The sequence below is a fragment of the Carettochelys insculpta genome, chromosome 33, assembly GCF_033958435.1.
Source record: "Carettochelys insculpta isolate YL-2023 chromosome 33, ASM3395843v1, whole genome shotgun sequence".
NCBI lineage: Eukaryota > Metazoa > Chordata > Testudines > Carettochelyidae > Carettochelys > Carettochelys insculpta.
The window spans coordinates 2843379-2960205 of NC_134169.1; the positions used below are offsets into that span (position 1 = coordinate 2843379).

At 52.3% G+C, this 116827-nt stretch overlaps 21 non-coding genes across 21 annotated transcripts; 15 read left to right on the top strand and 6 right to left on the bottom strand.

The window, feature by feature from the left end:
* The first annotated feature begins 5184 nt into the window (after positions 1 to 5184).
* TRNAS-GCU (transfer RNA serine (anticodon GCU)) lies at positions 5185 to 5266 on the top strand. Its single transcript has one exon. It is a non-coding gene; the product is annotated as a tRNA-Ser (tRNA).
* Positions 5267 to 8428: 3162 nt separating this feature from the next.
* TRNAQ-CUG (transfer RNA glutamine (anticodon CUG)) lies at positions 8429 to 8500 on the top strand. Its single transcript has one exon. It is a non-coding gene; the product is annotated as a tRNA-Gln (tRNA).
* An 8519-nt stretch (positions 8501 to 17019) lies between these two features.
* Positions 17020 to 17091, top strand: TRNAP-CGG (transfer RNA proline (anticodon CGG)). Its single transcript has one exon. It is a non-coding gene; the product is annotated as a tRNA-Pro (tRNA).
* A 3628-nt stretch (positions 17092 to 20719) lies between these two features.
* Positions 20720 to 20820, top strand: TRNAL-UAA (transfer RNA leucine (anticodon UAA)). Its single transcript is given in 2 exon segments — positions 20720 to 20757; positions 20775 to 20820. It is a non-coding gene; the product is annotated as a tRNA-Leu (tRNA).
* Positions 20821 to 22390: 1570 nt separating this feature from the next.
* TRNAC-GCA (transfer RNA cysteine (anticodon GCA)) lies at positions 22391 to 22462 on the bottom strand. The gene has a single exon. It is a non-coding gene; the product is annotated as a tRNA-Cys (tRNA).
* A 5517-nt stretch (positions 22463 to 27979) lies between these two features.
* TRNAL-UAG (transfer RNA leucine (anticodon UAG)) lies at positions 27980 to 28061 on the top strand. Its single transcript has one exon. It is a non-coding gene; the product is annotated as a tRNA-Leu (tRNA).
* Positions 28062 to 32272: 4211 nt separating this feature from the next.
* Positions 32273 to 32346, top strand: TRNAK-UUU (transfer RNA lysine (anticodon UUU)). Its single transcript has one exon. It is a non-coding gene; the product is annotated as a tRNA-Lys (tRNA).
* Positions 32347 to 36000: 3654 nt separating this feature from the next.
* TRNAT-UGU (transfer RNA threonine (anticodon UGU)) lies at positions 36001 to 36074 on the top strand. The gene has a single exon. It is a non-coding gene; the product is annotated as a tRNA-Thr (tRNA).
* Positions 36075 to 36878: 804 nt separating this feature from the next.
* Positions 36879 to 36951, top strand: TRNAV-AAC (transfer RNA valine (anticodon AAC)). Its single transcript has one exon. It is a non-coding gene; the product is annotated as a tRNA-Val (tRNA).
* A 3107-nt stretch (positions 36952 to 40058) lies between these two features.
* Positions 40059 to 40131, bottom strand: TRNAK-CUU (transfer RNA lysine (anticodon CUU)). Its single transcript has one exon. It is a non-coding gene; the product is annotated as a tRNA-Lys (tRNA).
* An 8276-nt stretch (positions 40132 to 48407) lies between these two features.
* TRNAA-AGC (transfer RNA alanine (anticodon AGC)) lies at positions 48408 to 48480 on the top strand. The gene has a single exon. It is a non-coding gene; the product is annotated as a tRNA-Ala (tRNA).
* A 2696-nt stretch (positions 48481 to 51176) lies between these two features.
* On the top strand, positions 51177 to 51249 carry TRNAR-UCU (transfer RNA arginine (anticodon UCU)). The gene has a single exon. It is a non-coding gene; the product is annotated as a tRNA-Arg (tRNA).
* Positions 51250 to 60928: 9679 nt separating this feature from the next.
* TRNAF-GAA (transfer RNA phenylalanine (anticodon GAA)) lies at positions 60929 to 61001 on the top strand. Its single transcript has one exon. It is a non-coding gene; the product is annotated as a tRNA-Phe (tRNA).
* A 14020-nt stretch (positions 61002 to 75021) lies between these two features.
* Positions 75022 to 75093, top strand: TRNAP-UGG (transfer RNA proline (anticodon UGG)). Its single transcript has one exon. It is a non-coding gene; the product is annotated as a tRNA-Pro (tRNA).
* Positions 75094 to 84086: 8993 nt separating this feature from the next.
* On the top strand, positions 84087 to 84159 carry TRNAK-CUU (transfer RNA lysine (anticodon CUU)). Its single transcript has one exon. It is a non-coding gene; the product is annotated as a tRNA-Lys (tRNA).
* A 3960-nt stretch (positions 84160 to 88119) lies between these two features.
* Positions 88120 to 88193, bottom strand: TRNAT-UGU (transfer RNA threonine (anticodon UGU)). The gene has a single exon. It is a non-coding gene; the product is annotated as a tRNA-Thr (tRNA).
* A 3632-nt stretch (positions 88194 to 91825) lies between these two features.
* Positions 91826 to 91898, bottom strand: TRNAR-UCU (transfer RNA arginine (anticodon UCU)). Its single transcript has one exon. It is a non-coding gene; the product is annotated as a tRNA-Arg (tRNA).
* Positions 91899 to 95560: 3662 nt separating this feature from the next.
* On the bottom strand, positions 95561 to 95634 carry TRNAI-AAU (transfer RNA isoleucine (anticodon AAU)). Its single transcript has one exon. It is a non-coding gene; the product is annotated as a tRNA-Ile (tRNA).
* Positions 95635 to 99851: 4217 nt separating this feature from the next.
* TRNAA-AGC (transfer RNA alanine (anticodon AGC)) lies at positions 99852 to 99924 on the top strand. Its single transcript has one exon. It is a non-coding gene; the product is annotated as a tRNA-Ala (tRNA).
* Positions 99925 to 107256: 7332 nt separating this feature from the next.
* TRNAK-CUU (transfer RNA lysine (anticodon CUU)) lies at positions 107257 to 107329 on the top strand. The gene has a single exon. It is a non-coding gene; the product is annotated as a tRNA-Lys (tRNA).
* A 6991-nt stretch (positions 107330 to 114320) lies between these two features.
* Positions 114321 to 114394, bottom strand: TRNAT-CGU (transfer RNA threonine (anticodon CGU)). Its single transcript has one exon. It is a non-coding gene; the product is annotated as a tRNA-Thr (tRNA).
* Positions 114395 to 116827: the final 2433 nt, after the last annotated feature.

Below are 116827 nucleotides of genomic sequence, written 5' to 3' on the forward strand. Positions count from 1 at the left end.
ATTTGGTTGTTTTAGCAATTTTACCCTCCACCTCGTCTTTCTTCTTATTAATAAAGGCAAAAGGATTGGCCCAGTGGGCTCTTTTGGGTAAGATCTTCTGGGTACCTTGACCTGGGGCTGTGGCAGGTCCTTTGGAACTGGAAGAACCTGGGTGGATTTGGTGAGATTGGTTTACGTCTGTGTGAGGAGGATATGGGCTGTGGCACAAGGGAAGCTGGGTGTGCAAGAAAACTGCTTGTGTGACTTCTTGCTGGCCAGGCTGGCAACAGATGTGCTCTTTGTGACTGATTTGGTGCCATGTGGGGAGAACACCCAGTGCTGGGCTGTAAGTAGCCCTGTGAAGCAAAGGGGTGTTGCACCCCCATCCCCAGAAGACGGGGACGCCTGCTGGAGGCCTCAGTGGGTGAGCCCAGAACACCTGTGCCCAGCCCCACAGAGACTGACACAGGAGACAGGACATGCTCATGACAGGACCCAGGGCTCACTAAAAGGGTGGCCTCTATGCCAAGCAGAGGAGCCTGGCTGAGGTCGTGGAATCAGGAGACAAAGACCATACACCCAGGTGGCAGATTGGCCAGAAGGGCCCACCTGCTGCTTTGACATGACCCCAGAGGTGGAGATGACCCTCCTGCTTACCTGCTACTCAGAGGTCCTGGACTGACCTGAGCTCTCTGCCCCTCTCTGAAGTCACTCCAGGGAAGGTCCTGATCTGCTGGCTGCCAGCTACCTGTGCATCCCAGACCGACCCAGGGGTCCAGTACCGGCCTGAGCCTACAGCTCTAGTCACTGCACTAGCCCAATGACGTAGGCATGCCCGACTTTCCAGACCTGATGGCGGTGACTTACCCAGAAGACATAGAACTGCCCAACCTCCCAGATAACATGGAGTGGGACCTTGAGACAAGGGAGGTGGAGGTAGGAAGCAGCCGGGGAAACGCCCCATCAGAGCCCATGTCGATGTGTTTTGGGGGATCCCCACTGACCAGAGCGGGTGTGCATGTGCCCCCTCCCCATCTCCTTTGCCTCTCCCAACCCAGAGTGCCTTGGTGGTGTGCTTGGGGCTGTACCCTGCCTCAGGGAAAACCCACTGGCAAACTGTTTGAACCACTCCGCCCTGCCCCTGGCCCAGGGCTCTTATATTGTTTGGACTGCCCCGCCTTGCGAACAAGCTGCTGAGGCTGATTAAACGCTGCCCAGCCCTGCCCCAGGCCCAGGGCTTCTACACAGACTGGCTGTGTAGAGGCTGAGTCTGACTAATGGACTGCCCTAGGGCTGGGGCTTCTAACTTGACTGCCCACCTGCAGCCCTGTTAAATGGGACTGGGTCCCATGGAGACTGCTGTCTGCCCAGAACCAGGCAGTGCCTTGATTTGGAGAGGTCTTGTGGCCTGCTCCACCCCAGAGGGGGCGCAGATGCCTGACCCAACCTCTACACCCAGTTTGAAGCAATTTGCCCTGGTTTGGCTCTCTCAGCTGTACCCAGAGTATCCTCCTGTCTTCCAGACACATGAAGAGAGAGAGAGATCCAGTGTATGGAGAGGTTCCTGGCCCCCCTATCCCAGTGACCCCTGCCTGCCTTGGGGACAGGGGCTTCTCGGCCCAGGTTAGGGAGGGTCGGCTGGGAAATCTCGGCACAGCTAATTCAACACACTGCATGAGTCCAGGAAAGGTGGTATCATTGCACGTGGGCTCTCCCTGGGCCCTCTTCTCTGCAACAGTGAGGTCCTGGGTGTCCTCCTCACCCCGGCTGCCACCCTCAGCCACCCCCTCCCAGACAGCCACCCACCCAAAGCTCCTCCTTCACAGGCCAGCTCTGCGTCTTGGCTGTGCGGGGAGGAACCAATGGTCACATGGCAGCTCCACCCAGGCGCAGCCAGTGTCTCCCAGGACAGGACAGAGCAGGCCCGGCTCAGGCAGTGCTGCTGCGTTAGCTCAGTGGGTTTATTGAGCACACAGGCACAGCTGACAGCAGGGTCACTGGAACAGCCTGGCCCAGAGCTCCTGGTGCAGGGCTGGGAGCGTCTCACCAGGGAAGAACTTCCCCTTCCCAGTTCCCAAAGGCCCCATTGTCCTTCTCGCAGAGCGTGGAGAGCACGTGCAGCATCCCTCGGACACTCGCCTCCACCGTCAGTAGAGCCTGCGGGGGGGAAGCAGAGTTAGGGGGGAGCCTGCCCTGGGACTGACTCAGGACACCAGGGGCCCACAGGCAGGGTCCAGCTGGCATTCCCTTGAATTGTCCCACACCTGAGTGGCATGAATTTTCTTATGTGTGTCGAGGTGAGGGGGTGCAACACGCAGCTGACGTGTGACTCCTCCCCTTCACCCTGGTGCACATAACACAATTCATGTGGTGGGAGTGCGGCCAAGGGGTCTGAGTGGGGGATGGGCTCTGGGCTGGGACAGAGGGTTGGGGTACAGAAGTGTGAGGGCTCTGGCTGGGAATTTGGGCTTTAGGGAGATGCCAGACATTAGGGATTTGGGCTGCCGGAAGGGAGCTCTGAGTGTGGAAGATGCTCAGGACTGGGGGTGGGTGTGAGGATGGGGGTCCAGGCTCTGAGGTGGGGTGCTGGAGTGGGTTTAGGCTGTGGGTTGGGAGTGGGCTGTAGAAGGGGTCCAGGGTCATGGCTGGGAGTTGGGCTTTTGGGTACATGAGGATACTGGGTGGAGATCACAGATATCACCCCCATGGAAGTACCTGCGAGCTGGTGCGCATGACGACCAGCTCCCCCTCTCCGGCTCCTCACAGCAGCAGCTCTGCTCACCTTCACTCTGGGATGCCAGCAGCTTGAGGAACCAAGCAAGCGGCAGCAGGAGGTTGGAAGCCCAGGGCACAGCACTGAATCCCTGAGGGCATCTGAGTGGGACACGATCCCTCCCTGCAGGGCAGAGGTGGAGGGCAGGATGGGTTCCAGCGCAACCATTAACCATACAATGAACATCTGCCACAACATGTGGCAACCACTGGCCTCTCCCAGCGAGACCGCTAACTGGTCAGAGCCGGAATTCCCCATGTGTGTCTGCACAGCACCAGGGTGGATAGCGACAATCAGGATCCCGTCTCCGCCGTACCCCAAGGCCTGGCACTTGGTGAGCATGTTCAGAGCAGCCTGTGGGCGAGATGCCATGAGCAGAGACAGCAGAGTGTGGGGGAGGGAATGAGCCCTGTAGGAAATGACTTGCCCTTCCGAGGGGAGGGACGGGAAAGGCTGACAAGGAAGTGAGGTGGCATTAATTTTAATTTTGTCTTTCCACGTGCAGAACAAATGTTATGTCCACTGAGACATGTGTGGAGGGGCACCGCCAATAAAAACACATGCTGCTGGCTGTGGGTGCTCTGCTAATCAGCTGAGCAGCATTTGACTTACTCCTGGATGGCCACTCCAGCACTCAGCTTATGGGAAGCACTCGTGAGAACAAAACACTCCTGTGGGCTGCACTCTCTCATGCTCTCAGTGATGACAGCAACCCACAGAGATGCGGGTATAGCTGCCCTTTGATAAGCCACTGATGCTGAGGCCTCCAGTGAGCTGTGACAGGTGAGCACACCTGAGAGCCGTGCTGAGGCTGCTCTCGGTTATGCAGGGTCTGGTCGGTTAGGGAAAAGTGGAAATGTGACATTGATGCGCCTTTTGGTTTTCCCATAACTTTTCCAGATGCAGTGAGGATCAGGCCCCCCTTCAGTTGAACTGGGGATGGTCTCTAAATGGGGTATGTCCACCCTTAGAAAGGGGTAGATTTAAAAGCTCCTCAGTGACCCTTCCCTGAGCTAACACTGGCTCGACTGGCGCTGAGCTGCACCCAGCCCATCACTGCATGGGGATTTCTCTGGCGGGAGACAGGCACAACAGAAAGTTCCTCACCGGATGGGAACTGATATAAAGATGTGAGCTTCCACGGCTGTAAGTGGTGTTGTACGCAGGGGAGGGAGAAAATGGCAGTGGGTGAAATAAGACTATCATACTTCCCCTTTATAAAGCTATGGTATCCCCACATCTTGAGTACTGTGTGCAGATGTGGTCTCCTCACCTCACAAAAGATATATTGGCATTAGAAAAGGTTCAGAAAAAGGCAACTAAAATGATAAAGGGTTTGGAAGGGGTCCCACATGAGGAGAGGCAACAGAGACTGGGACTTTTCAGTCTACAAAAGAGGAGAGTGAGGGGCGATATGATAGAGGAAGATACAATCATGAATGGAGTGGAGAAAGTGGACACAGAAAAGTTATTTACTTGTTCCCATACTAAAAGAAGGAGAGGACACCAAATGAAATTAATGGGTAGCAGGTTCAAAACTAATAGAAGAAAGTTTTTCTTCACACAGAGCACAGTCAACCTGTGGACTCCTTTCCAGAGGAGGCTGTGAAGGCCAGGACTTGAACACAATTTAAAAAAGAGCTTGATAAATATTTGGAGGTTAGGTCCATAGATGGCTATTAGCAAGGGGTAAGGGATGGTGCCCCTGGCCTTTTGTCGAAGGCGGGAGACCCATGGCAGGAGACAAATCGCTTGACCATTGTCTTCAGTTCACCTCCTCTGGGGCACCCGGCACTGGCTACTGTCGGCAGACAGGATACTGGGCGAGAAGGACCTTTGCTCTGACCCAGTATGGCCGTTCTTATGTTCACCTTATAGACTGGGTAAGGGCAGCTATGTTCTTATGTTATTTCTTAACAGCCTTTCTGTGGGCACTGCTGAGCAGGGACCCCAGGGTCTCCAGGGTGGGTCAGCCACATGGACACCTGCCTCAGGCCCTGTGGCTGGTGCTGCAGACTGATCTATTGCTCTCAGTGTCAGAGAGAAGGGAGTGTGACATTCAACCCCACAGGCAAGTGTCTGCCCCTTTGCCAGCTGTGCACAGCCCAGCTCATCCCAGCTGCTGGGAGAGACCACAGCCCCTGAGCCAGCCTGAGGGACAGGCCCTTCTCTCAGAGGTAGCTGCCCACGTGAGTGGCTGCAGCTGAGCCAGGGCTGCCCCCAACCTTGTCCCCATGTCTGGCTGGGGTGCTGCACCCCGGCTGTGTTTGGGGCCCTGCTCACCCCAGGAAGCCACACTGCAGGGAACAGGAGTGAGAGTAGCACTGCCGGGCCAAATCTGCCCGTCCTGTGTCCCTGGCACACCAGTGAGTTGCAGAAAGGTTCCTGGCAGGGTTGACTTTGGGACATATGAAAAACATGCAACAGGAGAAGATGAGGTGGCCGAGTGGTTAAGGTGATGGACTGCTAATCCATTGTGCTCTGCACGCATGGGTTCAAATCCCATCCTCATCGCATCTTTCTTTGTTGATTTCCAGCCTTATATTGGGATGCTACTTCCACCACAGCTGAGCCTGCTGCCTCCAAGCACAGGACACCTCTGTGAGGCTGAGCTGAGCTCTGGCTGGCAGAGGTGGGGGTGGCATAATTTCATTTGCCCTGAAAGTGCCAAGCCTGACTCCAGTGTCAGCTCCACTCACCTCTGCCCCCTGCAGTGCTGCTGCCTGGAGCTAAGCAGGGCCCCAAACACAACCAGGGCTGTAGTTCCCTGGCAAGGAGGGGGCAGCCCTGACTCAGCTGAGGTCAGGCACAGGTGCAGCTGCCTCTGAGTTAATTGCTGGTTCCCCAAGGCTTGATGCAGTGCTCTGGTCTCTCCCAGCTCCTTGGCTGGGCAGTGCACATCTGGGAAAAGAGCAGATACTTGCCCAGGGGCAGAATGTTTCTCTGCCCCTGACAGCAATAGATCCAGCCACAGGGCCTGGGGCAGGTCTCCATTCAACTGTCCCCCCCTGAGCCAGCCCTGAGTTCTTCTGTGCTTCTCAGCAGCTGGGGAAAAGCCTCTTTGGGACATATCTCCTGCCCCACAGCTGAAAGGAGTGCAAAGGAGCTGCTGAGTTCAGCTCCCAGGGGTGCCCGGCTGCTACCTTCTGGAGCACCTGGTGTTGGCCCTGACAGGACATGGGGCTGGAGGGACCTTTGTTCTGACTCACAATGGATGTTCTGAAGGTTCACATGCTGGTGACAGGCCAGTGCTCCAGGCCCTCCTGGACACTCCTGTCCTTGTGGGAAAGGAGCAGCTCTGGGCTTTCAGGTCAAACTGCACATGGCGGCTGCCACACTGTGGGGTGGGTCTTGCAGTGCTGCTGAGGGCGGCTTTGTGTGCTGTGTCTGAGACTGGAACCCCCAAGTCCCTTTGGGGTAATGACTGCAGCAGGACAGGTCAGTGTCCGGGCCCCAAAGCAGCCAGACCCACTGAAATGCCGGAGAGTCCAGGGAAACACTTCCCTACCTCTGGGCTGTTTTCACCGGCTTAACTCCCTTCCAGAATTGACCTGAGTGAGACGCTGATAGGGCCACTTCTCAGCCCCAGCCAGGGCACTCAGCCACTAGCACACCCAGGTGCCGCTCTCAGAGCTGGGGCAGCTGGGTTTGGCTTGTGCTGCAGGGCTGTAAAATGCCAGGGGAGTCACTTTCCTTGAGTGCTCCTTCCTGCCCCATCTCCCCCTGCCCACTCCCAGACATCGCTCCCAACCCTTGTTGCTACTCGCGCCAACTGGCCAGAGGGGCACATTTGTCTGAAGCCCCCAGAGCTCATTTTTCTTTTCTTTGCTTTTCCAGTTACCAGTCTGGAAAGAAGTCATGGAGATGCAAAGATTGGCAAGCTTGGTGGTGATTGGGTGGGAATATCTGGCTGAGGGAGGCCACAACAGCCTTGGCTGGGAGGTCACAGAGGCTCTGGCCACACTAGCCTCTTGTTTGAGAGGGGCTGTGGTAATGAGCCACGTCGCCAGATGCTAATGAGGCACTGCCGTGAACATGCAGCACCTCATTAACAGAATGGCAGCCGCTCTTGCTTTGAAAGTGCTGGTTTCAGAATACACACTGTGAGTGTAATAGGGGACCCTTCAAAACACTCCCCTGGATTTCAAAAGCCCCTTCTTCCCAAACAGCAACTCGTACAGCAGAGGAAGCTTGAACTCAGAACGTTTCTTTGCAATATTGGCCCCAAGCCATTGCACTACTGAAAGACGAGCAGCTCACCGCTTTGTACACCTCAGAGCTCAGCTCAGTCACTGCCAAGGCTGGATCAACAGCTCATAGGCCCTCACCGCTGCATGGCTTTTTTGGGGGTGGCAGCCAAAAAGGAAGAGGAAATACACTGACCACCTATGGTTAGACTGCAGGTGTATCTCAAAGTAACTGGCACAATTTGTGCATTGCCAATTGCATGGTTCATCTGGAAATACCTTATTTGAAATGTGGGCCAATTGCAAAGGTTCCATTCGCCCTCTCTGCAGGAGGGGGAGCAGAACCAGAGTAGAGCACTGAAATGTCTGTACCTCTGTGTCCCTAAATAGCAGCTGCAGTCTAACCATCCCCAGGAAGCAAGCTGCAGGATCATCAAAAGTGCCAGATAGAGAAATTACTGCCACTGACTGCAAACTCAGCAGCATCTGATTGATTGGTGGGTGTCCTTCAGCAGGTTCTTTTTGCAGTGATTGATGATGCTCCAAGCAGATGAGAGAGAGGTGCCCCACATATGCTGGTAATCTGTCTCCCTAAGTGGCTGTAGCTCTGTTAGGCTGTGTCTACACGTGCCCCAAACTTCGAAATGGCCATGCAAATGGCCATTTCGAAGTTTACTAATGAAGCGCTGAAATGTATATTCAGCGCTTCATTAGCATGCGGGCGGCAGCGGCGCTTCGAAATTGACGAGCCTTGCCGCCGCGCGGCGCGTCCAGACGAGGCTCCTTTTCGAAAGGATGCCACCTTCTTCAAAGTCCCCTTATTCCCATGAGCTCATGAGCTGGGGAAAACAGTGTTTGTCCTGCAGGAGGGTGAAGATGAATGAATCCAAGGGGCACTCTTTGTGTGGTGGTATAGTTCAGAGGTAGACTGTCTAAATACAGTTTAAGAGATTTTTGTTCAAATCTAAAGACCTCCCTTTCCCATCACATTCTGCATTTCTATTCTATGTGTGTTTGTCATATGGAGATGAGCCCTCAACATTTGCTACTGCCAATGCATATAACCCCAGCAAGCCCTTCCCTCAGCTGACAAGAGAGAGTGATATGAACAAAGAGGTGCTCACTGAGAGTCTATAAAATGTATCCCATTCAGCCACATGTATCTGCGCACTTTTAAATGTGTGTGAATTCCGAGCCAGGGTTATTGTACCCTCCCTCACCCAGATATTCCTCGACAATCACCTCCAGCCTTTCCAGTCTCTGCTTCTCCCTTACTTCTCTCCAGGCTGGTTACTTTAAAGGAGTAATGAACCTGTCTAGTGTCTCTGGGCTTAGCAGAAAGAAGGGCAGGGATTGATGTCTGGGGGAGGACAGCAGCAGAGATGGGGCAGGAAGCAGTGTCCTGAGAGGAGAAAGAGTTGGAGGGTGGCAAGCGCTGCAGGGTGCCAGCCTAAAAAGAGTTACAGGAGCTGAGAAAAAAAAAATGGCAGGTCCTATGGTGTAATGGGCAGCACTCAGGACTCTGAATCCTGTGATCTGAGTTTAAATCTCAGTGGGACCTTCTGTTTGTTCAGTGTAAATCTCTTCTGGATCTCTAAATCAAGGGGGACTCTTCATGCATGTGAGTGATGATTTCTTCCTCCTGGTTGATGAATGAGGCCCCCTGGAGCTGGGTCTCTTGTTGGGCTGGTTCACTAATATACCTGCAATAAGTTCAGCCTCAAGAACACAGCAGCCCTTCTAGGAATTCAGGAGGACCTGTGGCTGGTGCTGCAAATAGATGCATTGCTGTCAAGGCCAGAGAGAGGGGAGTGCCACATTCATTTCCCCAGGGCGGCAAATGTCTGCACCTTCCCCAGCTCTGCACTGCACAGCCCAGCCCAGCAGCTGGGAGAAACCAGAGCCCCTGAGGCAGCCTTGGGGAAAGGACCTTCCCTCCCAGGCAGATTCCTGTGCCCCTGTCTGCAGCTGAGTCACAGCTGTCCTTTCCCCTCTGCCTGGCTGAGACATCACACTCCCCAGGTGTGTTTGGGGCCCTGCTTAGCAGGGGGGAGTGCGGCACTTTTGAGCTGACATCAGAGATAGGTTGGCCCCTGCCATGGAAAATTAAAGCTTCCCCCTCCAGCCTCATGCAGTTACCTTGTGCTTGGAGTCTGCCCAGCAGAGGAGCTGGAACCGAGCAGGGTCGGGGATGGGGTGTGCACAAAGCAGGAGCCACAGAAGAGACTTCAGTAGGAAAGGAAGCAGAGAGGCTAAACAATAACGGGATTTGAATGCAGTGTGCAGAGTACAACACATTAGCAATCCTTTTCCTTTTCCCCTCAGCCACCTCACCTGAGTGGTGCCTGGGCTTTTGAAACATCCCAAGGTGAGCACTGCCAGGAACCTTTCTGCCACTCCCAGGCTGGCTGGGGACACCCGAGGGGCAGGTGTGGCTGTTTAAAGAGCCCCCCTGTGCTATTGTGCACTTGTTTGCTCCTCCCCTGGGCTCACCTTGTCCCGCAGACACACACTCAGTGGGCACCTGTGCTGAGCTAATGTCCCTGCAGCTGCCTGGCCTGGGCCTCTGCCTCGGGTGCTGTAGGGCAACCGACAACAGGGAGAGAGAATTGGCCTCATCTGGGCTCTGGCCTGTGCAGCTCCACTATCCCTCTACAACCATTTCCAGTAATATCATTGACACCCCAGACTCCAATCCTGTCCCTGAGCGCACACACACCACATGGCAGTGAGTGTGTCGGGGAAGCTGGGCTTGCCTTGGCTGAATGCATTGGCCCAGAGCCCCCTTAATCAAGCCATGAGTGAGGCAGGCTAACACCAGCACCACTGCCATGGGTCAGAAGGTGGCCTTGTGAGTAAAGAGACAAGACATTCACAGAGTGACACTTGAGAGGCTGAGGGTTCAGAGCCAGTGCAGCCAACTGAAGGGGGAGGTGTAGGAAGGAGTCCAGGGAGGAGCTGTGAGAGCTGGGAGGGGAAAGCCCAGTTGTGCTGGAAGTAGGGTCCCTCCGGGGCTGGAACCAGAAGGAGGATGGGCCTAGGTTCCCCCACCAGCCACTGAGGTCATGGTGTAGACCAGGCCTGTGGCAGGGAATGAGAAGACTGCAGGGCCACTGTGGGAGAGACAGAGAATTGAAGGACTTGGTCCCAGGAGGGGGGAAATGCCAAGTTATCCAGACAAGTGCTGAGTCAAAAGCTGGACCTTTGCAGCTTCTGCCAGTGAGAGGTGCTGCCACAGCAAACGGGACAGGTGTCGTCACAGCAGGGGCCACATCTTGAGCAAATGAAGGGAAGAAAAACACACACAAGGACACCAGCCCCCACTTGGCCTGACACACTGTCAGAGAAAGGCAGAAGAAGGGCTAGTTTGGGCTTGGGAACCCTGGAGCTTTCTCATCCTGAGCAAGAAGCGCACCCTGAGACCACCCTCAGAAAAGAAGCTCTGGGTGCTCTTCAGGACCACGTTTCAGCAAAGAGCCAGTAGCTGATAAAAACAACAAGAAGTCCTTTGGCGCCTCACAGACGAGCAGCTATTTAGGAGCAGATGCTTCCGTGGGTTTCGTCAGTCCTACTGATAAGTCCTATGTCAAACTTCAGGACTACCACTGTGCAGATGTAACTTTGTGTGCCTGAGCCCCAGCCATGAGGCAGCTGCAGGAACGCTGTCGCCTCTGGAATGAGTTCAGTGGGTCAGAAGAGCTCATTCAGCCCGAGGGGAATTGGCTCAAGTGGCAGAGCGCTTGCTCAGCACGAGAGAGACAGTAGCACTGATGCCCACGTTCTCCAGGGGGAGGTGTGTTTTTATTCCCTCTTCTCCAAGGCAGTGTCAGGCCAGGGGCTAAGTGCTTCTAGTGCCTCCTTCCTCTTCCCACTTGGTAGCCCCCCACCAAAACAAGCCCACGCAGGGCAGAAAGCTGCTGGTCCCGGCCCTCCGAAATACGATTCAAACCCATCAGGGTTTTTAGAGACACGTCACTTCTTAGTTAATATTTCAGGAGGAAAAATATCACGAGCATTGAAATTCTTTCCCAGAACGGCCATTCCCATTGCATGGAGCACCAGTGCTCCACAGAACAGCCTGGGAATGACTGGCTGAGAATCAGCACACGGGATCATTTCCAGGGCAGAAGGCAATATGCCGCCTCTATGATAGACCCAACCTGGAAAGCAGCGTATGGAAACTGGAAACACAGAAATGATCCAGGCGCACGGACAGTGCAGACAGAATGCCTGTCCACACTGGAGCTGGGGACGTGAGCTGGCTGGCTTATGTCGGTGGACAGCAGCAGCCTGGAGCTCTTTGCTGCCTTTTGACTCTGTGCAGGTGAGAAAGGACAACTTGTTTCAGCCACAGTGGAGGGTGGGGAGAAAAGAAGAGCTTTGCAAAGACATGGGCCAAGTCATCCCTCCCACCCACCCCATATGCTGTGGCTGGAAGCAGCTCCTGTCCCTCTCCTCCCACACACATTACAAAAATTGCTGCTGGGCATATTCTGATGGGAACCCTGACAGAAATCTGGGGTGGGCGTGTGACCCTGCAGGCTGCGTTCTGCTGGAATCCAACTGAACTTGCTCAAACTTGAGAAATTTTACAAGGTGTCCCGTATTCAGCAAATGGAAATATGGTCACTCTAAGGAAAGTGCTGCCTTGGATTTTGGAAAAGACCCCTTGCCGAGAACCCGACCTTGCCTCGTGCAACAGTGTAAGATCTACTCCAGCTCTAGCAGGACTGGGTACAGGCACCTAACTGATTGTCATCACCTCTACAAATGCACATCTACATCCTTAGCCATTCAGAGGCTTGCCCTCTACTTTGGTGCCAAAATTAACAAGCCATAGAACTCTACAGCAAAATCCTGACCTCCAACCACTCGCTGCTCCAATCTTTCACCCACTCCCATTTTCTTCCTCCTCTTCATACAGCACCACTGACAGCTGTGGAATGGGGATCATGATTGCAGTGACTCCTCGCTCAGGGGATGATCAGTACAAGGGTGCTGCCCTCCTGCACAGTAAGGCAGCCAACACTTGAATGGTTCTGCACCAAAATTTTAGTAACTAGCAACCAAACCAACCCACCTGCTCACCAAGACAGGAGGGGTAACTTAGAGACAAATAAGGTCTGGCTTATTCCTTCTATTCCTTTCTAGTCACCTGATCGCAGCAGAGTTATTTCCCTGCAGATATCCTTACACTAACTAACTAACTAATCAGGGTGAAGGTCATGCATCACAACACAGCTGTGTTTTGCACACCCTGCTGCCTTGGGACACACAAGAAAATTCATGCCACTCAGGGGAGGGACAGTTCAAGGGAACTCCAGCTGGGCCAAGGGCTCAACTTGATACTGTCTCTGGGCCCCTGGGATGCTCCCAGAGCCAGCTCCCTCACCTCACTCTGCTTCCCACCCAGCCCCGGCAGGCCCCAGTGATGGTGGAGGCGAGTGTCAGAGGGATGCTGCACGTGCTCTCCACACTCTGCAAGAAGGACAATGGAGGCTTTGTGAACTGGGAAGGGAAAGTTCTTCCCTGGTGAGATGTTCCCAGCCCTGCGCCAAGAGCCCTGGGCCAGGCTTTTCCAGTGACCGTGCTGTCAGCTGTACCTCTGGTCTCAATAAACCCACTGAGCTAACGCAGGAGCCCTGATTGAGCCTGGCCTGGTCTGTCCTGTCCTGGAAGCCACCGGCTGTGCCTAGGTGGAGCTGCCACGTGACCATTGGTTCCTCCCTCCAAAGCCAAAGCTCAGAGCTGGTCTGTGAGGCAGGAGCTTTGGGTGTCCAGCTGGGAGGGGGTGGCTGAGAGTGAGGAAAACACCCAGGACCTCACTGCTGCAGGGAAGAGGCCCAGGGAGAGCTCACAGGCAATGACACCCCTTCTCCCGCACTTGTGCAGTATATTGAATTAGCCACCCTGAGTTATCTTGGCCAATGCTACCTAACCTGCGCCAAGAAGCCCCTGCCCCCGAGGCAGCCCAGGGGGCACTGGGAGGTGGAAGCCAGGAGCCTCTGGATACACTGGGTGTCTCTCTTCATCAGTCTGTCATACAGGAGGATTCTCTGGGCACAGCTGAGAAAGCCAAACCAGGGCAAATTGCTAACTCAGTGTGTCCAGGTGTGGGCCAGGGTGTGCCCCAACGGGGGTGGAGCAGGCCACAGGACCTCTCCAACTCTCGGCCCTGCCTGGTTCTGGGCAGGCAGCAGTCCCCCAAGGGCCCAGTCCTCCTTAACTGGGTTACAGGTGGGCAGAATATGGGCACTGGCCCTGAGGCAGGATTGGCCACATCTCACATAGGCAGTCAAGGTGTAAGCCCCAGCCCTAGGTAAGGTCTGGGCCGCAGTTCATTTGTCAGGCTCAGCCCCTACAGCAGGGCAGGGCACACACAAGGGCTACGTCTACACGTGCACCCAACTTCGAAATAGCTTATTTCGATGTTGCGACATCGAAATAGGCTATTTCGATGAATAACGTCTACACGTCCTCCAGGGCTGGCAACGTCGATGTTCAACTTCGACGTTGCTCAGCCCAACATCGAAATAGGCACAGCGAGGGAACGTCTACACGGCAAAGTAGCACACATCGAAATAAGGGAGCCAGGCACAGCTGCAGACAGGGTCACGGGGCGGACTCAACAGCAAGCCGCTCCCTTAAAGGGCCCCTCCCAGACACACTTTCATTAAACAGTGCAAGATACACAGAGCCAACAACTAGTTGCAGACCCTGTATATGCAGCACGGACCCCCAGCTGCAGCAGCAGCAGCCAGAAGCCCTGGGCTAAGGGCTGCTGCCCACGGTGACCACAGAGCCCCGCAAGGGCTGGAGAGAGAGTATCTCTCAACCCCCCAGCTGATGGCCGCCATGGAGGACCCCACTATTTCGATGTTGCGGGACGCGGATCGTCTACACGTCCCTACTTCGATGTTGAACGTCGAAGTAGGGCGCTATTCCCATCCGCTCATGGGGTTAGCAACTTCGACGTCTCGCCGCCTAACGTCGATTTCAACTTCGAAATAGCGCCCAACACGTGTAGACGTGACGGGCGCTATTTCGAAGTTACTGCTGCTACTTCGAAGTAGCGTGCACGTGTAGACGCAGCCAATCTGTGCAGAAGCCCTGGATCTGGGGCAGGGCTGGGCTGCCTTCAATCAGGCTCAGCACCTTGTTAGCAGCTTGTGTGTAGCCACGGCTAACCTGCCATTCCTTTGAAGTAGCCCAGGCACTTTGAAGTACCAGCGGGTTAGTCACTGCTAGAGACAAGCTGGCACTTCCAAGTTTACAGCTTCAAAGTTGCCCGGGGAGGGGCGGGGGGGGGAGAGAATTAGCTTAATGAAGTTCTGCATTTGCATCACAGCACTTCGTTAGTAATCTCCCAACACCCTATTTCCCATGCTCCCTTCCAATATGGGAGCATGGTACGTAGGGTGTAGGGAGATTGTTAATGACGTGCTGTGCTGCATAGGCAGCGCTTCGTTAAGCTAATTCCCCCCGCCCCCCCCCCCAGCAACTCTTTAGTGTCGGCTTGTGTGTAGGTATGGGCAGGTGAGCAGCAGTGTAATGCACCCTCGCAGCAGTGGGCAGCGGACTAGATTCAATGACCTCCTGAGGTCCCTTCCAGTTCTATGACATGTGAATCCTCATATATATATATATATATATAAACTCTGTAGTGTCAACACACCCGAAATAATCCCACACTGTGACTGGTTGTAATAAGGAATTTGTCTTTACACATTGCCAGTTCACCACCACTGTTATTCCCCAGGGCAGAGGTTTTCCACGTTTGACTGCACTACAGAGTTATTTCAGAACAGCTTATTTCAGAATTATCGCTCCCAAATAAGCCATTTGATAATGAAGCCTTCACGCGACAAGGAAGCCCCAGAATAAACAAAACCTATTGGAAAACAGCACGTCCACACACAAGAGAGCCTAGTTCAGATCAGAGCCCTTGAAGCACACGGGCGCTATGGCGATACAGCAGCATTATATCGGAATAAACTATTATTTGAAAGAGCCCCACTTACCTGTCCATACAGCCCCCATTCTCTCTCTTGGAATAGGCACTATTTCTAGTAGAATGAGGTTTAAAGACCTCGAAAAGGCCATCCACTATTTCTAAATTAGTTCAGTAACCTGCTTGGCTGTCTCAGGCTGTGTCTACACTAGCTCCCAGTGCAAAGTACGGGCAGGTGAGCCACAGCTACACACAAGCCTGCTCACCTGCCCGTACGACACACAAGCCACACACACAAGCCACACAAGCCACACACACAAGCCACACACACAAGCCACACAAGCCACACACACAAGCCACACACAGTGTCGCAAGCGAGTGTAGCCTGCTCACCTGCCCGTACTTTGCACTGCCTGGGGAACTCCAAAGTCCCTTGAGTCCTCAAAGTTTGGAGGAGTTTAACACTTTGGAGTTGCCGGGGGTGGGGGAGAATTAGCTGAATGAGGTGCTGCGTATGCAGCACAGCACTTCATTGATGACGTCCTCACGCCCTGCTTACCAGCCTCCCTTTGAAGGAGGGCAGTGGTGGAGACAGACCCATTTGCCCCAGACTCCTAAATGGCTCCCCTCAAGGGCTGAGCTCACCCCCCTGGGTTGAACAGGCCAATGCTCAAAGCACTGAGCTCGCCGGCCTGCAGAGCAGGACCTCCCAAGGGGGCTTTTTGGAAATGAGCAACAGGCAGCTGCAGGGCCCCTGGCCACTGAATGAGATTTCCTCCCCTCCCCCACCAGCCTGGCCTCCCCTTTCAGACTCTCTCACCCATCCCCCACTGCTCTGAGCCCAGCTGGGGGTTCCCGCAGCCCCGGCTGCCCCTTGCCAGCTGTCCTGGGCCCTGCAGTGGGTCCCCTCAGATCCTGTCTCTCCCACCCCTCCCCAGTGCCCTGATCCCCTTGTCTCCTGAGACCCTGCTGACCCCCCCCCCCCCACTGCCCTTTTCCCCTCCTCCCTCAGCCACAAGCCCTGCCCGGGTTCCCCTTCACACCTGCCACCCGTCCCCCCAGCACCCGGCCTCCCCCTCCCTCTGCACTGTTTGTCACCCACTGAGGTCTTGGGCCCTGCCACAGGCTGTGTCAGAACAGAGACAGCCCATGGGTGCAGCCCCTGCCTGGGGGGATCCTGCGGCTCTGTCTTCACGTGCCGATTCTTCCAGAAGTGGCGTAATAATGAGCTGTCCAGGAGATGCGAATGAGGCATGGATGGAAATGTTCTGTACCTCATTAGCACATGGGCGCATGATTGGGAGCCCAGAAGAAGCTCTTCCAAACTCCAAAACACACGTTCAGAAGCGCGGCCCACTGGGATCTTACAGAAGGAAACGCTCCCTCCAGAAGCCCCTGCTGTATTTGATCATCTCTCCCATGAGCTTATCATTTCCAGGGCTTTTGTTTTTCTTTAGTCGTCTCTCTGCTCTTTCTGCTTCCTCCTTCTAAACACCAGATGAAGCTCTGCTATGAGCACACACCTTACTCCCTGCCAGCCCCAACTCCTGGGCCTGCCCAGCTTTGATGGTGTTTGGATCTTGTAATGCATGGGAGCAAGCTGAGCTTGTTCTGGGTGAAGTCACATGGACCAGGCAGGTAAAGAGTGGTGAAGGACTGAGCCCAGCCACACCAGCCCCCTGAGCTGGTGAATCTCACTCCAACCAGGAGGGAGTGTGGGGAAGTCCTTGGCAAGGTGAAGCCAGGTGCAGCTGGTGTGTGGGGCTGTTTGGTTTTAATTTTGTCTAAAATTGTGAGAAGTGACGTTTGCTTTTTGTCAGAAGCCGGGTTTGTTTTGCAAGGCCAAGTGTTGCTCAGGGAGCAAGAAGTCTTGAGTTGAACTCCCTGATGCTCCCCCCCAAAAGAGTGTGTTTGTTGCTGTCCCTGACCTTGCGTTGCCTATATTTTTCTTACACACAGTGTGGTTTGTGATCTGTCCTGAGTGTGTAGTTGGTTTTCTGCTCCAAAGCTGTGAGGAGAGCTTGGAAATGACCTTGGAAAGGTGAAGTTAAGTGTAGGATTTATCAGAGCACTGGGGGTTTATTGAAACCTGATTCTGTGGAAAGCCCAGTGCTTCATGTTTCAAGCAGGGCTTGTTGGTCTAGGGGTATGATTCTCCCTTCGGGTGGGAGAGGTCCTGGGTTCAAATCCCAGACAAGCCCTTGTTCTATTGTTGTGTAATAGCTGATCCAGACAGTTTCAGGGTTCTTGTCCTCTTGGCTGCATCTACATGTGCACGCTACTTCGAAGTAGCGGCAGTAACTTCGAAATAGCACCTGTCACGTCTACACGTGTTGGGCGCTATTTTGAAGTTGAAATCCATGTTAGGCGGTGAGAGGTCGAAGTCGCTAACCCCATGAGGGGATGGGAATAGCGCCCTACTTCGACATTCAACATCGAAGTAGGGACATGTAGACGATCCGCAACATCGAAATAGCAGGGTCCTCCATGGTGGCCATCAGCTGGGGGGTTGAGAGATACTCTCTCTCCAGCCCTTGCGGGGCTCTGTGGTCACCGTGGGCAGCAGCCCTTAGCCCAGGGCTTCTGGCTGCTGCTGCTGCAGCTGGGGGTCCGTGCTGCATATACAGGGTCTGCAACTAGTTGTTGGCTCTGTGTATCTTGCACTGTTTAATGAAAGTGTGTCTGGGAGGGGCCCTTTAAGGGAGCGACTTGCTGTTGAGTCTGCCCCGTGACCCTGTCTGCAGCTGTGCCTGGCTCCCTTATTTCGATGTGTGCTACTTTGGCGTGTAGACGTACCCTCGCTGTGCCTATTTCGATGTTGGGCTGAGCAACGTCGAAGTTGAACATCGACGTTGCCAGCCCTGGAGGACGTGTAGACGTTATTCATCGAAATAGCCTATTTCGATGTCGCAACATCGAAATAAGCTATTTCGAAGTTGGGTGCACGTGTAGACGTAGCCCTTGTGTGATTTTCCTCTGTTCATTTGCTCAGTGAAATGCAACAGCCACTTGTTTCTGGATGGCTCAGCTCGAGCTTCAGCTCTGTCAAGAGATGGTCCTGCCAGTGACTACACCCCTCCTGTTCACTGTGGCAGCCCCTCTCGGTGGTAGAAACTGCCACTGTCCAGCTTCTGACTCCCCTTTTGTCTGGATGAGACCCCTCGGGGTCTTCTCCCCAGGATGGGCTGGAAGGACTGTCTCTGGCCGCTGTACTGTCGCTTCTGTGAGAAGCTGGGCATCTGTTGCCTAATAAACCTCCTGTTGTACCTGCTGAGTGAGTGTCACTCCTGCCAGTGGACGGGGTGCAGTGCAGGGGGACCCCTGAACCCCATCACACGCTCTCATGAAGTGTATTGAATCAGCCACCCCGAGCTATCCCGGCCAATGCAACCTAACCTGGGCTGAGAATCCCCTGCCCCCAGGGCAGCGTACAGGGCACGAGGATGGGGAGGCCAGGAGCCTCTGGATACACTGGGGCTCTCTCTTCATGAGTCTGTCATACAGGAGGATTCTCTGGGCACAGCTGAGAGAGCCAAAGCAGGGCAAATTGCTTAAAACTGATTGCAGAGGTGTGGGCCAGGGGTGTGCCCCATCTGGGGTGGAGCAGGCCTGCCTGGTTCTGGGCAGGCAGCTGTCTCCAAAGGGCCCAGTCCTCCTTAACGGGGCTGCAGGTGGGCAGAATATGGACCCTGGCCCTGGGACAGGATTGGCCACATCCCACATAGGCAGTCAAGGTGTAAGGGCAGGGCCACAGTTCATTAGTCAGGCTCAAACCCTACGGCAGGGCAGGGCACACACAGTCTGTGTAGCAGCCCTGGCTCTGGGGCAGGGCTGGGCCATCTTTAATCAGGCTCAGCACCTTGTTAGCAGCTTGTGTGCAGCCACGGCTAAGCTGCCATTGCTTTGAAGTAGCCCAGGCACTTTGAAGTACCGGCAGGTTAGCCACTGCGAGAGACAAGCTGGCACTTCCAAGTTTGCAGCTTAAAAGTTGTCCGTGGGGCCGGGGGGAGAGAATTAGCTTAATGAAGTGCTGCATATGCATCACAGCGCTTCGTTAGTAATCTCCCAACACCCTATTTCCCATGCTCCCTTCCAAGATGGGAGCCAGTGCAGACACAGCCTGAGACAGCCGGGCAGGTTACTGAACTAATTTAGAAATAGTGGATGGCTTTTTTTGAGGTCTTTAAACCTCATTCTACGAGAAATAGTGCCTATTCCAAAAGAGAGAATAGGGGCTGTATGGACAGGTAAGTGGGGCTCTTTCAAAGAATAGTTTATTCCAAAATAATGCTGCTGTATCGCCATAGCGCCCGTGTGCTTCAAGGGCTCTAATCTGAACTAGGCTCTCTTGTGTGTGGACTTGTTGTTTTCCAATAGGTTTTGTTTATGCCGGGGCTTCCTTGGCGCGTGAAGGGGTTATTATCAAATGGCTTATTTGGGAGGAATAATTCTGAAATAAGCTATTCTGAAATAACTCTGTAGTGCAGGCAAAGCTGGAAAACCTCTGCCCTGGGGAATAACAGCGGTGGTGAACTGGCAATGTGTAAAGACAAATTCCTTATTATAACCAGTCACAGTGTGGGATTATTTAGGGTGTGTCGACACTACAGAGTTTATATATATATATATATATATATATACATATATATGGATGAGGATACACGTGTGCCCTGGTATGGTCTGTATGGCTGTCTGCAGTCCAGGCATGGGCATGGTCCTCCCCTCCTCTTGCCTGACTCTCAGCTGCTCCATGGCTTTTAAGTCTCTCCTTGGAGCTGTGAGCACCAGCTGCTCCCTGCACCAGGTGCCTAGAGGAGGGAAGGCGACTGGGCTCCAGCCTGGGGACCTTCCTTCCTCCCACTTTCCCTGACTTTGGATTCTGGCCCTGCTCCTCCTTCCCTTTAGTGCCATGGGGGGCAAGGGGCAAAGGAACCCCCCACCCTCACCCCCCTTTTGGACATAAATTCATGTTTTGCTTTATTTGTAAGGAAGTTTAGTAAAAAGTTAAACCTCTTAATCTGTTTAATTATTTTTGTTTTTATTACTAATAACTCCTTTCATATGAATTATTACAACCCCCCCTTCTCTTAGAGACCTAATACTGTAATGTGAATAATTTAGTGTTTGAGGTATTTGGAAGCAAAAAACAAAATGCATTTGTCATCGGGGTGGTTGGCTGGTGGCCCAGGAAAAGGTTTGTGTTGAGCGGGCTGGGCCAGGAGTCAGAAAGTTCAACTTTCACTGAGTCAGCAAGTTTCAGGGCTCTGAAGAGACAAAGAGGCCATGTCGACATGAGCCCAAAACTTTGAAATAGCCATGCAAATGGCCATTTCAAGTTTACTAAGGAAGTGCTGAAATACATATTCAGCGCCTCATTAGAATGCCAACAGCTGCGACACTTCAAAATTGACACGGCTCCCCGCCATGGGGCTCGTCCAAATGGGGCTCCTTTTCAAAAGGACCCCGGCCAGTTCAATATCCCCTTATTCTCATCTGCTGTTTGGAATCAGGGGATTTCGAAGTAGCCGGGGTCCTCTTGAAAAGAAGCCCTGTCTGGATGAGCCGTGTGGCGGTGAGCTGTGCCAATTTCGAAGTTCCACGGCTGCCAGCATTCTAATGAGGTGCTGAATACATATTTCATGACTTCATTGGGGAACTTCGAAATGGCCATTTGCATAGACATTTCAAAGTTTTGGGCAAGTGTAGACACAGCCAGACAGGGGAGGTGACCAGCCCCTGGGTGGGTGCTGTGGAACAGCCAGCACCAGACAGTCACCAGGTTCAAAGAGAAACTTGTATGTGAATCACAGGGCTTTCTCTTCTGTCTTTGTCAGGATGGTCGAGTGGTCTAAGGCGCCAGACTTAAGATGATATCTTCTCAGTAATCTGGTCTCTGTAGAGAGACGTGTGTTCAAATCCCACTCCTGACACATACTCTCTCTTTAGCCTTGTTTTGGCTGAGGGGTTCAGCAACAGTGGAGGTAGGTGAGTCAACGTTGTGCCCTTGGAGCCAGCGAAGCTAAAAGCATCTTGGGGGGCCTTGGCAGGAGAGTTTCTTGCAGAACCAGAGACTTTGTTATCCCCCTCTTGATTCAGAACTGGTGAGGCCACAGCTGAGGCTCACCTACACTAGCCACCTGCTGGAAAAGGGGCATGGAAATGAGTCAGATCTGTGAATTGCAATGAGGTGCTGTATTGCACACGCAGCACTCAGGCTCACCAACCTCTGGTTCCAGGCCAGCCTATACACCTACGCACCCCATGCCTGGCCCTGCTGGGTTCCAGCTCCTCTGCTGGGCAGACTCCAAGCACAACCTAACGGTGTAAAGGTGGGGTGGGATGGTTTAATTATCCCCCATAGAGCCCAGCCTGTCCCCTGTGTCAGCCCCACAGTACCACACTCACCCCAGCTGAGCAGGGACTCAAACACACCTGGGGGATATGGTGCTTCAACCAGGCACAGGCAAAAGGGCGGTTGTGACTCAGCTGGAGACAGGGACATGGCCAGTTGCTTGTAAGGGAAGGGTCTGTCCCCACAGCTGACTCAGGGGCTGTGGTCTCTCCCAGCTGCTGGGCTGGGCTGGGCTGTGCAGAGCTGGGGAAGGGGCAGATCATTGCCCTGAGAGAGTGAATGAGTGAATGTCACACTCCCCACTCTGCCTCTGACAGCAACAGGTCAGCCTGCAGCACCAGCCACAGGTCCTCCTGTATCTCCAACCAGACAGGACATTTCTGGGGCCCCAATGCATTACAGAAACGTTGGTGAACCAGCCCAAGCAGAGACCCAGCTGCAGGGGAACCAATTCAGCAGGCAGGAGGGAGAAGCCCTCACACAGGGGCAGCTGGGGAGAAAGAAGCCCAGCCCTGACAGAGATGTATCACAAACCACACACAGGTCCCCCTGAGAGCTGAGCTCAGAGTCCTGAGTGCCAATCATTGCACCATGGAACCTGCAGTTTAAGCCCTTTCTGAGCACCTCTGACTCTTGGCAGGCTGCTCCCCTGCACTCCTTGCCCCCCTCCTGCTCTTTCACCTCTCAGGACACTGCTTCCCGCTCCACTTCCCCTGCTCTCCTCATCAGACGTCCATCTCCGCCCCTCTCGCTGCAACTCCAGAGTGAGGAGGCAGCTTCATTTTTCTCTGAAAGTGACCAGCCTGGAGAGAACTGGTGGAGAAGGAGAGACTGGAAAGGCTGGTGGTGATTGTAGAGGAGGATGTGGGTGGGGGAGGACTCAACAGCCCTGGCTGTGAATTCACAGAGTAATCAACATCCTCTCTTCATGCACTTAAAGCTTCACAGATACACAGGCCTTGAATGCGATGCGTTTCATTGACCTCTTTATAGGTATGAGGCCCAACATTGCTCATGTCACTATCTACTGCCAGGTTTATGTGTGTTAGCAGCAGCAATTGTTGAGGCTTCAGCTCTGTTTAAAGAATTCCCATAGAAAGGGAAACCAGAGTGTGTTGGAAACAGGGAGGTCAGTAACCATCTTTCAAAGGGAGTGCTTGGATTTGAACCAAGGGCCTCTTGATCTGCAGTCAAATGCTCTACCACTGAGCTACACCCCCTTAACCAGCCCTTTGCAGTCATTGATCTTGAGTCTCCTTCAGATCAAACGCTGTTTTCCCAGCTCCTTTCCCTCCCTGAACCCAGAGTGGTTTCACAAACGCGCAGACAGGGTTTGATTAAACTTTATTTCTCCCTGTGCATGTTACAGCTTGTCCCCCGCTGACCTGGCTTCTCCCACTCAGAGTTACAGCCCCTCAGTGGGGCAGATTACCGGCATACGTGGGACAGTTCTCTCCCAGCCACTTGGAGCAACATCAGTGGTTACAAAGAACGAGGAAAAAACCTACTGCAGGACACCCACCAATCAATCAGATATAGTTGGGTTTGCGGTCAGTGTCAGTAACTTCTCTACCTGGCACAGGTGGTGACCCAGCAGCCTGGTTCCCTGAGGTGCTGGACAGCAGAGCTTTTGCAGTGCTAACACGTCAGCCCTCGTGACAATATGAGCGCACTGTTTTCAGTAAGAAGGTGCTGGGATGCATTGAACATGCCCGTACCAGTGACATTTAATCCATGTAGAGTTTGGGGTTCAACACTTTCACAGTGTCACACACCTTTTAAACTGCTCTGGCAGCACAATTTCCAACAATCCCTTTCCCAGTCATATAGTCAGAGGCACGTTGCTGCTAGGAAAGCTGGAGCGCCCTCTGCATAATAACAAACCTCTCACCATTTTCCAGTGATAGAGAGCCTGGCTCAGTGGTGGAACACTTGACTGCAAATGAAGCTCTCCCAGGTGCCCCTGTTTGGATGGTTTTCTTCATGGAAATCCATTGTCACCTCTGGCTCCAGTATGTTTTGGGGTTGCACTGGATGCTTGACATGGATTTAAACACTTCACACTTTCCTCTACAAACGTACGAAAACCGAGCAAACCCATCCCTCAGCTGCCTCAGTTCCCAGCCTCTGAGGCTCAGGTTTCTGTTCCCATCCGTCACACAAAGGTGCAGTACGATGCACATGTGCAAGGCTCTGCTTGCCATGGGCTGCACTGGGCAGGAGAACCGGACCCACAGCCAGGGAGCTCAGGAGTGTGACACAGAAATGCCCTGGGTGCAGGCTGACACACCTAGGCCGTGTCACACTCAACCAGCAGCAGCAGGGACTGAACCAGGCCCAGGAACAAGCCTGTGGCTCTGAGCAGTAAATAGTCACCAGGCAGGGGGCAGAGCTGGGCACAGGGCCAGGCAGAGCCCTCCCACAGAGGGAGCTGCAGAAAGGACCAATGCAGCAGAGAAAAGCACACAACGAGACATAACTGCCGAGTCTCACACATTGGCTCAGAGCTACCGAAGCAAGAGACGAGTGAGCCAGGCTCATGCCAGTCCCACAGCCATGGGTCAGCAATTCACCCTGAGACTGAAGGGGAGAGAGGTCCCGGGAGTGACTCCTTCCCCCAAAAGGCTCATTTGTGAGTTTACCTCTGGGGACCCAGAGGGAACAGACCCCTTGGGGCACAGCCCATGCAGAGCACAGTTTAGTAAGCATGAAAGAAAGCACAAAAATCTACCCCACGAGCCCCAGTTTGAACTCTTATTGCCGGAGACAACGACATCTCCACTGCGGCTGCTCTCAGAACATGGAGCATCCACCAAAATGCTCGCAAGTGGCAGACTTGTGCGGTTGACACAACCAGCCCTGTTGCATGTACCTCACCTGCCCAAGTAGCTCAGCAAATCTGTGTGACCAGGCAGGTGACAGGCACAGAAACACAGAGGATGCCAAGAACAGTAACAGCAGGTTACAGCCAGTCACCAGCACCCCTGAACAGAGGCATTTGGAATTCTTATGGTGATGCCAACAGTGACACCCAGCAACCCCCCACCCCCCAGGCTGACCCCAGCACAGCCCTCTGGGCATCGTAGAGCCTATTTGTCCATTGCAGCCAGGACAACAAGCAAAGGTGAGCTAAAAGGTACTGCAGGACTTGAACCCCTCATTGGAGCATTAGGAGACTCCCAATAACCAGTTCATCTCACCAGCCTCGGTGGAAAGGAGCCATGGGCAGCTGCAGAGAGTTTGTGGTCTCTGGAATGAGCTGTGCGGGTCAGGACATTTGCTTATTCTGAGGGTCATGCGCTCCAGGGGTAGAACATTTACTAGTGCTAGTGGGTGAGTGCCCAGGGCTGGGGCTGGGAAGTGGCCATGTCAGTGTCTCACTCAGGTCAACGCTGGAAGGGAGTTTAGCCGGTGAAAACAGCCCGGGGCAGGGAAGTGTTTCCCTGGACTCTCCGGCATTTCAGTGGGTCTGGCTGCTTTGGGGCCGGGACACTGAGCTCTCCTGCTGCAGTCGTTACCCCAAAGGGGCTTGGGGTTTCCAGTCTCAGACACAGCACACAAAGCCGCCCTCAGCAGCACTGCAAGAGCCACCCCACGGTGTGGCAGCTGCCATGTGCAGTTTGACCTGAAAGCCCAGAGCTGCTCCTTTCCCAGAAGGACAGGAGTGTCCAGGGGGCCTGAAGCACTGGCCTGTCACCAGCATGTGAACCTTCAGAACATCCATTGTGGGTCAGAACAAAGGTCCCTCCAGCCCCATGTCCTGTCAGGGCCAACAACAGGTGCTGCAGAAGGTCGCAGCCTGGCACCCCTGGGAGCTGAACCCAGCAGCTCCTGTGTGCTCCATTCAGCTGTGGAGCAGGAGATATGTCCCAAAGAGGCTTTTCCCCAGCTGCTGAGAAGCACAGAAGAACTCAGGACTTGCCCAGGGTGGCACAGTGGAATGGAGACCTGCCCCAGGCCCTGTGGCTGGCTCTATTTCTGTCACGGGCAGAGAAACATTCCTTCCCCCTGGGCAAGTATCTGCTCTTTTCCCAGATGTGCACTGCCCAGCCCAGGAGCTGGGAGAGACCAGAGCACTGCATCAAGCCTTGGGGAACCAGCCCTTCACTCAGAGGTAGCTGCACCTGTGCCTGACTGCAGCTGAGCCAGGGCTGCCACTTCCTTGCAAGGGAAATACACCCCTGGCTGTGTTTGGGGCCCTGCTTAGCCCCAGGCAGCAGCACTACAGGGGGCAGAGGTGAGTGGAGCTGACAGTGGAGTCAGTCTTCACACTTTGAGGGCAAACGAAATCATTCTACCCCCACCTCTGGCAGCCAGAGCTCAGCTCAGACTCACAGAGGTGTCCTGTGCTTGGAGTCTGCCCAACACAGGAGCTGGGAGGCAGCAAACTCAGGTGTGCTGGAAGTTGCAAACAATGGGGCTGGAAATCAACAAAGAAAGATGCAATGAGGATGGGATTTGAACCCCTGCAGGCAGAGCACAATGGATTAGCAATCAATCACCTTCACCACCTCATCTTCATGTGCTGCAAGTTTTTCATCCTTCGCAAAGTCAATCCTGCCAGGAACCTTTCTGCACCTCGCTGGTTGGCCAGGGAAACAGGATGGGCAGATTTGGCCCAACAGTTCTACTCTCACTCCTGTCCCCTGCAGTGCGGCTTCCTGGGGTGAGCATGGCCCCAAAAACAGCTGGGGTGCAGCGCCCCGGCCAGACATGGGGACGAGGTGGGGGAAGCCCTGGTTCAGCTGCAGCCACTGACATGGGCAGCTGCCTGTGAGAGAAGGGCCTGTCCCCAAGGCTGGCTCAGGGGCTCTGGTCTCTCCCAGCAGCTGGGATGAGCTGGGCTGTGCACAGCTGGGAAAGGGGCAGACACTTGCCTGTGGGGTTGAATGTCAAACTCCCCTCTCTCTGACACTGAGAGCAATAGATCAGTCTGCAGCACCAGCCACAGGGCCTGAGGCAGGTGTCCGTGTGACTGTCCCGCCCGGGAGCCCCTGGGGTCCTGTAACCAGACACAATCCCCCTGGTCCACTCCATCTTGCCCCTTCTAGGTGCCTCTGAGCACACAGCACAAAGGAACAGCACAGTCTTAGAGCGTTTGAAAGCACAGACGCGCCTATCTCAAGCCCAGCGTTTAGATGCTTCAGAACACAGATGTGCAGTGTCAGCATGACCCTGGACTGAAGCGTACAGACAAGGGGGCTAACAGGCTAGATGTTGACCACAGGGCCTCAAATTGCCCTCGGCTGCTACCGATAATTGAGACGCCCACACTTCATGCAAAGCCGAGCTGCTGAGCCTTCAGCTGTACCCCTCGCTTTCCCAATGAGCCAACAAGACAGCAGGGGCTACAGGATGGGCCATGAAGCAGGCGAGGCAGCGTATTGCCCAATCGTCTGCGAGTGTGACCCAGAAACCTGCCACACGCTCTGTAGCACAGACAGACAGACGGACAGACACATCCTGCACCCAGCTACAAAGGCTGTTCACACACAGAAAAGAGGTTCTGATATTTGACAGCTAAACCATTTCCCTCAAATGTCATATTAAGCACATCTGCCCATCACACAGGCAGGTGGAGGGTTTGTGGTCCCAGTTGCTCACAACCAGACACATCCAAAGCCATGAACCACCAGCCTGGCTCAGTCACAAAGGGACAGTGGTCCCTGCTGCCTCAAGGCTGACAGAGAGTCCCTCAAGACCACCACTGCCCAATCCACCCAGGACCTGCTCCTTCCTCACTCAGACAGAGCTTTGCTTGTTTTCCTTCCACCCAGAATCCCACTTCTCTTCCTGGGTTACCAGGAGCCACTCCTGGAGCACCATTGGACAGGCACAGGATTCTGCCTCCCTGCAGCCAGCCTCACCTGCACAGGCTTTGGCAGGAGAGAGAGTGGTGCTCCATTAACTGCACTGAGGTGCTAAGCTGCTCTCCTGCCTGCCTCAGCTTTACTTCCTTCTTCTGCCCCGTTCCAGCCTCACTTCTTCCTTTAGCAAGTCACGCAAAGGAGGCCAGCAGGAGAGCCGGCCTCAGTCGGTCAATCCTCAAGGGCAGAGGAGGCCAAGACACAAGCCTCCTGAAAAAGACCGGCCGAACTTGTGTAGCTTCCCCAGTCTGAGAGCGACGTATATGCTCTGCTGATACCTCTACCCTTTTTCACACAGCAGTTGGGTTTACCCCGGAGACAGAATGAGACCAGCTCTTCTCAGGCCCAAAGGGGAGCAAAGCAACCAAAGCACTGGTGTTTTCATGGGGCTTTAAACAAGTACATTGCACATGTAAAGCAAATGTAACAACCACAAAGCTACAGAAGTTCTATCTGTGTTGGATTCCCCCCCCCATCACGTCCATCCACAAGTCACTGCTTACCCTGGCCCACGTGGGGAGCCCTTCAAAGGCTCAGCTGCCAGAGCAGAGGATGGCAGCTGCACCCAGGAACTGTGACTTCAGCTTTAAGAGTATCATGACCAGTAATCCCCATCACCTTCCTCTGTGTTTCAGTGTGATCTGGGATAAAAAGCAGCCGAGAGAGACGTCAGGGGAAGGTTAGGATGTGCTAAAAGCCATCTTTTTGGAATACTGTGTCACAGCCCCCTTTTATTGAAAACATGCTGACATTTTCACTAGGTATGACATATGAGGCGTTTTAAAACTTCCTATGTCCTCTTGGTGTAAACTGTTCTGAAACTGAGGAAATGTCAAGAGAGGTTGATGCTCGCATGAGACACCTCTTGTAGGTAGTGTGGCCGAGTGGTCTAAGGCGCTGGATTTAGGCTCCAGTCTCTTTGGAGGCGTGGGTTCAAATCCCACCACTGCCATCTCTTTATGAACGGGAAGATGGATAGAAAGCTGCATTGATGGCCAGACCCCAACAGTTGGAACTGAAATCTCTGTTTGGAGATGGGTTTCAAATATGATGTCCTCCTGATCAATTCTCTGTCTTGCAAGGTTCAACATATTTATTGAAAAGCTGGATGAGGGGGAATACTACACCCTTAGCAAATTTGCAGATGACCCTAAACTAGGGGAAGAGGTAGATCTGCTGGAGGGTAGGGATAGGCTCCTGAGTGACTTGGATAAATTGCAGGGTGGGGTCAAAAGAAATGTCATGAGGATCAATAAGGACAAATGGGCTTTGGCCACATTTGGCCAAAACCTCAAAATAACCATGCTAATGGCCAGCTACTCTGCTGATAGGAATAGGGGGATTTCAAAGTCTGCGGGGTCCTTTGGAAACCTGCCTGTGCACCAAAAGGAGATGATGCCAACACCCAACCCCACTGGATGACTTCACCGTATTTGCCAACACAACAAGATATTGCATCAGGAACTGGATTTGAGAGAAGGTCTGCCAGATCCAAACGACCACCTGTCGAGACTAGAGACCATGGTGTGTAGTATTTCCAGTGTTTTCGATGAAGTATTTCTGCCAACAGTACAGTGGCTTATTCCATATTTGTTGCTGTAGTTAGATCAGTTTTATTTTAAAATGAAGAGGGCTTCTCAAGAGGGGAGGGAATGTGGTGCTTTAGGTGTAAGACTGCTTGTAACTACTAGAACTGTGAATCCAGGCTGCTGGCAGTCTGGAAACACAGAAAACATGAAGAAGAAGTTGGAAGATTCGCAGGGGCCTTACAGAGAGCTAAAAAATGGTGCAGCAGCTTTGTCAAGAGGTCTCACTTTTGGAAATAAAGTGTGTGGAAGTTTGTTAGCGCCTTGCTTGTACGGTACCACAGGCTGGTGGGAGCAGGTCCCTCACAATCCTGGGTGTCCCTGAGGAGCGTCACACTCAGCTTAGAAGATTGAAAAGCTGAGTTCCCTTGTTCCTGCTCTGCCCTGTTTGTGTGCAAAAGGACACTTGCCTCCTCTGTCTGCCTCCACATCAGCTGCAGTAGCTCCGCACCACAGCAGTGGTTCACAATCCGTGACCTGTTTGCAGCTTAGTCAGCACCCACTTGTGACATCCTCACAAACACACAGGTAGTATTGGACACAGCCCACATTATGCACTGTGGTTTCATATGCAGCCTACAGTAGTGAACAAGTTGAGAACCATTGTGCTCGAGATGCTCAGAAGAGCCAAGTTTGGGTTAAAATTCCCCTCTGGCTGGTTCACCACCCATTCAGCCCAGCCCAGACTCTGGGAATGGGAAAGAAAGTAACTTCTGGAGGACATGAAATACCCTCAACAAGTTCAGCAGCTCCAGATCAACCAAGAGATTATCAGAGTGAGAATCGGGTGCCAGATAGAGGGGTCTGTAACTGTACCCGCTGAGCCCCAGGGGAGGGAAACCAGCATTCATTGCTTCTGTGAACTCCAGCACAGACAGAGAACTGCTGCCTGGTTCTTCTTTCCCCTGCAAGTTGTTTAGGGACAGAGGTCATCGATGGCCTTGGAAAGAAGCTGTAACATTTGTAAGTTCTCCCTGGTTGTTTACACAGCTTTTCATTCCTGTGCTGGCTAAAGTAGGGCCAGCCAGCCAGTCAGCTGCTCTGGGACTGTCATTAGGGCTGCAGGGAGTTGCCTCATCAGAGACCTAGGCTTCATTACTTGCTTGCCAGAGGGTGGTCTGGAGGGTTGTTACTCATTTAAACCCTGACAGTCTGACATTGGGATTTCTGAGTGCCCCAGAACACACCTTACTGTCTCCTCTTCACTAGCAAGTAGCCCCTTTTTGCTTTTTTGTCACATGGCTGTCAGTGTGAAGAGGCACAGCGAGGTGAAGTGCATGTACGGTCCCCCGACCTGCTCATGAACTCTCTGCAGGGAGACACCAGCTAATCTCCTGCTTCTCAGAAATTTTCTTCTTCCTGTAAAGAATGTGCCAACAGGAGCTTTGTACTGCTGAAGGATTTGGGGAATGTGTCCTCAAATGTAAAGGTGAGCCCATGTAATGCCTTGAAAACAAAGCCTGATGGGAGCAAGTGAAGCAAAGCGTTTTCATCTCTTGTAAATAGCTTGTTGTTGGGAAGTCACATTTTATGACTCTACCCAATGTAAGAATTGTGGAGTCTCACCAGTGCTTGAAGTTGTTGTGGGCTACAGGGCACTCATGACTGCTGTGTCAGATATGGATTACAGAGGGATCCCTTCATGGAAACATTATGAAGTGAAAAAGGGTAGGACTAGTGGTTGATTCAGCTTGCTGGAAGCCTTTGGGCTATACAGCGGTAAAACTGGTTTGACTATTTCTTCCCCCCGCTGTTAGAAGGTGGACCTAAAAATGGGTCAATAACTATTCTGCTCGAATTCATCCTGGTGAATACGGAGATGCTGTACCTCGATGCAGAGCTGAATACCAGTGTGAACTGAAATCCCCTGTGAGATGGTAGCTGAGGCCCTGGAGTGCTTCAAACACAGGGTTCTGTCTATTGCAAAACCCACAAGATAGGAGAGGGACATCTGGTGTGAGAAGCAGCCAGCAGGTGTGAGCGGCAGGTGGGCAACTGACAGGGGATGCGGAACGCCGGTCCAGCACAAAGGTTGCATTACCTCCAGTTCAGAGAGGGAATGCAGCAAGGGCCATGTCTACACTAGCCTGTTCCTTTTGGAAGGGGCATGGTAATGAGTGAGGTCGGAAGATGATAATGAGGTGCTGCCATTAACATGCAGTGCCTCATAAGCATAATGGAGCACAAGGCGATTGAAAAGTGCCACTTTCGAATCTTGTACCATCTGTGTGTGGGGGGGCCTGTCGAAAGGACCACCTATTATTCAAATGCCCCTTCTTCCTGTTCAGTTTTATGAAGGGGCGAGTGTAGACAAGTCGAAAGTGATGTGTCAGGGCCTGCACGGACTGGGAAGACTTGGAAGTGGGGCATTTGAAGTGGATAGGGAGAAAGTTTGGGTGTGTGGATTGGCTCTTTCCAGTATAGGACGGCTGAGCCTGAGAGGCAAAGGACACTGATCCATCTACTTGAGCTGGGATACTTACTTGCGGCTTGGTTGTGAACTCTGGGTGTGGTATTTTCCCAAGCTTATGCCATATGACTTTTCTGCTTCTTTCAATAAAAGCTCATTTTCAACACTCAGACTCTGTGCTTGTGAGTGGGGAAGCATTGCCCCTGCGAGGCACCCAGGGCTGTGCAAATTTCCCAGGCTTCTGGGTGGGGGCTCCAGATGGGTCTATGTGAGATGGATGAAAAGGGACCCCTCGATGTTGAAACAGACCCTGGTTGCTGCCGACTCATTCTGACAAAAGGCTTACATTACACAGCTGTAGACCCTCTTATCAGACTGAGCTCCTTCATGAGTCCCTCAGTAAATCAAAGGGGTGACTATCCTCCAGTCTCTTTCATAGAGTACTAGAAGTGGAAGGGACCTCACGAGATGAAAAAGCCCAGTTCCCTGCACGTTTCCTCACACGGACTCCTCAAATGTCAATCAAAACTCCAGTAGCTGAGATTTATTCCCCACAAAAATATCAGTTGCATCTGTTTCGAGGTGATATTGGTTCAGGAGTCCAGAACTGTGACAAGAGAAAGAAAAGAGAAATTCCGGTCTAATTCCTAAATGTGCTCACGCTGAGCCAGATTGGAAGGTTTCCCTTCCGCATAACTTCCAGCAGTTTGTGCTTCCTGGGATGCTTTTCCAATTAGGCCACGTCAAAGGCTTCTTTGTCTTTCCAACATTGTTGCTGCCTTCAGTGTAGGTACAGGAGGAGAGGAGAAATGATCCTGTCAATGTCCCTTACTTGACACGCTCCTCTGGGTGCCAGAAAGATCCTCAGTGTGTCTCAGAGCCAGGCACCTCAGGGCAAACAGCCCATTGAGCAGCTGCCTTTCATGGCCATTGTGAACCTGTTGCCTACATGTCCCTTCCTGGTGAACGGCCAGGGATGGTAACTAAACATCTAGCTGGGTGTGGGTCACTCCTTTGTTGCTACTGCAGAGTTAGTCCCTGGGCGTTTCTCAGATTCACAGCAAAGAAAGAACAAACACCAAGAAAGAGCAATTTTTTTGTCTTCCAAGGTAAGAAAGGTACATTTTTGAGAGAATTTTATCCCTCATTACTTGTCCTTACTTGTGTACTCCAGTGGCCTAATGGATAAGGCATTGGCCTTTTTAAGCCAAGGATTGTGGGTTCAAATCCCACCTGGGGTGAAGCCCTCTTTCCCACCTGTCAGCCTCAAGGTAAAGAATAATGTGAGCTTTCAAAACCAGACAGGGTGGCTTGAGCAGTTCTGTGCCAGGGGTGCTCCCTGAAGGGCAGGAGGTTCCATTTATGCAAATGAGTTTGTTGCATGTTCATATCACGGCCTCATTCAAATCTGTGATGGGGTTTAGGCTTCCTGAAGCTCTGCAGGCAGGAGTGACTCTTACTCAGCAGGAGAAGAGCACATTGATTAGCTGACAGGACACAGGGTCTTACAGAAGAGTCAGTACAGCAGGCAGAGACAGCCAGTCCAATCCATGCTGGTGAGAGGAGGCCCTGATGGGCCCCCAGAGCTGGGGCCTTGCTCCCTCCTTTGTCTCTCTCCCTTCCAGCCCAGACTTAACTGCTTCCCAACTCCCAGTTTCAATTTAAACTCCTTGGGCCCGACCTCCCCCTTTGTCTGCAGTTCAAAGGTGTTACCTGGTCACCAGGTTACCCTCAACAGGAGCCCCACACCCTCTGTGAGCCACTCACATACACACACACACACACACACACACACACCCCTCCACATCACAGCATCTTCTGAAGTGGTGCACTCCCACAGCCCCTGCAAAAGAGAGGCTCGTGTGGCCACATCCTGTGGGTATCAGACAGAAGCTGGGCTGTGGAGAAGGAGAAAGGGGTTGCTTGAGAAGAAGCAGATCATGAAAATAGGCCACTCTGGGAAAGGAAGAGACTCAAAGCTGTGGGTACCCAAAAGGCTCCTGTTACTACCTGCCTTCAGCCTGAGGAGACTGATGGAGTGAGCTCTCTTCCGCTGGCAGCACAAGCACTCTCCGGTTCCTGCCCTGGGCTTTGCCGTTCCTCTGCATGCAAGTGACAGACACTCCCTTTTGAGTCATTGATCTTCAGGCCCCTGCAGGACAAACCCGGCTTCCCCAGCTCCTTTTCCTCCCCATGTCCAGAGTGCTTTTACAAATGGAGTTTAATTAAACTTTCTCTCTCTGGAACAAAAAATCAGTAAAGTAGCACTTTAAAGACTAACAAAATAATTTATTAGGTGAGCTTTTGTGGGACAGACCCACTTCTTCAGACCAGAGCCATAGCAGAACACACTTGATATTTAAGGCACGAAGAACCAAAAATAGACATCAAGGTTGACAAATCAGAAAAAAATTATTATCAAGGTCAGCAAATCAGAGAGTAATGGGGGCGTGGGAGTCAAGAGTTAAATGAAGCCAAAGATACAAAAGAGCCCCTATAGTATCTCAGAAAATTTGCATCCCAGTTCAAACCACATGTTAATGTGTCGAATTTGAATACGAAAGAGAGTTCAGCAGTCTCGTTTTCCAAAGCAGACTGAAAATTTTTCTTCAAGATGCAAACTGTTAAGTCATTAACAGAATGGCCCACTCCATTAAAATGTACACTAACTGGTTTGTGAATCAGGAATGGTTTGATGTCTGTTTTGTGCCCCTTAACTCTTTGTCTGAGAGAGTTTGAAGTTGTCAACTTTAACTGCTGTTTTTGGTTCCCTATACCTGAAATATTGAGTCTGTTCCAGTCTGGCTGTGGTCTCAAGAAGTGGGTCTGTCCCATGAAAGCTCACCTGATAAATTATTATGTTAATCTTTAAAGTTCTACTTCACTGCTTTTTTGTTGGGATAGTATACAGACTAGCACGGCTTTCTCTCTGTTACTTTCTCTCTCCAGGTGCACCCTACAGCTGCCTCCCACAGACCTGGCTTCTCCCACCCACAGAGCTACCGCTGCTAAGGGACGCAGGTGATTTGTGCATGAAGGGCAGCTTTCTCCCATCTGCCTGGAGCCTCAGCAGTGATTACAAAGAAGAAGGGGAGAACCTACTTACGGATCCCATGTCATCCAACAGGTATTGCTGGGTTCGCGTTCAGTGTCAGTAGCTCCTCTCTGGGTGCTTCCATACAAGCCCCCTCCTTCCAATGGGGCGTGCTAAGCAGGCATGCTGGAGGAGGCTAATGAGGTGCTGTGATGCATATGTAGCACTTCATAATCGTAATGGCCACCTTGGGAACTTCAAAGACGCTGACTTTGAAGCACTGACAGGCAGCGTAGCAGCAGTCAGAAGCCCAGGGGTGAGGGCCAGGCACACCCCGCACACCCCTCACCAGTACTCTCTCATGTCCTTCCCCTGCAGGTCGTCCATGCAATCAATGCCCTGCTCCTCCAGAGGCTTGTGCGGCTTGGGAACCCGGATGCTGCCATCGCGGGTTTTGCCATCCTGGCCTCCCAAATTGTTTTGGGGCTCCCAGGCAGAGGAGTTAGCTCAAGTGGCAGAGTGCTCGAACCCTGGTCCTTGTGTAAATGAATAGCTCTAATTCAGAGCTCCTCCTTTCCTGGCTATGTGAAGATCATTTATAGGTCCAGGGCACAAATGGAGCTCATGTGGAAAGACAAAACACGACAGAGTGCTGAGGAGGACAGCGAGCTGGAGAAGGGTTGTTTTCTGTCCTCTTGGGGCATGTGGGGATCGAACTGAAGAGAAGAAAATCCTCTTCTGCTCTCTGAGGGTGACAGAAATACCAATTTTTCCCCTCTAGAACTGAGGACGAGAAGAGACTTTTCCTGCCTAAGGCCAGGAGCTCAAAGGAGACAGAGCAAGAGAGAGAGAGAGAGCAGAGTCTTGGCTGGGCATCTCCTGGGATAATGATTGGAGCTAGTTCAAATAGCTATTTTGAAACAGGAGCTTCAAAACTGGCTCCATTGTCTGTAGATGCTGAATGTCAAAATAGCAGAGCAGTATTTCAAACTCCACGTTGTGTGCAGCTGCGCTACATCGGAATCAACAACTCTGGAATACCTCTTCTGGAACCGCTTATTCAGGAACAACACTGCTGTGCAAACACAGCCTTTGTGACACTTTGCTGTAGCCATGGGCGGCCACAGGGATGTTTTGGCCTCTGGAATAAGATCAGTGAGTCAGAAATTATGCTCAGACACAGGGGAATTTGCTGAATTGGTAGAGCGCTCACTAAGCATGCGAGAGGCTTTGGGATAAATGCCCACGTTCTCCAACAGAAGTGGTGTCTTTTTTCCTTCTTTTCCAAGGCAGTGCCAAGCCAGGAGCGAAGCTTCTCCAGTGCCCCCTTCCATTTCCTACATTTTGCCCCCTGCAAAGAAACAGCCCATTTGGGTTCGAAAGCTGCTGGACCCCGGCCTCCTTGGCCTTAAACATTTCCGTTTAAAACAAAGGTTAACCTGGGTCATGGGCTATGATTACCTAATCTTTCAGATGTCGCCAGTTCCCCATTTCTAGGGAGCTTCCAGCACTGACCACAGTCTCCCCAGTACAGCAGTCACAGGACACCTGTCCTCTGGGTCTTCACTGGCCAAGGCCTTTCCCCAACCAATGTGGACCATGAAGGCCCTGTGGTTGCCATGCCAGTCTGAGCACTGGAGTAGGTCTGTTTTCTTCTGGAGGTGGGGGACAGTTTCTTACACCCCTGAGTGACACCACCTAATTCTTGAGCACAGACCTGTGCAAAGAGTCACCCCCCTTGTGAGTTAAACTTCCCCAGCTCCTCTGTCTGACAGGATCGAAACTCCAGCAGAGCGAAGCAGGCCCAGGTGGGGCTGGTGGGAGTCAGGTGTGGGCAGACAGAAGAGCTTGCCTAGGTGCAGGCACCATGGCTTAGCTGGTTAAAGCACCTGCCTTGTAAGCAGGGGATCCTGGGTTCAACTCCCAGTGGTGCCTTCATAGGCACATATGTTTGTGGGTGGGATGTGGCCTTGTGCATGTTAGCTATGACCCCCCAAAAGACATATTGATGATTTCCTTTATGTGGGGAGGGCTGCTAAAAGCTCAGTGCTCCGGGCTCCTCTGTGTGGAATGGCAGAGCCTCATCAGCATTTCCCTTTCAAAAGTGTAGCCACGGCCCAAGTAAATAGCTCTTATGGGAACCTTTTGATAGACATTTCGGTGTGCTGAGAATTACTTTTTTTGAAGCAAGTGTGAAGAGAGAGAAGAAAACTGGAGTTTAAACATTTGTATGTTCTGTAGTTGTTAAAAGAATTCTAGTGGTCTGTTATGCACACACACATTTCTTTGTTATCAGCTGTTGCAAATGTTTCAGCTGGAGCCTGGCTCTGCTTTTCTACTTTTTTCCCCACAGCTATGTCTGCACTGGAGAGCTCTTTTTTCAAAAAAGCCGCAGCTCTTTCAAAAAGTCCTGTGGAGCAGCTACACAGGAAGACTGTGGCTCCACTGCCCAGCCCTTTTGGAAGTGGCATGGAAATGTGGCCAATAAGAAATGCAAATGAGTTGCAGACTTAAATATTGCATGTGTCATTTGCATAACCACTTGGGACCTCAATTCTGGAAGAGCTGCTATTGAAAGTCCCAGTTGTGAGTGCAGCTGCTTCCCTCTCCTCCAGCAGTTGAGCTGGTAAAGGACTCCCCTCAATTTCTATTAGGTCCCCCATCCACATGTGGCAGGGCAAGCAGTGGCTTGAGGATGCAATTTAGTGGAGGGCAAGGTACCACCTGGGCACAAGGTCAGCTTCTGTAGTGTAGTGGTTCTCACATTTGCCTAACACGCAAAAGGTCCCTGGTTCAAAACCAGGCAGAAGCACGAACGCCTCTGTTTGTCTCACTTTCTCTTATGCCCCTGAGGGCTCATCTCTTTCTGCTGTAACCTCTCTCTCTGACAAGCCCAACACCCATGTGACAGAAGAAGTTGAACCAGACCCTGTTGTCGAGGAGGGGAGCCCAGCAGATGCATCGCTGCTGGTGCACAGAAGCTCTCTCCTGGCATGTACTTGAAGGGTTTTCCCTCACTGATTTCACTGGCTGGGAACCACAGAACTATCTTTGCCCCTCCTCCAACCGAAGCTGTGCCAGGCCAGTGCCCCTGCCCTATCCCACGTGTTCCCTCCCAGCCACAGCCTGCTCCTGAACCTGCCTCCCATCAGCTCCCTACCTCACAGACAGGCCTGGCAGAGAAGGGGGCAATAAAGCTGGAGCTGCTGTGCTAACAGAGCAGCTGGAAAGGAGCAGAGCGTGTCAGGAGGAGACACAAAGGCTGCAGACCCTGCCCATGGCCCTTGTCTGTACCCACCCAGCAGGGACACATGCACAGAGCTGGGGCAGGGCCCAGCCCCAGAGTAGAGAATGGTCATGGCCGGGCTGTGCTGCTCCCAGGCCAGGGCACCACAGGGCCCTGCTCGCCCCAGGAAGCAGCACTGCAGGGGACAGGAGTGAGCGTAGCCCTGTTGGGCCAAACCTGCCCATCCTGTGTCCCCGGCCAGACTTCCTGGCAGGGCTGAAGTTGGGACATATGAAAAAGTTCCAGGCACGTTGGGTGAGGTGCCGAGTGGTGAAGGGGATGGACGGCTAATCTATTGTGCTCTGCAGGGTTTGAATCCCATCCTCACTGAGCCTTTATAGGCACCATCCTGCTGAGCTTTGTTGAGTTCCAGTCCTCTTGTGTGATGCTACTTCTAGCACGGCTGAGCCGGCTGCCACCCAGCTCCTGTGCTGGGCAGACTCCAAGCACAGGCCAACTCTGTGAGGCCGAGCTGAGCTCTGGCTGCCACAGGTGGGGTGGGCGGGTGGGATGATTTAATTTGCCTGACAGGGCCCAGCCCACCTCCATTGTCAGACCAACAGTGCTACGCTCACCTCAGTCCCCTGTTGCCAGGGTGCAGGGGTTCAGTGCCCTAGCCAGAGAGCGTGGCAAGGTGGGGGCACCCCTGGCTGAGCTGCAGCCAGTGACATGGGCAGCTGTCTCTAAGGAAAGTCCTGTTCCCAAGGCTGAATCAGGGGCTCTGGTCCCTCCCAGCTCCTGGGCTGGGCAGTGCACAGCTGGGAAAAGAGCAGATACTTGCCAGAGGGGAATGAATGTTTCTCTGCCCCAGCTGCAATAGATTCTTCCACAGCACCAGCTGCAGGCCCTGAGGCAGGTCTCCATTCGACTGTGCCACCCTGGACAAGACTTGAGTTCTTCTGTGCTTCTCAGCAGCTGGGGAATGCGTCTTTGGGCCACAGCTCCTGTCCCACAGCTAAAAGGAGCCCCACAGTTAAGAGGCCCCACTTGGGGATTGCCCAGTTTTGTACCATCGTGTGATGCTGGCCTCAGCATGCCTGCTGCTTTGGGGGTGGGTTTGGTGGAGGGGAGAAGCCAGGCCGGGGCGGGGGGAGCGGGGGAGGCTTTTTATGGGAGCCATCTGGCCACATGTAGTCATGGTCCTCCCTTTTTCTTAAGCTGTGCTGAGGTGCTCTGTGGCATTAGAGCCATCCCATGGATGTGTCAGTACCAGCAGCTGCACCTCCGGGTGCCCAAAGGAGGACAGGTGAGCTGGGCTGCTGCCCGTAGCCTTCACGCCCCCAAAGAAAGGGTCCATGTCTGGGAGGCCCTATGGGAGTACTTTGATTGGGGGATCAAGTGAGCACCATCCAGGCCTCCCCTGCACACTCCCACCACCACCAGCATACCACCCCCACCACCACTCACTCACTGCCCCCAACACCCACACATTACCCCCACCACCCGCTCACTGCCCCCCACACATAGCACATGCGGGGGTTGTGAAAAATGAAAATGATTCCTCATTAAACATCCTAAATTCTCGCCTCTGAGCATGGAACATAACAAACACCATCAGAACTAACTATGTACAATGGGGGGATAACTATATACACTAACTATTTACATGGGGGGAGACAGGGGGCACATGGGACTTTCCGAGGGTGAGGGTGCTGGTGGCCGTAGCCTTATCCATGGGCTGCGGTGTGCTCGGGCCCTAGCATGCCAGGGTCATGGCCTGGGGGCGTGTGCCCTGTGGGGGTACGTGCCTGACAGTCCATCGCCATGGTCTGGGAATGACCATTGGGCAGATGTCCGGCTGGCGCTGTGGGATGGGATGTCCAGCAAAAGCTCAACCTCCTCGATTGGTCACTTGGGTGCTGGGCCAGATGGTCCTTGCTCTGGCCCTGGGGGTTTGGAGCTGGGCTCTGGTCCTCACTCAGGCTTCACTTTCTGCTGGGGCTCCTCAGCCATGGTGTCAAGGAAGACCAGGAGAGAGTAGGTGTCCCTGGGGCCTAGGATGGCTTTGAGCTCCCGGTAATAGGGGCAAGTGTTGGGGACAACCCCCAGACCAGATGGCTGAGTCCTGCACCCGGGCATAACCCTGCTGCAACTCCTTGACCTTACGCCTGATATGGTGAGGTGGGCAGGAAGGGTGACCCCAGGTGGTCAGGCCCTTGGCCAGCTGGGTGAACACTTCTGCGTTCCATTGTTTGCTTCCCATTACGTGGAGCACCTCCTCCTCACTCCAGAGGTCACAGAGCTCAGACTCAGTGCAGGACAGGCCCCACTTCCTCTTCCAATGGCTGGAGGCCTGAGAGCCATGGGATGGCCTGGTGGGGGAGCCCTGGAGGCACTCAGGGGGCTGGCTGACATCTGGTCTCTGGAGGAGCACCTCATGGTCTGGCTGCTGCCTGCATGGTCTCAGCTTCCTGATTCAGGGTTTCGAGGTCCTTGCAGCTTTAAGAGCTGATTCCTGCCATGGCAGACCCCACTAATTCCAAGTCGAGGGCTGCAGAATGTCTACACAACTCCTCCTTGTGCTGTCTTTGTTTGTACTAGAGCCAAGGACAAGAACACACATTTCCTGCCAGAGGCCGGGACAACAGTGAAAACTGTTTGGTAGGCTGAGAACATTAGTGCAAGAAAGGAAGCGCCCAGCATGGTGCTTGAACCCATGACCCTGAGATTAAGAGTCTCATGCTTTGCCAACTGAGCTAACCAGGCCACAAATAAAACACTCCATACAGCCTATCACAGAGTAGAAAGAGTCAAATGTGCCTGTCAGCTGGGCAAAAGTCAAATGTGTGGGGCAAAGTGCTCACAAGGGCCGGACTCCAGTCTTTGTTATCTGGGCTGCAGGAGGTGAGATGCAAAGAAAACAGGCTGTTGGAGTGAATCTTGGCCAAGCCTCTCACTGGTGCTGCGAGCTCTCCCGAAAACCTCACACACCTACGGCAATTTCTGCACAACAAATGAATGCTGACACCATTGATCTCAGCGCAGAGCCGGTGCAGTCAGTAGAACATGTTTCTTTTTCATACAGACTGAACACACATTTGCAGAGAGTTTTCTGTGGTAAATTGCCTGTTAGTGACTCTCCAGAGAAAGGGAAATAAGTGGCTCACAGACTGTTGTGCTTCACAACTATGGGCTATGGGAGTGGAAAGGAGGACCCTGATTCATTCATTCATTCATCCACTGGGGAGGGCAGCACCTTAACCGAGTGTTTTCCCTGCCTTCAATTTGCTCAGCATCAGCTGGATCAGGCTCTGACCTGCCCCAGGTGAACGTCGGTCATCCAGCGCAGTTAGTCAAGAGGGAAGGAGAATGGGACAAAGAGGCTCCTTCTCATGCTCATTTTCCTCACCCTGATTCCTCTCCAGCCTCATGGGCAGAGCGGAGGAAGGAAACTCCCTGTGGGGAAGCCCCGGGGGTGTCTGAGATGGCCCCAGCCCTGCAGCCTGTCCCACATGGCTGGTGTCAGGGACTCTCTATGAGGTCATCACCTTCCAACTTCTTTTAACCAATCAGCTGAGGTGCTGTAAAAGGCCCTTGTGATGTCACTCCCACACCTGCCCCTGGCCAGCAGGGCTCATGTCCTGCCCCTGGCAGCCCCTTTGCATGGCTGAGCTGCTACCCCTGTGTCACCCCCACTCTCTCAGGGACATTCTGGGGCTCCAGCCGGCTGCACATGGGAACAGCAGAGGCTGCTCTGTGCCACAGGCTCTTTGCAGAGATCATCTCATCTGACGCCCCTGCAGATCACAGGCCTCCTGTATGGTGCAGTCGGGAGTGTGGCACCAAAGCGCACACCAGACAGGCACTTGGTCTGCACTGGAAGGTGCCCAGGGCGAGAGAAAGCCCCACGCCCCTGGGGTGTTTGGAGGACATTAACGCAGTGACAGGAAGGGAAAGGACCCAAAGTCCACACTTGTGGGTCTGTATCATAATTCACATGCAGAACAACTCTGTGCTCAGGTCTGCACATTTCACCGTTTTATTTCTCTCTCAAGCTTAAATTTAATTCTTTAAGCAGTGAGTTCTACAATCCCTAATCTGGCCAGTGTAATGACCAATAGATAGATAGATAGATAGATACCAAACATCAATCAATCTATCGAATTGGGAATACAGCTACAAATCATAAAATTCCTTCCCTTTAATTTTAGTTAAATTGAATTCCCCTTGAACTGCAGCAAGGGAGGTTGGAGATTAGGAGATATTTCCGGTCAGGGCAGTTAAGCACTGGAATAAATTGCCTCGCGTAAGGGCAAAATCTCCATCTTTGGAGATATTTTAGAATTTGGATAAATATAAAGAAGGAAACTTTTTACGTTGGTCCCCACATTTCATCCCTGAAATGAGCAGCTCCCCCACAACCTGTCTCATGTGATCAGAACCTACCGAAATGTCAGTGATGTTCATATATATAAAAGCCCATTTGGGCGTGTGTAAGAAAACAAGTCTGTAGAACGGAAAAACTTCATTCATCGGTGTATAAATATGATGACGCAGACAACGAAACAGTCACAGATTTTGTCATTTTTAATGAGGCGGATGAGCCTGAGACCCAGCAGCTCACTGGGCTGTGCCCCCCTTATGGAATTTCAGGCCCCCTGAGGTTTGCTCACCCCACTAGAGATGGTGCTTGGTCCTTTCATGAGGAAATGGAACTAGACTCGATGGGCACTTCAGGTACCTTCCAATTACTGAGCCCTCTGAGTCTGTGACTCCCACTGACCCTGGCCCTGCTTCACTTCTCCAGACTTTGGAAATTCTATGCACTGCTGCTCGGCCTTGGAGTCTCAACTCTTCTCATTAGTGTCTGACACGTCCCCTGCAGCCCCTGGGGGAAGCAGTGAAGGGGGAAATCACAAATGCAGGAATCGCCCCTGCATTTTCCATTGGCCATGAAGGGGGAACCACAGCCAGTAGGAAGTGGTGGGTGGTGCCTACGAGTGGCAGGGAGTGCATGGAGAAACTTTTCTCTCGCCCCCAGGAGCTGCTGTCAGTGGGTGGTGAACCTGCTTTACCCCACTGCACAACCAGACAGCTTAACCAGAGTTTGATATGCCCCCAATATACGGTGCTGCACAAGGGATACTGCTGCAGCCCAATGCCCTGCAGCCCCTGGAGGATTTGCTGAAGGCACACGACTGTCTACGCAGAGTCTCTGAGCCTGTATATCAGGTCTGGCATCCCCAGGGCCTCTCTGTTCCCTGGCAGCATGGCCCACACAGCACAGAAGAACACAGGGCTGGGACTGGGGACTCAGGTGCCCAGCTCCCATGCAATGAATGGAATCAAATGGGAAATGCTGAGGTACCCTATGCAGCTCTGCAGTCAGCATTTGGGTAATCAAGGCCCTGACATGGCTTACTTAGCTGGCAGGGAGCCATCTAGAGCCCTGATGGGAGGAGATTCCAACATGCACATGTGGTGAGGCTGGCCAGCCTGTTGGGAAGGGGCTTTGGCCATCTCCATCCCTCCTCTCGCTTGGCTACTTACTTCACCTGACTGAGAAGGACTTGGGCCCAGGACACAGCCTGGCCAGCCTTTCCCCACCCCAGGAGATGTTCTTCATCACAGGGGTCTTGTCCTATCCTCATTGTGTTGACCTGACGGCCAAAATTCTTACTGTCCAAATACACCCTGCCCCTGGCAGGGTCTCCAGCCCATGTCTCAGAAGAAGGCTTAATGGTCACTACCTTTACATAAGGGACAGGCTTCCTCATGGGTCTGGAAAAGGTGAGGCTTGGGCTTGCCCAGACTCCCAAAGCACAAAGCCAGCCCCCCAGAAGCTCACACTGCACCACACACCTTCCACAGGAAGGACCAGCAGGAGCACCTACCAAGTGGCACCTGCCCTCCACAGCAGTTCCAGTGGTTTTCTTTAATCTCCGTTTCCTCCCCAGTTCTGCTGGCCTCAAAGCTCCAGGAATCAGGGAACTGATAAATACAGGAGACCACTGCCTCACCCAGCCATGGTCCCCAGCACTTCTGCAGAGGTTGTTGTGGAACTCTGGAAATCCTCTTCAGTGACATTCAAGTGTCTCAGTGTCTGGCTGAATCACTGCCCAGGCTGCAGCTGCAGGAAGAGGCTGGGAGCAGAGATTGTCAGCAGGAGCAGATGGGACTAGAAATCAGGGATGGAAGCTGGTAAGACAGAGGCTTCAGGTAAGGGGCAGCCCCTTGTAGGGCTGAGGGTTCATAGCCAGCACAGCCAAATGAAGGGGAGTTGCAGGAAGCAGTTCAGGGAAGGAGAAGTGGAAGCTGAGAAGGGAAAGCGCAGAAGTGCTGCATGTGCAGTCCATGCTGAGCTGCAACCAGAAGGAGGGATTCCTCCAACAGCCACTGAGGGTGTGGCACAGATGTGGCTTGTGGCAGGGAACAAGAGGACTGCCTGGGTCACTGTGGGAGTGACAGGGAATTAAAGGACTGTAGCCTAGAAAGGGGGAAATGCCAAGTTATCCAGGAAAAAGGCAAAGCCGGAAGCTGGACATTTGCGGCTTCCACCAGCAAGTGGTGCTGCCCCAGTGACAAGGAGGGACATAAACATTGAGAGGACCACATCTTAACAGAGCTAATGCCTGAGCTGAGCCATCCAGTAGCAAAAGGCTGCTTCATTATACTGACCAATGAACAGAGGAAAAACATGTAAAGAGACATCAGTCCCCCCAAATGTCTGGGTAAGATATCAGAGAAAGGCAGAAGAAGGGCTTGCCTGGGACTTGAGCCCGGGAGCTCTCCCACCCCTTGAGCAACAAGCCACCATCAGAATGGAGGCACTGGGCATACTCCAGAACCAGCCTGGAACACACAGCCAGTGCTCTGAGAAGTCTTGCACCTAACTTCACCTTTCCAAGGTCACTTCCAAGCTCTCTTCACAGTCCTGAAGGAAGAAACCAACTTCCCACTTGGAACAGGTCACAAACCACTCTGTCAAAACAAAAATCAGTCAAGTAGCGCTTTAAGGACAAGGAAAAGAATTGAGGAGGCAAACTATGATGGGACAGACCCACTTCTGCAGACCACAGCCATACCAGAACAGACTCGATATTAAAGGCACAGAGACCCTAAAACAGTAATCAAGGAGGACAATTCAGAAAAAAATGATCAAGGTGAGCAAATCACAGAGCAGAGGGGTGGAAGCCGGGGGTGGGGGGGAGGTCAAGAATTAGATTAAGCCAAGTATGCAAATAAGCCCCTTTAGTGACTCAGAAAATCCCCATCCCAGTTCAAACAATGTGTCAATGTGCCGAATTTGAGTAGAAAAGACAGCTCAGCTGTTTCTCTTTGAATAGAGGTGGGAATTTTTTTTTCAGTAATATGCATACTCTTAAGTCATTAATAGAATGGTCAGTCCATTAAAATGTTGACAAACTGGTTTGTGGATCTGGAGTGTTTTGATGCCTGTTTTGTGCCCATTAACCCTTTGTTGAAGGGAATTAGAAGTCTGTCCAATACACAAAGCATCTGGGCATTGTTGGCATATGATGGTAAGAGAAACGGAAGGAACACAAAGTCAGTGAGAGCAGCAAACACACTCTGTGGCGGGAGCATCAGGGAGTTCAACTCAAGACTTCTTGCTCCCTGAGCAACACTCGGCCTTGCAAAACTCATCTTTGGAGGAAAAGCAAACATCACATATCAGAGTTTTACACAAAAACAAAACCAACCAACCCCCACCACACAAACCCCAGCTGCACTTGACTTCTCCTTGCCAAAGCCTTCCCCACACTTCCTCCTGCCTGGAGGGAGATTCAGCTGTTGCTGCTGGGCTCAGTCATTCACAGCTCTGCCTGGTCTGTGTGACCCCACTTAGCACAAGTTGAGCTTCCTCCGGTGCCTTATAAGATCCAAACAGCATCAAAGCTGGGCAGCCCCAAGTGTTGGGGATGGCAGGGAGTCAGGTGTGGGCACATAGCAGAGCTTTATCTGACATTTCAAGGAAAGAATTTGAAAGAGTAGTGGTACGACTATAGAAAAACAAATTCTTCAGAAATAAGATCATGTGAGAGATGATCAAAAACAGCAGAGAAAGTACATGTCAGGAAATACACCTACTTTATAAGATTGTATGGAAGGAAGGAAAGTCCACTGAGGAATGGACAACAACCGTGCTGGCGACAATACACAAGAAAGGAAGTGCACAGAAGGTTTGTCCTAACAAGTCCTCTAGGCAAGCTACTGCTGATGATACTGATGGAGAGATTGAGATAAAAAAGAAAAGAACATCTAACAGGCAAGCAAGTGGGATTTGGGAAAGATAACAGGACCATACAGCAAATTTAGACACTAAGATTAATAGCAGAGAAAGCTCGCTGAAAGAGCAAGGACATCTGCAACTGCTTCATTGATTGGGAAGGAGGCTCTTGAAGAATTCCACCGGAATTTCAACAGTTTCCACCCCACCATCAACCTTAGTCTGGACCAGTCCACAACAGTGATCCACTTCCTGCACATGACTACAATTGTGCAGATGAGCGATGGTCACTTAAATACCACCCTATACCGAAAACCCACAGACCTCTTTGCTTACCCACATGCCTCCAGATTCCATCCAGAGCAGACTACACGATCCATTGTAGACAGCCAGGCACTAAGGCACAACCATATTTGCTCTGAGCCATCAGAGACAAACATCTACAAGACCTTTACCAAGCTTTCCTCAAACTGCAATACCCACCGAAGGAAGTGAGGAAACAGATTGACAGAGCCAGATGGCTACCCAGAAGCCACCTGCTGCAAGACAGGTCTCACAAGGAAAACAAGAGAACACCACTGGCCATCTCATGTTCAGCCACCACTTTAGACCTCTCCAACACATCTTCAGTGATCTGCAAACCATCCTGGAGAATGATTCTTCACTCTCACAGCCCTTGAGAGGCAGGCCTGTCCTCGCCTACAGACAGCCTGCCAACCTGAAACAAATCCTCACCACCAACTGAAGATCACAACACAGTAACTCTAAACCGGGAACCAAGCCCTGCAACAAACCTTGCTGCCAGTTGTGCTCACATATCTACACCATGAATATTATCACAGGACCTTACAGCAACAATACCAACAGGGGCTCCTTTACCTGCACATCTACTAATATAATACATACCATCGTGCACCAGGAATACCCCACTGCAGTATTTACTTTGGCCAAACTGGACAGTCTCTATGTAAAAAACTAAATGGACATATATCAGACATCAGAAAGTCTCATGTAAACAAACCTGTGGGAGAGCACTTCAATCTCCCTGGACACTCAGTAACAGATTTAAAAGTAGCAGTCCTACCACAAAGACATTTTAAAAATCAGACAGAGAGAGAAATATCTGAGCTGCAATTTATTTGCAAATTTAACTCCATCAACCAAGGATTAAACAGAGACTGGGAGTGGCTGGTTCCTTCCAAAAGCAGCTTCTTTGCCCTGGGTGTTAACAGCTCCACATTAGACTCTGACAATGGGCCACATCCCCCTGTGTGATCTGACTTGTTTTTAACTCTTTTGATACAAACTACTGATCATGGGCCATTTCCACCTGGACAGAATAGACCGTGTCAGCTCTGGCCCTCCCTTTTACTGGGACCCCACTCTTGGTGTTAGGAGAATCATACTCACACCAATCGAGCGAGCCAGCCTGCACAGTGACAGCTCACAAGGGCCCTTTCAGAAAGGAGCAAGAGGCAGCTGCAGGGTCCCTGGGGCCTCTGGAATTAGCTTGCTACCCCTCCCCCACAGCTCAGAATCCCCACAGCAGGTGGGCGAGAAGATGGTCCAAGTGCTCTTTTGTGCCCTTGCACACAGCTGAGCACAGACACCTCCAAATGTCCCCTTTCCATGGAGAGCTTCCTGGGGAGCAGCCAAGAAGAAGGAAGTGGGGAGGGGTCTCCCATTGCCTTGGAAGAAAAGTCAGTATTGGAGAATGTGGGTATCAATCCCACTACCTTTTGCATACTAAGGAAGAGCTCTACCATTGGAGCTATTTCCCCTCCAAACACTGAAATGCTCTGCCCCAGCCACCTCATTGTTGAGTCCATATGTCCCTGCAGCTCCCCTGACTCCTTTCCTAAGATGACACTTGTAAAACCAGTTCCAATCAGCTGGCTGGCTGAGCTGTGTCGACAGTGGTGATAATAATGCCATGGTGATGGTTTCAAGATGGAGCTGAGCCCTTGGGGTCTGTTGACTAAGTGGCCTGGCTGCTATGGATGGGGAGGTTCCAGCATGCACAGGGAGTTGTGCAGGTCCAGCCTTGAGGGAGGGCTCTATGGGAATCCCTGCCTGCATCACAATGCCACTGCCTGGGGGTGCTGGGGGTGCTTTCTGACAGCTCTGGCTAGTAAACACACCCAGATGGGGCACTCCAAAAACAGCTCTAGAAATAAATCACACACATGGCCAGTAATTAAAAGCATAAAAATATGCCCCAGAGCCCCACTGTGAACCCCTCCTCCCACAGACACTGACAGTCCATCATCTCCTCTGCAGCTGCTCTCAGACATGAAGCATCTGCCAAAGCAGCACATGCTACAGACCTCTGCAGTTCACAGAGCCACCCTTGTTGTGTGTATATCACCTGCCCATGTAGATCAGTGAAACTCTGAGCCCAGAGAGGTGACAGAGCCAGTGGAACCTGCTCAGAGGCCACCAAGCAGTGCAAAGCCAGGCTGCCAGGCACCAACACCCCCAGGCAGTGGCATTGTGATGCAGGCAGTGATGCCCACAGAGCCCTCCCACAAGGCTGGTACTGCACAGCTCCCTGTGCGTGCTGGAACCTTCCCAACCACAGTAGCCAGGCCACTTCATCAAGATGCCCCAAGGGCTCACATAGAGCTGGAAACTGTCACCATGGCATTATTAGAAGCTGTGTCGGAAGAGCTCAGCCAGCCAGCTGATTTAAACTGGTTTTACAAGTGTCATCTTAGGAAAGGAGTCAAGGGAGCTGCAGGGACATATGGAGTCAGCAATGAGGTGGTTGGGGCAGGGCACTTCCTTTTCTAGAGGGGAATTAGCTCAAATGGTAGAGCGCTTGCTTAGCATGTAAGAGGTAGTGGGATCAATACCCACATTCTCCAATAAAACTGATGTTCCTGTAACTTCCTGCCAAAGGAATGAAGGTCAGCTGCTTTTGGACTCACCCACCCAGGAAGCTCAAAATGTACATGGGGGTTTGAAGCTGTTTGTGTTGAGCTGTGTGCAATAGCACAAGAGAGCACTGTCAACATCTTGTCTCCCACCTGGTGGGAAGAGGAAGTGCTCTCACCTGGAGGCTGGATTTGAAAGAGGAAGTCAGGGCCATGGGCTGCCTCAGGTGAGAGAAAGTGGTGATGCACAGGTGAGCCATGTCCTGATAAGGAAGATACCCCTGGAGCAGGTAGGAAGGACTTACAGGTCAGTCATTTTGGTGGGCAGGTTTCACACTGCACCTGCAGAAGGTTCTGGAGTTGGGGTGACAGCTGTGGGGTCTGCTCCTGTGGGCTCTGTGTCTGTGGTAGGAGAGCAGCCAGGGCAGCTGCTGCTCCAAGGCCATGTGCTGTGGGTGAGCTGGGAGCAGGTGTGCTCAGGAGAAGGCAGAAAACTGGGGTCCCTCCATCGGAAGCACATTGCAGCAGGAGGTGATAGTGTTACTCCTTCACCAAGGAACATGGGCTGTGTTAATGTTGTGCTCAGGGGATAGGCAGGGTCTGAGGGGACACCTGGCAGGGGCCTAGGAGAGCGGGTGAGGGGCAGCAGGGTCTGAGGGAATTCCTTGCCAGGACTCAGGGCAGTGGGGAATGGGAGACAGAGTCTGAGGGGGGGATTCCATGTGGGGGTTCAGGGTGGTGGGGGAGGTGCTGAGGGGATGCCTGGGTGGGATGCTGATCTGTGGGGGAGGCACAGCAATCTCACTCCAGGAACCACACTGCACCTACAGCTGCCTGTTGCTCCTTTGTGCAAGGGCCCTTGTGAGCTCTTTCTCTGTAGCTTGGATAGTTTAGGTGGGTAGCGCATGGTTGTCATAAAAACAAGGGGTGGAGCCCTTGCTAGGCAGTAGACAAGTGCAGGGTGTTCCTCTGTTACCCTTTGCTGGACTTCTATAGGCACCAATGTCCAAAGACATGAAGGAAGTTGAGTGGCTTCTGGAGACCAGACCAGAGTCTTGCTCAGGAGGCTTCACTCTGCTTTGCAGGGGGGAGCCCTGCCCTTTATTCCCTTCACTCCACTACCCTTCCTAATGCCCCTTCACTGGGGTGCTGATGAGTGACCGCCTGACCTGCAGTGCTGGGTGTATTCTGAGCAGCTGCTGCTGTGCCTGTCTTGTTTTGAACTACATATTCAGCACCTCATTAGCATGCGGGCTTCTGTGGCACTTCGACAATGACGCGGCTCGCGGCTGCGCGACTCATCCAGACAGGGATCCTTTTCCAAAGGACCCCGGCTCCTTCGAAGTCCCCTTATTCCTGTCTGCTCATATACTCAAGTTTTATGAAGGGGCGAGTGTAGACAAGTCTGAAGTGATGTGTCAGGGCCTGCACAGACTGCGAAGACTTGTAAGAAGGGGCTTTTGAAGGGGTTAGGGAGAACGTTTGGGTGTGTGGATTGGCTCTTTCCAGTATAGGACGGCTGAGCCTGAGAGGCAAAGGGCACTGCTCCATCTGCTTGAGCTGGGACACTTACTCGAGGCTTGGTTGTGAATTCTGGGTGTGGTATTTTCCCAAGCTTATGCCATATGACTTTTCTGCCTCTTTCATGAAAAGCTCATTTTCTACACTCAGACTCTGTGCTTGTGAGTGGGGAAGCATTGCCCCTGCGAGGCACCCAGGGCTGTGCAAATTTCCCAGGCTCCTGGGTGGGGGCTTGAGCCAGTTCTATGTGAGATAAATGAAAAAGGGACCCCTAGATTTTGAAACAGGCCCTGGTTGCTGCTGTTTCATTCAGATGAAAGGTTTACACTACACAGCTGTAGACCCTCTTATCAGACTGAGCTCCTTCATGAGTTCCTCAGTAAATCAAAGGGGTGACTATCCTCCAGTCTCTTTCATAGAGTACTGGAAGTGGAAGGGACCTCAGGAGGTCAACAGGCCCAGTTCCCTGCACGTTTCCTTGCATAGACTCCCCAAACGTCAATCAAAACTGCAGCAGCTTCGATGAAACATTAAAAAGCATTTATTCCCCACAAAAAGATCAGTTGCATGTGTTTCCAGGTGGTATTGGTGCAGGAGTCCAGAACTGTTACAAGAGAAAGAAAAGAGAAATTCCAGTCTAATTCCTAAATGTGCTCATGCTGAGCCAGATTGGAAGGTTTCCCTTCCCCATAACTTCTAGCAGTTTGTGCTTCCTGGGATGCTTTTCCAGTTAGGCCACATCAAAAGTTTCTTTGTCCTTCCAACATTGTTGCTGCCTTCAGTGTAGGTACAGGAGGAGAGGAGAAATGATCATGTCAATGTCCCTTTCTTTACACGCTCATCTGGGTGCCAGAAAGATCCTCGGTGTGTGTCAGAGCCAAGCAGCTCATGGTGTCAAGCCCATTGAGCAGCTGCCTTTCATGGCCGTTGTGAACCTGTTGCCTACATGTCACTTCCTGGTGAATGGCCAGGGATGGTAACTTAACATCTAGCTGGGTGTGGGTCACTCCTTTGTTGCTACTGCAGAGTTAGTGCATGGGCATTTCTCAGATTCACAACAAAGAAAGAACAAAGAGAAAGAAAGAGCAAATTTTTTGTCTTCCAAGGTGAGAAATGTACATTTTTGAGAGAGAATTTTATACCTCGTTGCTTCCCTTTGCTTGTGTACCCCAGTGGCCTAATGGATAAGGCATTGGCCTTCTAAGCCAAGGATTGTGGGTTCAAATTCCACCTGGGGTGAAGCATCTGTAGTAAGTAGAGGCTTAGTGTGAGGCCTTAGGCCTGAACCAAAGTGATGGTCAAATCTTTGCTAACAGAAAGCAAAGTGCATCTGTAAGCAAAAGAAAAGCAGTGTTCTCAGAAGTTGGCAAGAAGAGGTGTTGATGTTGCAGAAACCTGTCTACTTCTTGTGTTGAAAGAGGAACATGGTACCAGAACACTTCACCCTGGAACATTCCACAGATCAGAAAGAACAGTCTGACCCATCCCAATGAGAGGGGCAAAAGGGTAATATGATGGGTAGTGGTTTGTTCAAACCACCATGTACAAGGTGAGAGGCGGCACCTGACTATGTAGAAGAGCTGTACCTCAATATGTCAGGAGTGATGAGTAAGCTGTTTGTACCTGTGTATAAGAATGTAATCTTGGGATGTGGTCTGGGTCTGGCTGAGGGGGCAGTGGAAAGTCCTGCCACTGACTGAGCCGAGTCCATTGACTGTGGGTGCATATTTGTAGTATGCCCTGACTTAGACTAAGAAATCTACAGGGAACTACTACTGTGTCCAATACAGCAATAAACCTGGCTGACGTGCCTTCGCACCTTACTAGACTCTGTGGTCATTGGGGGTTCTCTTCAAGTCTGCTGTGTCAGCTATCTGCTGAGCCGGGGCAGCACACAGAGGGAACACACGCACGCAGCCGAGTGATACATTGGAGAGAGCAGAGCACCACGCTGGTGGCAACTCTCACAACAGCATCCTTTCCCAACTGGTAGTGTCAAGGTAAACAAAAAGGGGGGGCCTTTCAAAATCAGACAGAATGACTTGATCAATTGTGTGCTCCAGTGGAGCTTTTGAAGTCCATGGGGCTGCCTTTGTGCAAATGAGTTGTTGCATATTCATATCACTGCCTCAGTCACATCTGGGAGGGTTTCAGGCTTCCCCAGGCTCTGCACCCCATCCAGCAGCAGGAGAAGAGCAGGTTTATTAGCTGACAGGACACAGCATCTGTCAGAAGACTCAGTACAGCAGGCAGAGACAGCCAGTCCAATCCATGTTGGGGAGAGGAGGCCCTGATGGGCCCACAGAGCTAAGGCCTTGCCCTCTCCTTTGTCTCTCTCCCTCCCAGCCCAGACTAACTGCTTCCCACCTCCCAGGTTCAATCTAAACTCCTTGGGCTCCACCTCCCCCTTTGTCTGCAGGACAAAGGTGTTACCTGGTCACCAGGTTACCCTCAACAGGAGCCCCACACCCTCTGTGAGCCACTCACATACACACACGTACCCCCCCACATCACAGCATCTTCTGAAGCGGCGCACTCCCACAGCCCCTGCAAAAGAGAGGCTAGTGTGGCCACATCCTGCGTGTATCAGACAGAAGCTGGGCTGTGGAGAAGGAGAAAGGGGTTGCTTGAGAAGAAGCAGATCCTGAAAATGGGCCACTGTGGGAAAGGAAGAGACTCAAAGCTGTGGGTATCCAGGAGGCTCCTGTTACCACCTGCCTTCAGCCTGAGGAGACTGATGGAGTGAGCTCTCTCCCGCTGGCAGGACAAGCACTCTCCTCTTCCTGCCCTGGGCTTTGCCGTTCCTCTGTATGCAAGTGACAGACACTCTCTTTTGGGTCATTGTTCTTCAGTCCCCTGCAGGACAAACCCGGCTTCCCCAGTTCCTTTTCCTCCCCATGTCCAGAGTGGTTTTACAAATGGAGTTTAATTAAACTTTCTCTCTCTTGAACAAAAAAGCAGTAAAGCAGCACTTTAAAGACTAACAAAATAATTTATTAGGTGAGCTTTCGTGGGACAGACCCACTTCTTCAGACCAGAGCCATAGCAGAACACACTCAATATTTAAGGCACAGAGAACCAAAAATAGTCATCAACATTGACAAATCAGAAAAAAATTATTATCAAGGTCATCAAATCAGAGAGTAATGCGGTGGGAGGTTGAGGGGGGTCAGAGTCAAGAGTTAGATGAAGGCAAGTATGCAAAAGAGCCCCTATAGTATCTCAGAAAATTTGCATCCTGGTTCAAACCACATGTAAATGTGTCGCATTTGAATATGAACGAGAGTTCAGCAGTCTCTTTTTCCAAAGGAGACTGAAAATTTTTCTTCAAGAAGATGCAAATTCTTGTCATTAACAGACTGGCCCACTCCATTAAAATGTAGACTAACTGGTTTGTGAATCAGGAATGTTTTCATGTCTGCTTTGTGCCCATTAACTCTTTGTCTAAGAAAGTTTGAAGTTGTCAACTTTGATTACTATTTTTGGTTCTCTGTGCCTTAAATACTGAGTCTGTTCCGGTCTGGCTCTGGTCTGAAGAAATGGGTCTGTCCCACAAATGCTCACCTGATAAATTATTTCGTTAGTCTTTAAAGTTCTACTTCACAGCTTTTTTGTTTGGATAGTATACAGACTAGCACGGCTTTCTCTCTGTTATTTTCTACCTCCAGGGGCACCCTACAGCTGCCTCCACAGACCAGGCTTCTCCCACCCACAGAGCTACCGCAGCTAAGGGAGGCAGATGGTTTCTGCATGTAGGGCAGCTTTCTCCCATCTGCCTCGAGCCCCAGCAGTGATTACAAAGAAGTGGGAGAGAACCAAGTTACGGATACCATGTTATTCAACAGGTATTGCTGGGTCTGCATTCAGTGTCAGTAACTCCTCTCTGGGTGCTTCCATACAAGCCCCCTCCTTCCAATGGGGCGTGCTAAGCAGGCATGTCAGAGGAGACTAATGAGGTGCTGTGATGCATATGTAGCTCTTCATAAGCGTAATGGCCACCTTGGGAACCTCAAAGCGGCTGACTTTGAAGCACTGACAGGCAGTGTAGCAGCAGGCGCTTCGAAGTACCTGCCGAACATCCAAGTTCCCTCACTCCCAACAGTAGGCTGCAGCTGCTAGCTCATCACACAGAGATACAGATACTTTGAGTGTGGTATTCCGGTTCCACTTCCCCTGATCACGAGAGGGCTAATGGACCCTTCGAAATAGGCCCCAAGTTCAAAATAAGGTATCTCTGAATATGCAAATTGTGTAAGTTATTTTGAGATGCACCTGCAGCCTTTCTCTCAGTTACAACCGCTCAGCCTTTCAGGGCCTTTCCTCTTCCTAGTTTGTTGCCAATCCCAAAATAGCCCCTACAGAGCAGAAGGCAGCTGGCCATATGACACCTACGTTAGGTGTGACTGGTGCAGAGTCCCTGTCAAAGTCCCACCTGAGACTGTCCATGCAGCAAGTGGCAGCCAAACCAGAGCACTGTGCTTGGAGCCAGCCCCCGCGCCTCTCAGAGAAAGTTAATATCCAGCGGAGAAGACGACTGAACTGCACCAGAGGTGCTGTGGCTGCACCGGGGATGAAGACAGGTTCTCAGTGATCCCTATTTCTGGGTGTGACAAGCAGGGCAAAGAGGGCTTGGTGTAAGTGTTAGCCTGGTTGTCTTCCGAGCAGGTGGTCTGCGTTCAATGCCTGAGTTTCTTCCCTCCCTTCTGTGAACAGATCAGTTGGTTCAGTGTAAGGAACAAGAAAGAGCATGTTGGTTTGTGGGGTCTGCTTTGCTGGTTTTCAGCTTTCCAGTGCTGGCTGAGGAGGAGAGTGGGCCAGGCTGGTGGGTGGCTGAGCCAGGGGACAGACCACACCAGTGGGAAATGGTGGCATGACAACGACTTGCATTTACTCCAGCTAACTAAGTGCAGTGCCACGTGTGTGGTGGCTGCTGGTGGAGGGGAGATAGTGGAGATTAGGAGGGGCCCCTCTCTCAGTAAAACAGTGTCTGGCTCAGTGGGAGGAGATTGCAGGAGGGTTTCAGCCACAGCCTCCCTCAGAGCAGCTTAGCTGAACACAGCAAACAATTCTCCTTTGGCTGGGTCCATGGGGAGGGCTTTGAACCAGTGGAGGATGCAGGCCAATTTCCTGAAGGTTCCTCTGAAGGTGAGATACTCTTTGTGAAGCTCCAGAGGGCCTCATTCATTCAGCGTGAGGAAAAGTCCCACACTCAGGTGTCCCTGTGGATAAAAAAGGCCCAGTCCTTGAACAGACAGAGATTTACAGCCAACACTCACTGTGCCAGGAGGTCCCACTGAGATTTCAACTCAGACTGCACAGTTAAGAATTCTGAGTGTTGCCCATTACACCAGGCAACCTGCAACTTAAGCCTTTTCTGGACAGTCTTGGGAGGCCGGCACCATGTACTCCTTGGGTAGCCAGACTGTCACGTGCACATTCCTTCAGAGAAAGGTCAAGTTGCTTCCACAAATGTCTCACAATTTTCCACTGGTAAACAGCAAAGTGGTGGGGCACGTGGCTGCATCTGAAGCGGTCCCAAAAGCTCCTTTTCACAGGGTTTCCTGAAAGGAAATATCTTTTCATCTCCCTCTCCAGTATGTGGGGGGTTACACTAGATGTTTGAACTGGATTTAAACATTAAACATTTTCCTCTGCAAATGTACCAGCCGAAAATGGGGGGAGACTGTTTTGGAATGACAACAGCAGAAAGGGATCTAGGGGAAATAGTGGACCAAAATCTAAATATGAGCCAACAGTGTGATGCTGTTCCAAAAAAAGCAAACATGATTGTGGGATGCATTCACAGGTCTGTTGTGAACAAGACACAAGAAGTCATTCTTCTGCTCTACTCTGCGCTGGTTAGGCCTCAGCTGGAGTATTGTGTCCGGTTCTGGGCACTTCACTTCAAGAAAGATGTGGAGAAATCAGAGAGGGTCCAGAAAAGAGAGACAAGAATGATTAAAGGTCTAGAGAAAATCATGAATGGTGTGGAGAAGGTGAATATTGAAAAGTTATTTCTTGTTCCCATAATATAAGAACTAGAGGACACCAAATGAAATTAATGGGTAGTAGGTTCAAAACTAATAAAAGAAAATTTTTCTTCACAGAGTGCACAGTTAACCTGTGGAACTCCTTGCTGGAGGAGGCTGTGAAGGCCAGCACTCAAACAGAATTTAAAAAACAGCTTGACACATTTTTGGAGGTTAGGTCCATAAATGGCTATTAGCCAATCGTAAAGTATGGTGCCCCTAGCCTTTAGTCAAAGGCTGGAGACAGATGGCAGGAGACAAATCGCTTGATCATTGTCTTCAGTTCACCTCCTTTGGGGCACCTGGCCCTGGCCACTGTCGGCAGGCAGGATACTGGGCTGGATGGACCTTTGGTCTGACCTAGTATGGCCGTTCTTATGTTCTTAGAATGTGACCTATGAAGACAGGCTGAAAGAATTGGGCTTGTTTAGTTTGGAAAAGAGAAGATTGAGGGGGGATTTGAAAGCGGTTTTCAGATATCTGAAGGTGTGTCACAAGGAGGAGGATAGAACAAGAGACATTGGACTTAAACTGCAGGAAGGAAGGTCTAGGTTGGACATTAGGAAAAAGTTCCCAACTGTCAGGGTGGTCAAACAGTGTAATAAATTGCCAAGGGAGGTTGTGGAATCTCCATCTCCGGAGATATTTAAGAACAGGTTACAGAAAAGTCTATCAGGGATGGTGTAGACAGTATTTGGTCCTGCCATGAGCGCAGCGGCCTGGACTCGCTGGCCTCTCAAGGTCCCTTCCAGTCAAAGTATTTGATGATTCAGAGCCAACCAGGTGAAAAAGCAATGCTCCAGGTGAGGTTTGAACTCACAACCTCAGCATATCTAGTGCAATACTGCTCTATAAGTACTGTGCACTAACCCATTGCACCACTGTGGCTGTGTTTTTAGAGGGGGCACATGTGACTTAGGGGTCAGGTCATATTTCAGCAGCAGGACCTGTTTGGACAGGTCACAACCCCTCACCTCCATCGCATCCATGTTGCCAAATGCCACTATGGCCTTGGGACCCAGTGGGGGAATCACAGAGCAGAACCTGTCTGGGGGGCCAGTCTGGGGCAGATCACAAACCCTCTCCAAGGCTGTGACATGGCATCAGGATGCTTCCCCCTCTTTACACTGGGGCAGCAGCTTGGGGCCCATCCCCACTTACCCCCACTCAGCCCCCTTGGCTGCCTCTCCTCCAACTCCAGCTTGTGCTTCTGCTATTCCACACAGCTGCTGTGCATAAGGCACTAAAAGGGCTCCTCCGCTGAGAGGAATAAGGGGATTTAGAAAGGAGTTGGGTCCTTTCGAAAAGGACCCCCATGTAGCTGTGCTGAGCCACGTGCTTTCGAAAGTAGCGCTGTCAAAGTGCTGCAGCTGGAAGCGTCCTAATGCTAATGAAGTGCTGAATATTCAATTCAGCACTTCATTTGTAATCTTCAAAATGGCCATCTGCATGGGCATTTCAAAGTTGTGGCCAAGTGTGGCCACAGCCCAAGTGGATGGGAGAGCTGTCCCCCACTCACATGAAACCAGCCTCCCTGAGTGATGGCAGCTCTGTGAGTGGGAGAAGCCAGGTCAGTCAGGGGAAGCTGTGGTGTGCACCTGGGGAGAGAAAGTTTAATAAAACCCCATTTGTAAAACCCCTGAGGGCTGGGACAGTAAAGGGAACCTGGGGAAGAAGGGTTTGTCCAAAGGGGCCGGAAGATCAGTGGCACAAGCAAGAGTGAAATGTGGGGGTAGGTCAGGATCACAAAGAGCTTATGTTATTTCTTATGATCCAGGCACACGGACAGTCCAGACAGAATGCACAGCACTGGGGCAAGTGAGGTGGGAGGAGGGTAGATTGGTGGAGTCTGATCTGCACACTGCAGAGGGGACAGGAAGTGAAAGGGGGTTTTTCGTTCCTCTCATCCTCAATGTCCTGTCGGCGGCAAATCCAGCTTCCCTCAGGCATAATGTCTGTGCTGGGGAACGGGAAGGGGTTGTTGTGGGCAGTCCAGCAGAGTGGGTCGGCTCCCACAAAAGCTCATCACTTGATAAATTAGTTTGGTTGTCTTTAAAGTGCTACAGGACAGCTCTTTGGCTGATGACACAGACTAATACAGATACCTCCATGTCAGGACCCACCACTGAAGTGAGGGGGCACCAAGGCTCAACTGGGTAAAGCACCTGCTTTGTAAACAGGAGATCCTGGGTTCAACTCCCAGTGGTGCCTTGTCCCACATCATGAGCAATGTTTTCCTTCATGTGTCTGGGGAACCACAGAGCCTTCCCTTGGCAATCGCAGTCATTGGCGGAGAAGGCAAAGGTGGATGGGAGAGGAGCATTGGGAAGAATCCAGTCACAGGCAAGAGCTCAGTCAAAGGCAGGTGTAAGAGGTGTTGGGAAGGTGGCTCCTCTGGATGCAAGAACAGAGGCTGATCCTCCCAGCCCTGTGGTTCTCTGGGGCTGGCTGCAGGTGCGGCAGGGCAGGAGAGGGAGAGTTACTCTCCTCTCACATCCCTTTGTTTGTCACTGACAAAACGCAAACAAGTTAGGAGAAAAGTCCCAGAGAGGCGCTGTGGCTCCCCTGGTCATGGACCTCCCAGGTAAGTGGAGATTTGGAAAGCAGCACCCAGTGGTGACTGGACAAATCTTTCTGGCTGCCTCTCACCTGCTTTGCAGCACCTCTGGGCTGTGCTGGAGCATGCAGAGAGCTGCAGGAGGCGGCTGCCATCATTCTGGAGGAACAAGTAACAAACACTGACAGGTGGACAGCTGAGGTGGCTGCAGAGTGGGTGTGGGCAGCATGGGAGGAACCCCAAAGCCCTTTGTCACTTTCCCACCTTGCGGTTGTGCCCTGGGATTGCTGTTTGGTCTCAGCCTGTGGCCAGAACGATGCCATGCGAGAGGGAGGGAGCCACACACATGTCTGTGGTGCTTGTGGTACCCGAGTGGGAGAAAGGGAAAGATGCTCAGTCCTGCCCCACACCGCTCACACAGGGGATGGGAACTATGGTGGGAGTGGCAATAGCCTCAAGGGGCTCAGAAAGAGCCAAAGGTGGTAACTTGACCCTGTCACTGTCTAACATGAATCAGGGTAAACAGGGCTGCCAGGCTGGTCCAGGGTTGGTCTGATACTGCCCAGAAACCAGCAAGGGTTTCCTACAAATTTCCTACACCTCATTAGCATAAGGTCACGTGATTTGGAGTCCAGAAGATGCTCTCCCAGACTCCTGAAAATCATATAGAAGCTGGGCCCCTGAAAATTTTTGAGAAGAAGGGGCCTCTGGAAGGGCCCCCTGGGCCACGCTTCTACATGGCATTTTGGAGTCCGGAAGAATGGTCTTCTGGACTCCAAATCATGTGATGTAATACTATTGACGCACAGGGAATTTGTATCCGTACCTCATAGCATCTTTCTCTCCATGTATTAGCATGGCAGTTCTGAAGGAAGTGACCTGTGTAGAAACCGCCTATGAGTCACCCTTTCTAGTAACTCAGGAACATTTGGGGGAAAAAAGCCCCAAGTTTAACCCAAACTGAAATGTTTCAAGGATTCCCAATTTTTCTACCATACTTCAGAACAAGCAATTGCTGTTAAAATTAACAGATATTACAAACGTAGAGGTATTTGTCGAGTGAACCCTATGCTTGCAATAGATTTATTTCAAAATATGAAAGAAGCATCTTTTAAAAAAAAACACTTTGATATTTGCATAGGGTCCTCATTCCAGACAAGGTCACATTGCCATTAAGGATTGCTGTGCATGATGATTTACTGTTAAATACTCTAAGAAGTCCTACAAGGCTCTGGTTCCCACTGAAAAACAGAAAACAGAATGTATTTTAAACCAAGAGGGGCTAAAACCCCAAAAGCAGCTCAGTTACGGACACAACATTTTTAGGACTGTTAAGTGTCGTGATTTACTTTATAATCCTATAAGAAGGTCAGACAGGGCTCTAATTTCCAATGAAACAGGAAATAAATGGACTTTAAGCCAAAATGAAAAAAATAGCCCAAAGAAAAAAGCCCAGTTGTGCAGGCATCTTAACTACCCCCATACCCCACTCCCCTTCCCTTCAGAAAAGGAGAACAATGGGGGTGGGTGGGTTAATCAACCTGATAATTACAGACTTTTTTTGAACAAAGAGTTAAAATGGTATAAAAACTTCAGGGTTGTGGAGCCAGTTCTCTTCTCAAGAAAAACTCTCTTGAGCTGAGGTGCTGTTGGATCTCAAGACCAGGTCTGTGGCTTGTTTTTAAATAGTCTTTTAACTCTCTCTGAACTCCCCTTATATAGTGACACAATAGGGTCATAGAAACATAGAATCTTCTCTTTTTTAAGTCATCCCATCTCAGCCTAGCAATGTGTATGCCCAGAACAGAATCCCATGGTTGAAGAAAACATAGCTCTCTGCAAAACCACACATTCATCTTCAATGGTCCTGGACCTTTTCCTTCAAGAAGGAGTACGGCCAAGAGCAGGCGAGGACCTCTAGATGCTTCCTCATTCGGGGTCACTTCTTCAAAGGCTCTTCCTGGGGTTGTTTTGTCTTTGTAACTCTTGGCCTTTACAAATGAGTGGCCCTGCCTACTTCTTGCCCCTCACCAAAAGCTTGGGCACCATCCGGTCACACAATGATCCTGGGGCCAAGTGGCTCGGGTGTGGAAAGAGACTCTTGTGGCAAAAGAGTCAAATCCCATCTCCTTCCTTGCCATCAGTATCCTGCCGTCCCCTGCAGTCACTGGGTGAACCCAGGAAGTGAGGCAGAAATGGGGCAAAAGAGGAACTCAAGCTGAAGGAAGCTGCCAACATTCCTCCTGCCTCCCAAGGACACTTGCGATCACAGCAATAGCTGAGAAAAACATCTCCAATTTGAGGTGATGGCCTGAAAACCTCACAAACAGCTGCTGAAGTAGCTCAGTTGGGAGAGCATTAGACTGAAGATCTAAAGGTCCTTGGTTCAATCCCAAGCTTCAGCAGAGCTTTTCCAAACTTTGGCCAGAGAGCAATTAGTGACTGCGTGGGGCCTTGCTGCTGGCAAATGCTCCTGGAAAGGATATTGTTGGCACTATTGGGACACCAAGGCGCTAGCATGCTCTGCATTTCTTCTCTTGCTCTTCCTGAGCAAGGGGAGGAATAAAGACCCCATTGTGCCCATTATGATCCAGGCAACTTCACAGATCTTGCTGAGTGTTCCCAAAAGTCCACTGCTCAACCCGATGAGTGAGTGAAAGGCAGCTCTTAGGCCCTCTCACCACCACTTTCTCCAGGTTGGCCCATCCAGGTGTCATGGCAAATGCCACACAGGTGGATGGCATTGCAGGGAAGGGTCAGAGGAACACAGCCGAGATTCTGTGGTGCACTGGTAATCACAAAACTTTCCAAGCTGAAATCAGCAAAAAACACAGTATGTCATTTGTGTCCTGGCCTGTTTTCCTGCTTCTATGGCTGGCCTGGAGCCGGGCATTCCCTGCCCCTGTGAGTGCCAGCAATCAGACAGCCTGCGGTACCTTTCAATGAGACATGGGAACACTTTTGTAATTAGTTAAACAAAAAACATCCACCAACAGTAGTTGTCCCCTTTGCTGCACTTTGGTGCCTGTTTGCTGTTGATTTCTTCTCTTTGAGGCAATAAGAAGCAGCCAACTCAGAAGTTGCTGAGCTCACCCATCTTCCTTGAGATGTGAGATTGCCTCTCCACACTTGAGACACCCTTTGAGGTGGTGGGCCAAGAAGCCTTTAAGGACGCTCTTTTCTTGGTTTCCAGCTTTAAGCTGCTGGATGAGGAAAGAGTGAAGAAGTGAGTTAACTCACGAAAGCTCATGCTCTAAACTTTTCTGTTAGTCTATAAGGTGCCACAGGACCCTTCGTTGCTCTACAGGCAAGTGGGTGGCTGAAAAAGGGAAGGAGGTCTGACAAACAGGAAATGGTGGAGTGACAACAAAGTCCACAACCCCTTGCATATTTTTTCAGCCAACTAAGTGCAGCATCAGATTTGTGCTTGGTCCACAGGGAGGGATTTGAAGCAGTAGGGAACATAGGCCATTTTCTGGGAGGTTCCCCTAAAGGTAAAATACTGTTGATGGAGCTCCAGAGGGCCTCACTCATCCACTAGGAAGAAAAAGCCAAAACTCAGGTGTACCTGTGGAGAAGAAAGGCCCTGGAGAGACAGAGATTTAGAGCAAACCCCACAGATTTGAAATCAGATTGCAGAATGCAGAGCTCTGAATACTGCCATTACGCCATGGGACCTGCAGATAAACAATTTCTGGGCACCTGTTACTCTTTGGAGGTTGGCACCCTGCATACCTTGGCTATTGATACTGGCATACATGCATTCCTTCTGAGAAAGGTAGAGTTGCTGTGATGGGGTTCAGGGGTCCCCATGCACTGCACCCTGGCCGTAGGCAGGAGTGACTCTCACTCAGCAGGTAGAATAGGAAGTTTATTAGGTGACAGAGGTCCAGTTTCTCACAGAAGAGTCAGTGCAGCAATCAGAGACAGTCATTCCATCCTGTCCTGGGGAGAGGAGCCCGAGGGGTGCCCCTCTGAGGTGCAGCTTTCCCCTTGCCCGGCTGGCTGCCTTCCATCTCCCTCTCCCCTTCAGCTTCTAACTGCCCCCTCCGATTGAAACCCAGCTTGGCTCCTTCCTCCTCTTTGTTCAGGGCAGAGGTGTTACCTGCCAGCCTAGGTTATAGCCCCAGGGTCATCCTTAGCTGCTGGGAGCTGCTCTGCTTGTCTCACACACATCCAGCCTGAGTCTCACACATACACTCCTCCCACTCCATCACAGTTGCCTCCACAGCAAAACCAAACTTTCAGCATTTGCCGCTGGTAAAGAATACAGCTTCGTGGTGGAGCATTTGACTGCAGCTGAAAAAGTCCCAGGTGCTCCTTCACAGATGGTTGTCTTAAGGGAAATAGATCTTCATCTCCAGTCCATTTGGGGTTTTCCCTGGATGTTTGAAATACATTTAAACACTTGCCATCTTCCTTTGCAAATGTACCAGCACTAAGCAAACCTATCCTCCAGCTGAGATCAGTTCCCAGCCTGCAAAGCTCAGGGTTCTGTTCCCATTGAACACACAAGGGTACTGTACATCACAGATATGCAGGGCCCTGCTCACAGTGGCCTGTACTGGGCAGGAGAACCAGGCCCAAAGCCGGGGGGCTCAGGAATCTAACACACAAAGGCCACTTGGTTCAGACTGAGCTCACAGCACTTTGGCTTCATCACGCTCGTCCAGCAGCATCAGGGCCCACCGCAGGCACAGGAAGAAGCCTGTGTCTCTGACCAAGATACATTCAAATGGCAGGGGCAGAGCTGCTGGAAGCCCCAGAAAAGAACCCAGCCCAGGACCAGGCAAAGCCCTCCCACAGTGGGGGCTGCAGAAAGGGCCAACACATCTCAGAAAAGTCACTGACAGTTCCCAGCTGCAGAGCCCCATGCATTGGCCCAAAGCCCCCAAAGAAAGACATGAGTGAGCCACGCGAACACCAACCCCACAGCCAGGGGTTAGAAACTTGTTTCATGGCTCCTTCCCCACTCTAGGAAGAGAAATGCAGAAGTGGGGCCCAGCAAAAGTACCTCCAAGACCTTATCTACCAGGTTTTGGTATAAACTTCCCTCCAAAAATTCTAAAAACCTTAGACTTTGGGGATAAAATTCGCTGCCACCAGCCAAGTAATAATAAGGAAACCGGGCAGAGACGACGTGGGAAATCTCAGCCCCAAAAGTAAGAACCAGGACACAAACATTAACCAATACCAGGTTAATAAAAAGAAAAAGGAAGAACTTTCATTATTACAACAATATTTGTGTTGCAAGCCTCATGACGAGATGGAAGAGTCACAAAGTAAAACACATGGGGAGTCTCCACCATGGGCCTAGAACTTAGTTACAAGGAGAGTAAAAGAACATTTCTAAAAAGTGCACAGACATCAGACCCCACTTCCCAAACCATAGAGCAATGAAGCCGAACGGATCTATCTAAACTTTACCCGACTCACAGAAGATTGGAGGGTCTGTTCTTGGAGGGAGATATTCTGTCTCTCTCTCCCTCATGGCTGGAAAGAAGAAGAAGGAAAAAGACAGAGAAGAGAAGAGGGAGGAGCCAAAATTCAATTCTTACCTCCATTCCTATAGGCCAACCCCACCTGGCTCAGGAGGTTAATCCTTTTACTCCCAGGCTGCTGGCTAACCCTCATGATCGTGACAACTTGCCTTGAGAATGAAAGGATGAGAGGTCCCTGGAGTGACTTCTGCCCCAAAAGGCTCATTTATGAGTTAACCCTGGGACTCCCAGACAGGCCAGAGTCTGGAGGATGAGGGGTTTCTTACCTGGAACAGCAGCCTGACATGTTTCCTGCTGCTCAGATTGGCCATGAAAAAGATCGAAGATCAAGAACTGAACACTCAGAGCCACAAAACACATTCAGAGACCGGAACAAATTACAATCCTCAGAATGAATGAAACCAAAAGGTAACTGTGCCAGGGTATCCGCCCCCCATTGCTCTGGCTGTACCTGCAGGAAAAGGCAGGGAGGAGAGATTCATTGCTAGCAGGAGCAGATGGAGCTATAAGTCAGAGATGGAAGCTGGTAACACAGAGGCTCCTGGGGAAGGGCAGTCACTTTGCGGAACACCAGCTGGGAAACACGGGCCTGTGTGAACGTTGGCAAAAAAAGACATGTCAATGACACGACCGGAGCTGAACTGAGATCTTTGGGAGCTGGGTGGAAGAAGTGTCTAGGAAATCCCAAAGCAGTAGTGCTGTGACATGGAGCCTCCCATCAGGAGCAGGTGCTTCCACCCTGGTGTGTGAGGGTTGCGACCTGGCACTAAGGGATGTGACCTTGAGAGAGATTAAAGGTCTCAGGATGTGGAAGTTGGTGTTAAGCAGAAGTGCGTTGCATCTAATGGTGGGCAGTATGGAGTCCCCAGAGATGTAGCACAGGGAAACTGGGACATTGCAGAAAAGGAAGTCGAGGGTAACCACTCTGCTTTGTGGCAAACACCAGACACCAACCTCTGCACATAGCTTAGAAGGCCAGACCGCTTTCCATTGCACCACACACCTCTGGCACACAGAGACTAGGGACACCCAGCGTATGAGCTCCCCTCTCTCACTCTCCTGGCTAAGAACCATCCATGTCCCTCTCCCTTTATGTACTGGGACAGAGTTGTGCCCTTCTCTGCACAGTGACACACCTCTGGGCCCCAGAATTCAAGGAAACAATTCCAGAACTATGAGAAAGATCCCTGCAGGGCAGAACATTTTGAAGAGAGACACAGACGGACAGTCAGACAGACAGAGAGACAGACAGATTATTTGGGTTCTTTTTTATGTACCTCTTTTGTTCCAGAGCCTTCGGGTGTGTTCACCCAAGGGGCTGCTGGGGGCAGGACATGAGCCCTGCAGAGCAGGGGTGGGTGTGGCAGTGACATCACAAGGACCTTTTGCAGAGCAGTCGCTGATTGGTTAAAGGAGGTGGGAAGTGGTGACCTCACAGACAGTGCAGAACAATGACCAGGTGGGACAGGCTGCAGGACAGGGGCCATCTCAGAGTCCCCCCAGGGCTTTGCTGCAGGGAGTCTTTTTCTTGAGAGCTCTGCCCTGGAGGCTGGGGAGAGAATTCAGGGTCAGGAAGATGAGCGTGAGGAGAAGCCTCTTTGACGTGTTCTCCTTCCCCACCACTAACTGCGCTGGATGGCAGACGTCCCTGTGGGGAAGGTCGAGTCTGATCCAGCTGGTACTGGGCATATTGAAGGCAGGAAAACAACAGCTTAAGGTTCTGCAATCCCCAATGGAACCGCACAGTAAATGAATCAGGATTCTCCTTCCAGCTCCCTTGGCCCAGAGCTGGAAAGCGCAACAGTCTGTGAGCCACTAATGCCTTTTTCTCTGGCGCAGGACTACCAGGCCATCTGCCACAGAAAACTCTCTTGAAATGTGCAGTGCAGCTGTACATGAAAAAGAGACCTGTTCTACCGACTGCACTGGCTCCGCGCTGAGGTCAATTTTGTCAGCCTTAATTTGTTGTGTCGATATTGTGGGAGGTGTAGGAAGTGTTGGGGAGAGCTGCAGCACCAGTGAGTGGCGAGATCAAGATTTCCAAATACAGCGTATACACACAGGAAGCCTATTTCAGATGCAGCCATTGGACACGCTATGGTTGATTTCAAAATAGGCTCCAGTCCCTGTCTTAGCAGCCCCTGTTCCCAAGAGCTGCTCTTACTCGTACAAGGAGGTTTACGCCTTTCAAAATAAGCCAACCCCGATTTATTTCTGAATTATTTCAAAGCAGCGGTTGCCTTGTGTAGACGCTGAGATAGTTATTTTGAAATAGCTTTGCTGTGTAGAACCCCCTTATGAACCCAGGGCTGTGACAGGCAGAGCAGCAGCTGCTCAGAAGACACCCAGCACTGCAAGTCAGGTTGTCACTTACCAGCATCCCAGGGACAGGAGATCTGGAATGGTAACTGAGTGAGGGGAATACAGGGCAGAGCCTCCCCCACACCCAGCAAAGCATCTGCATCCTGCCAGCTCCTCTCAGCAGGACTCTGGCCTGCTCCCTACAAGCCACTCAACGCCTTTCCTTGATCTTTGGACCTTGCTGTCTCTAGCAGTTAAGCAAAGGGGAACAGACCAGCACCCTGAAACTGTCTAGGAGGTAGCAAAGGGCTTAGTGTTAACCAAACAAACCAGCCAACCCACAGAGGAGCAGGGTTCTCCGAGGTGCTTTCAGGAAGGAGCAACTGGCAGTTGCAAGGACAGTATTACCCCTGCAGTGAGATCGCTGTCCCTCCCCCACAGCTCAGCATCCCACCTGCGCATTCCCAAACCCCCTCCCCCCACCATCCTGAGCCCCAACCTGGCTCCTCCCCCCCCCGCCCCAGTCTGTCTCTCCCATTCCCCACTGCCCTGAGCCCTGGCTAGGAATTCCCTCAGACCCTGCTGCCCCTCACCCGCTGTCCTAGGCCCCTGCCGGGTGTTGCCTCAGACCCTGCCTCTCCCCTACCCCCACTGCCCTAAGAACGACACTAACAAGGCCCATGTTCCCTGCCAGAGGGGTCACAGCATCACCACCTGCTGCAACGTGCTTCCAACGCAGGGACCCCAGTCTGCTGCCTGCTCCTGAGCTCAGCTGCTCCCAGCTCTCCCAGAGCACAGGGCCTTAGACCAGCAGCTGCCCTGTCTGCTCTCCTACCCACAGACACAGAGCCCACAGGAGCAGAGCCCACAGCTGTCACCCCAACCCCAGAACCTCTGCGTATGCAGCACTAAACCTGCCCACCAAAATGATTCACCTGCAACTCACTCACACCTGCTCCCGAGGTATCTCCACATGAGGTAAATGGCTCACTTGTGCATCACCACTTTCTCTCAGCAGACGCAGTCCATGGCCACGGCCTCCTCTTTCATATCCAGCCTCCACATCAAACGTGTGTCTGTTCCCACCAGGTGGGAGAGGAGATGCTCAAAGGGCTCTCATGAGCCCTTGCACACAGCTCAGCTCAGAGACCTACAGATCCCCCCTGTACATTGAGAGCTTTCTGGGGGGTAACTGTGAAGGAGGCGCTGCTCTCACATTACCTTGGAAGAAAAGTGTGGAGAATAAATTTGTCATTGGAGAATGTGGGTATTGACGAGACATCGAAACTGGCAGTTGCAAGGACAGTATTGCCCCTGCAGTGAGATCGCTGTCCCTCCCGCACAGCTCAGCATCCCACCTGCGCATTCCCAAACCCCCTCCCCCCACCATCCTGAGCCCCAACCTGGCTCCTCCCCCCCCCGCCCCAGTCTGTGTCTCCCATTCCCCACTGCCCTGAGCCCTGGCTAGGAATTCCCTCAGACCCTGCTGCCCCTCACCCGCTGTCCTAGGCCCCTGCCGGGTGTTGCCTCAGACCCTGCCTATCTCCTACCCCCACTGCCCTGAGAACGACACTAACAAGGCCCATGTTCCCTGGCAGAGGGGTAACAGCATCACCACCTGCTGCAACGTGCTTCCAACGCAGGGACCCCAGTCTGCTGCCTGCTCCTGAGCTCAGCTGCTCCCAGCTCACCCAGAGCACAGGGCCTTAGACCAGCAGCTGCCCTGTCTGCTCTCCTACCCACAGACACAGAGCCCACAGGAGCAGAGCCCACAGCTGTCACCCCAACCCCAGAACCTCTGCGTATGCAGCACTAAACCTGCCCACCAAAATGATTCACCTGCAACTCACTCCCACCTGCTCCTGAGGTATCTCCACATGAGGTAAATGGCTCACGTGCGCATCACCACTTTCTCTCAGCCGAGGCAGTCCATGGCCACGGCCTCCTCTTTCAAATCCAGCCTCCACATCAAACGTGTGTCTGTTCCCACCAGGTGGAAGAGGAGATGTTCAAAGGGCTCTCATGAGCCCTTGCACACAGCTCAGCACAGGGACCTACAGATCCCCCCTGTACATTGAGAGCTTTCTGGGGGATAACTGTGAAGGAGGCACTGCTCTCACATTACCTTGGAAGAAAAGTGTGGAGAATAAAGTTGTCATTGGAGAATGTGGGTATCGATCCCACTATCTCTTGCATGTGAAGTAAGCACTCTACCATTTGAGCTAATTCCCCTGGCTATATGCAAGGTGATTAAGCAGAGGTTCTGAATTGGGGTGTTAATATTCTTTTTAGAATGACGTCATATGAAATAATCATCAGACTCATTGCTCCTTGTCAGTTATCAGCTGCTTAAATCTGATTGTCTTCCCTACCTATGAGCTGTTCCAAATGTGTATTTACAACAAAGATATTTATTTGTACCCATGCAGCAAATCTACACGACAGCACCATTGGTGCCACCCATGAAAAATTCATTCCGCCCCAAAGGAAATTCCTCCAACCCGAGGATGGGCAATGTCTGAGGGAACACGGATGTGGCCTTGGTTCTCTGGTGGCTGACAAAGGAAGGGATGAGGGCTGCAGAGGTTGAGCCTCATTGGCTGCTGCCCTCCCACAATGGCCAGACCACTGGATGGAAGCAGTACAGAAGCTGTTATTCTAGATAGTTCTGCAGAAACCTTTTCTCCGTGCCCTGGAATTGAATGTGGGGAGGAAGGTGAGGAATCTTCCATGTTACACCACTGAGGGGACAATGCTACTCCTTTTGCCTGACACCTCTCAGATATTCATGTGATTTTTCTGGCCAAGTTTAGGAAACTGATATCTTCAGCCTGATGCACTCCCCTGTGGGACCAAGAGCCCCCAGAGTGCAGGTGGGCGCCTCCACTTTGGTCTTCATTCCAATTCCTCTCTTGTGGAACCTCTCTGATAAGAAGTGAGCCCAAAAGGCCTTCTGAGCCACGCTCAGAGAGGAGGAGGAGGAGGTGGTTAGAGTCTTGTTTTAGCCAGCTGGCAGTTTACTCTGCAGCTCTTCAAGCCTGCACCAAATCTTTGCAATTGGGCTCTGTAATTTGATGGCTCTCACCATTTGACTGTCAACATTTTCTCACTTTCTTATTTCTGAAGAAAGCTTTTGAATTTAGATTGTGCAGTATTGGCACAGTCTGCTCTTTTGGTTAAGAAGCTGAGAGGGAAGGCTGCTTCCAGTAATAAAGAAACTCACACAAAGGAAGTCAGTAGCAGACTCTTAACAGCACCATTCCTGGGTGCGCTTGAATCACCAATCTTTCCATTTAACAGCCACAGGACCACCACATGGCTGCAAAGCCACTCGCCAGCAGAACACTCGCCCTCTGCCAGCGTCAGTGCAGGATACTCACCAGACTGCATGCTGGGTAAAGCCTTCACAGCTGAGTGGTGTGGAGTAGCAGAAGTGTGCTGTGCCCATAACCCAGTGGTCAAGGGATGAAAATGGTTCTCTGCCAGCTGTAGAGACTTTGAAGATACCAGCCTGCCCCACTTCTGCTGCAAGTCTGCATCAAAAACTTTGCGACTGGGGTCTGCAATTTATTGTTTTGGGAATTTTACCCTCCACCTCGTCTTTCTTCTTATTAATAAATGCAAAAGGATTGGCCCAGTGGGCTCTTTTGGGTAAGATCTTCTGGGTACCTTGACCTGGGGTTGTGGCAGGTCCTTTGGAACTGGAAGAACCTGGGTGGATTTGGGGAGATTGGTTTACGTCTGGGTGAGGAGGATACGGGCTGTGGCACAAAGGAAGCTGGGTGTGCAAGAAAACTGCTTGTGTGACTTCTTGCTGGCCAGGCTGGCAACAGATGTGCTCTTTGTGACTGATTTGGTGCCATGTGGGGAGAACACCCAGTGCTGGGCTGTAAGCAGCCCTGTGTAGCAAAGGGGTGTTGCACCCCCATCCCCAGAAGAAGGGGACGCCTGCTGGAGGCCTCAGTGGGTGAGCCCAGAACACCTGGGCCCAGCCCCACAGAGACTGACACAGGAGACAGGACATGCTGATGGCAGGACCCAGGGCTCATTAAAAGGGTGGCCTCTACGCCAAGCAGAGGAGCCTGGCTGAGGTCCTGGAATCAGGAGACAAAGACCATACACCCAGGTGGCAGATTGGCCAGAAGGGCCCACCTGCTGCTTTGACATGACCCCAGAGGTGGAGACGACCCTCCTGCTTACCTGCTACTCAGAGGTCCTGGACTGACCTGAGCTCTCTGCCCCTCTATGAAGTCACTCCAGGGAAGGTCCTGATCTGCTGGCTGCCAGCTACCTGTGCATCCCAGACCGACCCAGGGGTCCAGGACCAGCCTGAGCCTACAGCTCTGCTGTCACTGCACTAGCCCAAAGACGTAGGCATGCCCGACTTTCCAGACCTGATGGCGGCGACTTACCCAGAAGACATAGAACTGCCCAACCTCCCAGATAACACGGCGTGGGACCTTGAGACAAGGGAGGTGGAGGTAGGAAGCAGCCGGGGGAAACGCCCCATCAGAGCCCATGTCGATGTGTTTTGGGGGATCCCCACTGACCAGAGCTGGTGTGCCTGTGCCCCCTCCCCATCTCCTTTGCCTCTCCCAACCCAGAGTGCCTTGGTGGTGTGCTTGGTGCTGTACCCTGCCTCAGGGAAAACCCACTGGCAAACTGTGTGAACCGCTCCGCCCTGCCCCTGGCCCAGGGCTCTTATATTGTTTGGACTGCCCCGCCCTGCGAACAAGCTGCTGAGGCTGATTAAAGGCTGCGCAGCCCTGCCCCAGGCCCAGGGCTTCTCCACAGACTGGTTGTGTAGAAGCTGAGTCTGACTAAGGGACTGCCCTTGGGCTGGGGCTTCTAACTTGACTGCCCACCTGCAGCCCTGTTAAATGGGACTGGGGCCCATGGAGACTGCTGTCTGCCCAGAACCAGGCAGTGCCTTGGTTTGGAGAGGTCTTGTGACCTGCTCCACCCCAGAGGGGGCGCACATGCCTGACCCAACCTCTACACCCAGTTTGAAGCAATTTGCCCTGTTTTGGCTCTCTCAGCTGTGCCCAGAGTATCCTCCTGTCTTCCAGACACATGAAGAGAGAGAGAGATCCAGTGCATGGAGAGGTTCCTGGCCACCCTATCCCAGTGACCCCTGCCTGCCTTGGGGACAGGGGCTTCTCGGCCCAGGTTAGGGAGTGTTGGCTGGGAAATCTCGGCGCAGCTAATTCAACACACTGCATGAGTCCAGGAAAGGTGGTATCATTGCACGTGGGCTCTCCCTGGGCCCTCTTCTCTGCAACAGTGAGGTCCTGGGTGTCCTCCTCACCCCGGCTGCCACCCTCAGCCACCCCCTCCCAGACAGCCACCCACCCAAAGCTCCTCCTTCACAGGCCAGCTCTGCGCTTTGGCTGTGCGGGGAGGAACCAATGGTCACATGGCAGCTCCACCCAGGCGCAGCCAGTGTCTCCCAGGACAGGACAGAGCAGGCCCGGCTCAGGCAGTGCTGCTGCGTTAGCTCAGTGGGTTTATTGAGGACACAGGCACAGCTGACAGCAGGGTCACTGGAACAGCCTGGCCCAGAGCTCCTGGAGCAGGGCTGGGAGCGTCTCACCAGGGAAGAACTTCCCCTTCCCAGTTCCCAAAGGCCCCATTGTCCTTCTCGCAGAGCGTGGAGAGCACGTGCAGCATCCCTCGGACACTCGCCTCCGCCGTCAGTAGAGCCTGCGGGGGGAAGCAGAGTTAGGGGGGAGCCTGCCCTGGGACTGACTCAGGACACCAGGGGCCCACAGGCAGGGTCCAGCTGGCATTCCCTTGAATTGTCCCACACCCGAGTGGCATGAATTTTCTTATGTGTGTCGAGGTGAGGGGGTGCAACACGCAGCTGACGTGTGACTCCTCCCCTTCACCCTGGTGCACATAACACAATTCATGTGGTGGGAGGGGGCCAAGGGGTCAGAGTGGGGGAAGGGCTCTGGGCTGGGACAGAGGGTTGGGGTACAGAAGTGTGAGGGCTCTGGCTTGGAGTTTGGGCTTTAGGGAGGTGCCAGACATCAGAGATTCGGGCTGCCGGAAGGGAGCTCTGGGTGTGGAAGGATCTCAGGACTGTGGGTGGGTGTGAGGATGGGGGTCCAGGCTCTGAGGTGGGGTGCTGGAGTTTGTTTAGGCTCTGGGTAGGGAGTGGGGTGTAGAAGGGATCCAGGGTCCTGGCTGAGATTTGGGTTTTTGGGTACATGAGGACACTGGATGGAGATCACAGATATGACACCCATGGAAGTACCTGCGAGCTGGTGCGCATGACGACCAGATCCCCCTCTCCAGCTCCTCACAGCAGCAGCTCTGCTCACCTTCACTCTGGGATGCCAGCAGCTTGAGGAACCAAGCAAGCGGCAGCAGGAGGTTGGAAGCCCAGGGCACAGCACTGAATCCCTGAGGGCATGTAAGTGGCACACGATCCCTCCGTGCAGGGCGGAGGTGGAGGGTAGGACGGGTTCCAGCACGGCCATTACCCCCAACAATGAACATCTGTTCCTAACACTTGCCTACCACTGGCCTCTCCCAGTGAGGCACCTTCCTGGATGGAGCTGGAACTCCCCATGTCTGTCTGCACCCAGCCAGGATGGACAGCAACACTCAGGATCCCATCTCCACCATGCCCTAAGGCCTGGCACTTGGGGAGCATGTTGAGAGCAGCCTGCGGGTGAGAAGCCATGAGCAGAGATAGCAGAATGTGGGGGAGGGAATGAGCCCTCTAAGAAATGACCCACACTCCCACAGGTGTACAAGCGTCTGAGAGCAGCGTTCCTTTTAATTTCATCTTTCCATGTGCAGAATAAATTGAACGTACACCAAGGCATGTGCGTGTGGGCACCACCAGTAAACACACACCCTGCCAGCTGCGGGTGCTCTGTTTATCAGCTGGGCTGCATTTGAATTTCTTCTGGATGGCCCCCCAAGCACTCAGCTTCTAGAAAACACTTGTTAAAAGAAAACAATAGTGTGAGCTGCAATCTCTCAAGAAGGGCAGCAAGCCGCAGAGGTAGCTGCACTTTGACGAGCCACTGATGCTGAGAGGCTTCCAGTGGGCTGTGACAGGTGAACACACCTGAGAGCCGTGCTGAGGCAATTCTTGGTTATGCAGGATCTGGGTAGGTCGGGGAAAGTGGAAATGTGACATTGATTCTCCTTTGGATTCCGTTTTACTAGGCCCCCTTGATTTGAACTGGGGATGGTCTCGAAGTGGGGTATGTCCAACCCTAGGAGGGGTAAAATTAACAGCTCTGCCCTGGCCCTTCCCTGTGCCAAGACTGGCTAGACTGGGGCTGAGCCATCCCTGGCCCATCTCTGCATGGGGAGTTCTCTGCCAGGATATGGGCACTGTGCCTTGAGGGAGGAGCCACTGCAATCATGATCCATATTCCACTGCTCTCAGTTGTGCTGTGTGTACAGGATGGAGAAAGTGCATGAAAGACTGGAAGAGCGTGTGGTTGGAGGTCAGGATTTTCCTGTAGAGTTCTATGGCTTGTTAATTTTGGCACTAAAGCAGAGGGCAAAACTCTGCACAGCTAAGGATGTAGATGTGCGATTGTCGAGGTAGTGAGAATCAGTCAGGTGCCTGTACCCAGCCCTGCTACAGCTGGAGAGGTTCCTACACTGTTAGAAGACGCAAGGTCGAGTTCTCCACAAGGGGTCTCTTACACAATGCAAGGCAGCACTTTCCCTTGCATGACCTTATTTCCATTTGCTGCATGCAGGACACATGGTAAAATTACTCAGGTTTGAGCAAGCTCACGAGCAATCCAGCAGACCACAGGCTGCAGGGTCCCACGCCCGCCCCAGATTTCTGTCAGGGTTCCCATCAGAATGTGCCCAGCAGCAATTTTTGTAATTTGTGTGGGAGGAAATGACGGGAGCTGCTTCAGGCCACAGCATATGGGGTGGGTTGGAGGGATGACTTGGCCTATGTCTTTGCAGAGCTTTTCATAGAATCATAGAAACATAGAACACTAGGACCGGAAGGGGCCTCGAGAGGCCATTGAGTCCAGTTCCCTGCCCCGACGGCAGGACCGACCACTATCTACACCATCCCTGATAGACATCTATCTAATCTGTTCTTAAATATCTCCAGCGAGGGAGATTCCACAACCTCCCTTGGCAACTTATTCCAGTACTTGACCACCCTGACGGTTAGGAACTTTTTCCTAATGTCCAACCTAAACTTCCCTTGCTGCAGCTTAAGTCCATTGCCTCTTGTTCTCTCCTCAGAGGCCAAGAAGAACAAGTTTTCTCCCTCCTCCTTATGACATCCTTTAAGATATCTGAAAACCGCTATCATGTCCCCCCTCAATCTTCTTTTTTCCAAGCTAAACAAGCCCAATTCTTTCAGCCTTTCTTCAAAAGTCATGTTCTCCAGACCTTTCATCATTCTAGTTGCTCTTCTCTGGACCTTCTCTAATTGCTCCACATCTTTCTTGAATTGGGGTGCCCAGAACTGGACACAATATTCCAGCTGAGGTCTAACCAGCACAGAGTAGAGCGGTAGAATGACCTTGGAAAGGTAAAGTTAAGTGTAGGATTTACCAGAGCACTGGGGGTTTATTGAAACCTGATTCTGTGGAAAGCCCAGTGCTTCCTTCTCAAGAAGGGCTTGTTGGTCTAGGGGTATGATTCTCCCTTTGGGTGGGAGAGGTCCTGGGTTCAAATCCCAGACAAGCCCTTGTTCTACCATTGTCTAATAGCTGATCCTGATGGTTTTGGGGCTCATGTCCTCTTTCATGATTTCTCGTGCCTTGTTCACAACACACCTGCTAATGCATCCCAGAATCATGTTTGCTTTTTTTGCAGCTCAACTTGGGCAGGAAGTTACAACAACATCAGTTTCATTGGAAAATGTGGGTATCGATCCCACAACCCTTTATATGCGAAGGAAGTGCTTTACCATTTGAGGGAATTCCCCTCTGGAAAAAAAAGTGTTCTGCCCCAGCCACCTCATTGCTGACTCCTTATGTCCCTCTCACTCCCCTGGCTCCTTTCCTAAGATGATCCTTGTTAGCCCAGTTCCTACCAGCTGGCTGGCTGAGCTGTTCAGACAGTGCTGCTAATAATGCCAAGGAGATGGTTTCAAGCTCTATGTGACACCTTGGGCCATCTTGACGAAGTGGCCTGGCTACTGTGGACAGGGAGGTTCCATCACGCACAGGGAGCTGTGCAGTGCCAGCCTTGTGGGAGGGCTGTGTGGGGATCCCTGCCTGCATCACAATGCCACTGCCTGGGGCTGCTGGTGCCTGGCAGCCTGGCTTTGCAGTGCCTGGTGTCCTCTGAACAGGTTCCACTAGCTGTGTCACCTCCCTGGGCTCAGAGTTTCACTGATCTACATGGGCAGGTGATATACATGCAACATGGGTGGCTCTGTGAGCTGCAGAGGTCTGTAGCATGTGGTGCTTTGGCAGATGCTTCATTTCTGAGAGCAGCTGCAGAGGAGATCATGGACAGTCAGTGTCTGTTGGAGGAGGGGTTCACATTGGGGCTCTGGGGCATATTTTTATGCTTTTCATTACTGGCCATGTGAGTGATTTATTTCTAGAGCTGTTTTTGGAGTGCCCGATCTGGGTGTGTTTACTAGCCAGAGCTGTTAGAAAGCACCACCAGCACCCCCAGGCAGTGGCATTGTGATGCAGGCAGGGATTCCCATAGAGCCCTCCCACAAGGCTGGACCTGCACAACTCCCTGTGCATGATGGAACCTCCCCATCCAGAGCAGCCAGGCCACTTAGTCAAGATGCCCCAAAGGCTCACCTGGAGCTTGAAACCGTCATGATGATGTTATTATCACCAATGTTGAAACCGCTCAGCCAGCTGGTTGGAACTGGTTTTACAAGTGTCATCTTAGGAAAGGAGTCAGGGGAGCCGCAGGGACATATGGACTCAACAATGAGGTGGCTGGGGCAGAACGTTACCTTGCCCAGAGGGGATTTAGCTCAAATGTTAGAGCGCTTGCTTAGCATGCAAGAGGTAGTGGGATTGATACCCTCATTCTCCAGTGCAGGCCTTTCCCCCAAGGCAACAGGAAACCACTTCCTTCTTCTTGGCTGCTCCCCAGGAAGCTCTCCATGGAGAGGGGCCATTTGGAGGTGTCTGTGCTCAGCTGTGTGCAAGGGCACAAAAGAGCACTTGGAACATTTTCTCTCCCCCCTGCTTTGGGGATTCTGAGCAGTGGGGGAGGGGTAGCAAGCTAATTCCAGAGGCCCCAGGGACCCTGCAGCTGCTTCTTGCTCCTTTCTGAAAGGGCCCTTGTGAGCTGTCACTGTGCAGGCTGGCTAGCTCAGTTGGTGTGAGTATGATTCTCCTAACACTAAAGCTGCGTCTACACGTGCACGCTACTTTGAAGTAGTGGCACCAACTTCGAAATAGCGCCCGTCGCGTCTACATGCGTCGGGCGCTATTTCGAAGTTAACTTCGACGTTAGGCGGCGAGACGTCGAAGTCGCTAACCTCATGAGGAGGTAGGAATAGTGCCCTACTTCGACGTTCAACGTCGAAGTAGGGACCGTGTAGACGATCCGCGTCCCGCAACGTCGAAATTGCTGGGTCCTCCATGGCAGCCATCAGCTGGGGGGTTGAGAGATGCTCTCACTCCAGCCCCTCTGGGGCTCTATGGTCACCGTGGGCAGCAGCCCTTAGCCCAGGGCTTCTGGCTGCTTCTGCGGCAGCTGGGGATCTATGCTGCAGGCACAGGGTCTGCAACCAGTTGTCAGCTCTGTGTATCTTGTGTTGTTTAGTGCAACTGTGTCTGGGAGGGGCCCTTTAAGGGAGCGGCTGGCTGTTGAGTCCGCCCTGTGACCCTGTCTGCAGCTGTGCCTGGCATCCCTATTTCGATGTGTGCTACTTTGACGTGTAGATGTTCCCTCGCTGCGCCTATTTCGATGTTGGGCTGAGCAACGTCGAAGTTGAACATCGACGTTGCTGGCCCTTGAGGACGTGTAGACGTTATTCATCGAAATAGACTATTTCGATGTTGGCTGCACGTGTAGACGTAGCCTAAGAGTGGGGTCCCAGTAAGAGGGAGGGCCAGAGCTGACAAGGTCTATTCTGTCTGGGTGGAAATGGCCCATGATCAGTAGTTTGGATCAAAAGAGGAAAAAGTAAGTCAGATCACACAGGGGGATGTGGCCCATTGTCAGAGTCTAATGTGGAGCTGTTAACACCCAGGGCAGAGAAGCTGCTTTTGGAAGGAGCCAGCTACTCCCAGTCTCTGTTTAATCCTTGGTTGATGGAGTTAAATTTGCAAATAAATTGCAGCTCAGAGATTTCTCTCTCAATTTGATGGCATGTATTATATTAGGAGATGTGCAGGTAAAGGAGCCCCTGATGGTATGGTTGCTGTTAGGTCCTGTGAGGATATTTGTGGTGTAGATATGCGAGAAGAACTGGCAGCAAGGTTTGTTGCAGGGCTTGGTTCCCTATTTAGTGTAACTATGTTGTGATCTTTAGTTGGTGGTGAGGAGTTGTTTTAGGTTGGCAGGCTGTCTGTAGGCGAGGACAGGCCTGCCTCTCAAGGGCTGTGAGAGTGAAGAGTCATTGTCCAGGATGGTTTGCAGATCATGGATGATGCGTTGGAGAGGTCTAAAGTAGTGGCTGTTAGTGAGATGGCCAGTGGTGTTCTCTTGTTTTCCTTGTGAGACCACTTGCAGCAGGTGGCTTCTGGGTACCTGTCTGGCTCTGTCAATCTGTTTCCTCACTTCCTTCAGTGGATATTTTAGTTTGAGGAAAGCTTGGTAAAGGTCTTGTAGATGTTTGTCTCTGATGGAGCAGAGCAAATATGGTTGTTCCTTAGTGCCTTGCTGTATACAATGGATCATGTAGTCTCCTCTGGATGGAATCTGGAGGCATATAGATAAGCAAAGAGGTCTGTGGGTTTTCCGTATAGGGTGATATTTAAGTGACCATCGCTTATCTGCACAGTTGCAGTAGTGTGCAGGAAGTGGATCACTTTTGTGGACTGGTCCAGACTAAGGTTGATGGTGGGGTAGAAAATTGAAATTCTGGTGGAATTCTTCAAGAGCCTCCTTCCCAATCAATGAAGCAGTTGCAGATGTTCTTTCAGCGAGCTTTCTCTATTATTAATCTTAGCGTCTATATTTGCTGTATGGTCCTTTTATCTTTCCCAAATCCCACCTGCTTGCCTGTTAGATGTTCTTTTATTTTTGATCTCAATCTCTCCATCAGCATCATCAGCAGTAGCTTGCCTAGAGGACTTGTTAGGACAAACCTTCTGTGCACTGCCTTTCTTGTGTATTGTCGCCAGCGCGGTTGTTGTCCATTCCTCAGTGGACTTTCCTTCCTTCCATGCAATCTTATATAGTCGGTGTATTTCCTGACACGTACTTTCTCTGCTGTTTTTGATCATCTAGCGCATGATCTTATTTCTCGAGCATTTTTTTTTCTATAGTCGTACCATTACTCTTTCAAATTCTTTCCTTGAAATATGAGATAAAGCTCTGCTATGTGCCCACACCTGACTCCCTGCCAGCCCCAACACTTGCGGCTGCCCAGCTTTGATGCTGTTTGGATCTTATAAGGCACTGGAGGAAGCTCAACTTGTGCTAAGTGGGGTCACACAGACCAGGCAGAGCTGTGAATGACTGAGCCCAGCAGCACCAGCTGAATCTCCCTCCAGGCAGGAGGAAGTGTGGGGAAGGCTTTGGCAAGGAGAAGTCAAGTGCAGCTGGGGTTTGTGTGGCGGGGGTTGGTTGGTTTTGTTTTTGTCTAAAACTCTGATATGTGATGGTTGCCTTTCCTCCAAAGATGAGTTTTGCAAGGCCGAGTGTTGCTCAGGGAGCAAGAAGTCTTGAGTTGAACTCCCTGATGCTCCCGCCACAGAGTGTGTTTGCTGCTCTCCCTGACTTTGTGTTCCCTGCGTTTCTCTTACCATCATGTGCCAACAATGCCCAGATGCTTTGTGTATTGGACAGACTTCTAATTCCCTTCAACAAAGGGTTAATGGGCACAAAACAGGCATCAAAACACTCCAGATCCACAAACCAGTTTGTCAACATTTTAATGGAGTGACCATTCTATTAATGACTTAAGAGTATGCATGTTACTGAAAAAAAAAAATTCCCACCATTATTCAAAGGGAAACAGCTGAGCTGTCTTTTCTACTCAAATTCGGCACACTAACACATTGTTAGAACTGGGATGGGGATTTTCTGATTCAATAAAGGGGCTTATTTGCATACTTGGCTTAATCTAATTCTTTACCTCCCCTCCACCCCCAGCTTCCACCCCTCTGCTCTGTGATTTGCAAACCTTGATCATTTTTTTCTGAATTGCCCTCCTTGATTACTGTTGTAGGTTCTCCGTGCCTTTAATATCGAGTCTGTTTTGTATGGCTGTGGTCTGCAGAAGTGGGTCTGTCCCATCAAAGTTTGCCTCCTAAATTGTTTTCCTTGTCCTTAAAGCGCTACTTGACTGATTTTTGTTTTGACAGAGTGGTTTGTGACCTGTTCCAAGTGGGAAGTTGGTTTCTTCCTTCAGGACTGTGAAGAGAGCTTGGAAATGACCTTGGAAAGGTGAAGTTAGGTGCAGTACTTCTCAGAGCACTGGCTGTGTGTTCCAGGCTGGTTCTGGAGTATGCCCAGTGCCTCCATTCTGATGGTGGCTTGTTGCTCAAGGGGTGGGAGAGCTCCGGGGCTCAAGTCCCAGACAAGCCCTTCTTCTGCCTTTCTCTGATATCTTACCTAGACATTTGGGGGGACCGATGTCTTTTTGCATTTTTTCCCTCTGTTCATTGCTCAGTATGATGAAGCAGCCTTTTGCTACTGGATGGCTCAGCTCAGGCATTAGCTCTATTAAGATGTTGTCCTCCCAGCGTTTATGTCCCTCCTTGTCACTGGGGCAGCACCACTTGCTGGCGAAAGCCGCATATGTCCAGCTTCCGGCTTTGCCTTTTTCCTGGATAAATTGGCATTTCCCCCTTTCTAGGCTAGAGTCCTTTAATTCATTGTCACTCCCACAGTGACCCAGGCAGTCCTCTTGTTCCCTGCCACAAGCCACATCTATGCCACACCCTCAGTGGCTGTTGGAGGAATCCCTCCTTCTGGTTGCAGCTCAGCATGGACTCCACATGCAGCACTTCTCGGCTTTCGCTTCTCAGCTTCCACTTCTCCTTCCCTGGACTGCTTCCTACAACTCCCCTTCATTTGGCTGTGCTGGCTATGAACCCTCATCCCTACAAGGGGCTGCCCTTTACCTGAAGCCTTTGTCTTTCCAGCTTCCATCCATGATTTCTAGCCCCATCTGCTCCTGCTGACAATCTCTGCTGCCAGCCTCTTCCTGCAGCTGCAGCCTGGGCAGTGATTCAGCCAGACACTTAGACACTTGAATGTCACTGAAGAGGATTTCCAGAGTTCCACAACAACCTCTGCAGAAGTGCTGGGGACCATGGCTGGCTGGGGCAGTGGTCTCCTGTGTTTATCAGTTCCCTGATTCCTGGAGCTTTGAGGCCAGCAGAACTGGGGAGGAAACGGAGATTAAAGAAAACCACTGGAACTGCTGTGGAGGGCAGGTGCCACTGGCAGGGTGATCCTGCTGCACCTCACTGTGGGAGGTGTGTGGTGCAGTGCGAGCTTCTGGGGGGCTGGCTTTGTGCTTTGGGAGTCTGGGCAAGCCCCAGCCTCACCTGGTCCAGACCCACTAGGAAGCCTGTCCCTTATGTAGAGGTAGTGACCATTAAGCCTTCCTCTGCCACAGGGACTGGAGACCTGGGCTCTGGTTGGGTGTTCTTGGACAGCAAGAATTTTGGTGGTCAGGTCAACAGAGTGGGGACAGGACAAGACCCCTGTGATGAACAACATCTCCTGGGATGGGGAAAGGCTGGCCAGGCTGTGTCCAGGGCCCTAGTCCTTCTCAGTCAGGTGAAGTAAGTAGCCAAGAGAGAGGAGGGATGGAGATGGGCAAAGCCCCTTTCCAACAGGCTGGCTAGTCTCACCCCATGTGCATGCTGGAATCTCCTCCTATCAGGGCTCTAGATTGCTCCCTGCCAGCGAAGTACACGGTGGCAGGGCCGTCCTTATCCATATGCTGACTGCACAGCTGCATAGGGCACCTCAGCATTTCCCATTTCATTCCATTCATTGCAATGGGAGCTGGGCACCTGAGTCCCCAGTCCCAGCCCTGTCTTCCTTCTGTGCTGTGTGGGCCAGGCTGCCAGGGAACAGAGAGGCCCTGGGGATGCCAGACCTGATATACAGGCTCGGGGACTCTGCGTAGACAGTCCTGTGCCTCCAGCAAATCCTCCAGGGGCTGCAGGGCATTGGGTCGCAGCAGTATCCCTTGTGCAGCAGCGTAGATTGGGGGCATATCAAACTCTGGTGCAGCAATGGGGTGGTGCAGTGGGGTAAAGCAGGTTCACCTCCCACAAACAGCAGCTCCTGCGGGCGAGAGGAAAGTGGCTCCATGCACTCCCTGCCACTCGTAGGCACCACCCACCACTTCCTATTGGCTGTGTTTCCCCCTTCCTGGCCAATGGGAAACGCAGGGGCGATTCCTGCAGTTGTGATTTCCCCCTTCCCTACCTCCCCCAGGGGCTGCAGGGGACGTGTCAGACACTAAAGAGAAGAGTTGAGACTCCACGGCCAAGCAGCAGGGCACAGAATTTCCAAAGTCTGGAGAAGTGAAGCAGGACCAGCGTCAGTGGGAGCCACAGACTCAGAGGGCTCAAAAATTGGAAAGGACCTGAAGTGCCCATCGAGTCTAGTCCCATTTCCTCACGACAGGACCAAACACCATCTCTAGTGGGGTGAGCAAACCTCAGGGGGCCTGAAATTCCATAAGGGGGGCACAGCCCAGTGAGCTGCTGGGTCTCAGGCTCATCCGCCTCATTAAACATGACAAAATCTGTGACTGTTTCGTTGTCTGCGTCATCATATTTATACACCGATGAATGAAGTTTTTCCGTTCTACAGACTTGTTTTCTTACACGCGCCCAAATGGGCTTTTATACATGTGAACATCACTGACATTTCTGTAGGTTCCGATGACATGAGACAGGTTCTGGGGTTGCTGCTCATTTCAGGGAAGAAAAGTGGGGACCAACGTAAAAAGTTTCCTTCTTTATATTTATCCAACTTCTAAAATATCTCCAAAGATGGAGATTTTGCCCTTACCCGAGGCAATTTATTCCAGCGCTTAACTGCCCTGACAGGAAATATCTCCGAATCTCCAACCTCCCTTGCTGCAATTAAAGGGGAATTCAAGTTAACTAAAATTAAAGGGAAGGAATTTTATGATTTGTAGCTGTATTCCCAATTGGATAGATTGATTGATTGATGTTTGGTGTCTATCTATCTATCAATCTATTGGTCATTACTCTGGCCAGATTAGGGATTGGAGAACTCACTGCTCAAAGAATTAAATTTAAGCTTGAGAGAGAAATAAAATTGTGCAATGTGCAGACCTGAGCACAGAGTTGTTCTGCATGTGAATTATGATACAGACCCACAAGTGTGGACTTTGGGTCCTTTCCCTTCCAGTCACTGTATTAATGTCCTCCAAACACCCCAGGGGCGTGGGGCTTTCTCTAGCCCTGGGCGCCTTCCAGTGCAGACCAAGTGCCTGTCTGGTGTGCGCTTTGGTGCCACACTCCCGACTGCACCATACAGGAGGCCTGTGATCTGCAGGGGCGTCAGATGAGACGATCTCTGCAAAGAGCCTGTGGCACAGAGCAGCCTCTGGTGTTCCCATGTGCAGCCGGCTAGAGCCCCAGAATGTCCCTGAGAGAGTGGGGGTGACACAGGGGTAGCAGCTCAGCCATGCGAAGGGGCTGCCAGGGGCAGGACATGAGCCCTGCTGGCCAGGGGCAGGTGTGGGAGTGACATCACAAGGGCCTTTTACAGCACCTCAGCTGATTGGTTAAAAGAAGTTGGAAGGTGATGACCTCATAGAGAGTCCCTGACACCAGCCATGTGGGACAGGCTGCAGGGCTGGGGCCATCTCAGACACCCCCGGGGCTTCCCCACAGGGAGTCTCCTTCCTCCGCTCTGCCCATGAGGCTGGAGAGGAACCAGGGTGAGGAAAACGAGCATGAGAAGGAGCCTCTTTGTCCCGTTCTCCTTCCCTCTTGACTAACTGCGCTGGATGACGGACGTTCACCTGGGGCAGGTCAGAGCCTGATCCAGCTGATGCTGAGCAAATTGAAGGCAGGGAAAACACTCGGTTAAGGTGCTGCCCTCCCCAGTGGAACTGAAGAGTGAATGAATCAGGGTCCTGCTTTCTCGTCCCATCGCCCATTGTTGTGAAGCACAACAGTCTGTGAGCCACGAATGCCCCTTGCTCTGGAGAGTCACTAACAGGCAATTTACCACAGAAAACTCTCTGCAAATGTGTGTTCAGTCTGTATGAAAAAGAAACGTTTTCTACTGACTGCACCGGCTCTGCGCTGAGATCAATGGTGTCAGCATTCATTTGTTGGGCAGAAATTGCCGTAGGTGTGTGAGGTGTTCGGGAGATGTAGCAGCACCAGTGAGAGGCTTGGCCAAGATTCACTCCAACAGCCTGTTTTCTTTGCATCTCACCTCCTGCAGCCCAGATAACAAAGACTGGAGTCCGGCCCTTGTGAGCACTTTGCCCCACACGTTTGACTTTTGCCCAGCTGACAGGCACATTTGACTCTTTCTACTCTGTGATAGGCTGTATGGAGTGTTTTATTTGTGGCCTGGCTAGCTCAGTTGGCAGAGCATGAGACTCTTAATCTCAGGGTCATGGGTTCAAGCCCCATGCTGGGCGCTTCCTTTCTTGCACTAATGTTCTCAGCCTAACAAACAGTTTTCACTGTTGTCCTGGCCTCTGGCAGGAAATGTGTGTTCTTCTCCTTGGCTCTAGTACAAACAAAGACAGCACGAGGAGGAGTTGTGTAGACATTCTGCAGCCCTCGACTTGGAAGTAGTGGGGTCTGCCATGGCAGGAATCAGCTCTTAAAGCTGCAAGGACCTGGAAACCCTGAATCAGGAAGCTGAGACCATGCAGGCAGCAGCCACACCATGAGGTGCTCCTCCAGAGACCAGATGTAAGCCAGCCCCCTGAGTGCCCCCAGGACTCCCCCACCAGGCCATCCCATGGCTCTCAGGCCTCCAGCCATTGGAAGAGGAAGTGGGGCCCGTCCTGCACTGAGTCTGAGCTCTGTGAGCTCTGGAGTGAGGAGGAGGTGCTCCACGTAATGGGAAGCAAACAATGGAATGCAGAAGTGTTCAACCAGCTGGCCAAGGGCCTGACCACTTGGGGTCACCCTTCCTGCCCACCTCACCATATCAGGCGTAAGGTCAAGGAGTTACAGCAGGGTTATGCCCGGGTGCAGGACTCAGCCATCTAGTCTGGGGGTTGTCCCCAACACTTGCCCTTATTACCGGAAGCTCAAAGCCATCCTAGGCCCCAGGGACACCTACTCTCTCCTGGTCTTCCTTGACGCCATGGCTGAGGAGCCCCAGCAGAAAGTGAAGCCTGAGTGAGGACCAGAGCCCAGCTGCAAACCCCCAGGGCCAGAGCAAGGACCATCTGGCCCAGCACCCAAGTGACCAATCGAGGAGGTTGAGCTTTTGCTGGACATCCCATCCCACAGCTCCAGCCGGACATCTGCCCAATGGTCATTCCCAGACCATGGCGATGGACTGTCAGGCACGTACCCCCACAGGGCACACGCCCCCAGGGCATGACCCTGGCATGCTAGGGCCCGAGCACACCGCAGCCCATGGATAAGGCTACGGCCACCAGCACCCTCACCCTCGGAAAGTCCCATGTGCCCCCTGTCTCCCCGCATGTAAATAGTTAGTGTATATAGTTATCCCCCCATTGTACATAGTTAGTTCTGATGGTGTTTGTTATGTTCCATGCTCAGAGGCGAGAATTTAGGATGTTTAATGAGGAATCATTTTCATTTTTCACAACCCCCGCATGTGCTATGTGTGGGGGGCAGTGAGCGGGTGGTGGGGGTAATGTGTGGGTGTTGGGGGCAGTGAGTGAGTGGTGGTGGGGGTGGTATGCTGGTGGTGGTGGGAGTGTGCAGGGGAGGCCTGGATGGTGCTCACTTGATCCCCCAATCAAAGTACTCCCATAGGGCCTCCCAGACATGGACCCATTCTTTGGGGGCGTGAAGGCTACGGGCAGCAGCCCAGCTCACCTGTCCTCCTTTGGGCACCCGGAGGTGCAGCTGCTGGTACTGACACATCCATGGAATGGCTCTAATGCCACAGAGCACCTCAGCACAGCCTAAGAACAAGGGAGGACAATGACTACATGTGGCCAGATGGCTCCCATAAAGAGCCTCCCCCGGCCTGGCTTCTCCCCTTCACCAAACCCACCCCCAAAGCAGCAGGCATGCTGAGGCCAGCATCACACGGTGGTACAAAATTGGACAATCCCCAAGTGGGGCCTCTTAACTGTGGGGCTCCTTTTAGCTGTGGGACAGGAGCTGTGGCCCAAAGACGCATTCCCCAGCTGCTGAGAAGCACAGAAGAACTCAAGTCTTGTCCAGGGTGGCACAGTCGAATGGAGACCTGCCTCAGGGCCTCTAGCTGGTGCTGTGGAAGAATCTATTGCAGTCGGGGCAGAGAAACATTCATTCCCCTCTGGCAAGTATCTGCTCTTTTCCCAGCTGTGCACTGCCCAGCCCAGGAGCTGGGAGGGACCAGAGCCCCTGATTCAGCCTTGGGAACAGGACTTTCCTTCGAGACAGCTGCCCATGTCACTGGGTGCAGCTCAGCCAGGGCTGCCCCCACCTTGCCACACTGTCTGGCTCGGGCACTGAACCCCTGCACCCTGGCGACAGGGTACTGAGGTGAGTGTAGCACTGTTGGTCTGACACTGGAGGTGGGCTGGGTCCTGTCAGGCAAATTAAATCATCCCACCCCCACCCCCCACACCTGTGGCAGCCAGAGCTCAGGTCGGCCTCACAGAGTTGGCCTGTGCTTGGAGTCTGCCCAGCACAGGCGCTGGGAGGCAGCAGGCTCAGCCGTGCTAGAAGTAGCATCACACAAGAGGACTGGAACTCAACAAAGCTCAGCAGGATGGTGCCTATAAAGGCTCAGCGAGGATGGGATTCAAGCCCTGCAGAGCACAATGGATTAGCCGTCCATCCCCTTCACCACTCGGCCACCTCACCCAACGTGCCTGGAACTTTTCCATATGTCCCAACTTCAGCCCTGCCAGGAAGTCTGGCCGGGGACACAGGATGGGCAGGTTTGGCCCAACAGGGCTACGCTCACTCCTGTCCCCTGCAGTGCTGCTTCCTGGGGTGAGCAGGGCCCTGTGGTGCCCTGGCCTGGGAGCAGCACAGCCCGGCCATGACCATTCTCTACTCTGGGGCTGGGCCCTGCCCCAGCTCTGTGTGTGTGTCCCTGCTGGGTGGGTACAGAGCAGGGCCATGGGCAGGGTCTGCAGCCTTTGTGTCTCCTCCTGACATGCTCTGCTCCTTTCCAGCTGCTCTGTTAGCACAGCAGCTCCAGCTGGATTGGCCCCTTCTCTGCCAGGCCTGTCTGTGAGGTAGGGGGCTGATGGGAGGCAGGTTCAGGAGCAGGCTGTGGCTGGGAGGGAACATGTGGGATAGGGCAGGGGCACTTGCCTGCAACAGCTTCTGTTAGAGGAGGGGCAAAGATAGTTCTGGGATTCCCAGCCAGTGACATCAGTGAGGGAAAACCCTTCAAGTACATGCCAGGAGAGAGCTTCTGTGCACCAGCAGCAATGCATCTGCTGGGCTCCCCTACTGGACAACAGGGTCTGGTTTAACTTCTTCTGTCACATGGGTGTTGGGCTTATCAGAGAGAGAGGCTACAGGAGAAACAGATGAGCCCTCAGGGGCAAAAGAGAAAGCAAGAGAAGCAGAGGAATGCAGGCTCCTGCCTGGTTTTGAAACAGGGACCTTTTGCGGGTGAGGTAAATGTGATAACCACTACACTACAGAAGATGTACTGGGTTTTGGGTGCTACCTTGCCCTCTGGTAAATTGCATCCTGAAGCCACGGCTTGCCCTGCCACATGCGGATGGGGGACCTTATGGAAATTGAGGGGAGTCCTTTACCGGCTCAGCTGCTAGAGGAGAGGGAAGCAGCTGCACTCACAACTGGGACTTTCAATAGCAGCTCTTCCAGAATTGAGGTCCCAAGTGGTTATGCAAATGAGACATGCAATATTTAAGTCTGCACCTCATTTGTATTTCTCATTGGCCACATTTCCATGCCACTTCCAAAAGGGCTGGGCAGTGGAGCCACAGCCTTCCTTTGTAGATGCTCAACAGGACTTTTTGAAAGAGCTGCGGCTTTTTTGAAAAAAGAGCTCTCTGGTGCAGACATAGCCGTGGGGAAAAAAGTAGAAAAGCAGAGCCAGGCTCCAGCCGAAACATTTGCAACAGCTGATAACAAAGAAATGTGTGTGTGCAAAACAGAACACGAGAATTCTTTTAACAACTACAGAACATACAAATGTTTAAACTCCAGTTTTCTTCTCTCTCTTCACACTTGCTTCAAAAAAAGTAATTCTCAGCACACTGAAATGTCTATCAAAAGGCTCCCCTAAGAACCATGGCTTCACTTTTGAAAGGGAAATGCTGATGAGGCTCTGCCATTCCACACAGAGGAGCCAGGAGCACTGAGCTTTTAGCAGCCCTCCCCACATAAAGGGGATCATCAATGTGTATTTTGCCAGGTCATAGCTAACTTGCCCAGTGCCACATCCTGTCCACAAACAGGGGACCCCATGAAGGCACCACTGGGAGTTGAACCCAGGATCCTCTGCTTACAAGGCAGGTGCTTTAACCAGCTAAGCCATGGTGCCTGCATCTAGGCAAGCTCTCCTGTCTGCCTGCACCTGACTCCCACCAGCCCCACCTGGACCTGCTTCGCTCTGCTGGAGTTTCAATCCTGTCAGGCAGAGGAGCTGGGGAAGTTTAACTCACAAGGGGGGGGTGACTCTTTGCACAGGTCTGTGCTCAAGAATTAGGTGGTGTCACTCAGGGGTATAAGAAACTGTCCCCCACCTCCGGAAGAAAACAGACCTACTCCTGTGCTCAGACTGCCATGGCAACCACAGGGCCTTCATGGTCCACATTGGTTGGGGAAGGTCCTTAGCCAGTGAAGACCCAGAGGACAGGTGTCCTGTGACTGCTGTACTGGGGAGACTGTGGTCAGCGCTGGAAGCTCCCTAGAAATGGGGAACTGGCGACATCTGAAAGACTAGGTAATCATAGCCCATGACCCAGGTTAATCTTTGTTTTAAACAGAAATGTTTAAGGCCAAGGAGGCCGGGGTCCAGCAGCTTTCGAACCCAAATGGGCTGTTTCTTTGCAGGGGCAAATGTAGGAAATGGAAGGGGACACTGGAGAAGCTTCGCTCCTGGCTTGACACTGCCTTGGAAAAGAAGGAAAAAAGACCCCACTTCTGTTGGAGAATGTGGGCATTTATCCCAAAGCCTCTCGCATGCTTAGTGAGCGCTCTACCAATTCAGCAAATTCCCGTGTCTGAGCATAATTTCTGACTCACCGATCTTATTCCAGAGGCCAAAACATCCCTGTGGCCGCCCATGACTGCGGCTAAGGGTCGCAAAGGCTGTGTTTGCACAGCAGTGTTGTTCCTGAATAAGCGGTTCCAGAAGAGGGATTCCAGAGTTGTTGATTCCGATGTAGCGCAGCTGCACACAACGTGGAGTTTGAAATACTGCTCTGCTATTTTGACATTCAGCATCTACAAAAAATGGAGCCAGTTTTGAAGCTCCTGTTTCAAAATAGCTATTTGAACTAGCTCCAATCATTATCCCAGGAGATGCCCAGCCAAGACTCTGCTCTCTCTCTCTCTCTTGCTCTGTCTCCTTTGAGCTCCTGGCCTTAGGCAGGAAAAGTCTCTTCTTGTCCTCAGTTCTAGAGGGGAAAAATTGGGATCTCTGTCACCCTCAGAGAGCAGAAGAGGATTTTCTTCTCTTCAGTTCGATCCCCACATGCCCCGAGAGGGCAGAAAACAACCCTTCGCCAGCTCACTGTCCTCCTCAGCACTCTGTCGTGTTTTGTCTTTCCACATCAGCTCCATTTGTGACCAGGACCTATATATGATCTTCACATAGCCAGGAAAGGAGGAGATCTGAATTTGAGCTATTCACTTACACAAGGACAAGGGTTCGAGCACTCTGCCACTTGAGCGAACTCCTCTGCCTGGGAGCCCCAAAACAATTTGGGAGGCCAGGCTGGCAAAACCCACGATGGCAGCATCTGGGTTCCCAAGCCGCACAAGCCTCTGGAGGAGCAAGGCATTGATTGCATGGACGACCTGCAGGGGAAGGACATGAGAGAGCACTGGTGAGGGGTGTGCGGGGTGTGCCTGGCCCTCACCCCCGGGCTTCTGACTGCTGCTACGCTGCCTGTCAGTGCTTCAAAGTCAGCAGCTTTGAAGTTCCCAAGGTGGCCATTACGATTATGAAGTGCTACATATGCATCACAGCACCTCATTAGCCTCCTCTGACATGCCTGCTTAGCACGCCCCATTGGAAGGAGGGGGCTTGTATGGAAGCACCCAGAGAGGAGTTACTGACACTGAACGCAAACCCAGCAATACCTGTTGGATGACATGGTATACGTCACTAGGTTCTCCCCTTCTTCTTTGTAATCACTGCTGAGGCTCCAGGCAGATGGGAGAAAGCTGCCCTTCATGCACAAATCATCTGCCTCCCTTAGCAGCGGTAGCTCTGTGGGTGGGAGAAGCCAGGTCTGTGGGAGGCAGCTGTAGGGTGCACCTGGAGAGAGAAAGTAACAGAGAGAAAGCCGTGCTAGTCTGTATACTATCCCAACAAAAAAGCAGTGAAGTAGAACTTTAAAGATTAACAAAATAATTTATCAGGTGAGCTTTCATGGGACAGACCCACTTCTTGAGACCACAGCCAGACTGGAACAGACTCAATATTTCAGGCATAGGGAACCAAAAACAGCAATCAAAGTTGACAACTTCAAACTCTCTCAGACAAAGAGTTAAGGGGAACAAAACAGACATCAAAACATTCCTGATTCACAAACCAGTTAGTGTACATTTTAATGGAGTGGGCCATTCTGTTAATGACTTAAGAGTTTGCATCTTGAAGAAAAATTTTCAGTCTGCTTTGGAAAACGAGACTGCTGAACTCTTTTGTATTCAAATTCGACACATTAACATGTGGTTTGAACTGGGATGCAAATTTTCTGAGATACTATAGGGGCTCTTTTGTATCTTTGGCTTCATGTAACTCTTGACTCCCACGCCCCCATTACTCTCTGATTTGCTGACCTTGATAATAATTTTTTTCTGATTTGTCAACCTTGATGACTATTTTTGGTTCTTCGTGCCTTAAATATTGAGTGAGTTCTGCTATGGCTGTGGTCTGTAGAAGTGGGTCTCTCCCACAAAAGCTCACCTAATAAACTATTTTGTTAGTCTTTAAAGTGCTACTTTACTGCTTTTTTGTTCCAGAGAGAGAAAGTTTAATTAAGCTCCATTTGTAAAACCACTCTGGACATGGGGAGGAAAAGGAGCTGGGGAAGCCGGGTTTGTCCTGCAGGGGCCTGAAGATCAATGACTCAAAAAAGAGTGTCTGTCACTTGCGTACAGAGGAACGGCAAAGCCCAGGGCAGGAAGAGGAGAGTGCTTGTGCTGCCAGCGGGAGAGAGCTCACTCCATCAGTCTCCTCAGGCTGAAGGCAGGTAGTAACAAGAGTCTCTTGGGTACCCACAGCTTTGAGTCTCTTCCTTTCCCACAGTGTCCTATTTTCATGATCTGCTTCTTCTCAAGCAACCCCTTTCTCCTTCTCCACAGCCCAACTTCTGTCTGATACCCGCAGGATGTGGCCACACGAGCCTCTCTTTTGCAGGGGCTATGGGAGTGCGCCACTTCAGAAGATACTGTGATGTGGAGGGGCATGTGTGTGTGTGTGAGTGGCTCAGAGAGGGTGTGGGGCTCCTGTTGAGGGTAACCTGGTGACCAGGTAACACCTTTGAACTGCAGACAAAGGGGGAGGTGGAGCCCAAGGAGTTTAAATTGAAAGTGGGAGTTGGGAAGCAGTTAAGTCTGGGCTGGAAAGGAGAGAGACAAAGGAGGGGGCAAGGACCCAGCTCTGGGGGCCCTCAGGGCCTCCTCTCCCCAGCATGGATTGGACTGGCTGTCTCTGCCTGCTGTACTGACTCTTGTGTAAGATGCTGTGTCCTGTCAGCTCATAAATGTGCTCTTCTCCTGCTGAGTAAGAGTCACTCCTGCCTGCAGAGCTTCAGGAAGCCTTAACCCCATCACAGATTTGAATGCGGTAGTGATATGAACATGCCACAACTCATTTGCGTAAATGGAACCTCATGCTCTTCAGAAAGCACCCCTGGCACAGAACTGCTCAAGTGACCCTGTCTGGTTTTGTAAGCTCACATCATCCTTTACCTTGAGACTGACAGGAGAAAAAAAGGGCTTCACCCCAGATGGGACTTGAACCCACAATCTTTGGCTTAGAAGGCCAATGCCTTATCCATTAGGCCACTGGAGTACATAAATAAGCAGAAACAATGAGGGATAAAATTCTCTCAAAAATGTACCTTTCTTACCTTGGAAGACAAAAAAATTGCTCTTTCTTTGTGTTTGTTCTTTCTTTGCTGTGAATCTGAGAAACGCCCAGGGACTAACTCTGCAGTAGCAAGAAAGGAGTGACCCGCCCCCAGCTAGATGTTAAGTTACCATCCCTGGCCATTCACCAGGAAGGGACATGTCGGCAACAGGTTCACAATTGCCATGAAAGGCAGCTGCTCATTGGCCTGTTTGCCCTCAGGTACCTGGCTCTGAGACACACTGAGGATCTTTCTGGCACCCAGAGGAGCGTGTAAAGTAAGGGACATTGACAGGATCATTTCTCCTCTCCTCCTGTACCTACACTGAAGGCAGCAACAATGTTGGAAAGACAAAGAAGCCTTTGACATGGCCTAATTGGAAAAGCATCCCAGGAAGCACAAACTGCTGGAAGTTATGGGGAAGGGAAACCTTCCAATCTGGCTCAGCATGAGCACATTTAGGAATTAGACTGGAATTTCTCTTTTCTTTCTCTTGTAACAGTTCTGGACTCCTGCACCAATACCACCTCGAAACACATGCAACTGATCTTTTTGTGGGGAATAAATGCTTTTTAATGTTTCATTGAAGCTGCTGCAGTTTTGATTGATGTTTGGGGAGTCTATGCAATGAAACATGCAGGGAACTGGGCTTGTTGACCTCGTGAGGTCCCTTCCACTTCTAGTACTCTATGAAAGAGACTGGAGGATAGTCACCCCTCTGATTTACTGAGGGACTCATGAAGGAGCTCAGTCTGATAAGAGGGTCTACAGCTGTGTAGTGTAAGCCTTTCATCTGAATGAAACAGCAGCATCCAGGACCTTCTTCAACATCTAGGGGTCCCTTTTCATTCATTTCACATAGAACTGGCTCAAGCCCCCACCCAGGAGCCTGGGAAATTCGCACAGCCCTGGGTGCCTCGCAGGGGCAATGCTTCCCCACTCACAAGCACAGAGTCTGAGTGTAGAAAATGAGCTTTTCATGAACGAGGCAGAAAAGTCATATGGCATAAGCTTGGGAAAATACCACACCCAGAGTTCACAACCAAGCCTCCAGTAAGTGTCCCAGCTCAAGCAGATGGAGCAGTGCCCTTTGCCTCTCAGGCTCAGACGTCCTATACTGGAAAGAGCCAATCCACCCACCCAAAACATTCTCCCTACCCCCTTCAAAAGCCCCACTTACAGGTCTTCCCAGTCTTTGCAGGCCCTGACACATCACTTCAGACTTGTCTACACTCACCCCTTCATAAAACTTGAGCATATGAGCAGATAGGAATCAGGGGACTTCGAAGGAGCCGGGGTCCTTTGGAAAAGGAGCCCCGTCTGGACGAGCCGCACAGCAGCGAGCTGCATCATTTTCGAAGTGCCACGGCCACCCGCATGGTAACGAGGTGCTGAATATGTAGTTCAAAACAAGACAGGCACAGCAGCAGCTGCTCAGAAGACACCCAGCACTGCAGGTCAGGCGGTCACTCATCAGCACCCCAGTGAAGGGGTATTAGGAATGGGAATGGAGTGAAGGGAATAAAGGGCAGAGACCCTCCCAGCAAAGCAGAGTGAAGCCTCCTGCTAGGTTTCACCTCAGACCCTGCCTATCCCCTCCCTCTTCAGCTGAGAGCAGGGCACACGGCCCATGTTCCCTGGCAGGGGGTAACACCATCTCCACATTCTGCAACGTGCTTCTGATGGAGGGACCCCAGTCTGCTGCCTGCTCCTGAGCTCAGCTGCTCCCAGCTCACCCAGAGCACATGGCCTTGGAGCAGCAGCTGCCCTGGCTGCTCTCCTACCACAGACACAGAGCCCACAGGAGTCAACCCAACTCCAGAACCTTCTGCCTGCTAAACCTGCCCACCGAAAGTGATGCAGACACAACTCCCCCCCGTCCCCTCCAGGGGTGTCTCCCTGTCAGGTGCATGGGTCACATGTGCATCACCACGTTCTCTCACCAGAGGCAGCCCAGCCTTGTGGGAGGGCTCTATGGGCATCACTGCCTGCATCACAATGCCACTGCCTGGTGCTGCTGGGGTCTGGCAGCCTGGCTTTGCAGTGCCTGGTGTCCTCTGAACAGCTGCTGCTGGCTGGGTCACCTCCCTGGACCCAGAGTTTTGCTGAGCTACATGGGCAGTCTCACCAGATCACACCAGCATGAGCCCTCTAGGGATCTCTGGGCACACCGCCTAGTTCTTCAGCACCAACCAATTGCCCCAACCCCTCCAGCCAGCTCAGCCAAAGACCTAGATCCAGCAGGCATCATGAGTCACCTCACTTTCTCTCTCGCATTGGATCAGAGAGGGAAGCAGCACAGCGCCCCAACTAAATCATCCCAGCCAGGGTCTGTTCAAGCCAGGACTGGAAAACCTCTAGGGATGAAGATTGCAACACCTGTCTAGGTAAAGCATTGCAGTATTTCACCATCCTCCTGGTGAAATAAAAGCAGCACGACTCAAATACTGGACTGTTACTGCTGTGACTTGCATTTGAAACCAGGTTGCTGCAGCCACAATGCAGAGTACGAACCCCTGTTCGATCACAGCAGGCTGCAGAAGGCCAGGATGGTGCTTTCTTTAACTTTCTCAGGTTTCACCTGACAGTCTGGGACCCAGCACTTGGCCCCAGGCATGGGCAGGGTTCTCGGGTTCCTGATGCACAAGGCAAGGTGAATGCAGCTTTCCCAGCCTGGGACTCAAACCCTGAAACCTCCAAATAAGGTCCTAACCCTGAGAGAGCCGGGCAGGTCACTGAAATAATATAGAAATAACAGACAGCTTTTTGCAAGGCAGTAAACCTCATTCTCCTCCAACAGTGCCAATTCCAAAACAGAGATTTTGGAATGGGGCTGTATAGGCAGGTAATTGGGGCTATTAAAAAATAAGTTATTCAAGAATAGCGTATTCCAAAACTACTCTGCTGTGCAGTGACATCCCCAGCATGGCCTCCAGGGTCTCTACTCACAGACAGGCTCTGCTGTGCATGGAGGTGCCATTTTGAAATATGTTTTGTTTATTTCAGGGCTGCCTTGTGGCGTGAAGGCGTCATTGTGAACTAGATTATTTTGGAGGAATAATTCTGGAATAAACTCTTCTGAAATAACTCTGCACCTCTCTGGTCAGGGCCTGTCAGCATCACGTAAAGCAGAGAATGTCCATTGTGGCCTGTGACAGCTGCACTGGGGAGGCTGGTGTCAGTGCTGGAAGCTCCTGAGGAGTGGGAGGGGATCAGGTTTGCTTGGCCTGTTCCCTCTGAGGCCACCTGTGCTCCTCCTCCCATTTCACCTCTTCCTATCCCAGCTCTGCCTCTTCCCCTGAGCTCTGCCCCCAGCTGCCTGCTGCTCTCTCCTCTCCTCCCCACAGGCCTCTCCCCGTTCCCCAAGGACTGCCAGCCAACCCCACCTCTGCAGAGACCAGCCCCCATCCTGTCACCTCTACCTCTTGTGTGTGTTGCAGAGTTGCAGATCCTCACCTCACACAGGCCCACTCTGCAGCCCCTCCCTTATCCTGGGGTGGTGACTCCCACTTGCTCCCTGCCAGCCTCTCAGCCCGGTTCCTTCAGCTCTTTTGGCCTCCTGCCCAGAGCAGCCACAAGAAGGAAAGCGGAAAAGACCTGCACATGGCCAGCATGGGGCTTGAACCCACGACCTTGGCGTTATTAGCACCACGCTCTCACCAACTGAGCTAGCCGGCCAGCTGCAAAAAGTCTCACAAGGGGCCTTTTTGGAAATGAGCAACAGGCAGCTGCTGGGCCACTGGACAGAGATTTCCTCCCCTCCCCCACCAGCCTGGCCTCCCCTTTCAGACTCCCTCACCCATCCCCCACTGCTCTGAGCCCAGCTTGGAGTTCCCTCAGCCCCGGCTGCCTCTTGCCAGCTGCCCTGGGCCCTGCAGTGGGTCCCTCAGATCCTGTCTCTCCCACCCCCCCCCCACTGCCCTGATCCCTTTGTCCTCTCAGACCCTGCCAACCCCCCCCACTGCCCTTTTCCCCTCCTCCCTCACCCACAAGCCCTGCCCGGGTTCCCCTTCACACCTGCCACCTCTCCCCGCTGGCAGCCGAACTCCTCCTCCCTCTGCACTGCACAGTCACCAGCTCAAACCTTGAGCCCTGCCCAGGGGCTGTGTCAGAACGTCTCCCACCTGCACAATTCATGTCCACTGCAGAGGTTTTGCTTCCCAGCAGGGTTAGGAAATGTTGGTGAGGAAGCAAAAGGAAGCTACAAGAGGGATCTCAGGTGTGTCAGGTCAGCACTGGGGACAGCTGGGGTGAGAGGTGAATTACCACTGGGGTGGGGGCAGAGCTGGTCGTGCCTGGGAGTGAGACGCCCCCTGTCACTCACTAGTGTGTGCACATGGTGTGCAGGGACAGGGCTGGGGGTGTCTCTGCAGAGGCAGGGCTGGGGCAGGAGCTGCTCCCGCAAACAGGGCAGAACAGAGCTCCTGGTGACAGGGAATTGTGTCTGTGTTACAAACGTGCTGGAGGAGCTGGCTGGCACAGGCACCCCCAGAACCACAAAGCTGTGAGGCACAGACGCTCTTCTGGCAGCCACAGCAGCACCTTCCCCACACCAATCACAACTGCCTTTTCCTGAGCTCCAGGCTGTGACTAGATTCTTTCCAACGCTCCTTTTCCATCAGCCTTTACCTTCCCCAGCAGGGAGAGACATTGCCAGGGGAGGTCTTCTCTGTTCCTTTCACTTATTGTGCCCTCTGCAGAGTACAGGTCAGAATCCACCAGTCTCCCCTCCTCTCTCCCCACCTGCCCCGGTGCCAGGATCCCACAGGACACTGAGGATGGGAGGAGTTTGGGGTTTTCGTGTTTGTTATGTGCCTTTTTTGTTGCAGACCCTTGGGGTGCGTTTGCAGAGGGGGCTGCCAGGGGCAGGACATGAGCCCTGCAGGGCACTGGTGGGTGTGTCTGTGACATCACAAGGGCCTGTGGAAGAACCTCAGATGATTGGCTAAAGGAGGTGGGGAGGTGGTGACCTGACAGACAGTCCAGCACAATGGCCAGGTGGGACAGGCTGCAGGGCTGGGGCCATCGCAGAGACCCCCCAGGGCTTTGCCTCAGGGAGTCTCCTTCTTGAGAGCTCTGCCCCGGAGGCTGGAGAGAGAATTCATGGTGAGGAACGTGAGCACAAGGAGGATCCTCTTTGGCCCATTCTCCTTTCCCACGACTAACTGCGCTGGACGGCAGCGTCTGTGTGGGGAGGGTCAGAGTCCGATCCAGACGATTGGTTAAAGGAGGTTCACTCTAGGTAATAGTACTCTGGTTGCTTTAAGTGTTTGGGAGAACTGCAGCATCAGTGAGTGGCAAGACCAAGATTTCCTAATACTGCATCTACACACAGGAAGCTAATTTCAGATGCAGCCAATGGACACACGATGGCTTATTTCAAACTTGGTTTTACCCCTGTCTTCGCAGCCCCTGTTTCCACACAGCTGCTGTTACTTGTACTTGTACTTGTACTTGTACAAGGAGGTTTACCCATTTCAAAATAAGCCGTCCCCTATTTATTTCTGAATTATTTCAAAGCAGCGGTTGCCTTGTGCAGAGGCTGGGATGGTTATTTTTAAATAACTTTGTTGTGTAGAACCTCCTTATAAATCCAGGTCTGTGACAGGCACAGCAGCAGCTGCTCAGAAGATAACAAGCCCTGCAGGTCAGGTTGTCACTCATCAGCACCCCAGTGAAGGGGCATTAGGAAGGGTAGTGGAGTGAAGGGAATAAAGGGCAGGGCTCCTCCCTGCAAAGCAGAGTTAAGCCTCCTGAGCAAGACTCTGGTCAGGTCTCCAGAAGCCACTCAACTTCCTTCATGTCTTTGGACATTGCTGCCTATAGCAGTCCAGCAAAGGGTAACAGAGGAACACCCTGCACTTGTCTACTGGCTAGCAAGGGCTCGACCCCATGGTTTTATGAGCACCATGTGCTACCCACCTCAACTATCCAAGCTACAGAGAAACAGCTCACAAGGGCCCTTTCAGAAAGGAGCAACAGGCAGCTGTAGGTGCAGTGTGGTTCCTGGAGTGAGATTGCTGTCCCTCCCCCACTTCTCAGCATCCCACCCAGGCATCCCCACAGCCCCTCCCCCACCACCCTGAACCCCAACCTGGAATCTCCCCCTCAGACTCTGTCTCCCATTCCCCACTGCCCTGAGGCCTGCCTAGGAATTCCCTCAGACCCTGCTGCCCCTCACCCGCTGTCCTAGGCCCCTCCCAGGTTTCCCCTCTGACCCTGCCTATCCCCTCCCTCTCTTCCCCTGAGCACAGCATTAACATGGCCCATGTTCCCTGGCAGAGGGGTAACAACATCAGCCCCTGCTGCAATGTGCTTCCTTTGGAGGGACCCCAGTCTGCTGCCTGCTCCTGAGCTCAGCTGCTCCCAGCTCACCCACAGCACATGGCCTTGGAGCAGCAGCTGCCCTGGCTGCTCTCCTACCACAGACACAGAGCCCACAGGAGCAGACCCCACAGCTGTCACCCCAACTCCAGAACCTTCTGCATGTGCAGTGCTAAACCTGCCCTCCAAAATGACCCACCTGCAACTTGTTCCTACCTGCTCCAGGGGTATCTCCCTTTTCAGTACATGGCTCACCTGTGCATCACCACTTTCTCTCACCTGAGGCAGCCCATGGCCCTGACTTCCTCTTTCAAATCCAGCCTGCACGTGAGAGCACTTCCTCTTCCCACCAGCTGGGAGACAAGATGATGATAGTGCTCTCTTGTGCCAGTGCACATCGCTCAACACAGACAGACCCAAACCCCCTGTACATTGTGAGCTTCCGGCGGGTGGGCCGCAAAAGCAGCTCCCCTTGATTCCTTGGGCAGGAAGTTACAAGGAGAGCAGTTTTATGGGAGAATGTGGGTATTGATCCCACTACTTTGTGCAGGCTGAGCAAGCGCTCTACTATTTGAGCGAACACCCTCTAGAAAATGGGATGTTCTGCCCCAGTCACCTCATTGCTGACTCCATACGTCCCTGCAGCTCCCCTGGCTCCTGTCCAAAGATGACCCTTGTTAGCCCAGTTCCTACCAGCTGGCTGGCTGAGCTCTTTAGACACAGCTGCTAATTATGCCATGGTGACGGTTTCAAGCTCTATGTGAGCCCTTGGTGCATATTGACTAAGTGGCCTGGCTACTGTGGATGGGGAGGTTCCAGCACACACAGGGATCTGTGCAGTGCCAGCCTTGTGGGAGGGCTCTATGGGAATCCCTGCCTGCATCACAATGCCACTGCCTGGGGCTGCTGGTGCCTGGCAGCCTGGCTTTGCACTGCCTGGTGGCCTCTGACCGTGTCATCTCCCTTGGCTCAGAGTTTCACTCATCTTCATGGGCAGGTGATATACCTGCAACAGGGGTGGCTCTGTGAAATGCAGAGGTCTGTAGCATGTGGTGGTTTGGCAGATGCTTCATTCCTGAGAGCAGCTGCAGAGGAGATCATGGACAGTCAGTGTCTGTGGGAGGAGAGGTTCACATTGGGGCTCTGGGGCATATTTTTATGCTTCTAATTACTGGCCACGTGTGTGACTTATTTCTAGAGCTCTTTTTGGAGTGCCCCATCTGGGTGTGTTTACTAGCCAGAGCTGTCAGAAAGCACCCGCCAGCACCGGCATTGTGATGCAGGCAGGGATTCCCATAGAGCCCTCCCACAAGGCTGGACCTGCACAACTCCCTGTGCGTGCTGGAACCTCCCCATCCACAGCAGCCAGGCCACTTAGTCAAGAGGCCCCAAAGTCTCACCTGGATCTTGAAACCGTCACTGTGACATTATCAGCAGCACTGTCGAAACCGCTCAGCCAGCTGGTTGGAACTGGTTTTACAAGTGTCATCTTAGGAAAGGAGTCTGGGGAGCTGCAGGGACCTATGGACTCAACAATGAGGTGGCTGGGGCAGAACACTCACTTGTCCAGTGGGGAATTAGCTCAAATGGTAGAGCGCTTGCTTAGCATGTAAGAGGTAGTGGGATCGATACCCACATTCTCCATTGCTGGCCTTTCTTCCAAGGTAATAGGAGACCCCTCCCCACTTCCTTCTTCTTGGCTGCTCCCCAGGAAGCTCTCCATGCAGAGGGGCCATTTGGAGGTGCCTGTGCTCAGCTGTGTGCAAGGGCACAAAAGAGCGCTTGGACCATCTTCTCTCCCACCTGCTGTGGGGATTCTGAGCAGTGGGGGAGGCGTAACAAGCCAATTCCAGAGGCCCCAGGGACCCTGCAGCTGCCTCTTGCTCCTTTCTGAAAGGGCCCTTGTGAGCTGTCACTGTGCAGGCTGGCTTGCTCAGTTGGTGTGAGTATGACTCTCCTAACACCAAGAGTGGGGTCCCAGTAAAAGGGAGGGCCAGAGCTGACAAGGTCTATTCTGGCCAGGTGGAAATGGCCCATGATCAGTAGTTGGTATCAAAAGAGGAAAAACCAAGTCAGATCACACAGGGGGATGTGGCCCATTGTCAGAGTCTAAGATGGAGCTGTTCACACCCAGGGCAGAGAAGCTGCTTTTTTTAGGAGCCAGCCACTCCCAGTCTCTGTTTAATCCTTGGTTGATGGAGTTAAATGTGCAAATAAACTGCAGCTCAGAGATTTCTCTCTTGATTTGATTTTTAAAATGTCTTTGTTGTAGGACTGCAACTTTTAAATCTGTTACTGAGTGTCCAGGGAGATTGAAGTGCTCTCCCACAGGTTTGTTTAATTTACCCTTTCTCATTTCTGATTTATGTCCATTTACTTTTTTACATAGAGACCGTCCAGTTTGGCCAATGTAAATTGCCGTGGGGTATTGCTGGTGCATGATGGCATGTATTATATTAGTAGATGTGCATGTAAAGGAGCTCCTTATGGTGTGGTTGCTTTCAGGTCCTGTGAGGATATTCGTGGTGTAGATATGCGAGAAGAACTGGCAGCAAGGTTTGTTGCAGGGCTTGGTTCCCAGTTTGGAGTTACTGTGTTGTGATCTTTAGTTGGTGGTGAGGATTTGTTTCATGTTGGCAGGCTGTCTGTCGGCGAGGACAGGCCTGCCTCTCCAGGGCTGTGAGAGTGAAGGATCATTGTCCAGGATGGTTTGCAGATCACTGATGATGTGTTGGAGAGGCCTTAGGTAGTGGCTCTTTGTGATGGCCAGTGGTGTTCTCTTGTTTTCCTTGCGAGACCTGTCTTGTAGCAGGTGGCTTCTGGGTACCCGTCTGGCTCTCTCAATCTGTTTCCTCACTTCCTTCGGTGGCTATTGTAGTTTGAGGAAAGCTTAGTAAAGGTCTTGTACATGTTTGTCTCTGATGGAACAGAGCAAATAAGGTTGTACCTTCGTTCCTGGCTGTCTACAATGGATGATATAGTCTCCTCTGGATGGAATCTGGAGGTGTGTAGATAAGCAAAGAGTTCTGTGGGTTTTCAGTATAGGGCGGTATTTCTGTGACCATCCCTTATCTTCTGCACACTAGTGTGCAGGAAGTGGATCTCTTTTGTGGACTGGTGCAGACTAAGGTTGATGGTGGGGTGGAAACTGTTGAAATCCTGATGGAACTCTTCAAAAGCCTCCGTCCCAACCAATGAAGCACTTGCCCAGCTTTGATGGTGTTTGGATCTTATAAGGCACCGGAGGAAGCTCAACTTGTGCTGAGTGGGGTCACACAGACCAGGCAGCGCTGTGAATGACTGAGCCCAGCAGCACCAGCTGAATCTCCCTCCAGGCAGGAGGAAGTGTGCGGAAGGCTTTGGCAAGGAGAAGTCAAGTGCAGCTGGCATTTGTGTGGCGGGGGTTGGTTGGTTTTGTTTTTGTCTAAAACAGTGACATGTGATGTTTGCTTTTCCTCCAAAGATGAGTTTTGCAAGGCCGAGTGTTGCTCAGGGAGCAAGAAGTCTTGAGTTGAACTCCCTGATGTTCCCACCACAGAGTGTGTTTGCTGCTCTCCCTGACTTTGTGTTCCCTGCGTTTCTCTTACCAACATGCGCCAACAATGCTCAGATGCTTTGTATATTGGACAGACTTCTAAGTCCCTTAGACAAAGGGTTAATGGGCACAAAACAGACATCAAAACACTCCAGATCCACGAACTAGTTAGTCAACCTATTAATGTGGTGGACCATTCTATTAATGACTTAAGAGTATACATGTTACTGAAAAAATTTTTTCGCACCGCTATTTAAAAGGAAACAGCTGAGTTGTCGTTAATATTCAAATTCGGCACATTAACACATGGTTTGAACCGGGATGGGAATTTTCTGAGTCACTAAAAGGGCTCGTTTGCATACTTGGCTAAATCTAATTCTTGACCTCCCTGCCTCCCCCACTCCTCTACTCTCTGATTTGCTCACCTTGGACGTGTTTTTCTGATTTGTCCTCCTTGTCTACTGTTTTTGGTTCTGTTTGCCTTACATATCGAGTCTGTTCTGGTTTGGCTGTGGTCTGAAGAAGTGGGTCTGTTCCACGAAAGCTCACCTCAGGAATTATTCTGCAATTCCTTAAAGTGCTACTTGACTGACTTTTGTTTTGACAGAGTGGTTTGTGATCTGTTCCGAGTGGGAAGTTGGTTTCTTGCTTCAGGGCTCTGAAGAAAGCTTCGAAGTGACCTTGGAAAGGTGAAGTTAGGTGCAGTACTTATCAGAGCACCGGCTGATGGTGGCTTGTTGGTCTAGGGGTGGGAGAGCTCCTGGGCTCAAGTCCTTTCTTCTGCCTTTCTCTGATATCTTACCCAGACATTTGGGGGGACTGATGTCTCTTTGCATGTTTTCCCTCTGTTCATTTGCTCAGTACAATGAAGCAGCCTTTTGCTACTGGATGGCTCAGCTCAGGCATTAGTCTGTCAAGATGTGCTCCCAACATCTATGTCCCTCCTGGTCATTGGGACAGCACAACTTGGTGGCGGAAGCCGCAAATGTCCAGCTTCTGGCTCTGCCTTTTTCTGGATTACTTGGCATTTCCCCCTTTCTGGGCTACAGTCCTTTAATTCACTGTCACTCCCACAGTGACCCAGGCAGTCCTCTTGTTCCCTGCCACCCCCTCAGTGGCTGTTGCAGAAATCCCTCCTTCTGGTTGTAGCTCAGCATGGACTCCACATCCAGCGCTTCTTGGCTTTTCCTTCTCAGGTTTCACTTCTCCTTCCCTGGACTGCTTCCTACAACTCCCCTTCATCTGGATGCGCTGTCTATGAACCCTCAGCCCTACAAGGTGCTGCCCTTTTCCAGCAGCCTCTGTCTTTCCAGCTTCCATCCTTGATTTATAGCCCCATCTGCTCCTGCTGACAATCTCTGCTCCCAGCCTCTTCCTGCAGGTTCAGCCTTGGCAGTGATTCAGCCTTGCTGGCCACCTTAATCCTTGCAAGCCTGTGTTGGGAGGATTGGTTTGGTGCATTCTGAGGACTGAAAGTTGTGGTCTCTTCATGTGTTTTTTTGCTCTCTGTGTTTGTTCTGACCTAGGTTCTTTTTTGTGGCCTATCTGAGCAGCAGGGGACATGCCAGACAGCTGTTCCAGGTAAGAAACCCCTCTTCCTCTACACTCTGGCCTCTCTGGGAGCCCCAGGGTTTACTCATAAATGAGTCTTTGGGGCAGGAGTCACTGCATGGACTGCTCATTCTTTCATTCTCAAGGCAAGTTCCTGACCCTGGCTGAGGGTCTGGGGTTAACCTGGTTCGTTCATGTCTTGCTTTGGAGGCTCTGGGCCAATGCATGGTGCTCTGCAGCTGGGATCTGTCAGGGACTTTTCTCTGCTGTGTTGGTCCTTTCTTCAGCCACCATTTGTGTGTTTGATGGGAACAGAAACCTGAGCCTTGCAGGCTGGGAACTGATCTCAGCTGAGGGACAGATTTCCTCAGTGCTGGCACATTTGCAGAGGAAAATTTTAAGAGTTGAAGTCCATTTCAGACATCCAGGGCAAACCCCGAATGTTCTGGAGATGGAGATGAAAATATATTTTCCTGAAGAAAACCACCTGAAATGGGCCACCTCTTCAGCTGAAGTCAAATGCTCCACCTCTGAGCTCTGCCCCTCTTTACCAGTGGAAAATGGTGAGAGTTTTGTTACTCTGTGGAGGCAACTCTATCTTTCTCAGAAGGAATGTGCACATGACAATCTGGCTAGCCAAGGAGTGCAGGGTGCCAGTCAATGAAGAGTCACAGGTGCCCAGAAAAGATTCAAACGACAGGTCTCAGGGTGAAGTGGACAGCATTTAGAGCTCTGAATCTTTCTATCTCAGTTCAAGTCAAAGTGAGACCTCCTGGTAGCACAGAGGTTTGCCGGAAATTTCTATTTGTCCAGGGTCTTGGCTTTCTTATCCACAGGTGCACCTGAGTGAGGGCTTTTTCCTCCTGCTGGATAAATGAGTCCCACCAGAATGTCTCCTCCATTATCTTACCTTTTTGGGAACCTCCCAGTAATTGTCCTGCATCCCCCACTGGTTCAAAGAGCTCCCTTTTCATGAAAGTAAAGGGGCCTTGGTTCTATGTTCACCTGATTTCCTCTTAGGGAGGCCACTGCTGTGGCTGAAACCCTCCTGTCTTCTCCTCCCATTGAGCCAGCCACTGTTTTACTAGCGGGACGGGGACCCTCTGAAGCTCCACCATCTTCCGCCACCAGTGGCATGACAAACCTGCACTGGGCTTTGTTGGAAGGAAAACAATTAAGCTAGTTGTGGACTTTCTTGTCACTCCACCAGTTCCTGCTGGTCTGTCCTGTCCCCTGGTTCAGCAACCCACCGGCCTGGCCGCTCTCTTCCTCATCCAGTAGCTTAGAGCTGAAAACTCAGAAAGCAGAGCCCTGGAAGGCTTCGAATCCCACCACCTCCAAGGGAAGGAAGGGAGTGTCGGGGGGGGGAGACTCAGTCTCACTTCTTGAGGAAAGGCTGCAACCCAAAGTCATTCACAAGATTTGTACTTACTGCTGATCAACCCACACCAGCAGGAGAATGAAGTCCCACCCCCCTGAACGTCTCTGAACCACTTGTGTAGAACAGCCAGACACTTAGACACTTGAATGTCACTGAAGAGGATTTCCAGAGTTCCACAACAACCTCTGCAGAAGAGCTGGGGGCCATGGCTGGCTGGGGCAGTGGTCTCCTGTGTTTCTCACTTCCCTGATTCCTAGAGCTTTGAGGCCAGCAGAACTGGGGAGGAAATGGAGATTAAAGAAAACTCCTGAAACTGCTGTGGAGGGCAGGTGCCACTTGGCAGGTGCTCCTACTGCCCTTCCTGTGGGAGGTGTGTGGTGCAGTGCGAGCTCCTGGGGGGCTGGCTTTGTGCTTTGGGTGGCTGGGTCCAGGCAAGCCCCAGCCTCACCTTTTCCAGACCCACTCGGAAGCCTGTCCCTTATGTAGAGGTAGTGACCATAAAGCCTTCCTCTGCCACATGGACTGGAGACCCAGGGTCTGGTGGGGTGTTTTTGGACAGCAAGAATTTTGTTGGTCAGGTCAACAGAGTGGGGACAGGACAAGACCCCTGTGATGAACATCATCTCCTGGGATGGGGAAAGGCTGGCCAGGCTGTGTCCAGGGCCCAAGTCCTTCTCAGTCAGGTGAAGGAAGTAGCCAAGCGAGAGGAGGGATGGAGATGGCCAAAGCCCCTTCCCAACAGGCTGGCCAGCCTCACCACATGTGCATGCTGGAATCTCCTCCCATCAGGGCTCTAGATTGCTCCCTGCCAGCAAAGTACACGGTGGCAGGGCCATCCTTACCCAAATGCTGACTGCACAGCTGCATAGGGCACCTCAGCATTTCCCAATTCATTTCATTCATTGCAATGGGAGCTGGGCACCTGAGTCCCCAGCCTCAGCCCTGTGTTCCTTCTGTGCTGTGTGGGCCAGGCTGCCAGGGAGATGCCAGAACTGCCCTGACAGGAAATATTTCCTAATGTCCAACCTCCTATGCTGCAATTAAAGGGGAATTCAATTTAAGTAAAATTAAAGGGGAGGATTTTATGATTTGTAGCTGTATTCTCAATTCGATAGATTGATTGATTGATGTTTGGTGTCTATCTATCTGTCTATCTATTGGTCATTACACTGGCCAGATTACGGATTGGAGAACTCACTGCTCAAAGAATTAAATTTAAGCTTGAGAGAGAAATAAAATTGTGAAATGTGCAGACCTGAGCACAGAGATGTTCTGCATGTGAATTATGATACAGACCCAAAAGTGTGGATTTTGGGTCCTTTCCCTTCCTGTCACTGCATTAATGTCCTCCAAACACCCCGGGGCGTGGGGCTTTCTCTCGCCCTGGGCGCCTTCCAGTGCAGACCAAGTGCCTGTCTGGTGTGCGCTTTGGTGCCACACTCCCGACTGCACCATACAGGAGGCCTGTGATCTGCAGGGGCGTCAGATGAGATGATCTCTGCAAAGAGCCTGTGGCACAGAGCAGCCTCTGGTGTTCCCATGTGCAGCCGGCTAGATCCCCAGAATGTCCCTGAGAGAGTGGGGGTGACACAGGGGTAGCAGCTCAGCCATGCAAAGGGGCTGCCAGGGGCAGGACATGAGCCCTGCTGGCCAGGGGTAGGTGTGGGAGTGACATCACAAGGGCCTTTTACAGCACCTCAGCCGATTGGTTAAAAGAAGTTGGAAGGTGGTGACCTCATAGAGAGTCCCTGACACCAGCCATGTGGGACAGGCTGCAGGGCTGGGGCCATCTCAGACACCCCCGGGGCTTCCCCACAGGGAGTCTCCTTCCTCAGCTCTGCCCATGAGGCTGGAGAGGAACCAGGGTGAGGAAAATGAGCATGAGAAGGAGCCTCTTTGTCCCGTTCTCCTTCCCTCTTGACTAACTGCGCTGGACGACTGACGTTCACCTGGGGCGGGTCAGAGCCTGACCCAGCTGATGCTGGGCAAATTGAAGGCAGGGAAAACACTCGGTTAAGGTGCTGCCCTCCCCAGTGGAACTGAAGAGTGAATGAATCAGGGTCCTCCTTTCTCGTCCCATCGCCCATTTTTGTAAAGCACAACAGTCTGTGAGCCACGAATGCCCCTTTCTCTGGAGAGTCACTAACAGGCAATTTCCCACAGAAAACTCTCTTCAAATGTGTGTTCAGTCTTTTTGAAAAAGAAACGTGTTCTACTGACTGCACCGGTTCTGCGCTGAGATCAATGGTGTCAGCATTCATTTGTTGTGCAGAAATTGCCGTAGGTGTGTGAGGTGTTCGGGAGATGTAGCAGCACCAGTGAGAGACTTGGCAAAGATTCACTCCAACAGTCTGTTTTCTTTGCATCTCACCTCCTGCAGCCCAGATAACAAAGACTGGAGTCCGGCCCTTGTGAGCACTTTGCCCCACACGTTTGACTTTTGCCCAGCTGACAGGCACATTTGACTCTTTCTTCTCTGTGACAGGCTGTATGGAGCATTTTGTTTGTGGCCTGGCTAGCTCAGTTGGCAGAGCGTGAGACTCTTAATCTCAGGGTCATGGGTTCAAGCCCTATGCTGGGCGCTTCCATTCTTGCACTACTGTTCTCAGCCTACCAAACAGTTTTCACTGTTGTCCTGGCCTCTGGCAGGAAATGTGTGTTCTTGTCCTTGGCTCTAGTACAAACAAAGACAGTACAAGGAGGAGTTGTGTAGACATTCTGCAGCCCTCTACTTGGAAGTAGTGGGGTCTGCCATGGCAGAAATCAGCTCTTAAACCTGCAAGGACCTGGAAACCCTGAATCAGGAAGCTGAGACCATGCAGGCAGCAGCCACACCATGAGGTGCTCCTCCAGAGACCAGATGTCAGCCAGCCCCCTGAGTGCCCCCAGGGCTCCCCCACCAGGCCATCCCATGGCTCTCAGGCCTCCAGCCATTGGAAGAGGAAGTGGGGCCCGTCCTGCACTGACTCTGAGCTCTGTGACCTCTGGAGTGAGGAGGAGGTGCTCCACGTAATGGGAAGCAAGCAATGGAATGCAGAAGTGTTCACCCAGCTGGCCAAGGGCCTGACCATTTGGGGTCACCCCTCCTGCCCACCTCACCATATCAGGAGTAAGGTCAAGGAGTTGCAGCAGGTTTATGCCTGGGTGCAGGACTCAGCCATCTGGTCTGGGGGTTGTCCCCAACACTTGCCCTTATTACCGGGAGCTCAAAGCCATCCTAGGCCCCAGGGACACCTACTCTCTCCTGGTCTTCCTTGAAACCATGGCCAAGGAGCCCCAGCAGAAAGTGAAGCCTGAGTGAGGACCAGAGCCTAGCTCCAAACCCCCCGGGCCAGAGCAGGGACCATCCGGCCCAGCACCCAAGTGACCCAGCGAGGAGGTTGAGCTTTTGCTGGACGTCCCATCCCACAGCTCCAGCCGGACATCTGCCCAATGGTCATTCCCAGACCATGGCGATGGACTGTCAGGCACGTACCCCCACAGGGCACACGCCCCCAGGGCATGACCCTAGCATGCCAGGGCCCGAGCACACCGCAGCCCATGGATAAGGCTACGGCCACCAGCACCCTCACCCTCGGAAAGCCCCATGTGCCCCCTGTCTCCCCCCATGTAAATAGTTAGTGTATATAGTTATCCCCCCATTGTACATAGTTAGTTCTGATGGTGTTTGTTATGTTCCATGCTCAGAGGCGAGAATTTAGGTTGTTTAACGAGGAATCATTTTCATTTTTCACAACCCCTGCATGTTCTATGTGTGGGGGGCAGGGAGTGGGTGGTGGGAGTAATGTGTGGGTGTTGGGGGCAGTGAGTGAGTGGTGGGGGGGTGGTATGCTGGTGGTGGTGGGAGTGTGCAGGGGAGGCCTGGATGGTGCTCACTTGATCCCCCAATCAAAGTACTCCCATAGGGCCTCCCAGAAATGGACCCATTCTTTGGGGGCGTGAAGGCTACAGGCAGCAGCCCAGCTCACCTGTCCTCCTTGGGGCACCCGGAGGTGCAGCTGCTGGTACTGACACATCCATGGAAAGGCTCTAATGCCACAGAGCACCTCAGCACAGCTTAAGAAAAAGGGAGGACCATGACTACATGTGGCCAGATGACTCCCATAAAGAGCCTCCCCCGCTCCCCCCGCCCCGGCCTGGCTTCTCACCTCCACCAAACCCACCCCCAAAGCAGCAGGCATGCTGAGGCCAGCATCACACGGTGGTACAAAATTGGGCAATCCCCAAGTGGGGCCTCTTAACTGTGGGGCTCCTTTTAGCTGTGGGACAGGAGCTGTGGCCCAAAGACGCATTCCTCAGCTGCTGAGAAGCACAGAAGAACTCAAGTCTTGTCCAGGGTGGCACAGTCGAATGGAGACCTGCCTCAGGGCCTCTAGCTGGTGCTGTGGAAGAATCTATTGCAGTCGGGACAGAGAAACATTCATTCCCCTCTGGCAAGTGTCTGCTCTTTTCCCAGCTGTGCACTGCCCAGCCCAGGAGCTGGGAGGGACCAGAGCCCCTGATTCAGCCTTGGGAACAGGACTTTCCTTCGAGACAGCTGCCCATGTCACTGGGTGCAGCTCAGCCAGGGGTGCCCCCACCTTGCCACTCTGTCTGGCTAGGGCACTGAACCCCTGCACCCTGGCGACAGGGGACTGAGGTGAGTGTAGCACTGTCGGTCTGACACTGGAGATGGGCTGGGTCCTGTCAGGCAAATGAAATCATCCCACCCCCCCCGCCCCCACCTGCCACCCCACCACCTCTGGCAGCCAGAGCTCAGCTCAGCCTCACAGAGTTGAACTGTGCTTGGAGTCTGCCCAGCACAGGAGCTGGGAGGCAGCCGGCTCAGCCGTGCTAGAAGAAGCATCACACAAGAGGACTGGAACTCAACAAAGCTCAGCAGGATGGTGCCTATGAAGGTTCAGTGAGGATGGGATTCAAACCCTGCAGAGCACAATGGATTAGCCGTCCATCCCCTTCACCACTCGGCACCTCACCCAACGTGCCTGGAACTTTTTCATATGTCCCAACTTCAGCCCTGCCAGGAAGGCTGGCTGGGGACACACGATGGGCAGGTTTGGTCCAACAGGGCTACGCTCACTCCTGTCCCCTGCAGTGCTGCTTCCTGGGGTGAGCAGGGCCCTGGAGTGCCCTGGCCTGGGAGCAGCACAGCCCGGCCATGACCGTTCTCTACTCTGGGGCTGGGCCCTGCCCCAGCTCTGTGCATGTGTCCCTGCTGGGTGGGTACAGACCAGGGCCATGGGCAGGGTCTGCAGCCTTTGTGTCTCCTCCTGACATGCTCTGCTCCTTTCCAGCTGCTCTGTTAGCACAGCAGCTCCAGCTTTATTGGCCCCTTCTCTGCCAGGCCTGTCTGTGAGGTAGGGAGCTGATGGGAGGCAGGTTCAGGAGCAGGCTGTGGCTGGGAGGGAACACGTGGGATAGGGCAGGGGCACTTGCCTGGCACAGCTTCGGTTGCAGGAGGGGCAAAGATAGTTCTGTGGTTCCCAGCCAGTGAAATCAGTGAGGGAAAACCCTTCAAGTACGTGCCAGGAGAGAGCTTCTGTGCACAAGCAGCAATGCATCTGCTGGGCTCCCCTCCTGGACAACAGGGTCTGGTTCAACTTCTTCTGTCAGATGGATGTTGGGCTTGTCAGAGAGAGAGGCTACAGGAGAAAGAGATGAGCCCTCAGGGGCATAAGAGAAAGTGAGACGAACAGAGACGCTCCTGCTTCTGACCCAGGGACCTTTTGCATGTTAGGCAAACGTGATAACCACTACACTACAGAAGCTCACGTTGCCCAGTAGGTGTATCTTGCCCTCCCCTAAATTGCATCCTCAAGCCACTGCTTCCCCTCCATATGTGGATGGGGGACCTAATAGAAATTGAGGGGAGTCCTTTACTGGCTCAGCTGCTGGAGGAGAGGGAAGCAGCTGCACTCACAACTGGGACTTTCAATAGCAGCTCTTCCAGAATTGAGGTCCCGAGTCATTATGCAAATGAGACATGCAATATTTAAGTCTGCAACTCATTTGCATTTCCTATTGGCCACATTTCCATGCCACTTCCAAAAGGGCTGGGCAGTGGAGCCACAGCCTTCCTGTGTAGCTGCTCCACAGGATTTTTTGAAAGAGCTGTGGCTTTTTTGAAAAAAACTCTCCAGTGCAGACATAGCCGTGGGGAAAAAGTAGAAGAGCAGACCCAGGCTCCAGCCTGAACATTTGCAACAGCTTATAACAAAGAAATGTGTGTGTGCATAACAGAAGACTAGAATTTCTTTAACAACTCCAGAACATACAAATGTTTAAACACCAGTTTTATTCTCTCTCCTCACACTTGCTTAAAAAAAGGTAATTCTCAGCATGCTGAAATCTCTATCAAAAGCGCCATTTCCTTGGGCCATGGCTACACTTTTGAAAGGGAAATGCTAAGGAGGCTCAGCCATGCCACATGGAGGAACCAGGAACACAGAGCTGTTTGCAGCTCTGCCAACATCATGGAAATCATCAATATGTACTTTGAGGATCATATCTAACAGGCACAAGGCCACGTACGGTCCATTGACAGTGGCCACCACCAGGTGCCCTAAGCAGAGTCAGCAACAAGGCACCCCTGGGAATTAAACCCAGGACCCCCTGCTTACAAGGCAATAGCTTTAAGCAGCTGGGCCATGGTGCCTGTCTCTAGTCAAGCTCTCCTGTCTGCCCTCACCTGACACCCACCAGCCCCACCTGGGCCTGCTTCGTTCTGCTGGAGTTTAGATCCTGTCATACAGAGGAGCTGGGGAAGTTTAACTCCCAAGGGTGGGGGTGACTCTTTCCATAGGTCTGTGCTAGAGAATTAGGTGGTGTCACTCAGGGGTGTAAGAAACTGTCCCCCACCTCCGGAAGAAAACAGACCTACTCCAGTGCTCAGATTGTCATGGCAACCACAGGGCTTTTATGGTCCACATTGGCTGGGGAAGGTCCTTGGCCAGTGAAGACCCAGAGGACAGGTGTCCTGTGACTGCTGTACTGGGGAGACTGTGGTCAGTGCTGGAAGCTCCCTAGACAAGGGGAACTGGCGACATCTGTAAGATTAGGTCATTAGCTCATTACAGCACATGACGCAGGTTAATCTTTGTTTTAAATGGAAATGTTTAAGGCCCTCAGCTGGCAGGATGCACTGCGCCCTCATTGCTTCTCTGGAGCTGCTTTTTCTCCCAGGACTCCCTCTCTCTGCCCTGGGCTTCCTTAGCATGAGGCCCCTGGCACTTCCCCCAGCCAGAGACTGAGCTGTGCAGGCCCATTCCTGTGGAGATGAGATTCGAATCATAGAATCCTAGAGCTGGGAGGACCTCAGGAGGTCATCCAGTCCAGCCCTCTGCCTAAAACAGGACCAACTCCAACTAAATCATCCCAGCCAGGGCTTGCTCAAGCCAGGACTTGGAAACCTCTTGGGATGAAGATTGCACCACCTGTCTAGGTAAAGCATTTCAATATTTCACCATCCTCCTGGTGAACTAAAAGCAGCACTACCCAAACACTGGGCTATTACTGCTACCACTTGGATTCAACGCAAGCTTGCTGCAGCCACAGTGCAGAGTACTAACCACTGTACAATCACAGCAAGCTGCAGGAGGACTGTAGGGGCCATTCAACTTTCTCTGGCTTCGCCTGGCGCTCTGAGGTGAGGCTGGAAGGCCTGGGGAGGTAATGGAGAGCAGAAAAAGCCAGTGCAGCTGTTGGGAAGGCTTGTTACCTTGGCAGATTGTTGCCGCTGTCCCTTCCTGTATGAGGTGTGTGTTGCCTTGTGGAGAACGTGGGGAATCCTCTCCTCACCCACACCCAATCTGCAGCCCCTCCCTTAGCCTGGGGTGGTGACTCTGGCCTGCTCCCTGCCAGCCACTCACCCTGTTCCCCTCATCTCTTTTGTTCTCCTGCCCAGAGGGGTCAGGGGAAGGGCAACAGAAAGCAGCTCTCAACAGGCAGCCTGGGGCTTGAACTCATGACTTGGGTGCTATTTGAAAAATGCTCTGGCGATCTGAGCAGTACTTCCAAAGGGGCCTTCTTGGAAAGGAGCAACAGGCAGCTGCAGGGCCACTGGACTGAGATTTCCTCCCCTCCCCGACCAGCCTGGCCTCCCCTTTCAGACTTTCTCACCCATCCCCCACTGCTCGGAGCCCAGCTGGGGGTTCCCCCAACCCCGGCTGCCCCTTGCCAGCTGTCCTGGGCCCCTGCAGTGGGTCCCTCAGATCCTGTCTCTCCTGCCCCTCCCCAGTGCCCTGATCCCCCTTGTCCCCTCAGACCCTGCCAACCCCTCCACTGCCCTTTTCCCCTCCTCCCTCAGCCACAAGCCCTGCCCGGGTTCCCCTCACACCTGCCACCTCTCCCCTCTGGCAGCCGGATTCCTCCTCCCTCTGCACTGCACAGTCACCAGCTGAAACCTTGGGCCCTGCCCAGGGGCTGTGTGAGAACAGAGACAGCTTGTGGGTGCAGGATCCTGCCCTGTTTCCACCTGCACCATTTATGTCCCTGCAGGGGTTATGCTCCCAGCAGGATAAGGAGATGTTGAGGGGGAAGCAAAGGGAAGCCACAGGAAGGGTCCCAGGGTCCCAGGCTGCTCCCAGGCAGTGCGGGTGCATCAGTTCAGCACTGGGGGCAGCTGAGGGAGAGGGGAATTACCACTTGGGGGGCAGAGCTGGGTGTGTGCTCCTGGGAGTGAGACTCTCCCTGTTACTCACTAGCGTGGGATGTGTCTGCAGAGACAGGTCTGGGGCAGGAGCTGGTCCCACAGACAGGGCAGAACGCAGCTCCTGTCAGCTCAGGGAATTGTGTCTGTGTTACAAATGTGCGGCAGGATCTGGTTAGCAGTGACCTGTCTGGAGAGGGCCAGGAGGCAATACACACTGTGAATGGGATTCCCCAGTGCTCAGTGGCCCAGGACTTAATGCCGAGCCCTGGGCTGCACAGACCTGTTGGTGAATAACAAAAATCAAGGGTATCCCCTCCCTGCCTTAGTAACAGAGAGAGGGCTTTGGGGTTCCTCCCATGCCCCCCAGGCCCACTCTGCAGCCACCTCAGCTGCCCACCTGTCGGTGTTTCTTACTTTTTTCTCCAGAAGGATGACAGCCGCCTCCTGCAGCTCTCTGAACTCGCCAGCACAGCCAGAGGTGCTGCAAAGCAGGGGAGAGGCAGCCAGAAAGATTTGGCCCGGCTCCACTGGCTGCTGCTTTCCTAATCTCCACTTCCCTGGGAGGTCCATGGGCAGGGGAGCCACAGGGCCTCTGGGGCTTTTCTCCTAACTCATTTGGGGTTTGTCAGCGACAAACAAAGGGAGGCTCCACCTGGGGAGGTTACACTGTCACCTGCTGGGCACAGGCAGCTCCAGAGAGCCACAGGGCTGGGAGGATCAGCCTCTGTTTTTGTAGCCAGAGGAGCCACCTTCCCAACAGCAGTTCCAGCTGCCTTTTCCTGAGCTCTGGTCTGTGACTGGATTCTTCCCAGCGCTCCTCTCCCATCAGCCTTTGCCTTCCCCAGCAATGACTGGGATTGCCAAGGGAGGGCTCTTGGGTTCCCCAGACAGATGTAGGAAAACATCATCCAGGATGCCCAACGAGGCACCACTGGGAGTTGAACCCAGGATCTCCTGTTTACGAGACAGGGGCTTTAGCCAGCTAAGCCATGGTGCCCCCTGCATTCAAGGGGTGGTTCTGGCAAAGAGGTATCTGTATTAGTCTGTGTCTTCAACCAAAAAGCCGTCCTGCGGCACTTTAAAGAGAACCAAACACAATTTACCAAGTGATGAACTTTTGTGGGGCCAACCCACTCTGGTGGGCTGCCCACAACAACCCCTTCCCATTGCCCAGCACAGACATTGTGCCCGACAGAAGCTGGAGTTGCTGCTGTTAGGATAGTGAGGATGAGAGGAACGAAAAACCCCCTTTCACTTCCTGTTCCCGCTGCGCTGCACAGGTCAGACTCCACCAATCTACCCTCCTCTCTCCCCACAAGCTCCAGTGCCAGAGTCCCACCAGCAGAGCCTGGAGTCCTCCCCGTCCTTGCTCCCGCAGCCTGACTCCCCCCCGTCACTTTCACTCTGTGCTCCCTACATCCTCCTTTCTCCCGGTTTGCACCCCAGGGGTGGAGCAAGGAGTTGCCCAGCTCTGGGGCAGAGTTATCCCCTGTCTCTCACGGCACGGGGGATGGGCTGTGCTGCCCCAGCTGGAGCTTTTCAGAGTGATTGTTTGATGCAGTGTGACTAGAAGAAGAAGAAGATTTTGCCTTTCTGTCTCCTTCTGCCCTTCAGTCCCACTTGTGCAACTCTACACAACCCCTTTGGTTTATTGCCAGCCCAGTGCAAATCTCTGTGCCCTGGGGGTGGGGCTGACGTTACCAGCTTTCCCTGCGCGAAACCTTTGAGTAGGGCCCAGGGCTGTGACTGTGCAGTTGCAGGTCGGGGTCCACTGGGCACTTGCAGCTCCCGGTCGTGTCTGGTGCCCCCGCCCCATGTCACGGAGGTGTGTGCTGTGTGGGGTATGTACCTGACAGTCCACTGCCATGGTCGGGGGTACCCTTGCCTGGGCAAACCCTCCTTGATGAACAGCTGCAGGTGGGTCATGGTCAGACCCATGTGGGCATCAGTGGAGAGCTACAGACCCCCCCGCCATCTGCCTTGCATGAAGACTGTGAATGCAGGGACATGAGCTGGGGATCATTGTTGGCCTCTACAGGGTATGAGTAGGATCCATGGCTCCGCACACCTTACTGGGTGAGGCTCCTGCTTCTGGGCTGGCTGGGGGCTGGGCATCAGTGCAAAGAGCAGAGACCCACCCTCCATTCTGGTGCCCGGCCTCACGAGCAGAACTCTGGTTCCTTTTCTGACCACACGCCTGCTCTGCTCTCCCCTCTGCCCAGGCCTTCCTACCCTTGCTGAAACAGGCTGCCCAGGGAAGCCCCCAGAGAGGGCTGAGCTGCAGCAAGGTGGCCATGGTCAACATATCCAGCGAGGCTGGCTCCATCCAGAATGTCTGTGGCTGGGAAATGGTCCAAATCATCTCCTATCGCTGCAGCAAGGTACAGGGCACACCCAGCAGGGCCTGACTGCTGCCTGGGTTTGCTACTTGCACAAATCCCTGTCACTTGCTGTGTTCCCCTTGTTCCCCATCCTGCTGTCATCATTCCAGCCTCCAGCGCTGTGCTGGGCAGGGCCGGCAGATTTTGTCTGCCTGCAATTCACTTGGGCTTTAGATCAGAGTTCCCATCCGGTGAGGAACTTTCTGTTGTGCCTGTATCCCGCCGGAGAAATCCCCACGCTGAGATGGGCTGGGGACAGCTCAGCCCCAGTCTAGCCAGTCTCAGCTAAGGGAAGCGCCACAGAAGAGCTCTTCATCCTACCCACTCATAGTGGGGGACATACCCCTTTTGGAGACTATCCCCAGCTCAACTCCAGGAGGCCAGATCCTAACTGTGCCGAGAAAAATATGGGAGAACCAAAAGGAGCAACAATGTCACATTCTCACTTTTCCATATCGGCCCAGATCCTGCATAACTGAGAGCAGCCTCAGCACGGCTCTCAGGTGTGCTCACGTGTCACAGCTCACTGGAAGCATGTCAGGATCCATGTCTCATCAAAGTGCAGCTCCACCCACATCTCTGTGGGTTGCTGTCATCTCTGAGAGCATGAGAGAGTGCAGCTCCCAGGAGCGTTTTCTTCTCACGAGTGCTTCTGATAAGCTGAGCGCTTTAGTGGTCATGGAGCAGACACCTCAAATGCTGCCCAGCTGATTAGCAGAGCTCCCACAGCTGGCAGCGAGTGTTTTTTATTGGTGGTGTCCATCCGCAAATGCTTTGGTGCACATACAATTCATTCTGCACATGGAAAGATGAAATTAAAAGGAACGCTGTTCTCACCCCTTTGTCTGTCTGTCCCATCCCTCCCTTCAGGAGTGTGGGTCATTTCCTGCAGGGCTCATTCCCTCCCCCACACTCTGCTGTCTCTGCACATGGCATCTCACCCGCAGTTCCCCCATCCCCATGTGCCCAGGCAGAGAGGTGCAAGGGATGGGATGGGTGGCTCTCAGCAAAGCCCAGGTGGTGCGTGAGGGAACTCCTTGAAGAAGTGC